A 123,188-nucleotide genomic window follows, 5' to 3' on the forward strand; every position below is an offset into this window, starting at 1 on the left:
AAGATACCATAGATCAGAGAGTATAAACTTTTTAGAATTTCAAAAATTAAATGAGAAGTAATAAAATGTGTGAATAATTCCTAAGAGTTCTTGTGAATTCTTGTACACAACTTATATATATTAGAGAATTTTAGAGTTGCGAGGAAAATGAGTTTAGAGTTATGTTGATGACAATAAATAGGTCATCTTCCTATTTACAAAGCACTTGAAAGTTTGTAAAGTATTGTACAATGTTTTTTATTAATAAAGTTTTTATTCTTTTAAAATTTTCAAATATTGCTTATTAAGTAAGGAAAAAAGACGAGAGTTGAAAATGTCACATCAATTAAATTTGATAAAGAAGAAATTCGATGGAAATATAATAAACTTATATAAAAAGAAATTAAAAATTTTATCTTTCCCATAATTTTGGAGTCATGGATAAGATTTGCAAAGTCAATAAAACTAATATGAAGAGGAATTGAAATTTATGTCTTACTTGGAATTAGGGACAAAATTTATATTCAAGTGAAACATTTTGATGTGACAAAACCTATATTTCATGAAAGAGGAATAGAAAATTCTGTGGATAAAATTTATATTCAAGTGAAACAATTTGATGTGACAAAACCTATATTTTTTGGTGAAAGAGGAATTGAAAATTCCGTGGACAAAATTTATATTCAAGTGAAATAATTTGATGTGACAAAACCTATATTTTTTGTGAAAGATGAATTGAAAACTTTGTCTTACTTGGAATTAGGGACAAAATTTATATTCAAGTAAAACAATTTGATGTGACAAAACCTATAATTTTTTTTTTCTTTTTTTGTGAAATCCACTAATATCTATCTATGAAGAAGGTTAGAATTGGAGAAATATGTGATATTCCTTTTTATATTTTGATTGTTTGTTTCGTGTCTATCATTTTCAATGTTCTTAAAATAATATTATTGATTGATTAATTAATAAGTTTGTTTCCTGTCTATCATTGTCATTGTTCTTAAAATATTATTATTGATTGATTAATTAATAAATTCTTTTAGAGGAATGTGAGGTTTTCTTTATCTCAATATTAATACTGACCAAATTTATATCTCTGGTCATGTTATATCCATGAATTTGATTTTCCATTAACCTTTCCATCTAACACTTCTTGTTCTACATCTATTGAATCCCAGACCGACCACTCCAGACCCAAAGCATTCTTTGCCAATTCTTCTGCTATAATTGAACCATATCCTATAAAGAAGGAGCTCAAAGTTCTTACTGGCAACAAGCCATGAGTAATGAGTTTTAGGCTCTTTTTGAAAAATGATACCTGGACATTGTCTCGACACCTCCTTATGTTAATATCATCGGTTGTAAGTGGGTTTGTCAACTACTTCATAATATCATCAAACCTGTTGTTATACCTCTGGTCCATTACTTTCTCTTAAAGATGGTAGCCCTCTCTCGAATCCTACTCCATATAGAAGTCTTCTTGTTACTCGTTTGAATATTTTCTTTGTTGTCAACAAGTTATGCGTATGCCTCACTGGCAAGCTATTAAAAGACTTCTTCAATATCTCAAAGGATCTTCATTTCCTGGTCTCACCTTTCATGTTGCCTCATCTTTGGATCTTTTTCTTATTCTGATGTTGGTTGGGCTAGTTGTCCTAATGATTGTAAACGCACTGGTGGTTATTGTGTCTTCTTTGATAACATCTTAGTCTCTTCGTCTGCTAGTAAACAAAAGGTAGTCTCAAGGTCTGGCATTGAGACTGAATACCGAGTCATTGCCAATGCTACTTCCAAATTAATCTGGATTCAATTCTTACTTCATGAACTCAAGGTTCCCTATTCCATACACCTACTATATTGTGTGACAATTTAAGCACAGCCTACTTAACTGTGAATCCTATTCTGCATTCACGATTGTTGAATATCAAATTCACACCTTTTGACCATCAGTTGGCAGATGCTATGACTAAGCCTCTTCCTACTCAACGGTTTTTAAGCCTTCTATCCAAGCTTGCAGTTCTTCCCAACCCTTGAGTGTTGGGGATGTTAGAATATAGCTTCAGCACTTTGTTCATTTGATTTATTTTGTTATAACAGTTTATATATAAGTAGAGAAACTTGTAAAATTTCGTTACGTAGTTACACTTACACAAGTCAGTGTACTGTTACCCAAATATAAAGAAACATTTTCTAAGAGGTTTACTCACTCTGTCCTCTTCAATCACTCTGTTCTCTTCAACCACTCCGTTCTCTAATTGGGTGCATGATGGAAATGGAAAGAGTATCTTAGTACTGCCTCGCGATTTGTGATAGCGATGAATACGTTCCCAGGATTGCACAAATGACGCCCAAAGCAGCAACTCCACTGCTCACTATAACCTGAATGCGTCAAAACAATTCTGTTATTAAAAGAGAAGGGAAAAAGGATTGAACATGTTGATAAATTAACCCTTACGGACCTGCTAACCATATAAATACACACCATTATCAGAGTGGAATTGCAGTACAGTAAAGGAAATTAATGTCTGACATAACGGCAAATCATATTTTTTATTTTATTTTCTCTTTTTCATTTTCAAGCTGGAGGAGAAAAATCTGGTAGGAAGCTGAATTTTTGTACCTGTGCTTTTGTTGCCTTCTTCCCCATAATTCGTAGGTAACATAAAGTCGGAATTATCACAGACTGAAATATCAATTTTCAAGGGAAATGTAGTTCAGAGACAGAAAGAAACAAAGCAATTGAAATAGCCTTTAGCATATCATTCTGTACAATGTGAGAATGACAAGCAATTGTATTAAGGATTCATGGCATGGCTGTCCAAATCATGGAGTGAAGAGTATGAATAAATTGAATGGGGATCCGTTCTTACCACTAGTACACTGAGAAGAGAACCGATTAAAGACATCACAAGACCTGCAATCAGAAACAATAAGAAATTGGGTTCATTCAGTTTTACAAGCATTGGAATTTGGTCATGTTACAATGGATGCTTGAAGCAGCCTTAGCCTAATCCCGTAACTTATTCTAACTTTCAATAATTTATACACATGGTAAAATAAAATATCTGCACAATGACCTTTTCATCTTTCCAGTTGATAAAACATTTGCTGAAATGCAAATTACAGTACTTACCAAAAAAGGGAAGAAGAAAAGCAACACAGACGGAAGAAATGACCAGTGCTGTTCTTAGAAGAATAAAACACCAGAAACTATTTGAAATTCTGACTGGGAGCAGCTCCTCTATACTTCTTGCCAATGGGTTCATCAATAACGCATATTTGTTTCATGTTAAGGGAACAAGAAAATTACTGCAGAAAGTGATAAAATTACTTCTACTACATGATTTTTCATATTAGAGAATTCACTGTGAAAAGGATATTTAGTGAATGGGTTGATGACCTGTAGAGAAAAGCAAAAATGAGCAAGCTTAGAAACCACATGAATATTTACCTGAGCACATAAAGAGTATCCAAAGACTCAGACTTACTGTTGTCCATAATGCAATTTTGGAAGCAAAGACGTGCCTTGGAATATTCAGGGTAATCTGGGACAATGTACCTTGGCCAAACATCAGGAATCCAACAATTGCAATACCTCCATATATTATCACACACAAAAGAACACTGCATAACAAGAAAGGTGTAAAGTACCCGAGAGAAAAGGCAAGTAAAACAAGCACCATGCACCAAAATCATGTCTATGTACCTTACTATCAATGCCTTGCTAAATTTTGTTTTATCAGCCATTGATTGGTAGATATTTGGAAACACAGTATGCCCAGAAAAGCAAAATCCATATACACCAATAGAGAATGGAATACCACCCCAGTTCACCAATTTACCAGTTTGATGGAACCCAATTCCAGCTGTTATACCAACAAAAATCACAGAAACAACTATCAACACTGTTGCAAGGACCCCACCAGCTGCAAAATAAATAACAAAACTTTAGATGAACTGCCTATTGAATCACCCAGTTTGAAAACTCCACAGAAGTAGTTTTTAACACCTGAAAGGCATGAAATCACCCGGAGATCCCTCAACCAAACAGTTGGTAGAACAATAAGGGCAGTTAAAATCCCGAAGAAGTGCAAAGAGTCGAGCTGAAAACCACCCCAATTCAAGGATGCTCCAGGAAATAGCCTGGTCAGATTATCCCCCTCCAAAATAATAAATTCCACACAGTATGACTGCACTCATTGGAAAAAGGATAAAATTCAGGACTCTGCTTGGGTATTCATATAGCATATGGTTCAAGCAATGTGTAGAATCAGAATCAGAGCTTCACTTACATATAATTCTGTGTATAAAACAAACTGCACAAGACCCAAAAAATGCACAAGTATCAGAAAAGATTTTGCTAAAAACCAATAATATATGTATAGGATTCTTTTTCTATTCAACACATGGTCATGTTTAACAGTACTTCTAAATGGAACATGATCTAATCATAGTACAAGTTGAATGTAAGCTATTAAAAAAATAATAATAATAGTGCAAGACGAACATATACAGGTTCTTTTAACTAGTATCAGGCCCTTACTATAAACTGCATAGAGTACATGGAACAATCTGAGTAAAATGTAACAATATAATCTAATTGTCACTTTAAACTTATAGCAAGAATGAGTAAAGCACATAGAGTAAAATGTCTAGGGCTTCTTCTAGAGTAGCCCAAAGATTGGATATAAAATTAGAGGGCAATAATGTGCTCGCACTGAACCCATAGAGAACATATATTTAGTAGACCAACCATAGGTTAGTGCTAACAAGCAATATAATATGCTATGTTTTGAAGCTACAATCAACTCACAGAAACAAAAAGACGTCCATATCTTCCAAATGCAGCTTCCCCAATGTCAGGATAGGTGATGATGCCTTCTTTGCTCTCAAGGCAGTATCTCAAGAGAGAGGCTGTATAACAACACACAACTGCAAAAAGAACCAGAACAGCCAAACTTGCCCATCCAGCCTCTTTTACGGCATAAGGTGTTGATAGAAGTCCAATTCCAGCCAGTACATTTACCCCTGTCCCAAAAACAACATGGTTTGTTGAAATCACCACAAATGAAGCCACAACGCAACACAGGGAAAAACTCAAACCTTTAATTCTCTTCTTTTGAATAAATAGCAAAAAGAATATCAAAGCGACAGAAAGAAAAATAATTTTGCATATGATCATTCCTTCAATGAAACCATGGAACAAACAAACATCAAGTTTTCGCAAAAATCCTATACCCTTTTAAAGTCATTTGCAACAAAACTACAATAACAAAGATTACCATTGAAGACAGTCTGAGTGAAGCTACATCCATAACTAATGGGCAGTTCTCCACTAAGTTGTTCATGAAAGGAAGCCTTCTCTGACAATGATAACTGTGTCCTTGAGATCCTATCTGTGTCTTCTTTTTGATAATTTTTTTCTTGTTCAGTCAGCAAAGGAGTTTTTCCATCCAAGTCCAAATTACTCTTGCTAAAGATGTCAAGACTTGAACGCCTAAGACCAAGTGAAGATCCAAGAATTCCAAAATTTGGTGATGCAGCGATTGTGTAGGAATCAGTTGTCTCTCTGCAAGGGGAAAAAGAAAACCATTATAAGCACTTGATTTTTCTTGTCTATCAATGGCTCTGAACATTCAATTCTTTCAGTCCCTGTACACATTAGCCATAAATTCCCATAATGCAGGTGGATAACGACCTGATCTAACAAGTATTTTTAAAATAGAGACCATGAAGCTTACCAAAATTTCTATTCTCCTTAATAAACTTCCATCAAACACTTGGGACTGATAAAACCACATAACTGTTGGTGTTTTCCCCAGAAATTGTGTATGCTCATAATCATCATCATAAGATATTGTATCAATAATTCCTAAAAAATTGCTGGTAATGATTTTGAAATAATATGAACCATGTATGGCCAGATGATGAAAGGCTTCCAACCATTTTAGTCACTCTGCTTTGGCCCCTTAGAATATGTTGTTTACCTCCACTTACAATGATGAATTTGAAATTGATGTAGTTTGTGACTACAGAAAAGGAACGGAACCATTTGCATTTTGGTTAAACATTTTTTTCCTTTTTGCTTTTCAATCGTATGTCTTCCTTTTCTTGCATAAATAAATTGCATCCAATACTTAAAAGAATAAAATTTTCATTTATTAAGAAAATTATAAATACCTTAAACAACTGAATAATCTGTTTGGTCGCCAAGAAACTGTGCAGATTTTAATTATTTGGATTTAATTTTTCATTCGGACGAAATATCAAATACATAACGGGCCTTTATTTTTTCTTTGTGAGAGGCTGAAAACACGTACTGAACTACCACTTCATTGATTTTTCCATTATATATTTATAAACCATGAGAAGATGAACAATAAAATTCAAAACTTTTGCTTATTGTCATTTTCCTTGGTTTTCACATAAACCAAGCAGAAAAACCAAAAACTGAAAAAGGATTCCAACAACTACCTGTAACTCTGCGGCCATTGCTGCGAAGAGAAAACGACAGAAGGTGAAGTATAACCTTCGTCGCCATCAGCAACCTCTTCATCACCGCTACTACTCTCAATCCTGTTCACTACATCATCACCACCGTCATCCTCAATGACAAACAAAAACTCCGAATCTCTCTCCTGCTTCTCCTTATCCCCCATTGCAGTTTGGGGAGAAAATACCTAGAAAACAAAGCACTGGAATATGTAGACACCGGGAAAAGTCTGGTAACAAATAAGTATACAGAGATCGATAAAACAGGACTGAAAACCCTAGAAATGGAAAGAAGAATGACGTTGAGATTTGTTCTATACGAGTGGCTATGAATGGCGAGCTGCGATAAAAAGGAAGCCAGGAAGGTGACGGCTAAGGGCACCAGGCAGGTTTTCTCTAGAGGTAGAGGTGTGACGTGGCCTTTCACATTCACTTTTAACTTCTACAGTATCTGTCATACTCATACCGACTGACAGAATTATTCACGCGCCCTTCAAAGCGCGTAATTCCTTCTGTATTTCGGGAAATGCATATATGATTATTATAGTAAATGGATAATTTTCAGTATGTTTCTAAGATCGTATGACGTGCTTTTAAAAGGTCCAAAACAAAAAGGCCTCGTTCCCATTTCGAAATTTATTTTTCCAAATAATTTCTAAAAATATTAGAATATTTTTCCAAAAATTGATAACATACTTAAAAAAAAGTTATAATAAAAGGATAATTTCCGGTATATATCAAAGATAGTAAGATAAGTTTTTAAAATATAATATTTTATTTATTTATTTTTCTTTATCTCTTGTTTTATTTCAAAATAAATGTCTTATTCCTGTTTTAAAATCGATTTTTTCAATTATTTTCTAAAAATATTAGAACTTTTGAAAACATACTAAAAACAAAAGTTAATTTTCATTTTCTCATTCAAAATAATGGATAAATAGCATTAGTCATTCTCTTCAAATTTGGTATTCTAACATTTAAAGAAAAATTATATGCATTTAAATTTTAAGTTTATTTAAGTCCGAACTCCAAGCATTTTAAGAGAAATAAATTTTCCTCTCCCATCTTAAAAAAACAAATAAAAAGGTTTAATACACTTTAACATTTAACTTATCGTGTGTTTTACCCATTGTTCTCATTTAAAATTGAGCACATTGTATTTCAAGTTTCTTAAATATCAGTACTTTGCCCTTTTTATTGAATGAAGTTAGTTTTAATTAACAAAAATATTATATGTTGTACACCTGACTAACTAATTAAGGATAAATTTGTAAATTTACTTACTCAAAATATGAAGATGAAAGTAACGTGCATAACACGTGACATTTCAATCCATTAAAAGTAACTTCGTCTAACAAAAAGATAAGGTGCTGGTATATAACAAGTTTAGATCGTAATGAATTGGATATTAAACCTTCGATAAGGGTAAAATGTATTAAACCCTAAACAATATCACAAAACATAAAACCATGTCTAGATGGATTGTATTTGAAATTAAGAATAATAAATTAATTTTAATTTTTGTAAAATAATAATATGAACAAAAAAAATGATGCTATACAAATAAATCTCACTCCTATTATGATTTTAATTTCTCTCTAATATATATATATATATATTATGATTTACTTTTTACTTATATTAAGCTCATGTCATTTTTAGACACCAATGAAATGTATCGTTTTTTTTTACTTGGTTCATTATTATTGTTTTGAATTTTTTTTGTTATTTGTAGTATCTTATAAAATATAAAATAATTTCATCTTTCATATATACTAGGTTGGTTTCGAAGTTCATATAATAAAGTTAATATCATATATTTTTAAAATTTTTTTAATAAAAGTTATAAGAAAATAATTTACTAAAAAAATAAAAATTTTAACTTTTAAATATTTGTGTTTAAAAACATATTGTAACATTATAACAACTTTATATATCTAATTAATTCATACCCCTGATTTTTCAACCTACCGGTATTAAGTAATTTTGGATTATCTATATTTTTTTTCCTGTTTGGTTCTGTAGGAAATATAGGGAGAAAAGGTGTTAAAATTTTAAACCCTAACCCTAATCCCTAATCATGACAATTTAGTAAATAGTTGGAAAAAAAGTAGGAAAAATTATAACAAAATGAATCCAACTTGTATGGTATAAATATATATGTGCTTTTGTAGAAAAGCTAAAAGATGGTAATTAGTCTTTTAAATAAAAATCTAATAATTAAATTTCAATTTCGATATTTTTAAAAATAAAATTATTATTTCAAATTTAAAAGTAAATTTTAAATTATAAAATAAATCTATATTTTTTATATAGATTATATTAGTTTTATCTATAAATTATTATTATTATTTATTTTGTAAAATAAAATTTGTTATTCAAATTATAACATCCTTTTATAATAGATTTCTTATATTAATTAAAAAAGTTGACAAAATCTAAATTTTGATGATAATAATTAGTTTAATTTGACTTATAGACTTATAGTTTGGAGTTATAGAAGGAAAAAGAAAAAAGAAAAGAAAAAGAGCGGCGGGCAAGAGTACGTGAGAAACACGCGCAAGTGAGAGTTGAGGCTGATACGATCTCGTGTTAGAATCGTATCCGGCACTTAACTTGTGAAAGTGACGTGTAAATTGTGATGATTATTTTTGGTGGTTGTAAATTATAACAAGCCCACGTGATGTGGCTCGTGGATTTGTGACAGCGGTGCATGTAACTCCGCACATTTCCCGATTACAAAACGACATCAGCTGCGTGGAACACTGGAACCATCTTACAGGACCACTCAAGGTAAGGGCTAACATTAGAGTTAGCCACGAACTATTCTTTGTCCTTTTCTATGTATGTATATATGTATATATATTTATCCCACTTTGTTCCATATTTCACACATGCGTTTCCACGTACCCATATAAAAATAATCATAAAATAAGGGTTAAAAAAATACCGTAACACCAGAATAGTTAAAAATAACATATTTGATAATATATATATATATATATATATATATATATATATATATATATATATATATATATATTTTATTTGACAAAAAATATATTTTCATACACCAACATAAAAATAATCATGAAAAAATGATAGAAGATAATACATATATCATTAAAAATAATCATGAAATGCAGGTGGAAGACATTATCTATATCGTTAAAAATAGTATTTGAATAGTTAAAGACAATATATTTGATCAAAAAAATATATTTTCATGCACTCATATAAAAATAATCATGAAATACGGATCAAAGATAATACATTTATCATTAAAAAATAGCATATGAATAGTTAAAAATAATATATTTGATAAATTTTTTTATGAAATATTAATTATTTTTAAATTAACGCATGAAATTTTGTATTTTATAAGCCTATATTCTTATTTATGGTTTTTAGTGTATGAAACATACTTTTTTCTGATCACCTTCTCTAAAAAAATATTATTTAAAATAAGAAATAAATTTAAGACACCTTTTGGAGAGGTGTGAGGATAATCATTTGAAATAAATAAAAAATTATTATGAATAATTTTGGTCAAGATTTGATTTTCAATTAAATTTAAGAAGTTTATTTATCAATAATTATTTTAATATATAATAAGGAGTGGAGAAAAAAGATTGGCAATAAAAATTGTTTTCCTATATTATTGGATGCCAAAAAGAAAAGTATTTAAAACAAATTCCTTTAATGTTTTTCTTTAAATTTTTCATTGCCATATAAAGAATATTTTTTTTACTTAAGTCAATGATAAGGACCAAAAAGATTAAAAACTTACAAAATTCTTAATAAAGATGTGTAATTTGAAAAGAACATAACAATCCTAATTTTGTATTTGTATGAGAAGAAATTTGTGACACTTAAATCATCTTTTTTTTAAAAAAAGAAAAGAAAAGAAATACAGATCACTCTCTCTTTTTTAATATTTTTTGTAAAATAGATGCTAATGACATTTTAAAAGAAAATATTTGACAATAATAAGTATTTAAATATAGAAATGACAATGGGTTAAGTTCAAGATGATCACCCATATCCTAAACCTTTCCTTTGTATTTATATATATTCTTATGCTTGCTAAAAAATAAAAAATAAAAATTAAAGGGCAAGGAAGATGTAGGAAATTCTCATACTTCCCATTTTCTATTTAATTAATTTTTAAATTTTATTAAAATAAATATTTATATTTTTTTATGAAAAGTATTATTTTATGTATGTTAAAAAATTTGAAAAAACAAAAACAAAAAATAACTTTTTATTTAACATTATATATAATTGAAATGGGGCGAGACAAAGTTATACTTAAACTTACCCCTGAATCCATGTTAGGATTTAAAATTTTTTCTCAAACTTGTCTTGAATTCATTTATTTTTATCTCAAACTCTTCTATTAGATGTGGGACGAGTACATTGAAAAACCCGCTATATTATCATCTTTATTCAAATATTATTTTCTCATAACTTCTTGTAGTTTTTTTTTTTTTTGACTTTTTACTTATATTAGTATAAATTTTTTAAAATTAGTTACACAAGTTTATTTTTATATCTAGTTAAAATTTATCTTATTGATTTTTTTTTTCTTTTTTACATTTCATAAATCTAAATAACCTTTTCTTAAAAATGGTAAAATTAAGAAAAATAAAAAGTATAAATTGAATTATCATCTCTTAATTTTATCGTACCCACTTAAATATATCACATTTTTAAATGATGATAAAAATAATTAAACTAATTAAAAAATTTTAGTATGCCTAAAATTTCAGTTCACTTAGGTTTATTCCAAGAGATATGATTTTTTGCAACACCATATGAAAGAAATTTATTTTGTTTTTCAGTGTAATCTAGCATTCATGCATGTTTTTCATAGCATGTCCAAAAGACAACTAAGTGTATTGTAAGAGATATACAACACAAATTTTACAAGGCAAATCAAATGTACTAAAAATATGATGTCTTGTCATAAGAATTAATGTTGTTTTTTTTAATGTAAATAACATTAAAAAATTCCTAAAAGGACATATGTGTAATTGTAAAATTATCAAGAATACTTTTCAACTATCCAAAACAAAAGGACAAAAAAAAAAAATGTCTTAAGTTCGTGATACGAAGAACCTCCAAAAAGCTTCTTCTTCTCGTGTGTGTCCAGTAAAGATAAGGAGAAATTTGTTTTTTCTTCAACTACAGACACCTCAATTCATGAAGTGAAGAACCTCCAAAAAGTTTCTTCTTTTTCTCATGTGTGTCATTGAAGAAATCCAACCAGAAATCCATCAAGAGTTGAAAGATTTTTTTATTTATTTTTAAAATAAAAAATAAAAAATTAGAACTTGTGTTAGACCTATATTGCTCATGGCTTTAATAGTATAGATCCAACCTATTAGATCCCACAAATTGAAAGGGATTTTGAGAAGAAAAAAAAAAGTTCATATTTTTTGTGGAACATGTTGTCAATTATTATTTTTAATTGTTTGATATGATTTTTGTCATTTGGGTGTAATATTGGAAGCATATAGAATCTCATTAAAAATGTTTTTGTTTTGGCTTTGTCGCGGCAACCACTTTGAAGTATAGGGGAAAAAAATTTATTTACTTTATGTTTACTTGGGGCTACTGTGTTTGTGTATTTTTGGAACCAATTTAGAGTCCCGTTAAGAGGTGAAACTCACATTGATGCCCCGATTTATTTATATATTTTAAATTTTTTTAATTATGATGTTTAGCATGTTTAACCTTATAAATAAAAAGGACATGATATTGTGATGGTGTTGTTATTGTTGTTGTTGCATTTTTTTGTTTTTGAAATTGGAAACCATGTTCTATTGAGATTTATAAAAAGACTTAGGTGGTGTTTGTTTTTTGACCGAATAAAAAGAGTCAAAATATTTAGGGCCTGTTTGTTTAGTGTTTTCAAGAACTGTTTTCTGTTCTTGAAAACAAAAAACACCAAAAACTCGTTTGGTTGAGAGAGTCGTTTTTGTTTTTGTTGTTCCCCGTGTTCTCAAAATGACACTGTTTAGAGAACAACAAAATGTTGTTTTCCCTGTTTTTCTACTGTTTACATAACAAAATTAAACAACAAAAAACTCATCTGTTCTCCGTGTTTTTTTTTTTCTTCCCGTTCTCGTCTCTTCTCCTCTCCAGCACAGTCGCGTGGCCTCTTCTTGATTTTTCCCGTTTCTCGGTTTTGATTCAAGTTCGTGAAATTTAAATCCAATGGCACAATAGCAAAGAGACCCCTAAAACGGATCCAGAAAACACAGGGAGCAAAAGAAAATCAATTTTTTTGGTTTTCTTTGGGGGTTTTGCATGGATTTTCTCGGAAATCAAACGAGGATGAATTTTCCCGGAAATTGAATGGGGCATGGATTTTCTTGGGAATCAAACGGAGGTTGAAAAAAAATAATAATAACACGATTAGATTAGTACCTGCGAGGATTGAGAGTGGCAGAGTGAGAGAAGGGCTTTTTTTAGGGATTTTTCCGGCTGGAGGGCAACTTCAGAAAAGGGCTTCTTGATGGCAGAGTGAGAGGGTTTTTTTAGGGATTTTCTCGGCTGGAGGGCAACTTCAGAAAAGGGCTTCTTGATGGCAGAGTGAGAGGGCTTTTTTAGGGAGAGGGCAACTTCAGAAAAGGGCTTCTTGATGCCCGAGTGAGAGAAGAGGGTGGCATTTTGAATTTTAGTTTTAGTAGAGATAAAAAAAAAAATTAACAAACCACGAGAACAATTTTATCTCCAATATGCTATAATTTTTAATAAAATTAAAGATTAAATAAAAACCAATTAATAAAAATGATTTTATTATGTTTGATTTATTTTAAATATATATATATTTTTATTTTAAAATTAATAAAATAAATAATTTTTTAATTTAAATGAACTATATATCTAAAAATTATTTATAAATTTATAATATAAATTACTTGAAGAAAATATTTTATTAATTAGAAAAGAAAAAAAAAACATCTTTCAAATGTGTTTTTTGTTTTATTTGTTCTAATTCTTTTTTTATTAACTCAACCAAACATGTTTTTTTTGTTTTTGAGAACAAAAACTGTTTTTCAAAATTCAGTTCCCAAACACAATTTTTTTTTTAAAAACATCAAAAACTGTTCTTAAAAACTATTCTCAAAAACTGTTTTTCAGAACAGTTTTCAAAAACAGTAACCAAACAGGCCCTTAGTGTTTTTTATTTAGCTAAAAGTAACATATTGGTATCAACTAATATGATTGAAATGAACTTATTATAATAAGTGTTGAATAAAAATACTACAAGTATTATGTATAATATGACCAAGTTTTGAATTGTTCAAGTGTTTCTTTCAAGCAGACATGGTTGTATTTTCTTAAAATAATAATATAATGCAATAATAAAATAATCAGTCACAATATCAATAGTAATATTAATTGTAGAAATAATACTATCAACAATGGGAAAAGTGCCTTTTCATACACTCAGATGGAAAAAAACTATAAAATAGGAACCCAAATTTTAAACGTCTATAAAAAAATAATTAGCATTTCATAAACCTTTTAATTAAAGGCGCTACCTTTGATAATTCAGATACTATTTTTGAATGTATAAGTACTACATTTGATCGGTGAGTGCATGAAATTTAAATTATTTTTAAAGGGATTCTGTTTTGTGATTACTTTTATATAACTACGTGCAAACACACTTTTTCCCAACAATTAATTATAATAATAGTTATAAAATTAAAAATAGCAATACACTAAAACTAAGAATGTTAGTTTCAAAAGAGTAAGTAAAACATATAGAGACAAGTATTAGGTTAAGCCACAATATGAGACCAAAAAAATGCTTGATATAGTGACCAAATTTTTTGAATTCCTTTTTAAGAATTTTGGATACTATTTATTGGAAAAAATTAATAAATTGATCTTTGCATCTACCTTATTTACATATCTACTTAAAAATAATATTTTTATTAATACATTCACCTACAGTTTTAAAAATGTCTAAAACATTGTTCTTATTTATTTATTTTTTATGTCAGATCCATCGTCTTCTTCTTCATTTTTTCACTCAACTTATCTCTTGTCAATCACAAACCCTAAGGCTTTGCTTGGTTACCGAAAAATTTGAGGGAAAATATGATAAAAAGAAAATAGAGAGGAAACGTAGAAGGAAATAAATAGTAAAGAAAAATAAAAAATAGATTTGAAGTCAATAAATTATTTTTATATATTATTTTAAATTTATTTAACTTATTTAACTCTTCTATCTAAAGATTAAATAATTTAAAAATATATAAGTTTCTTATTAATTTTAATTATATTTTACTTCCTTTGGTAATTTTTTATGGTAAAACCAAATATGAAAAAATAATTTTTCTTAACAATTTTTTTCATTCCTTAGTATTTTCTAGTAACTAAACATAGTCTAAGACTATGTTTTGTAGTCTAAGACTATGTTTTGGTTCTTAACAAATTTAAGAGAAAATACAAGGGAATTATATTAAAGAGGAAAAGTAAAAGGAAAAAAAAAGAGAGGAAAAATTTTAAAAAATATATTTAAAGTCAATAAATCATTCTTACATGTTACTTCAAACTTATTTTACTTATATTATCTATTCAATATAAAGATTAAATAATTTGAAAATATATAAATTTCTAATTAATTTTAACTATATTTGATTATTTTTTGGTATTTTTCATGATATAATAAACAAACGAGAAAATAATTTTCTTTAATATTTTTTTTTCTTTTAACACTTTCTAGGAATTAAACATAACTTAAAAAAAGTTGTTTTATTTGAAACTCATTTGATAATGGAAGAGTATTCTAGGAAAGCTCGGAGCCAATTCTAATTTTCTTTATACATTTTGTTTGAATTCATGTAACATACCACATAAATATTTTTAAGGACTTATTCTTGTTGTAAAAACAGTGGAAAAACAATTAAGAAAAATTTAGAAATGATTTAGAAGTAAGAAATCATGAATAAGTTCAATAGAAATGAAAAAAACAAAAATATTTAGGGTTTGTTTGGTAATTGCTTTCGATAATATTATTCTATTCTCCAAAACAAAAAACTAAAAAAACATGTTTGACAATCAAAAATTGTTTTTTATTTTTTATTATTAAAAACAGAAAATAATGTGTTTTTGAAGAACATCTTTTAATGAGATTTTTTATTATTATTTGTTTTCTAAAAATTATTTTAAAAAATAATTATACAAACATGTAAAATAATTAAAAATAAAACACTAGACATAAAAATGATTTTTAAAACATATTTAAAATTATTAAAAACAAGTCAAAAACATTTTATATTTCCAAATATACTTTAATTTTATAAAATATCAAATAACAGTTTTTGAAATATGTTTTTAAAAACTATTTTTCAAAATTCTTTTCAAAAACAGTTACGCAATAAATTTTTATCATCAACTATTTTCCACCTTTCATTTATATCTGTGGGAGGCATTAATTAAAATATCAGCGACTTAAAATAAGTTTTGGGATCAACGATTGGAAAAGCATTATCAATTCTTTTCCTAAAATTGCAAGTTATAATTGGAAACTACCCATTAAAAGTTTTAAAACATTTAAAAACGAGATTCTTAAATTTAAAATCATTCTTAAATTTAAAATCATTTTTAATTTTAAAATGTTTTTTCCCATATTCTGGACATACCTATGTCCAAGAAAAAAAAAAAAAAAAAAATCCCATTTCGTCAAATTTATTCAATTGCATATATGCATTTCTTGAGCATATGGAAACCCTTCCATAGTCTGAAAGGTAAAACACAAGTGAGTAAACTTTGCTTGTTGACTGCAATATGAAATATACCCTCCCCACCATGCAAGTCTCATGGGTCTATATAATATATATAGACATCATCATAAAAAAATATTCGAACACTCGTATGTTTATGGTGCCTGGCCTTTACCAATCGTAAGCGCATAGGAACAAAGCTTCGATCGAGGAAGATGGGCGCATCCCTCATGAAACTAACTCCTGGTATGATCATCTCTGACCTTCCATCAAAGCAAACAGTTTAGTATTTGATTAATGCTTTGTTGAATCATTGAATTTCTCAAAAGTTATGTCACCTCTCCATGTCTAAGCGGGAAGAAACGAGAAGAAAAGGATATTGATCCAGGAGTACTACAGCAAGCATTGTAAGGACATAGATATTAACAAGCGTAACGAGTTCTATCAAGCAGTATGCAAAACTGTCGAGTACTTTTCTCCGAATCTCCACTTCAATTTCTAACTCAATCTGTATTTGTGTGTGTGTTTTTTTTTCAAACTAGTGCAGTGATAAAATAAAAAATGCTGTCTTTCCCCTTTGTTTTTTTGGCAGAAAAATCAACCGTGAATTCGGTTACACACAAATCCGTATACCAGATACTGATGAAATGGAAAGGCTATTTAATGTAAGCATCTCTGTTGATTATCATATCAGTCAGTCACAGCACAGGGGTTTACTGGAGCACGCATTAATGCTCTGTTTGGTTGCCTAGAAAACATAGGAAAAAGGGAATTAGTAAGAGCAGCACAAGGGCCTGCAATCAAACAGGGCATATATGTGGGTCTCGATATTCTGGGATTGACCATTGGTTTGACAGGCACATGTGAAGCCTGGCGAAACACTGAGTCCTGAAGGTTTCCGTGAGATCCTCCGACATCTGGTTTTCAAGGCTGGATTTACGAACGCTGGGGCATTGGATTCTTTCTTCTACATCTTAATTGCTCCAGGAACGGCGCTACTTATAAAGAATGCAGTAAATCCAAAAGCAATTTCTAACCAAGTTTTAGTCCCTGGAGTCACTTCTGCAACTGTCTTGCTTCTTGCCTTACTCAAAAAGATATGATCACTACTCTGTTTACTCATGACTGGATTGCTTTACCATTGTATTTCTTAATAATAAGTATCCTGATGCTTGTTGTAGATCACTTTGGAATTTGGATGCCATGAAAGTCTAATTTCATGACTCACTGCTCTAAAAGAAGATCTTAATATCATAATTATTCCATTACTTGTGATTAAATATTGCAATGCATGTGCCCTATTTTCTTGTTGAATGTCAATTTAACAGGTGACAAATTATTGTCATACTCTTAGTGTAATGTATACTCTTTGGCAAAAGAAGAGTTAAAGTCTGTTTGGTAGTAATTTTATGAAGTGTTTTTAACATTTATAACATTTGAAAATTTTTATCTTTAAAAAATTAGATCCGATGACTATTTAAAAAAAATAGTTTTTTGTTTTCTAGAAAAAAACAAATATAAAGAAAACACGTTTAGCAAAGAAGATAGTTTTCTATTCTTAAACAATAAACAAAGTATTTTTAGAAAACATGTTTTAGTTTGTTTCACTTGTTTTTTAAAGATTGATTTAAATAATAAATAGAGAATTCTAAGAGACCATTTTTTTACTTGTTTCACTTGTTTTTTTAAGACTATTTTAAAAAATATTTATATAAATATGAAAAATAAATATTATGTATAAAAATTATTTTAAAAACATAAAGACAGGTTAACAAAATTTACTTTCCCAAACATACTTTGTTAAAATCCAAAAACCATTCAAAGAGAAAAATAGAGAGAAAAAAATTTAGAATTTCTTGTTATGAATTTTCTTTCAAATAGGTATAACACCATTAAAATTTAAATAAAATAATTATAATATAGTAACTAAATAAATAAATAACTAAATATAATTATAATATAATAATTAAATATATTAATAACTTCTAACATCTCTCATGATGTGGATCAAGAGTTTGTTAACCAAAAATAAAAAATACAAAAGTGAGTATGACTTGGTAAATAACTTTGCAATCATATTGTTAAAAAAATATCTTAGCAATCAAGCTTTGTAATTTTTAATTAAAGTACCAAATATAAAATATTTGTCTTATGTAAAGCAAAAAGTTTCTTAGTCATAGCAAAGACATTGAGAAGAACGTTGGGGAGAAGAATCCACAATCTTATAAATCAAAGAAATGATTAATGCAAACAAATTCAAACTTAGAAACATTATGAGATTCGGTATAAATAAATTACAAAAAAAGTATATACTTACGAAGAAAATATGACAAGAAAAAAAAGGTATACACTCAAAAAATAAGCAGTGAAAGACAAAACTAAAACTATCAAAGAAAAAGAGAAGAAGAAGAAGCACGAAACTAAAACCATTAGGGAAAAAAATATAAAAGTCACTGTAAAACTATCAAGAAAGAGATACAAAATAAAACACAAAACCATAGAAGAAAAAGAGATAGAATTTGGATTCATATCCAACAAATAGAGACAGACAAAATTTAAATTCACAACCAACAAATTAGACTTGTTGATCCAAATGATAATTTTGGAATTACTTACTTCCCAAACATTTAACTTTTTTGTATATTCTTCATCATTTTCATTCATAAGTTTGCTTAAAATGTTAATAATATAATCCCACATCTTTTTGCTCTTTAGAAATTTTTTCATCACATAACTCCAATACGAATCATTTTTTTTCATCAAATCTCACATTAATAGATTGAACGAAATCATTTCATTTATCAACCATGACAAATAAACAACAAATAACCACAAAAAAAAAAAAAATACAAATGAAAGAAAACAAATATGCAATCAAATATCAAGATCAAACAGAAAAAAAATGATACAATCACTCACTACGATATCTCATGATCAAACACAACAAAAAAGAATTCCGCAATCAAACAACTTCGTGAAAACAATGTATGAGATTAAACCTTCTTCTATGAAATCATAAATCAAAAGTCTCATTAAAGATCAATCTTGTTTTGATACCACATTGGAATCCAAAAAAAAATTCAAAGAGAAAAAGAAAGAAAAAAAATATATATAAATTTCTTATTAGGAATTCTCTTTGAAATAGGTACACCATTACTAGAATTTAAATAGGTCTAATAAAAGAAAATAAAGACTAATTTAACCAATAACTAAATATAAAATTTTAATATGATAACTAAATATATTAATAATTTCTAACAACTTTTATCTACAAAACTTTAAATAATTGTTTTGAAAATATCATTCAAACAAAGTCTTGATGAATCACATGACTTTTTCAATTTAGTAGATATACACACTCGCAAAAATGAAAAATATGATGCAACTCTCCTTATCTTTTTAACTTTTTGATTATATGGATAGGATAGTGAGTTTTTACCTAAAATAACATTATTTTAAAAATTAAAAAATTAAAAAAAGTTAGATATAAATTGTATACCTCTTTTTCTTGGATCTAGTTAGATATGTTTATACAAGATAATGATAATTATAATCAATAATTGCACTTCTATAAGGACAACAACCACGCTCAATGATTGCATTTCCATTGGAGCCCAACTATTTTTTCTTCTATTTCTTTATCAACCATTTATTTAAAACAAAGAAGATAAGAACTTAAAACAATAAAAGAAACGCAATCGCAATATGTGGTTGCGTGTTTATCATAATTAAATGGGGGAGATTTATCAAATTTTTAATTCTTTTTTTATTTTGGAACAGCTAAATGCTAATGAATACTCACGGCTATTTAGTTATTTTGGCGGGACCGTGGGCTCCACTGGATTTGAATATTTGAAATAAGGAGCAGAAACCTATTTGTAGCGCGATTCATTTTCCGTTTGGATTCAGAGAGCGAAAAGAGAAAGAACACTCGATTTTGGACTTCAAACAATTTTGATTCCAAAATCTGAAGTCGCCACAAAAGCAATGTCTTCCACAAAAGCCAGCGCCAAAAAGCGAGCGTTGAATTCTGATGTCTCAAAGTCGGGAAAAAAATTGCGGGTTGAAGAAGATGATCTTTTCGATCCAGATCTCTCTAGGTTTGTCTTTCTTTCTTTCTTTGTTTCCTTTCCTTTTCTTTTATTTCTTTATTTTTTAATTTTTTAATTTTTTATTGTTAAACTCTTCAGGATGAATCTTTTATTGATGCTTTGTTTTGGAAGAATTTTTGTTAAGAAAGGAATGTTGAAATTCGCAGTGATCTCAAAGGCATTATGTCTGCGCTGCATCAGATCAGAGAGAAATCTCAGAAGGATGGACAGAAGAAGAATGAAGAGACTATTTCTAGGTTATAATTTTACGGTGTTAACCAGATTTGAATTGATTCCATCACTTCGACTCTTGGAAATAATTCTTTATTGATTTTGATTTTTGTTTCAAATAATTAATGATTCATAGCTGTATGATTTGATTTTCTGATCTTGCCATTCTGATTATTGTGAAATAATAATCAACCTTGTTTTATTAATTGATTTGGTGAGATTTGAGTGGAATCTGTTGATACTCCGTACTCTTAGATCTCTACAGCTTCGATATCCTTCATTTCCTATTAATAAAGTCCACATCCACAGTAGTTTTACGAAATAATTGTGTATTGCTGACAGTTTGTCCACGGAGATGAAGTCTATGATAGATGATTTGAAGTCAAAACTTGAGAAGGAAAGGTGAAAAAGAGTTCAATAATTCTGCTTTAGAAACTGAGTATCTGATTTTTCTCATTCACTTGCAAGCTGCCTTTTTTACTTTTGTACGTGTTCCTTTTGAATTAAGCTAATTGGAATTCAATGTTTCACTTTTCACTGTCAGACAAAGTTTTGCTAAGGCACTTTCAAAGAGCTCAAAAGAGGTCTGTGGAGAACAAATGGACTTTAAATTGGATTTCTGAGGATGGAATTTAGCCTCATTACTTGATTTTTTTGGCCTTCATACATTTTGTATTTACCAAAAAATGTCTTAGTAGTATACATGGCTTGCCTATTTTTGCAGTGTGAAAATTCCTTGAAAATTGAGGCTGCCAGGTTCCAGGAAGTTTATGAGAAGTTCTCCAAGGAGAGATCAGCACATTTGCAGGCATTCCAAGGTCCTGTATGATTACTTCAGGTCTTCCTGTAAATTGCACCAGGCACTTAAACAGCATTTCATCACAGGGTACTTGTTAATTTTTTGTAAGGTTGAAATGCTCAATAAAACAATTACTATTACCTTAGTGAACCTCCAACAGTTTATTTAAGCTAAGAAGATCATGACCTATAAGGGAAATTTCTGCTGGAGATTTGGTTATTAGTAACGGAGTGAAGGATCAAAGCTCAATCATATAGATATGTACATATTCCTCCTCTTAAAATGTTTTAGCCCCTCGAATCATTGGAATTTACCAGTTACCTGTAATGAAATTCTCACATTCTGAGAAGAATAGTATATTGCTTGGCTCAAAATCAGTTTATCAAATATCACAACACACCATGTGTTCCACAGTCCACACTGCTATACATAAATAGGTGGCATTGCTGCTTGTCATGACTTAACATAGTGGTCATTACAATAAGGTTACCTCTTTGATGAAATGACATCGGGTTGTTCATTTTGCCGGAGAGATTATGGAAAACAGTAATTCATGTCAAGTTTGTTTGTTTCCGTTTTTTTCCCACTAAGTATAATTTTTCCCTTTTTTCCCAGTAAGTACAATTTGTTTGTTTCCCTTTTTTTCTTCAGCTAAGCATATTCTTCTAACTGCCATAACATTTCACTTTTCACCTTGAAGAATGATAGGTTCTTTTGAAACTTTCTAATATATATATATATATTGTTGTAAAGCATTGATGATGCTGTCATTTAACCCCTTTCCATATATATATTTCTTGAGGATTAAGGAAGAACTGTGGCTTTTTTTTGTTCAGTGACTGTTGTTTTGTTGAGTGAATCATTAAGGATTTTCCTGCACTACACGTATGCAATTATTGATATTCCCTGTTTAAGATGCATACCAACAACACCTCAAATTGATTAGGACTGCAAAGCTGAAATGCTGATAGGGATATGAAAAAAGAAGTGAAAAAAATCACCGTTTTCTACCAAAAATGTTGATAAAGAATTTTATTCGTAGTTAGTGCTGACTGTTAGTGGTGTTTGACAGATTCTATATCCAAATTTGAAGAAGAAAAGGAAAGATTGTTCATGCGATATGAACAACAAAGTAAGCAAGTTGAACCTTTTCCACCTCTGGATGAAACATGATTCATTAATATATGCTATCATTTATTTCAGGAAAGAAAGAGAAGACTATGATATCCGAACACGAGAAAGCTTGTGCAGATAAAATTGCTCGCTTGGAGGAGTCCTTAAAGAAGAAGAAGCAGGTAAACTACTGGTTTATTGAAGTTGGAAGCGCTTTCTCCTTCCTCTCTCTCTCTCTCTCATGGAAACAGTTACAAACCACTACTTTCTTTTGGAAACCAGGATGACAAAACTTTCAACATTTTGAGGAAAACTTTGGGTTCATTCCTGGGGAATGGTTCTGATGAGGACTTCCCACCTGACGATTGAAGGTTTCTTCAAAACACCAGTGCTGCAAACTAACCAATGTAATGAATCTCTTATTCTTTCCCCAAAGTAGCAGAGTACTGTCCATGAAGAACTCTTCATCATTTCCACAATAACGTGGAAAGAAAAGACACAAAAAATCCTCTGTTGTTTAGATTGCTGTATAGCCATGGATGCCAGCCAATGGGATAGTTTGATTTCTACAATAATGAAATGATAAACACTTAATGGCTATATTAGTACGTTACTGCATTATAGGCAGCAAAGTTTTTGCCTGAATCTCACTTGGGCAGTGAACCCACAGTGCTTATTTCGCCATTGTTGATTTTTGAGAGCGCCCAGGTATATAAGTCACGGCACTTGGATTTACTGAAAATTCATTTTACACTGGAAGAAACCTCTATTTTAAGCTTCTTTTGTTTTTGTTTTTTTTTTCCTCTTTTCTTTTCTTTTTAAATTTTGTTTTCATAGGCATTCCAAAGGTTCAGGTTTGATCCGAGTTACTAACGGAAGGAAGATAAAGATCAAATACTCAAACACCATTATCTTCCCTATCGCTACTGTTATTGTGTACATATGCATATGTAAAGAGAAACAGACCAAACTGATGAAGAGACGGTAGTCACCCACAGGTGTTGTAGAAGTTGTCTGCTTCCCATTTGCTCTCAGTTATAGGAAAACAGGAGTGGTTGGGGGCTGAGGAGATTGAAAACGAGATGGAACATCAAGAAATAAAACTCCACATATCCCCAACGAAAAATGGCATTTAGGATTAGTCGGTTTCTTTCTCTCAATTTGTTTCTTTATTTCCTTCACTGACGTTTTGAGATCTGCTGTTGTTCCATGCATTTAGGTTTCTCCTCTTATTCTCAGGTTGCTCTGCTCTACAATTCAGGGTTTTGAGACTTTGAGTTCTCCGTTTCTTCCCATCCGTATAAAAAAACTGGGTTTCCGATGCAGCATGTAGACAGTTTTGTTTCTTCCTACCCACGTCAAAATGTCGTGTCGGGTCAACGTCATTTTCATACATTGAATTCGGTGTTTTGTGTTTTCCCGTTTCTTCTTTCCTCGTAAGTGTTGAGAATTATTAGAAATCTTCGGCCATATCTCCCTTCCGAACGTGTGGTGCCATGTCTCCGTTTACTCCTCAAAGTTCAGCATTGAAGTCTTTGTTAAAACACAGCTTTTGGTTTCATTGTTAACAAAATCACGGCAACAGCTTGAAGTCTATTTTGGAGGTGGGCCTCACGTCAGTGAGACCTTGTCATTGTGACCACGGCGTTCGCTGCTTCCAAGTCATAATTTAAATGCATAACTTAAATTATTAAATGAATCAAGCTTATGTAATTGTTAAGATCTGCTTTTTCATTGATATTATCTTCCTCCTAATTATATAAGTTTATTATTATCCGATCTTAACAGTCAGAATCGATTGTCCAACCAAACCCAGTCACCCGCACCTGTTTGGGCCCACGCCGGGCACGAACTTTTTCCTACATTTCATTTCACGGTTTCCTTTTTTCTTTAATTTTCTTTGGTTTTTTTCCCCTCTCTTCACACAAGGTCAGACTAAAGCAGAGAAAATCGCGGTTCCACTTGCAAGTTGCAACATCTTTCTTTTAAATAAACGTACACGTGATTATAATATTTCCCTTTCGTTTTTCTCTTACAAGAAAGACCCATTATTGTAAGGCAACCATAGAAATGGGCAGTCCTACCTAAATTTTGGGTCTTCCCTACAACTGTCAGGGAGCTTAGCTGTTGTAGGAGATGAACGAGTTTCTCTACGAATCACAAAGAAAAAACGGAAATTTAGAGCACTTCCTTTGACCAACTTGGGCATCAAATTTTCATGGTCTTTCTCTGCAGCCATCACCCCCACAAATTGGAAAAACCTGCACATACATTTTCCCAATAGTTCACCCCATAACCGAATAAAACCACCAATTGTAACAGGTGTCCTTATTTTGAGGTTGATTGCGTGGAACTTCTGTCTATCATTGATTGGGAAAAAAAGATATTTGACACCTACATGGTCATCGGATAGTCTATGGTTGCATCGCTTCTTTCGCCTTCTTCAGAGAAAAATAGAGACATTGATCCTTCATGTTGGTTTTGCTCATTTTCTTTACCTGGGTATTGTAGTATTTTCCCTCAAACTGTTGATTTTGATGGCAGAAAGGAGAATGGAAGTTTGAAGAAAAGCATTGAAGAATGAGCAGAGAACATAGCAGTGTGGTGAAGGCGTGGGAGGCCACGGTCAGGAAGACCCAGGCCGCCGCAAAGAGGCGCGCACACAGCATTTTCGGGACAATTTCTGTGGCCCATGCAGACGATGAGGAAGAGGAGGAAAGCCAAGAAAGTGGACGTGGAACAGGGGAAATGTACCATGCAGAGAGAGTTCTATGTAATGGGGATTATTATACTGGCCATTGGGCTGACAATTTCCCACATGGCCATGGGAAATATCTGTGGACAGATGGGTGCATGTACGTTGGAGAATGGTTTAGGGGCAAAACCATGGGGAAAGGTAAGTTCAGTTGGCCTTCTGGGGCTACCTACGAAGGGGAATTCAAGAGTGGTTACATGGATGGCAAGGGCACCTATACTGGGAACAATGGGGATACCTATAGGGGTCAGTGGGTAATGAACTTAAGGCATGGCCGTGGTATTAAAAGTTATGTCAATGGAGATTTATATGATGGGGAATGGCGACGTGGGTTGCAAGAAGGCCATGGGAAATATCAATGGAAGAACGGGAATCAATATATAGGTGAATGGAAGAATGGGGTTATTTGCGGTAAGGGGACAATGATTTGGACGAGTGGGAATCGGTATGATGGGTACTGGGAAGATGGGTTACCTAAGGGAAATGGAACTTTCAGATGGGCAGATGGGAGTTTCTATATGGGCAACTGGAGCAAGGATCCTGATGAACAAAATGGGACTTATTATCCATCCGGGGTGTCGCCAGAGGCAACTCTTGAATGGGATCCTCAACAGGTGTTCAACGTTGATTTGAGTGATTGTAAGATTTGTCCTGGGGAGAAGGTCTCTATAATGCCATCACAGAAGAAACTTGCTGTTTGGAGGTCTTCAAAGGCTGTAGATTCAAGTGTTAGGCCAAGGAGAATGTCGGTGGATGGCAGGGTAAGTCCAGGTGCAATGAATATGTGGGACGATGGGGATTGTAGTTTTGATAGTACTGATGGTGATTCAATAATGGGAAATTTTGATGAGAGTCTGCTGGACGCTGGGCAGCAGAATAGACCACCAAGGATCGTAAAAAGACAAGGAGAGACAATTTCGAAGGGCCACAAAAACTATGAATTGATGCTTAATCTGCAGTTGGGAATTAGGTATTACTTAATAATAACTTTTATCCTCATTTGTTCATGTGTTCATTTACTTATTTGTTTTTTTATGTTGGTGGATTCCCAATGCAGTTGAACTGGTTTTGTTGAATTGTCATTTTGCTTTCTTTGGCTTGTTCAGAATATGTAGTAGGCTTTTGTTTGAACCAGGTTGTATGAATAGCTTGCAAAATGCACAAAGTTGAATTCTTTCAACCCCAAATCCGGTACTAATATTTGATGATACAGAATAAAATGAAGTGCTCTGCCTTTTACTTTCTTTTCTCATCCTTCCCCTTTTTCCTACAGAATAAATCCTAGTCCTACCATGTGGAGATGTTTCCCTTTTATCTATTAGGATACTTTGATCGTACTCAAGACTATTAAAGAGAACAATAACAACAAAGTTCAAGTTTATTATGACCAATTTCAACGTCAAGCTTACTAGCATACAGAACCTGGAAGAACCATCTCATGGTTTCTTTCATCCAACTTCAGTTGACAAATCTCGTTATTCTGTTCACATTCTTTCTAGTCGTGAGCTGATTTCTTATTAATCCGATTACTGCACTGTTTCATCTCTCATTATCAGTATGTGGAGTGATTGCACAGGCATTCTGTTGGAAGACCTGCTCCAGTGGCATCCCTTGATTTGAAGGCTTCAGCTTTTGACCCTAAGGAAAAAGTATGGACAAGATTTCCTCCTGAAGGATCCAAATACACTCCACCCCACCAGTCCTCTGAATTTAAATGGAAGGATTACTGCCCTTTAGTTTTCAGGTCAGTCCTTGCAACATATTTTGTTCTTGTCAATGAGTTATTCCTTTGTTACTTAACTAATATGTGATTACCATGGCCACAACTTGCATCAGGCCTGAATTACAGGCATGGGTTCTTCAGCACCATAACTTGGCTTGATGCTCAAGAATGGTATGCTTGAAATACATCCATGCTTGATAACAGGAGATTGTTAATATACCCAAAAAGAACAGTATGCTAGGATGGTGTAGCAAAAATAATTTGGCTGAATCAGATTGTTAAGACCATATATCATTTCATTTTAATTTTCAAAGACATTTTATTGAAGGTGGAATTGATTTATTACGGGGTTAATATGCAGAATCTCCAGCACAAGGAAGAAGATGTCTGTTGAAAATTAAAGTTCTTAGTTTGTGAATTTTTCCTTAATTAGCTGTTGTAATTTGTGTTCAGGACTCTAAGGAAGTTGTTCAAGGTGGATCCAGCTGATTACATGATATCCATATGTGGAAACGATGCCCTTCGAGAACTCTCTTCTCCAGGGAAAAGTGGAAGCTTCTTTTACTTGACCAATGATGATCGGTACATGATAAAAACAATGAAGAAATCAGAAGTAAAGGTGAGATTTTTATGTCATGGCTCATGCTTGTGTCTGAATTCATACTTCTTTCCTCTAATCTGAATGCGTCTCATTTTTTTAATCCATAGGTGCTTCTAAGGATGCTTTCTGCCTATTATAACCATGTTCGAGCCTTTGAGAATACTCTAGTGACCAAATTTTATGGTCTGCATTGCGTGAAGTTAACTGGGCCTACCCAGAAGAAGGTAAATTAGAGCAAAAGCACGTGATGAATTATCTCCAATGTCATGAATTTATGTTGTTGATGAATCCAGGTTCGCTTTATCATTATGGGGAATCTTTTCTGTTCTGAATATACCATTCATAGACGTTTTGACTTGAAAGGGTCTTCCCTTGGCCGCACAACTGATAAGGCTGAGGCAGAGATTGATGAAACTACTATCCTCAAAGACCTTGATCTTAACTTTATATTCCGACTGCAGAAATCATGGTTCCAAGAGTTCCGCAGGTGAAATTTAGTTTGAATCCTTTGATTTTTAATGCTCCATTTGATTAGCTTCTTGCTATGGTATAAATCAATGCCAAATTGTGATTGTAAGATTCAAAATTCTCTATTTTTTTTTTCTCCTCCTGTCTCCTTAGTCTTGAGCAGAATGCTGTTTTACAGGCAAATTGATAGGGACTGTGAGTTTCTCGAACAGGAGAGAATTATGGACTATAGTCTTCTGGTGGGGCTTCATTTCCTAGAGAAATCAATGGCTGGGGATCTGATTCCCTCTGGAGCTAGAACCCCTATCGGTTATTTCTTATCCTTGCTAAATAATATTCTTTGTATTTCAGTTTCATTCTTGCTTATCAAACAATAGACTTTTTTCCTCACTTTCTTGCAGGTGACTCAGAGCCTGAAGGAGCCCCTCAGCTTTCCAGGGTAGACATGGATCAGCTTCTTGTAGACCCCTCATGGTAAAAATGTTTCTATACTAATCAGTTTTCAGGATTATTTAGATATGCATGCCCAAGTTTTCTTCTCTAGTATCTCGTGTTTGGTCATGATAATGCATGCCTCAACCATTGTTTTCAGACACCAAACAAAAGGGGGAGGAAAAAAGAAAAGAAAAGAAAAAGATTCTACATTTACCAATAATTAAATCATAACCATTGAGAGGCTAACGATGTCCTTGAAACTCCCTTCAAGAAGCATCCCTTTTTGCCAACAAATTGTGCCCCAATATCAACCAATACATGGCCCAAGAGAAACCATAGCTACTCAAAAGAGATTTGCAGCATCAAGCCTCCTGGCTTCCCTGAGCCCTGTCTACAGAGCAAGAGTTTCCCTGAGCAGGCGGCCTATCCCAATTTGACCCAGATAACATGGGGAGAGTTCAGTTTGACCTGTTACTTGAATGATTATGAACTCAAATAGAAAAAAAAAGAAAAAGATTGCTAGGGGTGAAAAAATGAGATACAACAGCCTGTGAATTGTTGCTAGTTTCTTCATTGTTCGACTTTGCTGGAGTGTTGGTTGTGAGTATAAACTTGTTCAATGAGCATTGCAGGTGGGCTAGCGTTAAATTGGGGCAGAACATGCCTGCACGGGTGGAGAAGACGGTGAGAAGAAATGACTGGGAATTTCAACAAACAGGGGAACCAACTGGGGAGTTTTTTGGAGTTGTGATGTTCTTTGGTGTCATTGATATACTTCAAGATTATGACATTAGCAAGAAGCTTGAGCATGCATACAAGTCCATCCAATATGATCCAACCTCAATATCAGCTGTTGATCCAAAACAATATTCAAAGCGGTTTCGTGATTTTATTTTCAAAATTTTTGCTGAAGATCCTTGAAAGCTTAGTGCCTAAGCCACCTCTCACTCTCTTCTCAGTGTTGCTGGTGGTTTCGCTGGGTTGCCTGATGAGCATGCCCTGTATATTCACAGGTCTACTGACCAGCAAAGAAGTACCATTGTGGCTGTTAACTCCACCTACTGGAGTTGAGTCTTTGGGTAACTTGCATTGGTCTTTCCCTTCCCCATTCTATGCTTTCCTTCCTTCTATATAATTGCTAAAGATATACCATGTTTTGGTAAAGTTATAGAAAATGTTGTAAACATAAGCAGCAGAAATTAATTGTCATCCAACTGTAAAAGATATCCCAAGGATGTAAAAATGTATCACGATATATTCAATTTTCAACCAATTCTTTTCTCGGGGACTCATAAAGGAAACTGTCTGCATGTTACTTGGAGAAATGCTTTTGAAATAGGAAAGAAACCCTTATGCTCAGTTTGGTTGCCAAGGAGAGGAAGGACAAGAGGGACAATTGGGAATGGCATTCAAATTTCAGATGCTTATGGGATTCCATTTCTTTTCTCCATCTTGTCATCAACCAATCACAAGATTTATGTGAACTAAGTTCCCAACAAGGCCAGTAATCAATATGTTGTGGGGGTTGTGTCCCCTCGTCTGAGAAGGTTGCCTTCATGTGTGGTTTATGCAGTGTATGGTTTCTGTGCCAAGTGCCAACTAGTGTTTGGCACAGAAAACCTAGGATTCCATTAACGGTGGGATATCTACGAAAGAATATCATATTCCACCTCCCCCTTCTTTTTTTTCCATTTATTTTTTTATTTCTTTTCAAAATTTTGGATCCAAACACACTTTTTCCCATGAAAATAAAAATACACCCATATGTGACAAATGAAAATTGGACGTGGTCCCCAAAAAAAAGGGTTTATGCTAGGCTCAGAGGCATCGGCTATAGAGAGCTAAGTTTGGATAAAAGAAGAAAAGTAGAATCCCAATGGGCAGCTCCGGCTTGGTGTGTAGAAGAGACCATCAAAATGATGGTTGATAAATTGCTTCAAAATTTGAACCTTTTCCCCACTGCACTCCCACTCAAAGCATGTGACACAACCAAGAGACGAGACTGTCAAATTGTTATCACTTAAGCATCTTAAACATCAAGTAAAGAAGCTGACACTGGTGGATTTTACATTATTTTGGGTATCATCTAGAGTGGTTGAATTAGATTACCAACTGCAGAGCATGATTACCATCCTATATAATGTATCTCATGCGTCCCCTGCTTTTTCCGTTACTGAAACCGTCTGTCTGCAGATTGCAGGCCAAAATCTGAGATTTGATAGGCCGGTTCTTTATCATTGGTCAACCGTCATTCTGTCCTATTCCTATTGAATTTAAAGTTAATAACCATTTGAGGATATTACATAAGATTCCTACTTCAATACCAAATCCTGTGCTTGGAGGCCCCACGTCCAGTCCTATTACGCTCAAGGCTAAGAGTCGAGTGAGTAGGAGTCTTTTGGCAGTCGGTTTAAGAAACGCATCCAGCTTAAAAAGTGATTTATATTTGATAAAATTAATGGAACATTTTTAGAATTTAAAAAATTCTTTTATAATGTTAAAAAACACTTATAGTGTTTTCTAAAATACATTTTATAAATGATTCCTTTAAAAACACGAATAAAAATTAAAAATACTTCAGAACCCACTCTAAAGGATATTTTGCAACGTTTACTTGAAACATTTTAATAATTTTTTTTTTTTTTTTTTTTTTTTAATTCTTTAGAAAGCAATATAAATGGTTTTCCTAAAGCACAAAAGTATCCTATGGCTTCAGCACAAAATGCAATACAAGGAAATGAAACTTGACTTAATAGCATATCAATTTTATAAAATATAATCTAAAATCTAATCCAATCAATTAAAAAATTAAAATTTCAAATATTTAAGAGAAACATTTAATAAAAAAATAATAAAACTATATAAATTTGAATATATAATTAAAAATTTCAATAATAAAAATGTTTAAAAATGAAAAGTAAAGTAGCACAAGCGCATGTCTTGGTAAGCAAGGCCCCATAAGAGTGATTACTAGGCACGCTCTAAGCACGCCTTTTAAAACTATGGCTAGAATTGCTTTCCAACACTATGGGGCATAATGATTAATGATTTGATTCGTACCCTGCCACATATGAAAACTATCTTTTCTATGTCCTTCAAGACGGCTCCATATTTTGAAATGGCCTGCCATGACCATAATATGTAATAAATCTATTGATTAAGAAAAAGCACTCATTTGAAACAACTAGGTGACCCAATAAAGTGGCATCCCACCGCTAGGAAAGGGGCCTCTCAAAAATACTGGAGCAAAAAACAGACCCCTCGACTAAGCAGCTGCAAAGAAAAATATACACGCAACATATACCAATCCAAAACACAGGCAATGCAAGTTAATTAAAATAGAAGCTCTAAGTCTGACCCTGAGGTCAACTGTTCAACACAAAATAAACGTGCATATCATGTGGAGTCAACACAAGAAACATAATGACATTATTAATACGGATTAAACCAGTAACCATATAAGTCGAAATACCCCAATGCATCTCTACTCGCAGGCTTTATTATTATCTAACGTGCTTGTTCCCACTTCACAATATCCAAACATTTGCCCAGAACATTTTTCCATAACCATTTTAAGATTTGATCCCTTGAGAAAGTTTTAGGCAGCTAAAATAACCTGCCCAAACATCTACCTTACGATATTCACATGCCTGCTGCTTCTCATCGCAATGATCCTCAGTCAAGTAAGAACAGCAAGCACTTCATTCCATGTGAATTCCAATACTGGCACAACCCATGCAATATATTTGCAACAATATATGGCAAACTTATCCAACCAGGTAAGACACTTTTCATTCAGGCATTTCCCATTTCCCACCCTTTTCCTTCCATAATCTCCATTCACCAGTCTGGAAAGCTCAGCACATGCTGTATAGACAAAATGAAAAACTTATTTAGCATTGAAGAAATTCATCAATACTGAATATAAAGAAATGACAATGGCACAACTGACAGTGGACCCAAATATGTAACTTCGGATACTGATTGCCCCAATCATAAACAGCTCATATTTTTATTGCATCTTAATTAATCATTGAATGCAGTTCCAACTTCAACACTATAAAATTAGCACATAAATTAACTGACACTTTTGGCACAGAGAAATATATCCATGCTTATTTAGACTTCCAAAATTCCTGTATAACCTAATTGCAACAAGTAAAACATTTTCTAAATACTACTCTTCATCAATCCTGTGCTGAGTTCATCTGTCTTTGACGAATTATCACAGCACTATAGCAAAAAATCTGTCACACCAAAATCAAGATGATAATCCATCCTCTTACTTTTAGAAGACAAATAAAATAGTAAAAATCATCACAGGCATAAAAGTCAATATGGGGTGGGTTGGGGGGGAACATCAAACAATTAGGATCACTGATAAGGACATGCACCCTCTCAATGAAAAAATTAAATTAAAAAAAAAAAAAAAACTGCACTGGCATGAATCTGAGTTGCAAAACTACCAATGGATACAACACATGTTTATGCATTTATATTAACCAAGAGCTTGAGGTAGCTGGACAGATAAATAGATTGAAAAAAAAAAAAAAAAACAAGGGAACACAGAGTGTAAGTGACAGACCTGTTAGCAAGCAAGCGCCCGCAACACTCCAAGAACATGCATGGTCCAACAGAAACTTAACAAGACTAGCAGGACTGCAAAGCGGAGGCTGAACTTGGTTGCACCAAGCTACAGGATGCTCACACCAATAGAGCCTTTACAAAACAATAGACAGTAATTAGAAAATCTTGATTAAGGGAAAAAGTACACAATAAAAATGCAATAAGCAGAATCATTTTCACACAAGTCAATCACTACCACCAATTAGACAAGTAAGAAGCAAATAACAGCATTGATGATAAAATCAGAAGGGCAAGAGTATAACCAAGACTCTTACCATCTACACATGTAATGACCTCACACAAAGAATTGGCCTCCCCATAGAGACTGTCCTTGGTGCTGTTCTGGTGGTGCAATAGACTGTTGATTTCCCTTCTGAAGTTGCAGCTGCAGATTCTCGGGAAAGTGGTAATTCTGCCAGCTTTTCTGGTTTTCCATTTGCACTTGAAAAGTAGGAACTTGTTTTCCAGGAAATGGAAAGTTTTGAGTCCCATTCAAGCTGTTAATCTTACTTCCATTTTGGTATGCTTGTGCTGAGTGGTTGATGGAATGGCTGAACCCAATGCCTTGTGTCGAGGATGGCAGCTGATATCCATCAAGCCAGCTATAATCATCCACCACCAGATTTTCATTCTTCAAATTTAAACCAGAGAAGGGCTCCTCCACATTTTTGGGAGGAACAGGGCTAAATCCAGGTGGAGGGCCAGAATGCCTAACAGGTCGGCTCACTGGATTCTTTCTCGAAATTGCTGATGAGGCTGATGAGGGCTTCATTGATAGACCGTCAGAACTGGCTCCTGACAACATAATTGAATCAAACTTGGATGGAATTACAGTTTCAGGGACCTGACCGGGATATATATTGTGAGCACTGATATTGACAGACTGTGGAAAAGGAAGTGAGGGTTTAGCAGCCCTTAAACCTCCTAAACTTTCTTGTAGCTCAGTGTTCATAGAAAGCCCATTCTCCATGAAGCTCAAACCATTCAACCCATTAGTAATAGAAGTTTGTTGCTCCACCAGCCACTTTGATGTGGTTGGTTGCAATGTTTGCAAATGTTGGTGGAAACCATCAGCAAGAGTAGTAAGAGGCCTGGACCCATTCTGCAAATAGAGACCATCATATGGGGCCGAAACAGATGCAATAGGACTTCCCAAGTCAACCTTGCGGGCATCAACACCAGTCCCAAAAGCCTCATGAGAAGTTACCTTTGGAGCAATGACATCAACAAACTTGTCAGCAGCTGATGGTTTGAAGACAATTTCCTCATCCTCTTCTTCTCCTTCCAGGTATAATTGTGGCTTCTGCTGCAAAGTTCTTGAGTTCATATTTTTCTCTTCTGGATGTTCTTGCCCCGCACCATTTACTGCAAGTACTTCAAAAGAACCACTGAATGCAAAGTCACTGGCCATTTCAGGATCAACTCCAATAGAAAATTTCTTCAACTTTGGATCAAAATATATTCCCTGTTGCCCAATCCTAACAATGTTTATAAGAGACTTTCCCGCCGCAATAATCCTCTCAACACGAGCATTTTTATCCTTATTGCCACCGTCACTTCCAAAAGACTGCTTTCTTGAATAATCAAGAATGAGTTGTGCAGGCAGAAGTGGCAAGAATCCTCTTAATTCAAAGTCCTCCCACAATGCAAGCCGGTTGGCAGTCTCACCTTCCTCATACTTACTCATATTGAAGAAACAAATTTGATCCTGATCCTCATTACTGGACGTGAACCCACTCGACAGGAGATTGTTCAAGAACGAAATACAATGGTTCCAAAAGAATGTTCTAGCAGTAGCTTGTTTCTCCTCCACTTCATTCCCAACTGCAATATCTGGATGACAGGCTAACCACTCCAAAAACACAAGCACACCAGGCAATAGGAAGCTAGCACAAGGATCATGCAACTGTAGGCACCTCTCAAGAATGCAACCCATAAACTCAAAGATAACAGTAAATATATTCTGAAGTAGAACTGAACGTTGTAAGATTTCTGCATAGGACTGATTTTCAGTTTCCCTATTCACATTGTGAACTGCGAATATCAGAATGGCTATAAGTCTGACAGTCATAAGTCTATTTTCAGCAGCACCAGAACCAAAATTGTGCTCCTCTTCAGGTCCAGAAGATAGAATCTCTAGAAGATTGCCTTTAGCCATGGAGTAAACTTCTTCAAATGTTTCCAAGCTGGAGAAAGATGGACAGTAGAAAAGAGTTACTTCATAATGAAAGGGAGTGTTGTACACCTGCCTAATCTAATGTTATAATGAAATACCTTGTGCGTGTGAAAAGGATGCCATTTAGTCGGACAAATCGGATCCGGAATGCCTTAAAAGTTTCACGTACAATGGATGCTCTTTCCTTGACACTACTTACTTCTTTTTTATTATTTTTCAAGGGTGTCCTTGCTTCAGCTTTTCCCCTTCCTTTCCCATTCATTCGCACTGGTGCAATCACTGAAGATGCTTTGGCATCTCCAAGCAGCTGGGAATAACTCTGACGGTTCTGCCAAAAACAAATATAGGTAAATGGTAAACTTGACATGTATGTCGTCTGAAAACCACACCTTTTGCACCATCATGTTCCTTTCTTGAGACTAACATAAATTGCAACACAGAAAACTGTCTAGCTAACTTATTTTGATAATGAATCTAACAGTTTGCACAGACAAATATTATTAAAATAATAGCATGTGTGTAAGCATACCTTCTCAAATGCAATAGTCAAGTTTTCTCTTGCAGTTGAGAAAGGATTATCAACTGCCAGACTCCGAAAATAGCGGTAAACAGTCACCAATTCATCACCCGAATAGGAAGCCAATATAGCAAGCTGAGAACAAGGTGATGATAAGTCTATGGAAAAGATTCATGACCATAAGATTATCAAATATGAAGAAATGAAATATGTATAGCAAGCAACAAAATGAATAGAGTGAAAGCACGATAGCAATGTAATAAAAAGAAAAACCTGATGATGTGGGTTGCCACTTGAAGGCCAGAGTGAAGAAGCTTCCATATAATAACTAGATGCTGCTGCATAGTCTCTAGCTTTAGAATCACCATCACCATATAAACCTTTATAACGCGCAAGGTCACCCAGGTAAATCAGACAACGGTGGCAGGAAATCATGCCTTTCTTTATGTCAGCAGATTTATTCCCATCTTTAGACATGACAATCTGATTGTCCTTATCTTCGGAGAAATAACCCAGAGGTAGACCATACTTTGCTCTAATCTTCAACATTAGATCATGGTAAAATCCAGTTGCTTCAGAAAGAAAGGTTTTGAATTGAGCACGAATTTTTCCAATTCGATCAGGTCGTGCAGAACCCTTCAAACTCTGAGAAGTGTTTGAAGCTGATGAAGCCAGAGCAGCACTCAAGTGTGCTCGTAGCTCCTCAATTCGCCTGTAATGCAACTGCCACAAAGCATACTCTATTTCATGCTGTTCAGAGAAAGCATTGTCTTCAAGAATAATTGCTTCATAGTTCTCTTGCATCTGTTGCCATGCATTGGGATCAAAGGAAATTCTTGCTTGGGCAGACCTCCGGCGCTTACTCTCCAACTCTACATTCTATAATAAAAGGCAAATGTCAATAAACTGAGGACCATTTTTTCTTTCAGCAAGAACTGGGGATCAAATTATTGAATTATATTTAGCAATTACTAGCCCAACATAACAGGTTCCTGATTAGAAATCCAATAATAGAGAGCATATGAAACTGGTATAATATACATGTTTTCTAATGCTTCTGTTATTTTTTCCTTCCCCACATCAGAGGTTTTGTATAAAAAAGAGCCTCCACATCTTCCTAGACAATCCCCCACAAAAAAAGAAAAATGAAAAGTCACATTTTTTAGTCTGCTTTCAGAAACATTTTTGTTCTAATGAAAGTACAATATCACAAGCTGAAATTTAAAATGCTTCTTCACTGCATGGCATATTGACTTTTCATACTCTAAAGTAGACACAAACAAATTGTTTTTTTTTTTTTAAGAAGTGTTTAAAAATAGAGAATTCTGAGATCGCATGAAAACATATCATAACAAAGACCAGAACAAAAAATATTGGAGTTTCCAGAAATTAAATAGCTAAGCATTTCTGCCCAGCTCAGTAGTACTTAGTTAGACAAATAACTCCTAGCACAAAGACCAAAAGTTCAACAGTTAGTTAACAATACACATGCAGTGTGTAGATAACAAAAATAACATGCTAGGATAATTTCAGCAAATATTGCCACGAAAAAATATCCGAAGAACTAAATTAAAAGAACATCAAGTAAAAATCTGTTCCATGAATGAGATATAAAGATAAGACAGTTTTTTTGTGTATGTTTTCTCAATATGTCCTTATCATTCAACAGGATGATGTTACTGAAGGAGGAGGAGGATGCATATCAAAAGAATGGAACAATATAAGCTATTACTGTTATGTTAAAACTTAAAACATATGCTTAAGTTCATAATTCTCAATAAAATTCCTTAATAATGATTAATCAATGACTAATGAGGAGTTTTGTCACTTGAGAAAATTACATTCCAACTTTTTTTTTTTGGACAAGTAAATAGAGAGAATATATTAAAAGCCAACGAGACACAACAAAGTACTCAGACTTTGCCATCTGATAACATTTCAGATTCTTCTGTGTTAGTTTCTCAAACTAACTCTCGAGGAGGACGCAGTGGTAACCGAGGTAGAGGCCAACGTCCTCATTGCACCTATTGCAATAAGCTTGGCCACACTCGTGATCGGTGTTATCAGTTACATGGGCGGCCTCCCCGCAACACACAAAGTATACAATAAAGGCTAGTAGGTTAGCAATAGAGAAAAGAAATGCAAAAACCATCCACCCCCACAACAAACAGAACCCCACATCCTAAAAAACCACTAAGGAAGAGAAAACACCCATAAGCAATTCCCTAAAAACCAGAAGCACAACTGCAGAAAGAAAAAACATCCACACAACATAAGATATTAAACCCCATTGCTCCTACGCTTTCCCTTAACCAAAAAGGGAGAGCTACTATAATTAACTGAGCATTCCAATTTAGAAATTTCTCTCTCAACACGAGATGACGAAAATGCTTTCCTCTTTCCCCCTGAGATTTTCACCCCACACTCTTTTCTAGCCTCCATTTTCCCGAGGAGGGAGGTAATTTCCTTCTTGAATCCCGCCACATGCATCCCCAAAAAACTACTAAACTAGGCAAACTTACAGGGAAGGCTTTCGAAAAATACTATCTCCCCTACCAAATCACGATTGGTCTCCAAGAGCCTAAAATCCTCCACATCCTCAGCCCTAACCGCTAAATCCCTTCCCAAAATACCCTTTTCTGCACTTCCTATTAGGTCCCATAACCTTCCATCTTGGAGCAACATCCTTAGAGGCTGAGAACCGGAACACAAGGAGGACTCAACCTTAGACAAGCGAGCAATTGCACTACCACAAAAGGGCAAATCAACTGGAGTGTAAGGAAGAGAATAAGGGAATGATGAAGGCCTTCCTTCAAAATCAGTAGCTTCATCCATCAAGGCTTCGTCGACTCCCGAGACCCTCACCTATGGACCTTGAGACACCGCCTTTAGAAAGGGATCAAAGAACTCCAAAGGATTAGCAATGAACCCCCTCTTTTCCTTTTTTACTAGAATCACTCGAAAAGCCCACTTGGGACCTTTGTACCCATATTTTCCAAAGGGGTGGAGGTTAGATCTTTGGGACGCCCCAATGGTAAGCTCAAAAGACCTGGTCCACCAAGGCAACCTTTAGATGAGCCAAATCCCCTCACAATGGGTCGTCCCAAGAAGATGTTAGGGCCCCTTTCACCAACTTATCTTTTTGGAACAAGTGACCCGCCAACCCACTAGGGGGCCCAAGAAGCCCACCTAAGGGGCTTTTGACCCTGTTTGAAAAAACTGACAACCCACAAACGTGCGCAGAGAGGCCAGGCTCGACACCTGACACTTGCACCACCTCTCCAACACGTTTCCTCCCTTCCTGCTCCACGCTTCACATGCCCTCCCTTCCTTTCATTCCTGACTATAGGAAAACTGCACCTCCCCTTGGAAACCACCCTTGACAGTCATGGCAATACCTCCTACCATAAATGGACGGCAAAAACGACTTTTCTATCTACCACAAACAATTGGCTTGGGATCTTCCTCCCATTATATTGAACTCGTGATCTAGCCCATTTCAGATAACACTTACTCCTCTGTATCCATGTCTACCGCAACAAATCCTCCACGAGCCTCGCCCAACCTCTTGAAAAAAGCTTTTCCCCACGGATGCACTAGTAGTTCCAAAACCCTCACCCACGCTGGCATTTTCTCTTAAACAGCCAACCTTTGGCCTCCACCCTCCAATTGCATTTTTCTTGCCTCAACCAGAATAGGCCCCAAAAGCAAGACCCTTTTAGCTTCAAAAAAATCTTCAAACTCAAATAAAATGAGAGATTCTCCCAACAAACACAAATTTAACTCCCCTTTCAATCCCCAAGCCTACCTAGCCCAAGAATACAACGATTTTAAAACCAGCAGATGACTCAAGGAGCATCCCATCTCCCCACCAAACACTTCTTGAGAGTCTAAATTGCTCAAAACCTCCTTTGTCTTGATCTCAATCCACATTGCCTCCCCCACCTCCCCTTACTTCTTTTCAACAACTTTGCAAAAGAGGCCAGGTTTAAAATAACATCTCCTCCATTTTTTACTTTTTCCTCCCGAAACTTGACAAACTCCTTAAGAACCTTCAAAGACCACCCAAAAGCAATCCCAATGCTCCTAAGCTTGGATGCAAGGATCTTCCAATCCCCTAGGAACTCCTTTTTACCCTCCGGAAAAACTAAGGAGAATCTTTTCTCCTTTTTGTTCAAAGCTGAGGAAAGCAAAAATCTTCCAACTTTATTGTTGTGTAGCTCAAGTTTGGAGACCGTTCCTCCTTTCTTCCACACCCTTCCAAAAAAATCACAAAACTTCCCATTACAACAAATTTCCACCCACTCTAAAAGCCCAACAAGACCCCTCTCATCGAACTTAATCCAAGAGGAAAACCCTTTGCCCCTCTCCAATATCTTCCCTACCTCCTTACCTTTTACTATATCTAGCGAGATTTCAAAGGTTTTCAACTCCACTACAAACCAACAAGAACCTCTCCAAGAGAGCTCAAATCAGCATTTTCCTCCATTGCTTAGACGTAACAATCTTACCAAAACCAGCAATGCTCCTCCATTGTTTCACCGGTTGGCCAACTAAGACTGGTAGAATTTTCCATTTCCTTAGAAATGTTGTTGAAGTAGAAGAAAAGTAGAAAAGACAGCAAGAATGTTAGCAAAGGCAGGAGCCTCGACTGCAGAGGATACATTCCACCCAATTAACCAGTTATATCTCAAATATATTACTAATTATACATCAAAACCAAATAGAACTAATAAATTGCACAACATTATTGAAGCACAGAATCCTCAAAATTCAAATAAAACCAAAGGATATACCTTGTTGAAAAGACGTTGAACACGCTCCCTTGATTGAATATCCAAATTGTTATCCATCGGAATAGTCATCATCCATCAAAAGTGTGCCACAAACTTCAAATCCAAATGTTGCAGCTTCAGTAGGAACAAAAAACATTTAATCTGCAAAGAAACTACATGCATACATAACAGTTTGATAAAAAATGATATCTAGAACAAAGAAAAAAAAAGCAAGACAAAAAAAATCATATCTATAACAAAGACAAATAAAGCAAGAAAAAAATAAATATAAAATGGATGGACAAACAGCATTTCTATCTTGCTAAGCAGCTATTGCCAAATAATATATGTAAAAAAGGCAGATCAAAATTATGGAACAAAAATATCGATCTGATGTCGAAAAAGTTACTGAAAAGAATTATCATTGCCACTGGAAGAGTCAGAAATGTAGGGCAAAGGGGCCAAAATTGAAAAAAAATTGTTTAGGGTGGCGGGGGGGTACAATCTGTCTTCAAGGTGCAAATTTGGCTCCATGGTTAAGCCTTTTTTACCTTTAAATTTGTCCTCGTAGCTTAATGACTTAGTGGAAACTTAGTTTTTCAGGGGGGCACTTGGCCCCCGGGCATATGCTGGCTCCACCAGTGATCATTGCTCTATGGATTGGCATCAATTTGTGCTGTCTACCAAATTTGCAACTTCTTTTTACCTAAAAAAATCTTGTACCATGTGTTTATTCCCATAAATTCAGTGTTCATCTAAATCAAATTACGTTGCTCAGCAGTTTCCTTTTGTGTAAAACACAAACCAACTTAAACAGTAAGAGGTCTATATAAATGTTAAAGCTAGGGGCCTTGTGACAACAAACAGTAAGTTTCCAAATACAGCTTTAGAAATTGCGAGGAAATTTCACCATCATTTAGACTCACATTACATATTGACATGTTAACATCATAGTTTTAAAGGCGCAAGGTGCACCTAAGTTGCAAAAGTATCTTATAGCCTAGGCACAAGGCGCAACACAAAGTGTGCACCTGAGTGAAGTGAAACCGGACCTAGTATGCATATCAATTTTATAAAATATGATCCAAATTCCAATCCAATCAAAAAAAAATTTATGATTTCAAACATTTAAAAGAAGCATTAAAAAAAAAGTAATAAAATTATATAAATTTCAATATACAATTAGAAATTTCAAGGATAAAAGTGTTTAAAAATGAAAAGTAAAGTAGACAAGGCGCGCCTCTTCAACAAGGTGCATGTCTTAGCAAGCAAGGCGCTATAGCTAGGGAGTGTTTGTACCTTGAGCCTAGGCGCGCTTTAAGCATGCTATTTAAAACTATGATTAACATGATTTAGATGCATAGAAATTATGCAAAGATAATACATACAAACATCATGCTTTGTCAAATTACCGCCACACAACCAACTTTTTTCCCCATCTAATGCATGGGACAGATTTGAAGTTAAGCTAGTCTACTAAATCCATGTAGTTCATATGGATGCTGAACCAAAGATTAAGTTTTAACCAGCAGGTGGTAATCAATATACAGGTCACGAGAAAACAATAATTAACATATTAAAGCATATTTCTTCTTTTTGTTATTAAGTTTTGAACAGCAGGTGGAGATCAATAGAAGGGATAAGTCTCACAGGCAAAACAATAAATAACTTTATCAAAACATATTTCTTCTTTCCATTTTCAGTAAATTGCACATAAGAGCCCCTTTTTTCCACTCAAGAGGACTTAGTTAAAACTCTCATAAAAATGAAACCTGACCTAGGTAATATAAAATATCTTCCCTGCCAAAAATTGCATCAAATGGGCTACGAGAATCTAAACCCTGATGCAAACTTCCCATGATCATCCAATACCCATTATTTCTTATTTTCTTTTTCATTAATTTCTCTATTTCTAAACAGAATTAAAAAAAAAAAGTATTTGATTTATAACTGGATTTTATTTTTTTTTAGTTATGGTACACCCCACCCAAATCAGCATAGTTTTTTGTTTTACACCTCATAACTCTTCCTCAGTCAAGCTTGGGCAGAATAGTAGAGCAAGTACAATTATTAGTAGCATGGCAAAAAATGTTGGAGTTACCCTTTCTATCTAGTAAAAAAACGTGATGTTAAGAAAAGATCTTTTGCAGGAAGGTTGACTATCCCAGTGTGGATGATCATCCTCTTGGACCAGCTATGGATCATCATTTTGGTAAGCTATTGTCTCACCAATTAGCTAATCAGTCGGGCGGATTCCTCCTTTTGCACCTCAGCCAGCGGGGTATTAGCAGCCATTTCCAGCTGTTGTTCCCCTCTCAAGGACAGGTTCTTACACAGTACTTACCTTCCTGCAGATCAAGAATTCTCACTATTTCTTAGATTCATGGACCCAATTCACTTCAGTGGGATTTTTCATTGAAATGTTTTGATATATGGGATGAATTTTTTAATTTGTTACTTGCTTTGTTACTGTGAGTAGATTTCCATATGCATAAAAGACCATTTTTGCCGACAACAACAGTTTCCTTTTCCTATTGGGCTATGTTTGCAGAAAGAAAGGCAATCTGATCCACATTCAAATCAGAGGCTTTCCGAGACAAACACTGCAAAATTTCTATAAATTCAAATTCAAAGCCTTATGGGGTTGGATCAAAACAATCCCAAACAAACCGAACAACACCATATGATAGGTCATATACATGCACGCATCCATCCATGAACATATAGACGCATGCATTCATGCACATACATGTATAGGGATTGAAGCAAACGAGGCAATTATAAAAACCAACATCAGAACAAGATGGTATCGCCAAAACCCTAATCAAGGAATCCGTCAATTCAGATGATTCAACGATCTTCCCAACTTCGAATCGGAACAATAAATTAAAAACTTACCAAAAACAATAAGAAAACTGGATACAAAATTGACCGATCGACAAAAAATAAAAACCCTAATTGTAGGATTTGATCAGTTTAATGCACTGAGCATATACAGACTAGATATAATATTCCAAAAAATGAAAACGAAAAGAAAAACTATAATAGAGAGAGAGATTTACCTTTGTGGGATAGGATCTGCAGAGATCGCCAAGACCGGAGAACGAATCGGTACCGATGCCGGAGGCTGAATGGGTTTTTATGGGTTTGGTCGACGCGGCTCTGACCCCAGGACTCCTTGCCTATATTTAAACCTTCCCTTTCTTTGCTTTCTCGTCTATTAATTTCGGCCCAAGTCTATGAAAAAGAAAAACCTAGAAGTAGGTTTTATTTAAATATTAAAATAAATAAAAATATTTTTTAAAATAATAAATGTGCTCAAAGAACCCTTTGTTATTTTATTCCTCAGTCACAATTTTGTGAATTTACAAAAAAAGGATTTAAAAAAAACTTTTTAAAATTGGTGATATTGACATAATTACCCTTCTAAACTCATGGATAGAATTTAATTTATTTTCTTTATGAATTTTAATTAAATATTTTCAAATACGAATCAATTTTATTCCAATTTTTGGAAAAAAAGAAGAAGGTTTTATCTCGCTTTTGACGATGACAGGTGATATAGAGATGATATGACGTGGAATGTTTTTCACGGCCATCAATGAGGTGGGCTTCATGGGCCTGTGTCGTGCATGGTTTTGTCTCTGTGGGCCCTCACGGCCCTACATGTGTATATATATTCCCTTCGCAGACTTCCAAGCCCATTTAACTTTGGGCCCACCAAATTAGACCAACCAAGCGGACCGTATGTCAACCCAAAAGAGGCCGTCTGTACAGCAGCTAATAAATATAATATCACGATATTGTTTACTTAGCAATATGATATCGTAAATTTTTAATATTTTAATCATTAATATTATTAACAATATAAATAGAAATTATACTTTTTGATAAAATAAATGTTTGTTGCAGAACTTGAAATGTTTTTAATTTACATTTTTGATGATTTTAAATATGTTTTAAAAATAATTTTTGTATATAATATCTTATTTTAAATTATTTTTCATATTTCTATAACTATTTTTAAAAATTCACCATAAAACAAATAAAAAAAATGGAATTTTACATTTTATAGAATATAAAACTATTTTTCATTTTATAAATATATAATATAACATGATTTTCTTTTTGTTTTTCTCCTGTGATTTACTTTTGGAACAATTACAAACAAAACAAGAATTATGATCTTATTTGATAATTGTTTTTTAAAACGGTTTTTTAAAATTATTATTTGATATTTTATAAAATAAAAAATTTGTTTAAAAACATTATAAATTTTTTTAAAATTTATCTTTATATTTTAATATGTTTTAAAAATTAATTTTATATCAAATGTTTCATTTTTAATAATTCTTCATGCTTTTATAACTATTTTTTAAAAAATATTCTCAAAAAACTAAGTAAAAATAATAAAAAATAACTAAAATATGTTTTTTTAAATACTATATTTTGTGGTTTAATAATAATAAAAAATAAAAATAGGTTATAGTTATGAAACATATTTTCTTTTTTTTGGTTATAAATAACAAAAAACTGTCAAAACCGTCATAAAAAAAAGTTGCCAAATTAACTTTATATCATTATTTTTTATTAAAATATCTTACACCCAAAGGGGTTAAAAGTGCTTAAAAAAACAGTTTCTAATTATTTAACCTATATTTAAAAAAAAATAATCAAAAAATATTATCAGTTACCAAATAGACTACATATTACTATTTTTTATTAAATTATCTTACACCCAAATGGGTTAAAAGTAGATGGGAAAAGGAACGTTGCTTTTTCTATTTTATTGTAACCTCTGAGAAAGGATTTGTGGATGAAGGTTATGTGGTACTGATAATTGCTAAGGTTTAGGAGAGAAGTCTGAATAAGAAAAAAAAAAAACGTGATCCACCCAAAAGGGCAATAGATAGCAAATGGTGGGGCGTACTCTTTCCAATCCTTTAATAGATGGTAGGTCGGCTTTTAGGAGGTTCCAAAAGCCAGAATTGAAAACGACTGGAGGCCACCCCCGCATCACCTTTGAAGTGAAATTCTCCCACAGCACTAGTAGGGAGTTGCCAGGATGACTTCCATGTCATTTGGAATTGGTTACCGCATTCGTGGCACAGTTTGGATGAATTAGCGATGAACGGTTAAGATGCAACTTTAATGGTGTGCCACATTTTATTGCGTACGAAAACAATACCGAAATCCGACCACTTTCTGCCGGTATCTATGTCTGTCCCACAACCGTAAAGAGACAGACAATTCGTCATGTGACTACCAAACACACGTTTCCATCCCAAAGGAACCGGTTGTTACCAGTCATTGCCAAACGCCACCCGTTAGATGACTCAGCACGTTACTGGCAAATGGCGGTAGGTCAAGCCTAAGATACCAAATCACGACCTTTCTCTCTACCTTTTGCTTAGGTGGACAAAGAGGTCAACGAATCTCTCATAAATCGAATAAACTGGAATCCCACAGTTTATTACATGAGTTTTGCAAATCTGCAATGATTGGATTCGATTTTTCACTTTATTCAAACTAATATAAATATTAAAATAATTTATTTTTGGATAAAATCTTACTATTTATGGGCAAAATAATCGAAAATTTTTATGCACTCCTTATTACACGTGGAAATCATAAAAATAAATAATTAACATAATAAAATAATAAAAACTCTGACACCATCGGAAATCGAAAATTTTTAAGCACTCCTTATGACACGTGAAAATGATAAAAAAAGATAAATAACATAACTAAATTAATTTAAAATTCAAAAAAGTAATAAATACATATATATATATATATATATATATATATATATATATATATATATATATATACACACTAATTTAATACTCCTTATGACCGTGGAAATAATAAAAAATGATAAATAATATAATTAAATAAATTTAAAATACAAAAAAGTAATAAATATATATGTATACTAATATTAATATTAAAATAATTTAATTACAGATTATCACGACAACATTTAAAATAACAAAAACTCAATTTGACACGTCAATTTCTCTTCAAGAAAAATTCAATGATATCAATATTAGGACGGTTTTATTGACCATTTGAGCATGCTGATGAGAATCATCAAATGATAACGACGCACATTATTTTTTCCAAAAAACGGGGGTTCGGCTATGCGGAATACGTGAAGTCCACCGTCCACTTAGGATCGATGTTAAAAACTTTCAATACATAAAGATCATCACGTGGCAAGTCCATCACCGCAAGATTAAGATAACACCATTTGGTACCGCAAATCATAGAACGAGGGATGCCCCGACTCATATCCGAACGGTCACATTTCGTAGGTGTAGGAAAAAAGGGTGCACCACGATACAAGAGGATTGGGATTTTGGTCTGTACATCAATCAAAGAAGAAGAAGTAGACGCGAGAGAGGCGGGTGGTTCCGAGCCCCTCGCTCTTTTATCTTCACATCCATTTTCTTCCTTCTCCACACGATCCTCTTATTCTATTTCTCTCTCCGGGTTGTTCTCTCTCCAGAATCAGCCATGTCTCTCCACTCTTTCTCTCCCACTTCTCAGCTTCTTCACTCCAATGCCTTTCCCGCCGCTCAATCTCCGCCGCCAACTTCAGTTTTTGCCACGAACAAGGGCATCATTCTCGCTGATTTTGTTGGGCTGTACTGTAAATCGCGGCGTGCGCGCCCGAGAATAGGAGTCTCCGGCCACCGGAGATTTCACAAATTCTCGGCCGGTAAGTTTGGTACGATCAACGCGGTTCTGGATCTTGATCGTATCAAGAACGCGGCGGAGCAATCGAGTTCACGCTCCGATTCAAAACCCAAGGTGTGTGAGTCGCGGTCGGCATTTTTTGGAGTAGTTTTCTTGCTTCCTTGAGTTTACTTTTTGAAAGCAATAAAAGTTGTTTCAAAATCGTAACCGAATACTATATTTAAGCCCAGTTCCAACCGGTTCTTGATTGTATTTAAGAGTAATTTTCGTGTTTGATTATAGAATATAACACTTTAGGTTAAAGACATTAAAATGTTTAAAACTCAGAAAGCGGGTTCCACTGGGATGTTCTTGAGCTTAAAAGGATTTCATGGCGCTTCACTAAAAGTTGCCAATGTGCCAAACGGACCCTCAGCGTTAAGAAAAGCGTGAAGTTTTCTATTTATGCTATGCGTGTGCGTGTGCGTGCGTGCTTGAAATTTTAACTTTATAACTAAATTTTCTGTCATTTTTTTATGGTCCTGATCCATATTACTTTCGATTTTGTAGCTAAATTTGAATTTCGAATTAGCAACTCCAATAATTTGAAATGGATGGTCCTTAACATGTGGACAATCAGGTGTTGGGTATTTCTTGAATTTGGATAGTCTTATTTCCACTTTCAATAAGATAAAAAATCAAGATCAAGATTGTATATTGTATTGTTATGACTGATTTTGCTTTACTTATGTATTGAAATGACTATTTGAACTCTAAGGTCCTCAACGTGTAGTAAACAGCCTGTTATGTCTGTTTCTTGGATGTAACGGACTAGATTCCAACTAACATAAAAGGTGAAAATAATATGCTATCTAATTCTAAGTTTTGAAATTTTAGTGCCTTGCTAATTTTGTTTGTTATTTTATGGTTCTAATTCAAATGCCTTTTGATCTTATAGCAGATTTTGGCTTTTGTATTAGTAACATTAGTATTTTAGATAGATCCTTAAACATAGTGAACAATCAGGTGTTGGGTAATTTTAGAACATAGATGGACTAGATTCCAATTACAATCAAAGGTCAAAATGGTGTGCTATTTAGTTTTGGACTTTAAAATTTTAGCATTGTGACAATTTTTTCTTTGCTATTTTTATGGTTTTAATTTAAATGGCTTTTGAAATTTTAGCAGATTTTGAAATTTCTGTTAGCAATTTTGATAAGGTCCTTAATATGCAGTGAACAATAGGGTATTGGTTGTTTCTTGAATGTCAATGGACTAGATTCTGATGAAGATAAAGGTTCAAATAATATGCCATTCAATTCTGAGCTTGGATCTTTTAGTTTTATCATTAATTTTTAACTCCATTATTTTTATTGTTTGTATCCAAATGGCTTTTGAATTTGCAGCAGATTTTGAATTTTTGATTAGCTACTTTGATAACTTAAGCTTTTTGGCAGTATATCCTTAACATGTAGTAAACGATTGTTGGGTGTGTCTTTAATTTAGTGGGACTAACTTCTGATGAAGATAAAAGGTTAAACTACTACACTATTCAATTCTGGGTTTGTAAGTTAATGCACTTTCAGGTCCATAAAGGAATCTATGGGCGATTTAAGTGGGGTGTTTGACTGCACCCAAGTGCTGCTACTGAAATTTAACATGGTTGAAGAATCTGTCCTACTAAAGAGAGGACAGCCATTCCTGCAATATTTTCCTGAGAGAAGAGCAGGATGTTTCTTGCTTTGATGGTCTGCATCTCCTTTGTCAAACACTAGTTTTGACACCCCAAAAAGAGCCAATCTTAATCTATTTAGAGGATTTGAAAGGAATAGTTAATTGCACCTTTTTCATTGGGGGTTTGTTTTGAAGTTGTACCTTGTTCATTAGTTGTATCCAGTATTCTTCCTTATATGCTTATGAAAACAATCCAAGTAAATGTATTATTTTACATCAGATTAAATTCACAAGCATGAACTTCTGTAACTGTGTCTGTGTAGATTTTGGGGACTTCCTATTCCTTCACCTGTGTCTGTGTTGGAACATAAAATTTTTGTCTGCCTCTAAATTATAACTCATGAGATATGATGCTGATTGAGTGTGGATGGGAAAAGTCACATCTCCCTTTTTTGCCCCTTTTCTTCCTGACCATAAATATGTAAGTACTAAACTTTCTATGATCGCAGATACAAGTACTTGTAGAGCAGTTCTCATTTGGTAGTGTTTCTCTATGATGATCCCATTATTATCTTGCTAAACTTCCAGTAGATTGCAAGTTATGCCCAAAATTTGATCCCTTTGTAGCAAGAAAATTTCTGGAAGAGCTCAAGCTCATGTTTTTTGTGCTTTGGAACTAAACCTGAAAATGTTATGCTAATCATCACCAATCACGAGAAGGGAGGTTAATGGAATGGTTGTTTTATTTTTTTTACTTGACCTATCTGAAATGAAGTCTTATTGGGGCAAGGATTTTCACCCTGATTTTGTGAAAATATTAATCTTTAAAAAGGGCAACTTAGAGGCTGGGATCTTTATCCTGGTTTTCTGAAAATTTTGATCTTTAGAAGGGGCAGTGGCATTGAAGATAAATGTTGGGACTTTGGGAACCTGACCATACTACAATAGGGCTGGTGATACTGTTGGCAGTTAGATGTTGAAAGTTAGATTCTTGCAATTGATCTTCGGGTTAAAAAAAAAAATTCTCTCACTTGATATATATGGTCTATGGTTAATTCCTGCAGTCTTTTTAAGCAAGATGAGAAATCTGCTAACTGTATTCTCTTTCTGTTAATGCCACTTTGTCTTTTTGGCATGGTAATTCTATTGGTAAAGGCAGCTGGAGGGTATTGAGTTGGCTCCATTGTGCCTGTTTTTCTGTATCTGGAAAGAGTGGGAAATGTGTGATCTCTAAAGGTTTGAATTTTGGAGTTGACATGTTTTTGTCAAATTTTATTTCATTGATTGAAGGATACCTTTAGGGGTTGGAAGTTTGGCTTTTTTAGATTTTATTGACAGCCTGGGTAGCAGTTGAGGTCTGATTTTGCCTATTATATTTTCTTTTCTTTGTTTTTGTACTCCTTCTATAGTTCCTACATTCTAGAATTGAGTCTCTATTTTATTTAGGTTCTCTTTTTTAGACTCTTATTTGCCTATTAAAAAAAGGAAAAATAAAAAAACCTCCATAAAATTAATAACACAAGTTTAACTAGAATAATAGTTTTGGATGGACATAGTAGCTGAAACCCACTCTTATCTGAATTGATGTTCATATATTTTTTATAAAATGTATAAGAGGTTCATTATTCATAAATGAATTCCAAGAATTTGAGCAATAAGTTAAAAGAATCAGGTATTGCATAGGTTTTCATATAGCTGAATAGAAGTTTAAGAAAAGGCCAAGATAGAATCGTCAACTTTAACCTAACAAGGTACCAGAGATGGTATCCCCCATAATCTGACCATCATGTCCTGCTCATTCATTTCAGGTCTATTTAGAATTGTCATAGTTAAAAACCTATCTCATCGGTTCTTGGGTCTATTTATCCTTTCTCTTGGAATCTAAACTTTTGTCACAATCTTTCGGATCTTGAGATAGAAGATCTTGAAAGACTCATGTCCTCTCTTTCTCACTTGCACTTACCTCCATTTGGTCCTGATTCGAGAGCTTGGTCCCATCTTCTTCAGGTTGTTCTTTTCAATCATGTTCAATCATATTGATCTAACTCCATCATTCCTTATTGATTTTTTTTGAAAATTGCAAGCCCCATGTAAGTCAAATCCGTTGCTTGGTTAGTGACACTTAAGAAGGTAAACACCAATGAAATGCTACGATTGAGAAGATCCTACAAAGCCCTCAGTCTTGATGTTTGTTTGTTGTGTATGGAGAGGGGTTAAACGATATATTACATTGTCCATTGAGTTTGGGGCTTTGGCATAGACTTTAAGCTTAGCTCATATGGATTGGGTTTCTCTTAGAAGTGTATGTGACATGATGATTATTTCATATAAAAGATTGGGAAGTACAGTAGAGGCAAGGTGTTGTGGTAGTTTGCTTGTCTTGCTTTGATGTGGGAAAGAAATGTTAGGATTTTTTAGGAAAAGGCGAAAACTTGAAAGGGTCTTTGGGACATAATTCATTCCTTAGCCTCCTTTTGGGCCTTTTGCAACACAAGTTTTAAGGGTGTTCCCCTTAATTTGATCCAACTTGATTGGATGCCAGTGTGCAGTTCCAAGGGTGTGGGCTAGTAAGGATAGATTATTTTTGTATATTCCCACATGGGACATACTTGTGGAACCTCATAGTTGTATAGATCCTTGAACTTGGAGGCTCTTACTGTTTTTTTTTTTTTTGTGTACTTTTTGGAGATCTATCACCCTTGTTTGTACTTATTTTTACTTATCTTAATATATTATACCATTGTTTCTCATCAAAAAAATGAAAAAAAAAAAAAAGTCCTGCTCATTCAACCATGACAAGAAGGTGCTGTCTTATAAACTTAAAAAATATTTCTCCTTGGTTATGTGCTAGCAATTCCATCAATAGGGTCTAACCATTCTTGTTCAAGACAATCTTTTTGCTTCTTCACAGCCTTGCCTTTATGCTACATTTGGGGTCTATCTTTATGCATGCTGTATAGTTAATGTTAGTTTGTTTTTGTTTTTTTTTTCTTGTTTGACATAACATGATGTACATGTGGATTCCTCTTTCCCATGCCTAATGTTGTTCAACTGACTTGATGATGTTGTATAGTTACAATTTTCATTTTTAATTTTATGTTCATTTATCTTTCCTGATTCCATATTTTTGGTTAAAATTCTTATATTTTCACTTTAGCTTTTTTCCCCTTCCTTCAATTATTTTCATTTAAATATGTTTTCTATAGCCTAACTAACAACGAATGGGCATCTTGGTAGTTTGAAATTACTTGAGTTGATTGCTTTCTTTCTTCTTCTTCTTCCTGCTTAGCAGATATAATTTGAAAAACCATGCCTAACAATATTTGTTTTTAGTCATCGGACTTTTACTTTTTATTTAGTTCATTCTCTGATGTTTTTTTATACCATTAAATAATTAGATTGGAACTGAATATCTGAAGCTATCAAAATCATGGTTGATTTTTATACATATGATCTACTAGGAGATTCAGCGGATGAGGATTAAAGTCATCATAGATTTGATCCCTTCTGTGATCAGGATGTAATCCACTAAAATTTCTAAAAGAGTTGGTACAACCTGGGTGCACAGAGTGTCATCCTTTTTCCTACCATATTAATAGCATTACATCCACTTTCTTCTTCTATTTGTTCTTCATGTGAAGCTATTAATTTTTTACTTTCTTTCAGAATTTGGAGTAGCTCACTGTTTCATTTTATTTCTTTCTGTTTTTTTTTTTTTTTTTTTTAGCCCAGCATGCTTGTAAAAAGATTGTTTCTTATGATCTAATCTTATGCTTATAAGGTTGCAAACTTGGATGACATAATATCAGAGAGAGGAGCTTGTGGAGTTGGATTCATTGCTAATTTGGATAACAAAGCATCCCATGAGGTTGTCAAGGATGCCCTTGCTGCCCTTAGCTGCATGGAACATCGTGGGGGCTGTGGAGCTGATAACGACTCTGGAGATGGTTCAGGATTGATGACTTCAATTCCATGGGATCTATTTAACAATTGGGCCAAAGAGCAAAGGATTGGTTCCTTTGATAGGTTGCATACTGGTGTTGGAATGGTTTTTCTCCCCAAAGATGATGACCTTATGAAAGAAGCTAAAACAGGTGATTCTTTAGAGAACATTGAATCAAGTTGACCCTTAAAATTTTTTCCATGCATTTCGAATAATGGCAGCATGTCTATGTCATTGTGATCAATTGTTTACCTCCTGAATTTCATTTATGGTTTGCAAGATTTTGCATATTATGTATAGGTATAGTATTTATATCAGTTAATGGTGATTCATTCCTCTTGTGTGCTGTTAAGCCTTCATATTGCACTAAAATTTGAAATGAGTAGGAATACCCCAAGGCAACTCTGTAGGCCATGTTTGAGTATGCAGCACAGAAATGGGCCTTGTAACAGACTAGTTATTTGGCTGCTTTGTTATTACAGTTTCAGTCAGTTATTCACAATATTTCAAATATCTTAATTTATTTGAAATTAAAGATAATGTACTAAAAGGTTTTTTCACCCTTTTATTTGAAACTTGTTTGCTCACGTATAATTTAATTGGACACATTTAATTTCTAGAAGATTTCTAAATTTTGTTTTTGAGAGTGAGAGATTGTAGAACTGAAAGGGATATTGTGGGATTGAAGTTTTTTACTTTTTCAGATAAGTTGCCTTGGTTGAAAAACAATTAGAACTGGTTTAAACACGACAGTTTTGTCAAACTCATGTTAGGCATTGCTGTGGAATTTGGGCATTTTTTTAAATGGTCTGCACATAGGCTAAACAGTTATTCAGTGCTCTAGGTTGCAAGAAACATATTAAGCTGCACATTTGAAGGTTATGAGAAAAATTTACCATTTATTAATCACATCTCATCCACAAGAGATGAGAAAAAATTAAAGCAATAAAAAGATTAATTAATTAAAAAAACCCAAAGCTTTCCAAGCCTTTTTTTTTTTGATAGGAAACGACAAAGGGATATATTGATAGAAGAAAGAAGTACAAGAGAAGGATGAGGAATCCTCCCACCAAAGAAAACTAAAGCTTTCCAAGCCTTGATTCCTTGATAATTACTAAGCTCTCTCTGTATCAAGGATAAGTTAATGTTTTTTGGTGATATTCGTAATGTGTCATGGGTGTGTGGCCACTGCCATGGAAGTATTACCTCCAGGGAAGTTGACCTGTTCAATCAAGACAGCTTTTAGGTCTTTTAGATGAAATGTTAGAATGCTTTACCACTTTGCAGTTACACTGCAACTCCTGCTTTCAAGATATAAAGAAGGTCCAAAAACAATTAAAAAAAAAATCATTTATTGACTCTATTAACAACGAATAATAATGTATTGCATGCCATTTCATGTGGTTGATTGCCCAAGAGCCTGGGCTACCACCTGGAATACCACTAGGGCCGTTGTGAAGGCTCACTGAGGCATTCTGAGTGACATATAAGATTAATCCTGAGAAGTAAGTCCCACTTTGGACTATGTGTATGATAAATGGGAACGGACTTAATATTTAAAATGAGAAAAAGGAAAAAAAGCCTTACAACCGTATATGGTAGAATGCTGATGCAATCTAAAAGTGGAGCCTTATTTTTGGTATATTTAATTTTAAACATGGTTAGCTCATCAGTGCGGCGATAGGGTTGAAATGAATGTTGGTTGTCATAACGAATCTAATTTGGTTTAATTGAGCTGAGATTGATCCTAGGAGGCTTAGATCTCTAACCTTTTATATCATATTGGCATGTTTGAGCTTTAAATGCATTATATTCTTTGGGGTTGGTGACGAAGTGTGCTATTGCTGTTTATTAATTAACCGGACAAACACAACCAGGGTTTTCTTAAGTCATTGAAATTCTAGTGCATCCTTATCTCATTTTGCATGATATGAATCTTAAAAGTTGTAATCCCAACCTTAGCAACAAGATCAATTTTAATGTGATTGCTAGCTGATATAGTACTTATTTGTTTAAATTACTTCTTTCTGCATGATTACTTCTTCCATGCCAATGTCTTTCCATGTGTACTCATCTATATGATTCATCTCTTATTTATTGGTTTGACACTGTCAGATTGTATTGCAGTGAGGTCTACCATGGGATAGATCTTTCTGTTGCACATGTTATCTGTTCTCCTGATCATAAATTTTAATTGTTTCTGTAGTTATTGATAATAGTTTCAAACAAGAGGGCCTTGAGGTGCTTGGATGGAGGCCTGTTCCTGTAGATATTTCTATAGTTGGTTACTATGCTAAAGAAACCATGCCAAACATACAGCAGGTATTTGTTAGAGTTGTTAAGGAAGAGAACATCGATGATATTGAAAGAGAACTATACATCTGTAGGAAATTGATTGAAAGAGCAGTGAAGTCAGAAACTTGGGGAAATGAGCTTTACTTCTGTTCGTTATCCAATCAAACAATAGTTTACAAAGGAATGCTTCGCTCGGAAGTTCTTGGAAACTTTTATTTGGACCTTAAGAGTGATATTTATAAATCACCTTTTGCCATTTATCATCGGAGGTACAGCACAAATACTAGTCCAAGGTGGCCTCTTGCACAACCGATGAGGTTACTTGGTCATAATGGAGAGATCAATACCATACAGGTTGGAATTCTTTTTTGTTATCATATGTATTAGGCATATACAAGTTGTTTCTGATTCATTTTACATTGCCAAAATCCTTATACAGGGGAATTTGAACTGGATGCAATCTCGAGAGGCCTCATTGAAGTCGCCTGTTTGGCGTGGTCGAGAAAATGAAATTCGTCCTTTTGGTAACCCAAAGGCATCTGACTCGGCAAATCTTGATAGCACCGCAGAAGTATGAGCTATCACCCTTATGTCCAGATCATTTGCATGGTTTTTGCTGTATGACTTTTTTTTCCCTTTTTTGGTTAAGAATGCCATATTTTTAAAAAAGGATGCTTTTCAATCAGATCCTTGCTTCCATCATATATCCTCTAGCCCAATGAGAGAGGCTCTCTTCTCCCAAATATCTTTTGACATCTTTCAATTTGGAAGAAATGGTTGATTGTGTGGTTTTCCACTGTTGATTTGCAGCCTCTATTTTATCCCTTCTCTTCTTGTTGGCTGGGTTGTAATTGGCATTTTCAGTTTTTTCGGGGATCTTCAGATTTTGATGTAGATGCTTTGGATACTATGCATAGATGTTTGGAAATCTTGATCGTCACTGTCCCTGTGTTATCTAGGAGTAAAAAATTTAACAAGGGGGTAAAAGTTCAATCAAGGAGATTTTCTTTTTAGCTATAGTCTCTTTTTTGTTTATGTGCTGTTTTGGTTTCCCATTGTAGTCGTGGGGTTTCTTTGTGGCACCCTAGCACGTTTGCTTTCTTTTTTCTTTGAAATCAATAATTTATTTATGTATCCCTACCCATCAATGATTGTCATGTAAACACTTGTTGACATCAGCAATTCAGTTTATTAAAACTAATCTTTTTTTTTTTTCCTTCTGAAATATGTGATGATCATGCATGTAGTTGTGTTTGTATTATCAGACCTACCATATAGACCTTAGACTCTTTATGGCCTTATACTCTGATTGTTTCAATTTGCGTTTAATTTGGAAAGATTGTTTAATAATTTTCTTTCCTGTCTAATTTGTAAGCTTTTAGTTGGTGGATGTAAGAGCTTGGTTTTTAAGATGGTCCATGTTGAATTTCATGTTTTTCTTTTCCATTGTACTATACATTTTGGGGTTTTTAGGGTGCCTAGAACATTTCACAAAAGTTTTTGTTTATTTTTTCCAACTTTATTTTAGAGCAAGTTTCATCTGATGTTCTTTTTGAGTTGTTTCTCAAGGATTCTAATTTTCAATATTCTAGTTAATTTTGTTCTCTTTGTACAGAGCTTCTCTGTCTGACAAATTTCTTTGTTATCTCTTCCTATTCAGTTGTTGATAAGAAGTGGCCGTTCTGCTGAGGAGTCTCTAATGATTCTGGTCCCGGAGGCCTACAAAAATCATCCAACTTTGATGATTAAATATCCTGAGGTATTTTTTAGCTGGCAATTATAGTTTAAATGATTGTGCATCAGTAAATATGCTTTTGGAGAAGCTCTTGTGGTTTAGTACATTATTAATGTCTCTCTTTACTTAACTTTTACTTTTTTTAAATACAAGTTTACTGTGGTACATTTTGAATTTATTAAATACTTTCAACTTAACTCCATTAAATACTGATCTAAATCTGAACCTTTTTGGATCAGCTAAACAAATGAAATTTTACTCATCATCTCTGTCTGGGTTCATATCTCTGTTAATGATAGCAGCATGTGCTTTTGTTTGTTGGCTCAACCCATGTTCTGTTTATACTTCCTCTTGTCCTTGTATTTTCTTCAAGTCAAATATTGATATTTTTCCAGTTTTCCCTATATAATTAACTAATTATGCCCACTCTTTGACTGTACTGATCTTTGTCCAATTTAAGTTGATATCAGATGGTAAATAGTCAGTTTTTTGGTCTCAGGTTGTTGATTTTTATAACTATTACAAGGGTCAAATGGAAGCTTGGGATGGACCTGCCTTGCTTTTATTCAGGTAACACTTTCAAAGACAACTTTCATCATTTTAAAGGTTTAGCTGAGGTATCATTAACATCTTCTCTTGCTTATAGGATCAAACAGTCTTAAACATAAAATCCAGGTATTTAGTTAGGAAAGATATAGCCCAATGTCACTTGTGATATATAGTGAAAAGCTATAATTGTGAAAAGATCAACTGGGGCAAACTAGTGGCGACAATTATACTTGTGAAGAGCCTAAGAAGAATTCAAAACCTACCTAAGGTAAGTTTTTGCATCATGGCCATCCAGTGCGTCCAGTAGAAGTGCATTCCTTCTCTCATGGAGGATATGGGCTTTATGCAGTGTGTAAGAAGCCTCATTAAGAAGTGTGCACATGAACCTGGTGAAAGAAGTTTGGGTCTTATCACTGTTGACTTTGATGCGTGTTTAGTTCATGTTTAGTCACTATTACTGAACCTAGTGAGGAATTTGCTTACTCCTGATTTGAAGGATCATTATACCATTATACTTAAGGAAACAGAAAAACTATGGTTTCAGCTTAGCTCCTTCTCTAGAACCTTGCAGGATCTGCTCTTCACACCACATAATATGTAGCATGACTGCTGAAAAAGATTAGGAGCATACTTAATTACTCATAGTCAATAAAACTAAAATAAAATGAAACAAAGTAAAAGGATTCAAAAATGTGTGAAGGCTGGAATTCCACGCCATTTAGTTATCCAAGTCCAACCAAACTGGGCCTGTTTGGCCTTTTGATCCTCTTGGATGCTCCTGCATTGGAAGGGGGAGAACTTATATGGCATTAGGCATTATATAAGTGCATTATTGTGTTGTTGGATACATACATGGAATATGGATATGATACCATATGTACATGCTGGAATGGCTATATTTAAAAGATAGGACATTGAGATGTCGATGACACATCAACATATTAAACATATCTTTATTATAGCTTATAAGAGTGCATGTCGATAATATATACTCCTTCCTTCTCTCCCTTTCCTCCCCTCATATCATATAAATATGCATATACATTTTTATTTTGTATATATTTCTTTACAATTATATATAGCAATAAGGATATTGTTTCTCTCTGATATTGCTCTGGTATAACTTTGTATGTGTCAAACAGAACTATGAAATCAAAACATAAAATTTTTCATAGATTTATTTTCATCGTATATAGTAGTGTCATTATATTACCTGAGAATCTAATTGGGATTCTATACCTAACCTTTTTGTCCTTTTTTAAAAAATATACTTGTGGACTAGTCCATTGCAATTCTTTTTCCCCTTAGGTCATTGCTTTGTCTGACCATTGCTATTCTCATTCATATGGTGCAGTGATGGAAAAACAGTCGGAGCTTGTCTTGATCGGAATGGTCTTCGCCCGGCTAGGTATTGGCGGACAATAGACAATGTTGTCTATGTTGCATCTGAGGTGTGGTTCAAATCTTTGGTTGCTCAGATTTTCTTGGCTTCTATTTAGATGCTAAGGCTTTGGCCTAGATTTGGGCTTTTAGAGGATGGGTCTCAGGAGCTAAGCTTGAACTCATGCTTGCCTTCTGTGATCTCAGTTCTGAATCAGCATAGATTTGGCTTATTAATTAAACTGCATTTTTTTTAGTTCTATTTTTGGTTTTTATAGTTTATTTTTATTCAACATATGAACAATATTTTTAACAGATAAATACAATGAACATATCCAATTTCTGTGGCTTTCTAACATCCTATTTCTTCAAAATTAAAGAAGAAGGTTGATGCTTCTCTTAACAGCAAAATAAGATGCTGAGAAAGTTGGGTTTTGTTCTTGGGATCATATGCTCCAAATTTTTTCCTAAATAGTTTGTGATCTTATGGAATCACCAAATCATGTATCATTATCCTTTGATACTTAGCAGTCTTTTTTACCTATTTGTCTGTTTCCGTGATGATCTTTGTTTTGAGAATTTCCTTGAAGAAACTCCCTGATTAAAAGGTTGATTATCATGAATTACGTAATATTTTTTATGAAGAGTCTACTATCCACTTAAATACTCCTTTGTTCTTCTAGAAGTTTCAGCAGAACACTTCTTTCGTGGAATATTCAAAATATTTAGTAAAATGAATTTGAGAACTAAACTGTTTGTGCACTATGAAAATGCCGTTATCTCATTGGGTGAGGTAAATGTTGACTGATGTTGCACTATTATCATTTTGAGTCAACAAGAAAAGGGAACAAGGACAAAATATTGCATGCATGTTTATTGTTTTTGAAATGTCATGCTAACATGGAATCATGAAACATTGTCTCATAAAAAATGGAGTAGCCACATGGAAATTCTGCCAATTCTGTATTTCGTCATTAGATTTTTTATGAACTAGAATGCTATACTATCTGTTGAATATAATGTATTTATAGTATATAACCTTTCCTTGTTAATATAGGATACATGTATGGTAGTTAGGACTCCTAGCCTTGTATATATATATATTTCTCAATTGTAAGTAGATCATTACATTAATGAGAATTAAGGTCTTTCTTCTTTCTCTCTCTCTCTCAACATGGTATCAGAGCCAAGGAAGAAAACCTAATTCTTTCTTGTTTCCCGTGTCATCAACTCCGGGAAACCTTCCGGTGACCGTGTTTCATTCCGGTCACCTTTCCCATCTTCCAATACTTTCCGGTCATTCGGATCGTCGACAGAAACTACTCACCGCCGGCGAACTTTTCCGGCGAATTTTCCGGCGAGCTTTTCCGGCGACTTTTCCGGCGACGTATTTTTCCGACACCGACTATACCAGAAGGAGCGCCTGGAGGAGATCTACAACTTTTGTGAAGGCACCGGCACCAAAATCCCATCCACGCGCCGTCCACGCGCAAATTTCCGGCCGGCGACTGAATCTCACGCGCCGGCGCGTGAGGGCGCGTGAGGCCTTTTCCGGCGACGCGCCTCCTCCTCCAGCTTCGCCTGACGCCGACCAGCCTCCCTACCTCCCTGGTTCTCCCATCCGAGCCCTGCACATACCTCTTTTGGGGATTTTTGTCTCCGTCGGCCCTCCAAACAGCCTTTCCGGCGAAGCTCCGACTACTTTTTCTCCACTCCAATCCCTGCACGTGCCTTGGGAAGTGTTCTTCTACCTTTCTGGTGGTACCACGCCGCGATCTGAGGCCGTCTCCCTTTTTCGGTGGTGCCACGCCGCAATCTGAAGCCGTATTAGGGCTCTCTTCGATCCAAACATACTTCATTCTTCAGATAAGTAGATATGACTACTAAAAATTCCATTTTTTCCGCTGTTATATCTGGATCTCCTATGATTACTTCGGAGAAATTGGTTGGCAGTGACAATTATCTTTCCTGGTCTGCGTCTGTTGAACTTTGGTTTATGGGTCAAGGATATGAGGATCACTTGATTACACAGGAGGCAGATATCCCTGAGGTTGACCGCGTACAGTGGAGGAAGATAGATGCACAGTTATGTAGTGTATTATGGCAATCGGTTGATCCCAAGATTCTTCTTCATCTTCGGGCCTACAAAACTTGTTTTAAATTTTGGACTCAGGCCAAAGGATTATATACGAATGATATCCAGCGTCTTTATAAGGTGGCTTCTGCAATTGTCCATCTCAGCCAACAGGACTTGGATCTATCTACTTATATTGGCCAGATTGCCTCTCTTAAGGAGGAGTTCTTGACTGTGATGCCTCTTACTCCTGATGTTGGGGCTCAACAAACACAGCTTGACAAGTTCTTCATGGTTCTTACTCTTATTGGCCTCCGTCCGGATCTTGAGCCTGTCCGCGATCAGATTCTTGGTAGTTCATCAGTTCCGTCCTTGGATGATGTGTTTGCTCGCCTCCTCCGTATCTCCTCCACTCAGACTTTGCCATTTGATAGCACTTCAGATTCTTCTGTGTTAGTTTCTCAAACTAACTCTCGAGGAGGCCGTAGTGGTACCCGAGGTAGAGGTCAACGTCCTCATTGCACCTATTGCAATAAACTTGGCCACACTCGCGATCGTTGCTATCAGTTACATGGACGACCTCCTCGCACTGCCCATGTGGCCCAGTCCTCTGATTCTCCGCTGCCTCAAGCTCCGAGCTCTTCCGCATCTCAGGCTTCTGTTGCCTCTGTTGCCCAGCCTGGTAATGCCTCTGCCTGCCTTACCCACACATCTTCTCTTGGACCCTGGATTCTAGATTCTGGAGCTTCTGATCACTTATCTGGTAATAAGGATCTTTTCTCCTCTATTACTACTACCTCTGCTTTACCTAATGTTACCTTAGCTAATGGTTCTCAAACTGTGGCTAAAGGTATTGGTTTGGCCCTTCCTCTGCCTTCTCTACCTCTCACTTCTGTCCTTTATACTCCTGAATGTCCTTTTAATCTTATTTCCATCAGCAAAATCACTCGTACTCTTAATTGCTCTATTACCTTTTCTGATAAATTTGTGACCTTGCAGGACCGGAGTACGGGGAAGACGATTGGCATAGGACGTGAGTCTCAAGGCCTCTATCACCTCACCTCGGATTCATCTCCTGCAGTTTGCATTTCCACTGATGCTCCTCTCCTCATTCACAATCGTCTGGGCCACCCTAGTCTCTCCAAGTTCCAGAAGATGGTCCCTCGTTTTTCCACTTTATCGTCGCTTCCGTGTGAGTCATGTCAGCTTGGGAAACATACTCGTGTCTCGTTCCCAAAGCGTTTGAATAATCGGGCAAAGTCTCCTTTTGAGCTTGTCCACACTGATGTTTGGGGTCCTTGTCGGACTGCGTCTACTTTAGGATTTCAGTATTTTGTCACTTTCATTGATGATTATTCTCGATGTACTTGGTTATTTTTAATGAAAAATCGAGCTGAGTTATTCTCTATTTTCCAGAAATTTTATGCTGAAATCCAAACCCAGTTCAATGTTTCTATTCGTGTGTTACGCAGTGACAATGCCAGGGAATATTTTTCAGCCCCATTTACTTCGTTTATGTCTCATCATGGGATTCTTCATCAGTCTTCTTGTGCTCATACTCCTCAACAAAATGGGGTAGCTGAACGCAAGAATCGACATCTTGTTGAGACAGCTCGTACTCTCCTCCTCCATAGCAATGTTCCTTTTCGTTTTTGGGGGGACGCTGTTCTTACCGCTTGTTATTTGATTAATCGTATGCCCTCCTCTGTCTTACATGATCAGATTCCTCACTCCCTTCTCTTCCCTGACCAACCACTTTATTTCCTTCCTCCTCGTGTCTTTGGTTGTACTTGCTTTGTTCATATTCTCACTCCTGGACAGGACAAGCTTTCCGCCAAAGCCATGAAGTGTCTCTTCTTGGGATACTCTAGACTTCAGAAGGGTTATCGTTGTTATTCCCTTGAGACTCATCGATACTTTATCTCCGCTGATGTCACCTTCTTTGAGGACTCACCATTCTTTTCCACCACTTCTGAGTCTCTTCCTGTTTCTGAAGTCTTGCCTATTCCCATTGTCTCCCCACCTGATGCTATGCCTCCTCGGCCACTTCAGGTTTATCATCGTCGCCCTCGTGTCGTTGCTCCTCTCCCTTTTGCTGAGGCACCTGCTGACTCACTTCCTATCCCTTCGGCTTCACCTACCCCGGCTCTGCCTTCTCCTAATGACTTACCCATTGCTGTTCGGAAAGGTACTCGCTCTACTCGTAATCCTCATCCTATTTACAATTTTTTGAGTTATCATCGATTATCTTCACCCTATTCTGCTTTTGTTTCTGCTATATCCTCTGTTTCTCTTCCAAAGAGCACCCATGAAGCTCTTTCCCATCCAGGCTGGCGACAGGCAATGGTGGATGAAATGGCTGCTCTGCACTCTAATGGCACTTGGGATCTTGTTGTTTTACCCTCGGGTAAATCTACCGTTGGTTGTCGTTGGGTTTACGCAGTTAAGGTTGGTCCTGATGGTCAGGTTGATCGCCTTAAGGCCCGCTTAGTTGCTAAAGGCTATACTCAGGTTTATGGTTCTGATTATGGTGACACATTCTCTCCGGTTGCCAAGATTGCTTCTGTTCGTCTGCTTCTCTCCATGGCTGCCATGTGTTCTTGGCCTCTTTATCAATTGGATATTAAAAATGCCTTCCTTCATGGTGATCTTGCCGAGGAAGTTTATATGGAGCAACCTCCTGGTTTTGTTGCTCAGGGGGAGTCTGGTTTAGTATGCAGGTTACGCCGTTCTCTATATGGCTTGAAACAATCTCCTCGAGCATGGTTTAGCCGTTTTAGTTCTGTTGTTCAAGAGTTTGGCATGCTTCGCAGTACAGCAGACCATTCAGTTTTCTATCATCATAACTCTTTGGGGCAGTGTATTTATCTGGTTGTTTATGTGGACGACATCGTCATTACAGGCAGTGATCAGGATGGTATTCAGAAACTAAAGCAACACCTTTTTACCCACTTTCAGACCAAAGACTTGGGGAAACTCAAGTATTTCTTGGGAATTGAGATAGCTCAATCCAGTTCTGCTGTGGTCCTTTCCCAAAGGAAGTATGCTTTAGACATCCTGGAAGAAACTGGTATGTTAGACTGTAAACCGGTAGACACACCTATGGATCCGAATGTCAAACTTGTACCAGGACAGGGGGAGCCTTTAGGAGACCCCGGGAGATATCGACGGCTCGTAGGTAAATTGAACTATCTCACCATTACTCGTCCAGACATTTCTTTTCCTGTGAGTGTTGTTAGTCAATTCCTACAGTCACCATGTGATAGCCATTGGGATGCTGTAATCCGCATTCTTCGATATATCAAAAGTACACCAGGCCAAGGTGTGTTGTACGAGAACAGAGGTCATACTCAGGTTGTTGGTTACACAGATGCAGATTGGGCTGGCTCACCCACAGATAGACGTTCCACTTCAGGGTACTTGTTTTTATTGGAGGTAATCTAATATCTTGGAAGAGTAAGAAACAAGATGTAGTGGCCAGATCTAGCGCTGAAGCCGAGTATCGAGCTATGGCTTTGGCAACATGTGAACTCATATGGTTGAGACATCTTCTTCTAGAGTTGAGATTTGGAAAGGATGAACAGATGAAACTCATATGTGATAACCAGGCCGCATTACATATTGCATCCAATCCAGTCTTTCATGAAAGGACCAAATATTGAAGTTGACTGTCATTTCATTAGAGAGAAGATCGCATCAGGATGTGTTGCTACAAGTTTTGTTAATTCAAATGATCAACTAGCTGACATCTTCACTAAATCTCTCAGAGGTCCTAGGATTAATATATTTGTAACAAGCTTGGTGCATATGACGTATATGCTCCAGCTTGAGGGGGAGTGTTGAATATAATGTATTTATAGTATATAACCTTTCCTTGTTAATATAGGATACATGTATGGTAGTTAGGACTCCTAGCCTTGTATATATATATATTTCTCAATTGTAAGTAGATCATTACATTAATGAGAATTAAGGTCTTTCTTCTTTCTCTCTCTCTCAACACTATCTAAATTCTTATATAAGAGAAAAAATTCTATTATGCAGGGATTCTGAAATACGTGTTAAAAAATTCTTGTGAACCAATTAGTGAAGTTCTACATAGTTGGTAGTTGCCGTAAGGAGTATAAGTATTCTGGAAATACGTGGAGTTGTATAGATGCTGAACTTGAAAAATGTATTATGATCCAGATACTTCATAAATGTCCTGTGTATTGCATGGAGTAAGTTCCATAGTCATAAAATGTTCGAAATAGATTTTCCATTTTTCAAATGTGAAAAAATGGTGAAAGGATGCAACAAAATGGTGATCACTGAAATGAGATAGCTTCTTTTAGACTATGATTCATATGATGCATATTATTGCTGTGTTATGTCACCTGTTACATTTTTTTCTGCCAAGCACCTGTACATTTAATGATGGGCTTTTGCAGGTTTCTAATCTGGTTTTTGATTCAATTAGAAACTATTTCAATCATACTGATCTATACTTATCTAGGTTGGTGTTCTACCGATGGATGAGTCAAAAGTTGTAATGAAAGGCCGTTTGGGTCCAGGAATGATGATATCTGTTGATCTAACAAGTGGACAGGTTTGTACAGTAGTTCTTTTTCTTTTTCTTTCTTTTTATTTTCTTTTTGCATTTGCATGGTACCTCAACATGATCATTGTCCTTTTCAAGTTTTACATTAATCCAGTTTCCCTAATTGTTTTAATTATAAAGCTTCTGAAGGGTTTCTCCTTGGACAAAGTTAACTTGTTACAAAACTACTTGAAATGAGCATATTGGTTTGTGAATGAATTTTGGTTTTAATCAGTTTTATATATACCTTGTGACTATTGCCTATACAATCAATTCTATCTTTAACTTGTTGAACTGCTTGAGCACTGTATGCCCTGGTTTCTCTGTGATGCTCTGTTATGCCACATTTGCTATCCAGGAAGTCATTGTCTGAATGAGCTGGGAGAGGCCAACTAGAGTTACTTGCATCAAGAGTGATGAGGATATTTGCAAATTTGTTTATGTGGTGAGCATACTGCTATGGTCTTATTAAGAGAAGTCTTCTGAGAAAGGGTGGGAAAAAGGCTAAAGTAGATAATACGTGCAGTATGAATAAGCTGAGATAGGCACTTTGGAGTAACTTGCAATGAAGGGTGTTAGATGATATTTGTGTCACATGCTGAGCAAATCACTGGGGTTTTTGGAAGTTATTTTTGACTCTCCTGATGACAATAAATGTTACCCTTAATTGGTTTTTGGAATTCTTTTACCTTGCCACTTCCCCAAATGAGTTGTGGCCATGAAAAGCTATAAATAACATGGCCCAGATTAAAAAAACAGACTTGCCTTTGACAGTGAGGAGCTGTCGGTACAAAGGCTGAAAAACTTCTTTGGTTGTACTTTTTGGTCTTGGACTAAGTCGTGTATAGATGAAGGGCCTCTTCCTTTAATCAATTTTTTTGATTGGTTGGGCTCTAGATGAGGGCGGGTGGTGTTTTCTGTAACTCCTCTATTTTGTAGATTCTACTATGAGGCGATAGCTTTATACTTCTTGTATGCCTTGGCCTTTTGGGCGCCCTTTCTTATTCGATTCAATCTTGATTTTACCTATCAAATATATATATATATGTGTGTGTGTGTGTGTGTGTATGTATATACATTGTCAAGTTGACCTAGATATTTAAAAGAACAGCAAGAATCTGAAAGTTGCAGCATGGAATGTTATTTTGGATACTCAAGGTGTAGTTGATGCTTGATATGCACTCATTGCCATATAGCAAATAGATGGTCCTCAGTCATTCCAATTATCAGGAAGCTTAGATTTCATCACATTGTGGAGGATGAGCTGACAATGGGAACATGAGCACCCTCTTTTTAAGAATATTGGAGCAGGTCATTTTTGTTACATTTGAAGAGTCATCATAAGAAATTCATCAAAACAAAAAAAAAAAGTCATCATAAGAAACCTTAGCGATTATTTTTGAATGTGGTGCCTCATAACTATTCCTTTTATTCTATTTTCGAATTTTGGGAACAAAATTTGTGTTGATTAATTGCTGTACTAGATATAGAAAGACATGAGGCTTTTGATTCTTGTTTTATGTCTTGGGCATTTCAAATTGTGGTTTATGAAACCAAACAGACTTATGAAATAATGGTTCTTGTTCTTAATTTCAGGTGTACGAGAATACGGAAGTCAAAAAACAAGTGGCCCTGTCAAATCCATATGGAAAGTGGGTGAATGAGAACATGCGGTCTCTGAGACCTGTGAACTTCCTTTCAGCTACAGTTATGGACAATGAAGGAATTTTAAGACACCAACAGTATGAATTTTGACTTCATTAGCTGTTTCAAGATGCTCCATACTTGGGTAGCATTGGTACTTAGGGATGCCATGTAAAGATTTCTTAAATTCTATTATATGCATATGATTATAACTGTAGTCTAGTCAAAAGACTCAAAACTTACTGATGTGATAGCATTGTATATTTTATAATTGTTTTCCTGATTATGCTAATATGCAGTTCATTTTAAAGCAGAAATCCCTAGTTTTCTGCTTGAAGAGTATTCTGTTTTTCATAAAAATGGGCAATAAGTGAAAGGTCTGTGAAAAGACAATACTGAATGTGCTCATACAGGGTTTGCTACCACATTGAGCCGATTTGATTAAATTTTTTTTCAGGACCATTCAAATTTTCTTTTAGTAATTTGGTGATGATTAAGGACTTGTCTTTGGATTATATTTTTGCACCTTTTATGCTCTTATGGTGCTCACTTTTTTTAGCTTCAATTGGAATAGGGCATATGGCTACTCAAGTGAGGATGTCCAAATGGTTATTGAAACTATGGCTGCCCAAGCGAAGGAGCCTACATTTTGTATGGGAGATGATATTCCATTGGCAGTAATATCTCAGAGGTCTCACATGCTTTATGATTATTTTAAGCAACGCTTTGCACAGGTTTGTTAGAATTTCTTGACAGTTCCCAATGCAGTTGTGAAGTTATAAAATGGCTGGCTCTGTCTTAGTTTATTTTTCTCTGGATTATGATTTTTATTTTACATTATGTTGATTCTATGTTAGAGATGACAGGGTGCTTTATATATATATATATATATATATATATATAAGAAACAAAGACGTATTGACTTGCTGCTTTATTTCCATTTACTTGCTTTGAGGTTGATGACATCCCTTCTTTTGTTCTCTTTCTTCTCCTCCCATCCCATACACACTTGCACAAATTTTTTGTAAAAATTCTGTTGAATGTCAAAATTCAATAAATTCTTTAATACATAATCTTTAGGCGAATTATAAATTATGTTTATTGTAAGATAGTTACCTAAGCATTAATAGTTTAATTTAAAAATAATCTTAAAAGTTATAGGGATCACAAATCATGTTATAGTGAATGTCTTTTTTAGATATGATACTTGTTAATATTTAATTTTTCAGAAGGAATTTTCTATTAATTTTGTTTTCTAAGTAAAAGGTTCAGAAGTTGATCATGCTTGGTGGAATTTTTGAGAGAATGAAAGTTCTTGGAGAATTATAGGATTTCCCTACCTAGGGAGGATAGAAGTATTGCAATCAAATCACAAAAATAATTGAACTCCACTTTGTCTGTTATTTATTTATTTTTTTAAATGTTGAACTACAAATTTTCCTAAAAACTTAAAACTTGTAAGATTTGGGCACATAGTGTTTATCATGCACTCTAACACCCTCCCTCACGTGTACCCTCTATTTTTTTGCTTATATGTGGGCCTTTTTGGCAGCATTGCTGGGATATGGTCAAGGAAGAGGTTATGGTTTTTTCTAAGGAATTTTATGAACAAAGTTGTTTTGAGAAAAGCCTCAATGCAACATTTCTAGTGTTGGTGCCAAAGAAAAGAGGAGCTGAAGGGTTGAAGGATTTCAGTCCGATAAGTTTGGTGGGCTGGATCAATTAGATTAGTTGGTGCATATCAATTCCAAGGTTCTTGGTGCTAGTGAATGGTACTCCTTTAGGGTTTTTTTTCAAAGCTCTAAGGGTTTAAGGCAAGGGAACCCACTTCTTTGTACTTGTTTGTTCTAGCCATGGAGGCGTTCAGTTGCCTTCTTGGAAGGGTAAGGAAGGGCGGGTATTTGTCTAGTTTCAAAGTGTTTGGTACAAATGGGGAGGGTTTGGAGATTTCCCATTTGTTGTTTGTAGACGATACTTTGGTATTTTATGAGGCCACTCCTATCTAAGTGACTTACTTGAGTTGGTTACTCATGTGGTTTGAGGCCATTTCGAGGTTGAAAATCAATTTAGATAAGAGTGAGCTCATTTCGGTTGGAAGGTGATGGATGTAGAGGAGATGACTTCTAAAATTGGATGCAAAGTGGGTATGCTCCCAACCACTTTTTTGGGGCTTCCACTAGGAGCTGCCCATAACTCGGTGGTGGCTTGGGATGGGGTTGAAGAAAGGTTCCAAAAGAGATTGGCAATGCGGAAAAGACAATATATTTCTAAATGGAGAAGGTTAACATTGGTTAAGAGCATGTTAACTAGCTTGCCAATCTACCTTATGTCACTGTTCCGGATGTCAAGGAGAGTTTGTTTAAGGTTGGAGAAAATCAAAAGGGATTTTTTGTGGGGAGGTGGGTCTCTAGAGAGTAAGCCTTGTTTAGCGAAGTGGGCTATTGTTTGTTTAGATAAAAGAAAATGAGGTCTTGGAGTTAGACGCCTTCACTCTCTAAATAAGGCCCTTATTTGCAAATGGATTTGGCGCTTTGCTATATGGAAATAGATGTCCTTTGGAGAGAAGTTATTTGTGGTAAATATAGAGAATTGGAAGGGGAATGGTGCTCTAAGGAAGTGAAGGGCAAATATGGCGTGGGGCTATGGAAGACTATAAGGCATTTATGGGAGTTAGTTTTTTCTAGAGTTTTCTTCATAGTGGGCAATGAGAAAATGGTCAAGTTTTTGAGAGACAAATGGTGAGGTGATGAGCCTTTATGTGTGTCTTTTTCCTCCTTATTTGCTCTAGTTGGCTTTAAAGAGGCATGGGTGGCCAACTTATGCCTGCACTGGCTGGATTCCGAACTTCTCTAGACCTCTCAATGATTGGGAGATTGAGACTGTGGAGTGTTTCTTGTTAAAGCTTCAAGATAAGGTGGTGGATGTAGAGAGAAAGGACAAAGTGTTTTCGGCGGAAACAAAGAGTGGATCCTTCTCTGTTAAGTCCCTCTATTCTATCCTTGAGGTAGGAAGGGTAGAGTCTTTCCAAACAAGTGTTGTGTGGAATGCATGGGTTCCCTCAAAGGTTAGCTTTTTTGCTTGGGAGGCAACATAAGGGACAGTTTTGACTTTAGACCAATTACAAAGGAGGGGGTGGTCTTTAGCCACTAGATGCTCTCTTTGTTCTTCTTATGAGAAGCCGATTAATCACATACTCTTGCATTGTGGAAAGGCAAGGTTGTTGTGTCTTTTTCTCCTTGTTTAGGGTGTGTTGGGTGATTCACTCTATAGTGAGAGAGACTTTGTTAGGGTGGCATGACTCTTTTATTGGAAGAAAAAGGAACAAAGTGTGGAGAGCAGTGCGACAATTTGGAAAGAGAGAAATAGAAGATCTTTTGAGAATGTAGAACTTTTTGTTCAAAGGTTGAAATTTTTGTTTTTGTGCAGCTTGTTATCTTGGACTAATTTGTTTATAGAAAATTCATTTTTAGTCGATTTTATTGATTGGTTGGGGTCGAATTGAAGGAGGGAATATTTTTGTTTTCCTTATCCTTTTTGGCATTATTTGGTGGCCGTTATATATGCCGTGTGTGTTTTGGTGGCCCTTTAATACTATTTGCATTTATCTATCAAAAATAAAAATAAAAAATAAATTGGGGAAATAAACATGTGGTGGTAAGGTTCAAACACTTGACCTCCCACCAAATGAGGCTATGATATCATGTTCAACAATCAATTTTCCTAAAAATTTAAGCTTGTAGGATATAAGTCCACAATGTATATCATACGCTCCAACAAGGAAAATTAGTAGTTTAACATCGTATCAGAGCTTCATTTGGTGGAGGTCATGTGTTGGAGTCTTATCGCAAATTGACTTCCCCAATTTATTGTGTAAGCCCAAAAGAGGCTAATTGTGGTTGTTTGCATATGGGCTTGTTTATCTACCTATGTGTGGTTGGGCAAAATTGTATAATGGTGCGGTGCCTTGTTCCCTTATAGGTTTCCTGGAGTGGATAGCCTCCAGTTGAGGGCTGGTGGGTTTTTTTGTTTATTTTGGTTGTTGTTGTGAGGTCTTCGTCGCCTCGTATACTTCCTGTATGCTTTGCGGCGTTTTGCCTTTTGCTAATATATGTGTTTACTTATCGAAAAAAAAAATCTACCTATGTGTGGGTATGAGATTGCACATAAGGGAGGGTGTTGGAGTGCATGATATACATTGTGGGCCCTAATCCTACAAGCTTAATCTTTTACAAATATTGATTGTTCAACATTTACAAATAGAAGCTGAGTTATCAGTACCACAAGGGTCCTTTTTGTTAGTTATCTTGCTCTTAAGGCCAACTGTTAATATGGGCTACTGAATACACTTCACTAGGTTTTGATTCCTGATCCATTTTTAGGCAAATCAGAGATTCATTAAAATGATGCCTAACAAAAAGCGGTGCACCTCTGGTCGAGTCTACAAGAAGTAAACAAGGTGCACAAATGCAAAAGGAAAAACAGAAAAAGAAAAGATGCAACACACTCCTAACTGATACATCCCAAGTTATCTAGAAAGTTGAGGAAACAAAAAATTTCAGTCCCCTTAAACTACTAGATCACAAAACACCTTAAGAAACATATCCTTCACTGCCCACTCTAACATCTCCACTTCTTGAAAGACTCTTCTAGTTCACTTTCTTTGTATTGACCAAAACAAACATGAGGATGTTATCTTCCTTACAACCTTGTGATTCTTGCCCATGCCAAATAAGTATTGCTTTGAGGGAAGGACCTAAGAATTCCCAAACAAGGTGAAGATGAGATACCACAAATACCAAACTCATTTGCAATGACTGGGAATGCTCCATTGACACCTCATTTTGCACAAGCACATGGAAATTCTTAGAACTCAAAGCCAATCGAGTTTTCAGCTTTGATAAATATTGATTATGATAATCAAGCCATGTTGTAGTTTTAGCTAGCCTCATGGTATTGTTGTTTGACTGAAAGAATGACTTGGTCTGGATAGCCTCTAATCTATGGGTGTGATAGGAATGGTAAAATGGAATTAGGACTTCGATTGGCTATAAGGCAAAGCTCGATCACCTTGCTTGGTGCATGTCTGTGTAATTTGTATATTGGCATGTGAAGGTGTAGTGCCTTGACGCGGGCATGTCTGTGATCGTTTGGAAGGGATGCATCACTGTAGCTTGAATACATCCATTGATCTCATGTCTTACCTAAAAGACTCAGTTTTCCACACTGTGCCTTGATCACCTTTGTCCATAACCTCATAACCTTATGCATGGAGATAATTTGCATGATGACCATCTCCACATACCCATTTCAGAAGATTTCTGACTTAAATGGAAATCTGGTTGACAATTTGGTATTTCCAAAATTATTATTATTTTTTCTTCCTTTTTACTAGTGGGACTGGGCTTAGGCCTCATGTTATATTCAAGGCAATCTGTATGAGGGGTTTCTTATATGGAATGTCCTAAGGTAGAAATTATACATAGAAAATTAAATGCTGAACTACATGATAGAAATTAACTCATTGGGTGCAAAAGTTGGATCAACAAATTGGTTTATTAGAGAGCATGATAAACATTGTAGGTCCAAATCCTAACAACTTAAATTTTTAGAATAATTGGTAGCTCAACATGGTATTAGTCTTGTTTAGTGGGAAGCCATGAGTTCAAACCTCACCTTATGTTTGTTTCCCTCAATTTATTGAGTCCACATGCAAGCCCTAAGGAGATTGTCACCATTTGTTTGCCCTTGGGCCTGTCTATCTCTCACTACACATGGGGGAGGGCATTAGAAAGCATGATATACATTTTGGGTCTAAATTCTAACAGATTAAGCTTGAAGGAAAAGTGTGAACTCAACATGATTTCTCCAGAATTCAGTTTCTTTTCACTAGTGGACATGTGACTGGCTTCATGCTGTTTTTTTTGCACAAGGGATTTACTAAAGCTTTGTCCTATTATAGAAACTATATATAGAGTATTATTTGCTAAACCACCTGATAGAAATCATATTTAGAGTGTTATTTGCTACATACCATTTTTACTATTGTTTTGTTCTACTTTGTCTAATAAAAATCTTAAAAAATAATCTAAAATTAAGTGCTGCAGAATGATATGGAGAGTACATATAGTTTGTTTCCTATTTTTCTCTATTGATTTTAGCATGGAATTAACTATTATGTAATTGTCTTTACATAAATATTTAAATTGGTTCTTTCATTATTGTTTGTATGTATCTTTCCAGGTTACAAATCCAGCTATTGACCCTCTCAGAGAGGGATTAGTTATGTCTCTTGAAGTAAATATTGGGAAGCGTGGGAACATATTGGAGATTGGACCAGAGAATGCTTCTCAGGTTTGTTAGCAGTTCTCTTTTCCTCTTATTTTTTTTTTTATTGGAAACGACACAAAGATTTATTGATAGATAAAAATAAGTACAAAAGAAGGATGAGGAATCCTCCTGCCAAAGAAAGCTAAACTATAGAAAAATACACTGAAAAACAAGCAAACACTCTAAAAAGACCACTCTTTATGGAGTACACATTGCTATCCAATCTAGTTGTATCACATTAAGGGGAGTCCCCTTAAAAACCTTGGAACAATAAGCCCAAAGAGAAGCAAGGAAAACAATAGAGTCCCAAAGATACTCTGAATTCCTTGTTTTATCCTAAAAAATCCTCGCATTTCTTTCCCACCACACAATCCGAATAAGAGCGATGTTTGCAGCTTGCCACAAGGCTATCCCCCTCTTAGACGAACCAAATCCATTAAATTTGATGTACATCATGTCAAGGATGCTCCTCGGGGGGACCCAATCCATCTTAGCTAACTGAAATAACCTGTGCCACAACCCAATCGTCAAGGAGCAATGAAGAATTTTCCTCTTATTCATATGTGCTACAATCCAACATTATTTTTTCTTTGTAATGAATTTTTTGGCATTTATGTAAGTATATTATTATTCTGGACCAGGTTAATTTGTCTAGTCCTGTACTGAATGAAGGGGAGCTTGAGTCATTGTTGAAGGATCCTCACTTAAAACCCCAAGTATTACCAACATTTTTTGACATAAGAAAGGGGGTTGAGGGTTCCCTGCAAAAGAGACTAAATAAGCTTTGTGAAGCTGCTGATGAAGCTGTTCGTAATGGTTCCCAACTCCTTGTTCTCTCTGACCGCTCTGATGAACTGGTAACAACCCTTTAGTTTTCTAATGTTATGATCTATATACACATCTGAGTCAGTTATAATTTTTCCTCTCTTTTTGGTTATACTACTTTTATTCTATGATGTTGTTTTTTTGTCTAGTCATTTGCATCTTCTTACTTGAATTACAAGAATAAGTGAAATTTCAATTTGATTTTATATTTTGTTACCCTCATTGAAGGGTTACTATTTTGATATTAAAGTTTAAGGTTTACTGTTTCTTATATGTTTTTTCTTTGCCTTTTTCCTTTGAAGAGTTTCAAACATTGCTCTTGACATACTCTGGGCATCTTTTCCAAATTGTCAAACCAGATTGATTGCTTGCATGAATTATTCTGCAGTCTGGAGCATGGTTGCATGCCATTTTTTCTGATGGGAGACTTTTAGTGTTACATCATTGCATTAATTAATGTTGTTTTGTAGATTAATATGGTTTTTCGATCTGCATCATAGGTTTTTCACTCACTGTTCTGTCTCCTAAGTACTGGGTTGTCTTGTTTCCTTCTTTCTCTATGTGCATATGAGCATGCTTTCTTTTAGCAGCTTGTGATTTATATCATTTGATTGTTCTTCCTTGAGAAGTGCATAGAAAGGTGTGTTTGTGCATAGCATTCTTTCATCTTCTGTTCTTCTTTCATCCCTGGAAGGAATTTTTTTGAGGTTTACACCCAGCTCTAATTCTTAAGTTTTTTCTTTGAATCAGGAACCAACCCGGCCTGGAATTCCTATTCTTCTTGCTGTTGGTGCTGTTCATCAACATCTTATTCAAAATGGGTTGCGAATGTCAGCTTCAATTGTGGCCGACACTGCCCAGTGCTTCAGTACTCATCACTTTGCTTGTTTGATTGGATATGGTGCAAGGTCATTTTCATTCTCTATGTCAAAGTTTTTTAACAGTAGCTTTTTTTTTTTTACCTTTTCTATCTGGAAATATGGGATTTCATTTTTTTCATTTTAAGTTATCATGGGCCAATATAATGTATGATCTGGTGAGAATACCCTTCAATGGTCTCTCTTGTCTGTGAGGGAAAAATTTTGTGTTAGGATAAAAGAAATTTTGAGTATGGATATCGAGATTATCTATTACCTTGATATTGTCTTGGACCATTGTTTCGATATTTAACTCACAGCGATAGAATGTTTAATACTATTATAGTTTATTGATAATATGATTTTACAATAAACATAAAGAATAGTAAGATGTGCAACTATAGAAAGAGAGTTCCTTACAGGAGCAGGATTTCATTTTTCCTACATTTTAGTGAATTACTTCAACCCTATTGATAAAGAATATAGTACAGTTGCTTCTCTTAAAGCACTTCTTGTTAGTGACCTATCTTCATATTTCATTCTTTTCAAACACCTTCAAAGCTATGCTTTGGAAGGAAATTAAGGAACTTAGGAGGATGCTGTTAGGCCCTTGATGCCCAACGTGCTGCACAAGGTCCACTAGTGGCACCTTGCACTTGCACACATGGCCTAAAGCATGGGCATGTCAAAGATAAGTCAAAGTGGCTTTCAGGGTGGGTAATGGATGCATGGGCAGAGGTGTGCAACATGGGCAGCACTTGGCACATGACTCAGCATGTTGACACATGCATAAGGCCATGGGTATGCAGCAATGGGGCCTCATGTCAACAATGTGGCTCAGCCATTAGGCCACAGGTGTGCAGTAACATGGCATCACATCTGAACATGAGTAGCAGCATGGTATGGCCAAGGTAGCCAAGTTAGAATTGGCTGGATTTGTAAAAGAAGAATGAAATGGTGGGACCCCGAAAAAAATTTATGAAATTTCCATTGTGCCTCCTCAAGCATCCCTGATATCTCCTCCTAGATGAGTCAAAATGGCTTAAAATGGTCTTTAAAAGCTGGGGAAAGGGGAGGGGATGGTTCTCAAGGGTCATGTGGGGTGTTGGCTAGGTTGATTCCATATGGTCTGACAAACCTAGGGTGTGACCTCATAGTGCTGCATCAGTTGGTTTCCTTGGCACAAGGATACAATGCCTTGTACAATGGAAATGAAGGTCATGGGTGCAATGCCTGGCATGTGTGGCTTGACATTGGGCTATAGCAGAAGTGGGTAATAGAAGCATGAACGTGGGTGACATAGGTGTCATGGTGCATAACTGAACCTATCACATGACATGAGCGTGTTGTGCATGGCACACTGTCCCTTGACTTGTGCAAGGTGTGGCAAGCCTTTTGCAAGAGCTACATCAAGGGTGCCAATTCATGGGCAATAATGTCAACGTGGATGAGCCATGGCAATAGTTGAAGTCATGAGGGTGGCATGACTTCATCAGCACCAAGAGATAGGACAGATACTGGTGCATTAAGTTGGATTGAGGCAATGCAGTAATGTGGACTAGAGGCATGGGCTAGGGCAAGGATGGGCTAAAGCAATGCATGGGGTGAACAAAGCCATGGGCTGAGGCAATGCATGACCATGGGCAGAGGTATTGCAAGGCCTTTGAGCCAAGACAAGATGCCAGACATGGGCTGATAAGCAACAATGGTGGGCTAGAAATGCCACTTAGGCTGTCAGCAAACAAGGGATTGTTGGGCTTTCACATGCATGGTAATTGCATGACATTTGTGGGGAAGAGACCACTGTTTGTGGCCAACCGACTCAGATAAAGGATTGTCAAGTCAACATCAAAGTAAGGTGCTTGTTTGGATGTATGATGCTGGATTAATGGCTGGTGATTTAGCAGCTGGGTGGTTATGGAAGTTACATAACTATCCCAACTTCCTCAAATGGACTGATGCATGTGGGAAAGCAGTAGTTTATATCAGTCCTCTGTAAAAATGAGAGGGGATGTTCTCTGTAGTAGGCTAAGTGTTGGAGCACTTGAACAATTTTGTAGCCTTGTATAATGAGTTAATATGCAAGTTGAGAGTAGCCTTCCTGTAATTTCCTATGTGTGTTCTTCTTCCTCTATTGTTGCCTGCTCAGTAGATTGTTGGCTAGCTAAGTACAGACTTAGTGTCATACATTAACAGAAAATAATAATAATAAAATAAATTAGAGGGGTTTTGTGGGTGTGACAGATGCTACACTTATTGCTGACATCTTTTAGATTATTTATGTTATTGCCATTGCTTTCATTCTTGGAGCATGCATTAATATCATTGCATTGCTTTGTCATTTAGAACATCCATGATGTTTTGTTCTCTATGCTCACCTTTCCAGTGCTGTATGTCCGTACTTGGCATTGGAAACATGCCGGCAATGGCGTCTGAGTAATAAAACTGTGAATTTGATGCGGAATGGAAAAATGCCTACTGTTACAATTGAGCAGGCTCAGAAGAACTTTTGCAAGGTCAGTACATCTTTGCTATAAGGAATGTTTAGAGATGTGCATTGTTACGTGTATTTCATCCCCTTTAATTATACTTCGTCAAGTCATATTTTCTGTTTAAATTTTTAATACCTTTTTCCCCTTTAAGCACGCATAATAAACTGTTACTCATCAAAAAAAAAAAACTATTGTAATTTCAGCATTGTTTATTCCTGGTTGCTAGTTGCTTCTTACTGGTTCTTTTCTTATCCTTTTCTATGTCTTGCATTTTCAACATGAAGAGGCTTGCTGGTTGAATAGGGTTAGCTATATCCTATAGCAGTTAGTTATCCTTTTTCTGTATGTGAACATAACCATGTTCCTTAAAATGAGCTGTAGTTGACAGCTAATCCGATGTGCAAAACAGCCTTAAACGTATTTTAATGCGGGAATGCTTATAAATTTTTTTTGGTATTTCAAGATTTTCTTGAAAAATCTTGGTATTCATTATCATCCAGTACTAAGAATACGAAGTGAAGGAAGTACTGGATTTCTATGTTGTCATTGAAGAAAAATGTCTTATACTTGAAGAATTTCTGAATTCCTTTTATTGATTTTTTAGGTACACACCATACACATATATATATATACAAATGACTGAATAAGAAAATATCAATCTAGCTTGATTATCTCCTAAAATTAGGAAACTGAATCATCCTAAATGATCTCTCATTTTTTATTCCTAAAATACTTTCCTAAATTAAAACCCTAACTTTGAATGCCAAATTTCAACACTCCCCCTCAAGCTGGAGAATATATATCATATAATCTCAGCTTGTAAGTTAAGTCTTCGAAGTTAGGCCTAGGTAAAGCTTTGGTGAGGATGTCTGCGGTTTGGTGCTTGGTAGAAACGTAGTTCAATTTAACCGTCTCACTAGTCACCTTCTCTGTGATGAAGTGTCTGTCAATCTCAACGTGCTTGGTCCTGTCATGATGCACGAGGTTCTTTGCTATGCTTATAGCTGCCTGATTATCACACATCATCAGAATCGGAGATGAACTCGTTTGTCCCAGTTCACTAAGAACCCTTTTTATCCAAATCCTTTCACAGATTCCCTGTGCAAGAGCTCTATACTCAGCTTCTGCACTACTTCTGGCTACAACTGATTGCTTCTTACTCCTCCAGGTAACAAGATTTCCCCAGACAAAAGAACAATATCCAGAAGTGGACCGCCTGTCAATGATGTTTCCTGCCCAATCCGCATCTGAGTATACTTCAGTGTCACGGTTCTCTGTCTTTCTGAAGAATAGACCTTTCCTGGTGTCATTTTTAAATATCTAAGAATCCTGTAGACTGCTTCCACGTGTTCCTCAGTGGGGCTGTGCATGAATTGACTTACAGTACTCACTGCAAAGCCAATATCTGGCCGAGTGTGTGAGAGATAAATAAGCGTCCGACGAGTCGCTGATATCTCCCCTGTCTACTGTGTACTTTCTTTCTCGATACCAAGTTTCTTCTGACTATCCATAGGAGTATCAATTGGTTTGCATCCAAGCATACCGGTCTCCTTAAGAAGATCGAGTATGTATTTTCTTTGAGAGACTACAATTCCCTTCCTTGATCTAGCCACTTCATACTAAGGAAATATTTCAAATTTCCAAGGTCTTTAACTTCAAACTCTTCTGACAAATACTTCTTCAAATTCTGTAATTCCTCCATATCATTCCCAGATAGAATAATATCATCACATAGACTATCAATATGGCCATTTTCCCGGCATGAGACTTCTTGACAAATAGAGTATGATCAGCCTGACCTTGTTTGTACCCAGCTTCAGACTGCTTTTGTGAATCTATCAAACCAGACTCGGGGAGATTGTTTAAGGCCGTACAAGGATTTTTGGAGTTTGCAAACCTGATTCTTTGTCATACTTCCTTCGAAACCAGGTGGTATTTCCATGTAGACTTCCTCTTCTAGGTCACCATTTAGAAACGCATTTTTTATGTCCAGTTGTTGCAAGCACCAATCTTGATTGACAGCCAATGAGAGAAGAATCCTGATAGTTTCAGTTTTGCAACAGGAGCAAAAGTCTCCTGATAGTCTATCCATAGGATTGTGTAAACCCTCTAGCTACCAAACGAGCCTTGAATCTCTCGACGATCCATCTGCTTTGTATTTTATGGTGAAAATCCACTTGCACCCCACAGGCCTCTTCCCAACCGGCAAATCTGTGATAGTCCATGTCCCATTCTTCTCAAGTGCATCAATCTCATCTTGTACTGCCTTCTTCCATTCTGAAATTTTTAATGCCTCTTGTATTGTGTTGGGAACCTGAGTATCATTAAGAGAAGTAGCAAATGCTCTGTAAGATGGTGATAGCCCTTCATACGTAACATAATTCCCAATTGGATGATCTGTACATCTCCTAACACCCTTCCTCAATGCAATCGGCAAAGTAGAGTCATCAATGCTGGGAATTAACACCTCTCCAGCCCTATCCTTACCTGTGTTCTCTTCAGGTAGACTTGAATTGGAGTCAATATATTGGTCACATGTTGACTGTGATCCGTGCTCTAATTCCTGTCTTTTCCTCCTTTTGATGTAAACTTGTAAGTTCTCATTAGCAAGTTGTGGGGCTATAGGTTGAATAGGCATGGGAGACTGGATGGTCACGGGAAAAGAAACATTTGTGTGCTGGGCTGGCTAGACTGATGACGGCATGGGTGTGGACAACTCAGTGGGCGCGGATTGGGAAAGATTTGGTGACTCTGAGTGAGCAAAAGGTACAGCCTCAAGAAGAGACTCCCAAACTTGATGTTCATTCATGCTCTCCCCCTGAACATGAGATTTGGGATAGAAGAAGACATGTTCAAAGAAAGAGATGTCCATGGCGGTGTAAAATCTTTTGTTGGTTGGAGAATAGCATTTGTACCATTTTTGGGTTGGAGAATACCCTACGAAAATGCACTTATTGGCTCGAGGAGCAAATTTGCTACGATTTTGAGGATACACATGAACGAATGTCGTGCAACCAAATACTTTGAGTGGTAAATCAGAAGAGGCTGCACGGGTGTGAGGAATTTTTTAAGAAAAGTTGACGTGGGGATTGAAAGGTAAGCACTCTGGATGGCATACGGTTAATCAAATAGGTAGCTGTGAGAATAGCTTCCCCCCAGAAATAGTTTGGAACATTAAGGAAAACATAAGGCACCGAGCAACCTCCAAGAGATGTCTATTCTTGCGTTCAACCACCCCATTTTGTTGTGGGGTGTCAACGCAAGAACTTATGTGGATAATGCCGTGATTTTGAAGATAAGTACTGAGACTACTAGTAAAGTATTCCTTTGCATTATCTGACTTGAGGACTTGAATTTTGGAATTGAATTGATTTTGAACCATAAGATTGAAGGTTTGAAAAATGTGCCCGACCTCTGACTTTTCTTTCATAAGGAAAACCCATGTTACCCATGTATGATCATCAACGAATGTCACAAACCATCGAGTGCCAGAAATATTTTTTATCCGTGAGGGACCCCACACATCACTATGTACTAAGAGAAAACAGTCGAAGGTTTGTATGGGATTTGAGGATATACTGTTCGAGTATGCTTTGTAAACTGACAAATTTCACAGTGATAAGATGCTGGATTTTTATTGATAAATAATTTGGGAAACAATTTTGCAAGGTAAACAAAGTTAGGATGACCAAGGCGATAGTGTAACATTATAATCTCACTATCTTTATTGACCTTAGAATTTGACACAGAATTGAAAGACTCAAACATACTCTGAGACTGTACGCAACTTGCTTGAGAGACTTGGTTTGAGAATTGGCCACAAGAGAGGAGGTAGAGCCCGGAACACAGTTCAGCATTGCCAATCATCTTCCCCGATTTCAAGTCTTGAAAAACACACGAGTTTGGATAAAATTTAGTAACACATTGGAGATCATGGGCCAATTTGCTAATGGACAAAAGATTACAATCCAAGTTTGGAACATGGAGAACGGAGTCAAGATATAAGTCTTTAGTAAGTTTTATAGAACTTGTCCTGACAATTTTTGACTTTGAACCATCAGCAATATGGACGGATGAATGACCATTACTTGGCTTGTAATTTTGAAGAATGGCAGCATCTCCTGTCATGTGATCAGAAGCACCTATGTCCACTATCCACGACTTCATTCCTCCTCGATTAGCAGTGAAGGCTACACCGGTAGTACTGCCACTGCCAACTTGGCTTAATAGTTTCTGTAGCATCTCCATTTGCTCTTTGTTGAATGGACTCGGCTCGGGAACAGACGTGCTCTCAGAGTTGGCAGCCACGTGTGCTCTGCCATCTCTGTCAAACCGTGGCTTTGGTTTCCAATAAGCCGGTTTGCCATGAAGCTTCCAGCAAGTCTCCTTATAATGACCTAATTTCTTACAATAATCACACCAAGGCCTATCCCGTTTTTGACGATCTCCACCACTACTATTAAATGACCGAGCAGCAAGGGTAGAGGCATCCAATGTGGGGGCAGGTTGCTCTTTGGATCCCATCATCACTTTCTTTCTACTTTCTTCATGCCTAACCTCTGAAAAAGCCTCCCTGAGACTTGGCAGGGGTTTAATGCCCATAATTCGGCCTCTAACATCATCCAATTCCCTGTTTAGTCCTAGGAAAAACTTGAATAGTCTCTTTTGTTCCACAATTTGCCTATATGTTGCTGCATCATCTGAACATTTCCATGAGTGAGTCTCGAATAAGTCAAGGTGCTGCCAATACCTTGTGAGTGTGTTGTAATACTGAGTAACTGTCTGCTCTCCTTGGCGGAAGTCATGTAGGGCTGATTCAACCTGAAAAAGTTCTGAAGTATTTTTAGAACTTGAGTAAGTTTCTTTGGCTGCATCCCATATATCCTTTGCAGTCCCAAACAGTAAGAAATTTTCACCTATGTCATTGTTCATGGAATTGATAAGCCATGACATGATCATGCTGTTTTCAATCTTCCACTTCATGAAACCCGGTTCTGTAGTTTCTGGCATGGCTGCTTCTCCAGTGAGATACTCATCCTTTTCTTTACCGCAAATGAACAGCAACACAGATTGTGACTACTGTAAATAGTTATGGCCATTTAATTTGTGTCCTGTGATGAGAATAGGAGAGGAATCACTGCCACCAAGGTTTGGAATTTCAGATCTGCCCCCTGATTCTGGTGCTGTGAAGCTGGTACTTGTGATGATGCCATTCCGTATTTTGTCATGGAGATGAGGAAGACAGCCGAAAAGGTAGAAGATCACTTCCTAAGGCACGTGCAGGGATTGGAGTTGAGAAAAAAATAGCCGGAGGACGCCAGAAAAACTGATTGGAAGGCCTGCGGAGGCAAAAGAACCCCAAAAGAGGCACGTGCAAGGCTCGGATGGCTGAAACAGGTATGAAGGGTGGCTGGTCGGCGTCAGGCGAGGCTGGAGGAGGAAGCGCGTCGCCGGAAAGTGGCTCACGCGCCCTCACGCGTCGGCACGTGAGATGCAGTCGCCGGCCGAAAAAACGCGCGTGGCCGGCGTGTGGGTGGTTTTCTGGCTCCAGTACTTTGGTAAAAATTGGAGATCTCCTCCAGGCGCTCCTTGCGGTGTGGGAAAAAGATGTCGCCGGAAAAGTTCCCCGGAAAAGTCGCCGGCGGTGAATGTTTTCTGACAACGATTTGACCGACCGGAAAGTGTTTTCTCCCTTGGCTATGAGAACAGGGACTGATGACCGGAATGAAAGATGGCCAGAGAGAGAGATGGTCGGATTGAGAGATGGCCAGAGAGATTTGGCCGGAATGAATGATGACTTGAATAAGAGGTAGCCAGAAGGGATTAGGGTTTCAGAAAACTGGCTCTGATACCATGAAGAATTTCTAAATTCCTTTTATTGATTTTTTAGGTACACACCATACACATATATACACACAAATGACTGAATAAGAAAATATCAATCTAGCTTGATTCTCTCCTAAAATTAGGAAACTGAATCATCCTAAATGATCTCTCCTTTTTTATTCCTAAAATACTTTCCTAAATTAAAACCCTAACTTTGAATGCCAAATTTCAACAATACTGAATGCCGATAGCTTGATTTGTTTTTCATTTGTAGAAAATCAGGCATTTATGTATGTTTTAAACATGGATGGAATATCTCTGTTCTCAGGACCTTTGATTTTGTTGTGGTATTTTGGATTCTGAATCTTACAAGAGTTTAAGTGAATATTGGAAGCTGTTTGACAATCTGAAATTTTCATTTGGCTGATTCAGAATAATATTTTAACAGTTTGTCCTAGTGGCTCTAATAGATTCCACATGGTTTCAGTGTTTTCCATAGAAGTGGCAATGTGGTGTTTTAAGGGAATAGTTTGAATCTTCATTCCTTAAATTTTTTTCTTTTGTTTTTTATTTTCAAATACTGCAGAAACTTGTTGGCTCTATTTCATTTCCTTACATGTTTAGTGATTTTAATTTTGGCAATTCAAGGTTTTAGTCAGTTGGATAACAGGATAAGTTCTATGCTCTTCAAGGGATCAAATTACTCCATTATCCTAAAGTTGAAAAATATTTCCCTGAAACCTGTCTTCTCTTTATAACTTCCATGGATTTTTCTTGATATGGCTAGGGATGCAACATGGCCTGTTGGGTTGGGTTGGTAATCAACCCAATTCCAACCCAACCTTTAAGAGGTTTTGCCTGAAGCCAACTGAACTCAATCTCCAACCTGAAGTGGTCAACCTGAACCCAACTTAGAGTAATTTTTTTGAACTTGGGTGAAGTTTGAGTTTGGCTATGGTTACAACTTAGATTTTTCTTCTTTTCATGTTCTCAACAATCTAGCATCCTTCTAAGAAAAGCATAGGCAAATAGAGAGTGAAGATGAGAAATTAGTCACTTGCAACCAAATTTATGATGATAGCTAGAATGCATTCAAATCATGGAGACAATAAGAGTATAGGCCATAGTAGTTGCTAGGTTGATGGTGATTCTCTCGGCAGCTGCAGCATGGCTCTGGATTCTCTCTGTTTTCTAAGATTGAGAAAGCTGCTTTGAGACAAATTGTTCTGTGTGAGGATCAATGATGATATGATTGTTTGGTCTGGAAACACAAAAATTAGATCCTGAAATGAGGAGGCAAATTGAAGAAACTTGGAGCTTTGTCTTCAACCAAGCTTAAGTTTGATTCTTCTGATTTGTGTGGGTCTTGACTCTTGAGTGCTATATATATTGGCTTGCATGTTCAACTTTGATTGCAAACACGTGAAACAAAGCTAAGCCTTCCCATGTTACTATTTTTCTAACTCAGCTCTGATTTGAAAAGGGGGAAAAAGGTTGTCCAAGCCAATCCAAATGTCAGGATGAGCTTGGATTGGTCAGGTTGAACCCAACCAAGTCACTGCCTAGATATGGTGGGGTCTAAGGCCCCTTTGGTCAGGCCCTTTGTTTTTTAGCCTTGACAGGGTGCTCCATGTATACCTCCTGTGTATGCTAGGGTTGCATCCCCTTTTTTGGTGTTCTTTATTTATTTTCTCTTGCTTGCCTATGGCAATAACATACCAATTTTATAATTTTAATCCCTTAATGTCCAGGTCATAGAAGCAATTCTTGTTTAGTTTTAGTTGCTTTGCAAAGGGTTTGAATTTTTGTTGACAGTCATCTGACTGTCAACTTATATAATTGAGAGGATCTAGTTCTTTTTTTATCATTTTAGATTATTACTATTTTCTGGACTGAATTTTTATGATTAGCAAACCATGCAAATGTATTCCACCTTTATGTTCCATATAATTTCATTTCCTCAATTTTTGCATATTTTCCCCTAGATAATTTCTTTCTCTTAAGCATGCCCTTTGGGTCCTTCATTATTGAATTGCATTATTGTTCCACATCAGCATGGCCATAAAGCATTGTCTAAAATAAATTTCATATGTTACTATGTGAATTTAAATAGGAAACTGTATTTTCTCAAGTTCCTAAAGATATATATGTATTTTTCCCTGCAGTCTTATTTAATTCCATTTATCATATGTACCCTCAAGGTTCATATGTTGTGTCTTCTGGGATTCACAGGACCTGCTGATTTGCAATATATAGCTGGTACTTTTTAGGCTTATAATTATATCTGGGGCTTGATGGTTCATGCATTAGGAAAGAAATATAGGTAGCAGACATGTAGACAGATGATTAGAAAACATGCTAACAGTCAAACTTTATTTCACTGGGACATGAGAGTGTAGTCTTCAAGTAGCATTGAGATATGACACCGTATTATGCTCTACAAATTTACATCAGATGTTTGCAAAGGATAATAAAATTCTTGCCATTGACTGAAAACTGTTCTTCACAAATGGTCTAAGTTGAAACCCAAATTTTTTATATTTTTTTGGAAGATTGAGAAAAAGTGGAAACTAATGAAAATTTAGGAAATATATTAGGGGTATACATAAGAGTGTTGAGTCAACAAGGGAAGTTTGTGTGGAGAACCTTTTTTTATTATTTTTTATTAGAAGCAAAAGATGTATTAGTTATAGTTAAACGGAACATGAGAAGGATGATGAGTCTTCCCCACAAATACAAAAGCCTAATAAAAAAATAATTGAACACCTCTACTATTTGAGGAGGCTTATGCAAAAAGGTTACATCCACATAATAATGTACAAGGATGTTGACTAAGCTCCTCCCAATGTTTCCCTGTCCCTTTTTATCTACACTACAAGAACCAATTGAGTTGAATAGCATTGAGAGGAATGCCTTAAAAAGCATAGTACAAAAGACCCAAAAAGAGGAATAAAAGTGAAGTGGATTCCACAAAGTCTTTGATGATCTCCACTTACGCTCAAAGATTTTAGCATTTCTTTCTCTCCACACAATTCGAAGCAAAGTGAGAAAAGCAATTTGTCAAAGAGTCATGCCTTTAACAGATTTCCCCAAACCTCTATAAGAAAATAATCATGATGTCAACTTTTGCTCCTTTTTTATCAAGCACATTTGGCATATTCATCTACAAGGTTGCCTTCATATATTGTTTTATACACATATATACACATTTGAAACTCATTGAAAAATCTTGAAACTATTGGAATTATATAAATTTTTTTTTCCTGACATCGCTTTTTTAAATTCTGGCATTAAGGCTTGTCAAACTTTTGCTCATCATTTGGTGTAATGGAGAAATATCTATCATCATTTAATTCCATATGTTGATTACAAGATGCTGATTGTTTGATATCATTCCAGGCAGTTCAGTCTGGTCTTCTCAAAATTCTTTCAAAAATGGGTATCTCATTACTTTCTAGGTATGTTATCCAAATCCTAATTGTTTTACTTGCCATGTTCTTCACACCTTCCGTGTTGTATATTATTTTGTCAGTTTACAACTATGATTTTCCTTCTATGATTTCTCTTCTTCTTTTCAAGCTAACTGAGACATCCTCTTTCCATTTTCTTGTGCTTAGTTATTGTGGGGCCCAGATATTTGAGATTTATGGATTAGGAAGGGAGGTTGTCGATCTTGCATTTTGTGGAAGTGTATCTAGTATTGGTGGATTGACCCTTGACGAGGTAAGAAACATAACAAAATGAAGCAATTGGCCTTAACTTTAAGGTTTTATTTGGTGGTATTTCCATTCTCAGAAAAAAAAACTGAGGAATATGACATTCTGTGAGATTTAAGATTGAAATCATTCAGATAAAACTCTTGTAAGATCAGACTATTGGATTTCCTTTATGATATTATGCTTTTTCTTTATTTAAGAATACAAATGCTCTTTATGCAATTGATGTTAATATTTTGTATCCGATTTACAATTGGAAAATATTTACAGTGTGGAAATTTATTCCATAAGTGATAAGTGAAGTGGTATTGCTTTGAGAAATAAGAAGTTTTGAAATATAATTACTGCAACCATGCAGCTATGCACAAGAGCTACAGTATTGAAAACTCTTTTACTAGGATAAAAAAACCTGTAAATTTCTCCATAGTACTGCAATGATGCAGCCAAGCACAGCAGCTAAAGTATTGAAGTCTATTTTGCTAGGATAAGAAGCCTGTAAATTTCCCCATGGTTTGTTATCAAGTATACAGCTGTAAGTAAATATGACATACACAATTTAGTACCTTATATGTTTTTTTCTTCACCCCAAAATTTGTTGTGGGTTCTCAAAATTCCTTGAGATAATTTTTTTTTTTGATAAATATCATGAATATATTAAAGGGCAAAGGCCACCAAGCATACAGGACGTATACAATTTGCCTCAAAAAGAGCACAAAAAAACAAGCACCCTTACCCTCCCTAAGTGGCCGCTAGCCACTCCAAAAAACCTAAGAGTGAAGAGGACTCCTCTCCAATGTACACCCTAGCCCAACTCCACAAGGTACAAACAAAAGAATTTTTGAGTTTCTGTATATTTAAAACCCCTCCCTTAAAGGCTAACCTATTTCTTTCCTTCCATACCGTCCAAAAAATACACAATGGTATAGAATTCCAAATTTTTTTCCTCTTCTTCCCCACAAAGGGGCCCTTCCAACTTAATAACGCCTCCTTCACCAACTCTGGGAACACCCACTGAACCCCCACTAGGGCAAAAATAATTTCCCATAAGGCCCTTACCACTATACAATGCAAGAGAATATGATTTACACTCTCCTCTTCACACCCACACAAAAAACATCGGTTAGGAAATTGCCATCCCCATTTTTGAAGCCTATCCAAGGTCAGAATCTTCCCCACGCGGCTTCCCAAGCAAAAAACGCCACTTTGGTTGGGACCTTATCCACCCAAACGCCTCTATACGGAAAATCACCAGCATTGACAACAACCAGCTTGTTGTAGGCATCCTTCACCCCGTACCTCCCATGGCCCCCCCCCTTTCCAAAGCACCACATCCTCTTCTGAAGATAGCTTGAAGTCCCTGAGCATAATAAGCAATCCTCTAATCACGTCCAGCTCCCAATCATTAAAATCTCTATGGAATCTAAGATTCCAACCTCCTGAACCATTGCTATGATCCCACATCTCATTAACCGTTGCATTCCTGTCGACCGCCATCTCATGCAATAGGGGAAAAGAGTGGGACAACCTCTCATCCCCACACCACTGATCTGACCAGAATTTCACTCTAGTCCCTTTCCCTACCTTAAACTTTGTATTTTCCCAACACCACTTTGCTTCCTTCATAATCTCCTTCCAAACCCCCACTCCATAAGTACCTCGGGCTTCTTTGGTTCTCCACCCAAGCTCTTCCTGACCATATTTCACCCCAATCATTAGCCTCCAAAGATTATCCTTTTCAATTGCAAATCTCCAAACCCATTTACCCAACAAAGCTTTGTTCAGGGAGTCAATCTTCCGAATACCAAGGCCACCCTTCTCCCTTCTAGTGCACACCACCTCCCACTTAATTAAATGGGCCTTCCTCTCCAAGCTGCCCCCTCCCCAAAGAAAGTCCCTTTGTAGTTTTTCAAGCCTCTTTACAACACTTTTCGGCATACGAAAAAGGGACATATTGTAGATAGGAAGGCTGGCCATAGTGCACTTGATTAAGGTGATATGCCCTCCCTTTGAAATATACTGTTTTTTCCACTGAGCTAATCTCCTTCTCATTCTCTCTTCCACTCCATCCCAAATGGAGGCAGCTTTATGATGAACTCCAAGGGGCAGCCCTAGATAAACAGTGGGCAGCACTCCCACTTTACAGCCAAGTTCCACAGCCAGCTCCTCAATGTCTTCCACCTCACCCACTGGAATTAGGACACTTTTATCAAGATTAATTCTAAGACCGGAAGCCGCCTCAAACCACGCCAAAATCCAGCTTAGGGCGGACACTTGCTCTTTGCTAGCTTCACAAAAAATGATCGTGTCATCAGCAAAGAGAAGGTGGGAAACTGTCATCTCCTCTTCCCCTCTCCCCCGCAATCTGCAGCCTAAAACGAAGCCCCCTTCAACCGCCCTTCTAATTAGGATACTAAGAACTTCCATTCCCAACACAAAAAGATACGGGGAAAGGGGATCTCCTTGTCTTAGCCCCTTAGAATTTGAAAAGAAACCAGCCGGCACCCCGTTGATCATGACTGAAAATTTGGCGGTTGAGATGCACCACCAAATCCACTCCACCCACCGCGACCCAAAACCCATTTTGACCAGAATTTTCATGAGAAAGTTCCAATTAATGCTGTCGTAGGCTTTCTCAATGTCCAATTTACAGATCAGCCCTTTCTCGTTTCTCTTTTGCCAAAAATCGATCACCTCATTGGCAAAATTCCTTGAGATAATGATACACATGTCTTCTTGCATGATACTTTGAGCTAAGAAGGTATTACTGATTTTAGAGATTGGTTGGTCATATGCTCTGCATAGAAAATTTAGGAACTCTTAGAATAATTTTGTCCAAGTCTTGGAAGGATCTCCCATCCTTCTTTTCTATATAACCTTTCACGTATTGGTTTTTTTTTCCTTATCTAAATAAAAATCAATCTTGTCCAAATATGCAGCCCAGCTCAATTTTTCTTGTAAACTACTAATATAAACAATTTGTACCTCCAGTCTGACCTTAGAAATCAAGGAGTCCATTGTTGGCCTGTTCGGGCTTATAGTGACTCATGAACTTCTTGGTGGATGATGTTGGTGGCCTTTCATAGTTTAATTACCTTTGATTGTTAGTAGACTTATTTTAAACCTTTGAACTTTTTCAGGGGGACTATTTATTTGATTTAAGACAACTTAATCTGATTTTGCTTTAATTTGTTGACTTAAAGCACATTACTTAATTTTTAGACTTATTTTAAACCTTTAAACTTTTTGTCAGGGGGATTATCTATTCGATTTAAGACAACTTAATCTGATTTTGCTTTAATTTGTTGACTTAAAGCACATTACTTAATTTTTACTTTTAACCATTAAGGCTGTTTGGTAAAGTTAAAATTTTTTTGAAACCGTCTAAATTGGAAAGAGTTGACAATTGTGGGAGATTTTAGATTTAGAAAAAAAGAGGAAAGAACTGATGGTTGTGGTAGAGAGATGATGAGAATTTGAGAGTTTTAAGCAATGAGGACACAAAACTATAGTGGATTCAGAAAAATTATTTTCTTCTAACTTTTTACTTTTAAGTTAATCTTGTCTTTTAGTAGTATTATTAAATTATTTACTGAACATACTTAATACCTTTACTGGCTTAAATTAAGTCATTTGTTTATATCAAATCATCAAGTCCATTTACCAAACAAAATCTTTGTGTTTCACATAGATTTGCTTGGAGAACAATCACTATAGGTAATATGCTTGTTTCTAATCTTAACCTAGGAAGGGAGATGTGAATTGTTCAATTGTATTAGTTTATTATTACTTGGTGGGCTTCTTGTGGAAATAATATACAACTTGGTTCTTGAGTTGTTTGTGAATTTATTTTAATATTTTAAACAATTTTTCAGGTTGTTACAATTCTGTTGAGTTTTGAATTGTTTGATGACTTTGGTCTTTCCAAATCTTTTCTTTACTACAGCTTGCAAGGGAGACTCTATCCTTTTGGGTGAAGGCTTTCTCTGAGGATACAGCTAAAAGACTAGAAAATTTTGGGTTTATACAGTTCAGACCAGGAGGTATGTGTTGTCAAATGTATATATTTCCTAAAAGCTGGAGTTTAAAAATTGCATAACTAAATTGTATGTTCTTGTACAGATTAATTCTGTTTTCTGGATACCAAAATCCATTTGAAATTGTATGAAAATCAATATAGGAATACATGGATTGCTATGCTGGCTTGAGTTGTAATTCATACAATTTCTTCAAGTTTTAATTGAAATGCTGTAATTTTGTGACAAAATTACTGAAATGTTGCTAAAAGATTCTCATGATTTTGAGGAGAAACTTATTTATTGCTGTAATAATATTTTGTTAAACAAAGAAGCCCTTACATCTGTTGAGGCTGTGGAAAAGTCCATGTATGGAGGAAAGTTGTCCATTGGTTCCATAACTAAATTTTGGCATGACGTTGGTGTGGGGAGTTGGCTTTGAAAGATCACTTTTCAGTTTTGTTCAGTTTGGCTGCTAGCAAAAGTGCTTGGATGTTTTGAGTTGTTGTGAGAAGGGAAGGAGGGGGTCGAGGTCATTGGAATCCAAGATTCCTGTGGATTTTTCGCTGATTGCTAATTGGAGTTGGTGGAGTTGTTTCTGTAGCCCTTTCATTCTGTTATGGTCTTTGGTGGAAGAGGAGATTGGCTGGTGTGTTTTATTTCTAAATCAGAGTGTTTCTTGTTGAAGCGCTTCATCAAGTTTTTGCATCAGGAGGCTTTTCTCTGTTTCCAGCTAGAGAGCTGAAAACAGAAATGGACTGAATCTATTTTTTCTATTATGATTTGAAGAATACAATCTGATATTTATAGGCTACACGAGACATATTCAAATAGGAGACTATACGGTTGTCAATCTACTCTAGAATAGAAAATTAAATTTGAATTACAGATCACAGTCCTAAATTTAGCTCTCTAAAATAACAAAATTAACTACATCAAATCTCCTAAAATAACGCAATTTTCAACGAGCCATTGGGGTACTGGGTTCTGGTGTTCTTTCTAGCATGGGGTTCTTTGCTTGGGAAGCAGTATGGGGGGAAATCCTGATAACCACTCAACTTATGAGAAGTGGTTGGGGATTCTGGTGAACTGTTGTTGCATGTCAAGCAAATGGAGGAATCCACCCATCATATTTTCCTTCCCTGCAGGTGTACTTGTAGTTTGCATTTGTTAATTTTTGCCTTGTTTTTAATGTCTTGGATCTTGTGTCGTAGCATAAAAAACACATTGGTTGCTTGGCAGGGTAATTTTATTGGCTAGGATAGGAAGAAGGTAAGCAGGATGGCCCTTTATGCCTTTCTTGGTGCATTTGGAATGAATAGAGGGTAGAAGAATTTTGTTGGATTGGAGAGGTTTGAGTTTGCCCTTGATTAGAGGGGCTCTCAGAGGGTTGAACATTGTCTTTATTAAATTTCATAGATATGTTGGAGAAGGTAGAGGATTGATCTGGATTGTTGCTTTTGATCACATGTACCTAGGTTATGCACCTGTTTTATTATGTGCCTTTTTAGTATATAGCCAATTCATCTACAGCAGGAAAAATGGAAAAGAAAAGAAAAATCATGCTTGACCATATGGACTTGCAATTGTATCAAAATCCCTTATTTCTCCTTTAGTTGTTATGTGCCTTTTTGGTATATAGCCCATTCACCTACAGCAGGAAAAATGGAAAAGAAAATAAAAGTCACGCTTGACCCTATGGATTTGCAATTGTATCAAAAGCCTTTATTTCTCCTTTAGGACACTGGGAGTTCGAGAGGCCTTATTTCGTCCGGATGGTAGTAAAGTTTGACCATGGTCAGCTATTTGTTTTTCAACTGTGAGGTGGAAGCAACATTGTATAGATAAATAAGTCTTGTAGAAAATTCCTTCCCTCCTGGTAAGGATCTTAAAGCCATGCTAAGAAGGAATAGATAGGGCTACCTACATAAAAGGTTTTTCTTCTCCTTTGTCTTCTTTGTTTTAATGATAGACCTCTCTCTCTCTCTTCCTCTCCCTCTCTCATATATTTCCTGTCATTTCTCAGTAGTATATCTTATAAATTATCCATACATAAATAAATAAAAGAAAGAGAACAGTTATCTCATTTTAAGTTCAAATGCAACCTGTTTTCATAAATTTGTATCCAATTTTTTATCATTTTGTTTTAGCCTATCTGAAAAAGAAAAAAAAAGATATTATCATTTTGTTTTAGTTTAATGATTGTTTCTTTTTCCTGTCCCGATCTAAAGTTTACTGGCTTTTAGGATTTAACTTTATAGTGTTTGCAAATATTTATTATGCTTGACCATTTTCTGAAAAAAAGTTTTAAGCATGATATATATATGTATATCTATACATGAACTTTGGTGTTTGCACTACATCAAAGAATGCTAAAGAATTATTTGTCCTACTTTTGAAAGGGGAATATCATGGAAACAACCCTGAAATGTCGAAGCTGCTTCACAAAGCTGTTCGCCAGAAAAGTGAAAGTGCATTTTCGGTTTATCAGCAGCATTTGGCTAATCGACCTGTGAATGTGGGTTTGAAATCATTAGTATTCTTAATAGTAAGAAATAAATAATCTGATGCTAACATATATTTTGCTATTTTATCCATAGGTTCTTCGTGATCTTCTTGAGTTTAAAAGTGACCGTTCCCCAATTCCGTTGGGAAAAGTTGAACCTGCTGCTTCCATTGTTCAACGGTTCTGCACTGGTGGGATGTCACTTGGAGCTATTTCAAGAGAAACCCATGAAGCGATTGCCATTGCAATGAATAGATTAGGTGGAAAATCTAACTCAGGAGAAGGTGGTGAGGTATTCTGTTTTACTTGCACAATTACTGAGGAGCCAACTTTTAGTGCATAACTATGGTCTGATCTAGTTACATTAAGTTCATGAAAAAACATAACTCTAAAATAAAGGTATTTACTTCCTTTTTTCTGTCCAGGATCCTATTCGCTGGAGCCCACTTACAGATGTTGTTGATGGGTACTCTCCAACACTGCCACATCTCAAAGGTCTTCAAAATGGGGATACTGCTACAAGTGCTATCAAGCAGGTCATGACACTAATCTTTGCTTTAGAACAAGTTCATACGATTCTCCAAATCCATCTCATGATGTTGCTTTTATCCAACAAAGAGTCTAATGAAAGAAGAAATGAGAAGGATTTGTGAGCCAACTTCAACTTCGGCTATATCCTCTTAATATCACATATAGACTTGTGAATGACTAAAATACCATTTAAACAACAAAGAACTTGTCATGATATGAATAATACTCCCCCTCAAGCTAGAGCATAGAATGCATCATCCCCTGCCTTTTTACATAGAACAGAAGAATTTCTTTGGCCTCCATCCTTTTTTTTGCAAAAGCATCTTCAATTATCTGACTTGAAAGAACATAAAAACAAGAAAGAAAAAAAAAAATTAAAAGATGAAGCCAAACTCCTCCTTACCACTACCAAGTTCATCGATAAGATCAAAGAAAATTTTCATTCTTCAAAGGAATCCTAGATCCACCTGAAAAGGAACTTGAGCAAGTAATTCTTTCAGTTCCTGATCTGACTGCTCCACCTTCTCAAAATTCTGATATTACCGTCTCTCTAAATGCACCAAAACAAGCAGAAGGAGCCAACTTCCACATCTTCCTTGACCTCTTACCCAGAAAACTATAGCATGCCATGCCAACAGTGACTCTCTAGTTAACCATAGGAAAAACCATGAAGTCCATGAGGGAAGAGCACAAAAAGATCCTAGATGAAGTGACTCAGACCATAATGAATTTGAATATGATTAGCTGACCCCTTTCTGTTGCAAGGAGGGACATCTTATAATGTGCTCTCAAACCTCACTTCCCCTTGGTGGGAAATGGATAAGAAGATTCCAAACCTAAGGATTCTTAGGACTTAGCAGAAGAAAAGGACCATTCTGCTCACACTTCCACACCAAACTATCCTCCTGCTACTGGGACAACCAGTAAACGAATGAACTGAAACAAAATTTGCATCAACACCTGTTCTCATCATGGAACAATCTCAAAGAAAGGGAATTACAATGGCCAACAATAGCTTCCATTTTTTGAGAGAGGCATGTTCAAACAGAGAGGGGAAACCATCTTTAATAGAATACCCCCCACCATGCCTTCTATCAGTTGAAAACTTGATCATGAGATTATGCCCAACTAAAAAGCATCTACTAGGTCAAAAGAATTCCCTATCCTTTGTAATAGCTTTCAACAGACCCAACTCAAAACCATCCCCATAATCCCTCACAGCATGAAAAGCAGCCTTGATGTGCTTTTTCCCCCTTAGATCACAGGATTATTGGCAATATGCACCACAGCCTGATAGGGGCTTAATGAAACATTCCTCTTATTACAGACTCTTTTATAGCATCTCATATGAGGTAAAAAGAAGCCAAGCTCAGGTGAAGTATTTAGGTCTTTGGGCTGGGCTTGATTGACAAACTAATAATGCCCAGACTCATCTCAGACTTGGTTGAAATATGTTTAGCAAAGTTCAAGCTTAGCTCATCAAGAACAGTAATTGTTTGGCTCAGTTTGTTAGAGTCGCGTGGTTTTGAAAAACTAGGAAAAGTTTCTAAATTTGTTATGATTCTGTGATTGATCAAACATATACATTTTCAGAAGAAAATTATATATAAGTTCTTTGAAAAGTACCTAATTGATGTATCAATACATTATCATGTCTGTTCTTTTTTTCTTCTCTTTTTTTTTTTTTTTTTTAAACTAAGTATAAAAGGCTTTATGTGAAAAACAATTTGAAGATAATCAAGTACTGATTGAATGCTGTTGAAAGTTTTCAAGACTACAATTAACTTACGAATGAACTCAAACATGCGGTTAACTTAGCCAAACTGAAGCCAAGCTCAAGTACATCTGTTCATTTTACAGCCTCTTCACAACACTTAAGCCCTGTTTGTTCAAATAAAACAGAAATCAGGGTTGAAAATAGTTTGAATGATATTTTACCATTTTCTTTTTCTAGAAAATTGACCTCAAAAATGGAAAAATTGAGAAGGCCAATTTGGTGTTTCCAAAATTTTCTTATGAAAAAATGAAAACTGTTTTCTAAAAATTTGAAAACAAAAAAGAGAATAAAATGAAATAAAAGACTTTCGTAATATAAAAGTAAAACAAATATTAATATGAATAAAGCATCATCTCATATATATTTGAAATCAAGTATTATCTTAAAAGTACAATATTAATGTTTTGTTATTTATTAGACTATGTATTACTATAAGTGGATGTATTTTATATTATAATAATTTATTTGATTTACTATAAGCATATTGAAATATCTTATTAAACTATTTTAAAATAAAAAAGATAGTAAACAAATAAAAAAATAATGAACAGATCAAACATGGTCACATATGGAGTATATAAAATTATATTTATTATTACAATACATATTATAAAAATATTATCCTTTTTAATGACATATCCCATACCATGATATTTATATTATATGAACTTTTAATTATATTTCTTTTCACCATTTTTTTGTCAGTGAAAACTAAAAGACAAACAAGATTTTGCCGATTTCATTTTCTAAAAACAATTTTCAGTTTTCTTTATCAAATGCATTTTCAAGAAGAGGAAAATGGGGAAGAACGTTGTTTTAGAAAATGTTTTCCCAACCAAACGCAACCTTAGTTTCTTGCCCTTCCATGTTACTTGGTCACCTCACATAGATGTACAATCTCTAAGTCTTTCTATTTAGACTCACCTCACACAAATGTACGATTTCTAAGTTTTTCTATTAAGACTATCATTGGACCTATCAACTTTTGCATAAGTTTTGGTATCTATATTATTACTAAGGTACCATAGCCTTATTGAACTTTTGCAAAAGTTCAAATCCTACAAGCTTAAGCTTTTAGAAAATTGGTAGTTTCAACATGGTATCAGAACCTTGTTTGGTGAGAGGTCATTTGTTCAAACCTCACTAGTATATATTTATATCCCCAATTTAGTAAGCAAGTCCAAAAGAGGCTGATTGTGGTTGGTAGAGTACAAGATTCTAATGCCTCCTATTATAGTTGGGGGGGATTTTGCACAGGTTAATTACACCAATTTCAATGTTATATATATTAATTTCCCACAAGATCTCTATCTCTGTCAAGGTCATTTATAAGTTTACTCTCTCACCTTTAGTAGATCAACTACACGCTTTCTCTGTCACAATGATACTCATTTCTAGGCCTACTGACTTCTATGTGCAGTGAATAATATCTGAGCCAATCCAGACCTTTCATGTGCAAGTATCTACCCTTATAAGACTTAAAATCATCACTTTTCACATCATTACCATAAAAATTGTCATCTGTCAACATTGTCAGCATGATCATACCACTTAGCTGTTACTGCACAAACTGGGAGTGGTTAGAGGTGATTTTCTCCCTTCTACATTTTTCCATGATTATACTGAATTTATTAAATAAAGCCCGTGCAGACTGTTTCTAGCACATAATTAGCCTTCTGACAGAGGGTATGTGGCTTTTTAAACAATATACCCAGAGGGTTGATTCCCATTCAACCTTTCCATTGTTTCCATGTAAAAATTCATTCTTGATGTCAAATTGATTCAAAGGTCAACTACAAACAACCAGAATAGATAAACTCATATGAAATGTTAAAGGTTTTCAGAATAGTCAATTCTAAACATTTTAAGTATACCTTTTTGCCAATAGACTAGGTTTAGCCTCTCAATGATGCACTCGGATGATATTTATTAAGATGTTACTAAATAACAAATAAAAGATTGATGGGAATTTTGGAATGAACAAAAGAGTGTTTGGAGAGACGATGTTCAAGAGTAACTTCATACAATGTGGAAAATAAATGTGGTTGAGCAGAGCCATGAAAACAACTCAAGGTGGCAAAACAAATAATGATGCAAGTGAAAGTAGCGACATCAGCAGCAGATATTGTCCTGTCCATTTGCATTAAAGCAGAAAAATCCTTACGAGGAGTAAAAGAGTCATTAGTGCAAGTGCTTGGCTAAGTCTAGTGTCACTTACAGTATGCTGATGGGTAGTGCTTTCCTTTGTTTAGATACACTACCTTATTTGTTTAAATACACTACCTAATTAGCCCAAAGAGATTATTAGACAGTAGCTTCTCTACTTATTCATTTACTATAAGCAATACTTCACAGAATATTATTCCATCTTCTCCAGGTTGCTTCTGGTCGTTTTGGTGTCACCCCCACATTCTTGGCCAATGCTGATCAGTTAGAAATCAAAATTGCACAAGGCGCAAAGCCTGGCGAAGGTGGTCAATTGCCTGGGAAGAAAGTCAGTGCATACATTGCAAGATTGAGAAATTCGAAACCTGGTGTTCCACTTATATCTCCGCCTCCACACCATGATATTTATTCTATTGAGGATCTTGCTCAATTGATTTTTGATCTTCATCAGGTTGATATTTTCTAGATCATTAGTCAGCTTATTTTTTTAAATTACAGTTTGGTAATTTTTCTCTCAACAGCTGAAAAAAGCTTTAATTCCATCCATATGGGCTGCCTAAAATAGATATATACCCAGAACTGTGATGAAATGATCACAAATGTTTACTGAACAAACAGGTCAATCCAAAGGCTAAGGTATCTGTAAAGCTTGTTGCAGAAGCTGGAATTGGCACAGTTGCTTCTGGGGTCGCTAAGGGTAATGCTGATATCATACAGGTAATTGCCCATGACAGAAAAATGCTTATGTGTGTATACCATTTAGAAAAATAAAAAATTTTCTTTTTGTTTTTTGTTGAATATCTTCTGATCCTTTCTAATGCATTTGCTGAAACTGTAAGAGTATCAATTGGACACAAATGGGAAAGTCAGCCTGTTAATCCTTCTTCAATTTTAGAAACTTCTTATATGTTGAGAAGAGTCAAATTTGTGTTTAATATCTCTAATTTTGATTTCAGATATCGGGGCATGATGGTGGAACTGGAGCCAGTCCCATAAGTTCCATCAAGCATGCTGGTGGTCCTTGGGAACTTGGACTTTCAGAATCACATCAGGTTTATTTAATACCTGCGAATTAACATTAGAAATAGCTTTCTTCCTTCCCTTTAAGGATACTTTAGGTTTATTTATTTATTGGTAAACTTCCTCAGACGCTCATTGAAAATGGACTCAGAGAGAGGGTCATTCTCAGAGTTGATGGCGGTTTTAAAAGTGGAGTTGATGTCATGATGGCTGCAACAATGGGTGCTGATGAGTACGGGTTTGGGTCTGTGGCAATGATTGCTACTGGATGTGTTATGGCCCGCATTTGCCACACTAACAATTGCCCAGTTGGTGTTGCCAGTCAGGTATTAGAGAGCCTGATTTGTTAGATTGTGCTTTTATTTCTTGTGGCCCTCTCTTAACATATTTGGATGAGTTTGTCTTATTTTCTTTCTTTAATCAAATTTACATCAGAGAGAAGAACTCCGTGCCCGTTTTCCTGGTGTGCCTGGTGATCTTGTGAACTTCTTTTTATATGTAGCTGAGGAGGTAATCCACCTGCTTGCCACCTTTCTTTCTTTCTTTCTCTCTCTTTTTTTTTTCTTATTCTTATTTTGACAGAATTAGTGTTCTCATGCTTGCTTCCCCATTTTGACACTTTGTTTATTCAGACCAACTGATTTTACTGAATTCTAAAATTTTCCTGATTTAAATTCTATAGCCATTATGGAAGGCTATTAGAAATGGGTAGGTGAGCTTTAGAAGTAGATCTCACTTCATAGTGTGTAATGGAAGGAGGGTAAAATTTTGTGGGAAAAGTTCTTTGTAAGAATCTTTTCTGGTGCTTTTCTTTATAGCCGTTGATAAAGATGCTTGGGTCGCAGAGATTTGGGAGTAGGTCTGGGGAAAGGGGTCAATGATTGGGAATTGCAATCGAGCTCAATTAAAAGGGATGAGAAGGATAGATTGGAGTAGAAGGAAACCAAGTATGGCAAATTCTCTATTAAATCTTATTACACTTCATCAACCTAGGGCAAAAATGAATCTTTTCCTGCTGGCATTGTGTGGAACCGTTGGGTTCCTACAAAGCTAGGTTTCTTTCTTTGCTTGGGAAGCTGTATGGGAAAGGATTTAAACACTTGACCAACTCAAAAAGAGGGATGGTTTTCCAAACAAATGCTACTTAAAAGGGAAGAAGAGCCAATTGATCATATGCTCTTTCACTTCAAAGCAAGAATTCTAGGGTAGCTGGTTTTTTCTATTTTTTGAGTGACTTGGGTGGCATGGCTCTTTTGTGGGGAAGAAGCAGAAGAAAGCTTCTAAGGCTGCTCTTTGTGTCTTTGGACGTGCTGGATGGAAAGAAATAGAAGGTTACTTGAATATATTGGACAGTTCGATCAAGCAATCAAATTTTCCATTGTATGTATCTTTTTGTATTGGGTTAGAGTATACATAAATTACTAGTCCTTGACCATGATAGGCTTTATAGATTGGTTGAGGTCAAAGTAGGTAGAGGGCGGTTGTTTTTGGTTTTCTTTCTTCCTTTTTGCTTGCCTGATGATGCTACTTGTATACATCATATGCGTGCATCCTTTTTCAGGCGCTTTTAATATATTTTATCCTTTTGTCTATCAAAAAAACAAAGAACTCCTGATTTATAGCCATGCTAATTTGGCCTATAATTCAAGGCTCATAGGTTTATTTTCTGTACTCATGTTGATACACCTTTTTTGTCCAGGTTAGAGGCATATTGGCACAACTGGGCTTTGAGAAACTTGATGATGTAATTGGACGAACGGATCTATTAAGACCACGAGATATCTCATTAGTGAAAACTCAACATCTTGATCTAAGTTACATTCTCTCAGTATGTATTAAAAAATCGCTTACTTTTCCACCATGTGTGCTTACATGTTTATTTTTCTAGCTCATTTAGATCAAATTTTTGCTGTTATTTCCAGAATGTTGGCTTGCCAAAGTGGAGCAGTACTGAGATCAGGAATCAAGATGTACATTCTAATGGTCCTGTTTTGGATGATATTATACTTGCAGATCCTGAGGTAAAAATATTTGATATCTAATGGATGCTTAGTGGTGTTTTGCTTATTGGTGTGTAAATCTTATAATTTATTCTCTGCTTCCAATAGTCAGCAGGCATTGGCTTTTTCAATGTCTAGTTGGAGTGGGATTAGTGTGGTTCCAGGTTTCAAATCTTGTGGGGGGTGGTAATGTGCACCATTGTATTAGTAATAGGAAGAAAGAGATCCTCCAGTCTGTTGTATGTAGTTTACCATTGCTGGAACTATAATTTCACTTCGGTGAGGTTATTCATAGTTTTAGAAATGATTGTCATTTAACTGGAAGGTTCAAAATGGAACTCTCATCTTTTTGCCTTGAACTTGCATGGAACTTTCTAGTATATTGAAGTAAAGGTCCCATGGTGCCTGTTTACTCACAGTATAGTTTTAGTTGATAAAACCAGAGCAGGGGTCATTACCAAGTTAACATTCTAAAGGCTTTCAGACTGTTTCATGTATATAAGATGGTTGAATCTCCCCGTAAGAGACCACTCTAATTTGTCCCTCCCAATAGACCATTGTTAGAAGCAGGCAGATTCTGGTTGTGGTACTTGTAGCTAACAGCATGGTGGAAGAAAGGCTTAGGCAAATAGATACTAAAGATTATGTGGATTTTAGTAATTATCTGTTTCAACTGTAAATACTAATTGAAGATCATTATTAATAACATTCTTAAAAATATGTAACAAAGAGGTTTATATTTTTATGCTACTTAATCTGTACAGACATGGTTGCTTATCTGTGCAGACATCTGATGCAATTGAGAATGAAAAAGTAGTCAATAAAAGCATAAAGATATACAATGTGGACCGTGCTGTTTGTGGGCGTATAGCAGGTGTGGTTGCAAAGAAATATGGTGATACTGGTTTTGCCGGGCAGCTGAACATAACGTAAGAGATGACATTGTCATAAGAGGCAATGATATTTTGAAGGATATATTTAAGTTTTTACAGCTTCATTGAAAAGTTAGTAAGAAAATCTCTTTATTCATCCAGATTCACAGGGAGTGCTGGGCAGTCATTTGCATGTTTTCTGACACCTGGAATGAACATTCGACTTATAGGGGAGGCTAATGACTATGTGGGAAAGGTACATGGATTGAATTAAATGAGTTGCATTTGTGCAATTTTCTAAAACTTGAAGTTAATATCAGACATAATTGAATTGAGTTTCAGGTTACCAATGCTCATGTGACCCAAAATTTGACAGTTTACCTTCTGTTTTCATTATAATGGTCCATGAATAGGACTAAACTTTGCTTAGTTTATATTCATATCTTTTCTGGTTATACTGGTACTAACAGATCTCTAGGGTTTTCTTTCTTATTAAGCTATTTTTAGCTTTTGGTTCAAAGTGAAAGAAACTAGAAAGCTTATTATTTTCCATCGTTGTATGTCTTGCCTCTTTTCTTCAACTTTTTTTATATACAAAATAATAATTTAAGTGATGTAATATCAATATGAAATATTCCAGGCTGAGTTGAATTGACATGTTAACCCTTCCGAGTTCCTATCTACTTTTAAGTCAAGTCTTCTTGTATTTATTATCACGTTTCCTTGTTTATTTTCATTCTCTAATCTCAATGATAATTTTGCAAGGGTATGGCTGGAGGTGAATTGGTTGTGACTCCTGTTGAGGATACTGGGTTTCTCCCCGAGGATGCAACTATAGTAGGAAATACTTGCCTATATGGAGCAACAGGTGGTCAAATCTTTGTCAGAGGGAAAGGTGGGGAACGATTTGCAGTTAGAAACTCACTTGCTGAAGCAGTAGTAGAAGGCACTGGAGACCACTGTTGTGAGTACATGACCGGGGGTTGTGTGGTTGTACTTGGAAAGTGAGTACTCTCTCTTTTACCTGCCATAGCTATCATGGTCAAACAAAGCAAAGGAAATTCTGTATAGAAGTTTTAAGCCACTTTTGTATTCCTTTTTGACAGGGTGGGTAGAAATGTAGCTGCTGGAATGACTGGAGGTCTGGCATACATTCTTGATGAGGACGATACTCTCATCCCCAAGGTTTGAGCCACTGAATTCTTCTTTCGCTCCATTGGATGACATGTTTTGCATAGAAATAAATTTCCCTGTTTTAGTGTTGATTTTGTACCTCCTTCATTTTCCTCCTTTATGGTTTGCCTCCTGCGAGGAAACATGGCAATGTCTCTTACCTCTTACCATAGAAGCAAGCCAAGTCTAAGCTTCTTCCCTTGGTCTCCTCAAGTAAAAGTCTCATGCATACTTTGGTTTGGACTTCAAGCATAGCCATTAACACTGCTGTTCTTAAGATTATAGAGTGTGCATATATCCTCGTTTTTCATTTACTAGTATGGTTTTTTTCCTTTCATTTGCTCTATTTTCTTCATATTTGCTTTACTGTTTGTAACTTAAATGCAAATTCGAAACTTAATAAATTATGTTCAACAAATGCAGTCATATATACTTCACTTTTGATTTCAAACAGAGCCATTATTATCATTGCTGTTCTTGAGATTACCAACTGTACACATATCCTCATTTTCATTGACACTGTGTTCTTATCTTCTTCCTATTTGCATTATGGTTTTTAACTTCAAAACTCTCTAGTTACATTTTATAAAAATGTAACAGGTAAATAAGGAGATTGTGAAGATCCAGAGAGTGACTGCCCCTGTGGGGCAGATGCAGCTAAAGAGCCTGATTGAAGCCCATGTTGTAAGTACACTTAGTTCTTCATATTTGACAATAGTCCCTTAAGGAGGCCAAGAAAGTGTTTTTGAAAACAGCTTTGAAAAATTGTTTTTGTTAACTGTTCTTTAATATTTAGTAAAACAGGAATTTGAAATGTGTTTTACCTGTTTTCTATGTTTTTGAATATTTTTTTAAAATAACTTTTATCAGTATTGTTTTATTTTCAATCATTTTCCATATTTGTATAATTATGTTTTAAAACAACATTAAAAAATAGATGAAAACAATTGAAACCAATTAAAATATGTTCTCAAAAATCACAATGTTTTATGTTTTTAAGAACAAAAAACTATTTTCCATTTTCTGATTACCAAACATTTTTCATTTTTTTGTTCTTAAAAACCAAAAACTGTTTTTAAAAATAGCTTCCAAGCATGCCCTAAGCCTTTTCTAAGCATATATCCCTATCTGCGGTACTCTTGAGCATATATACCATATTGATGTACATTTCTGAGTCATTATATTTAATGTGTGAAGGAAAAAACTGGAAGCAGCAAAGGCTCAGCTATTTTGAAGGAGTGGGATACATACCTGCCACTCTTCTGGCAACTGGTTCCTCCCAGTGAGGAAGACACCCCAGAAGCTAGCGCAGAGTTTGAGAGAACCGATGCTAGCCAGGTGACGTTGCAGTCAGCATAATACCATAATAAGACAATACCCTGCAGCCAGCGACATGATTTCAAAAGTTGCACTGCATGGAAACATGTGAGAACTGGGAAGATGGATACTCTTCAGCTGGAAAATACAGGTTAAATAATGGGGATATGGCGAAATGGCTCAAATCACAGGGTGACAAAAATTATTAAAGATAATTTTCATTGCCTCCAGTTGGAGACCCTGATTTGTTCATATGGAAAAGCATTTGCATTCCCACTCCAGTTGTGTATAGAACAGCTGCTAGAAACTGTAAATCTTTTAGGAACTTTCATGGAAATTCCTCACTGTTCCATTCGTTAAAGTAAAAAAAAAAAATTGCTGGATGGGCATTTGAACTATTGATCTTCCATTGATTGCTGAATTCAGGGAGAAGTTTGATCAATGAATCCCTTCAAATATGGGATTTGGAATCAAATAATGGCATATTTTGCATGGTAATTCTTTTCATGCCCAGGTGTACGTACCCAATACAGTGGCATTCTTGTTATTTTATGAGGAGACAATACCTAAACGTAAATTACCAATGAATGCTTAAATGTCCCAAATTTTTATTCAGACGTTATTGAATTTGGAGAGAACAAAGAGCTGCATAGTTACTAAAGAAATAATTTACTGATGCATCTTGGAATTTGGAAGTCGGACTATTTAACTAGCTTGGGTTCAATCTCGAGCAGCCACAAGATCTCAGCTGGCCGAAGCCTACCTGGAAACAATCCAATACACCATTCGACTCGCTCATTGCAGCTCTGCTCCTATTTTAATGAAATAATCGCGGTGTTTGTATTTGATATTTCATGTAAATTTTCTTTCTTTTCTTATTATTTCCATTTTTTTTTTCAAATATAGATATGTTTCATCAACCTAGAAATTGATTAGTTTACCTAACCTTTGCAGAAAGAATTGTAGCATTTTGTAGATGGTATTAACTATTTTCGACTACTTCTTTAAGAGTCGTTGTTCAAGCAATGTGTTACGGTATTAAACTAATTAGTTTAAGTTGATAATTTTATTCTAAATATTATTGAATTCGACCTTACATACTCAAAACTTTTAAGTTGAGAGTTGAAGATGCGTGATCCATGTTGATTTATTCTAATGATTATTTAGGTAAATGGGGTTAAGTTGTTCTAATGTGGTTAAGTTGTTCTAATGATAATGATACTGTGGACTTGGAAATCTTTTGAAGTGTTCATCTTAATGAACAAAGGTGTAGGTACACATAATAATATATAAATAAAACTTAACTTAATAATGCAAAGCACTTATCTTATTCAAGGAAAGTCATCCATAAAATCATCCAAATATTGATGAAGATGATAAAATGGAAAGAAAATCATCACACTAAAAAATCATAACATATTGGTGATTATGACTAGTCCAAATTTCATTTATGTTTCAAGGTTGGCATGGCTCAAAATTTGACATTTTATTAAAATATTGTATGATATTTTTGAAATTTCAAACCTTGGACCATGTTAATATTTTATAACTTTTGTTGATCAACTACTAGAATTTTGGATATATCCATATTTTTTTATTTTCAAATTTGAAAAAATAATTTTTTTTTATACAAATAATTGAGACTTGTTTATCTATATCATAGACAAAACTATAACCTCTTTAAAACATTTTTTACCTAAAAAGCTCCTCCTAAAAAATTTACATTCCCTAACAAACCAAAAAGTCCCTCCAAAAACCGATGATGTCATTTCAATTTATAACAACTCAATTTCCCTTGTATCCAAGGAGGAAAATGTCGCGATATATCGTGTATCGTGAGGGGTCGACACAATATTTCGTGAAGAAAAATTGGAGGGGAGATATTTCCGTAAATATCGTCAAAATATCGGCGATATATCGGCTCAAGGAGATATATCGAAGATTTTTTGAAAAAATCGCCTCTGATGACAAAATATCGATGATATATCGCTGATTTTTTGGCAATATTTCCCCTTCTTTATGTAACGTGATCTGACGGCCTAGATCATGTCCGTGTTGATCCGATGGCCTAGATGTGATTCCAATGATAATATGGCGATCTAACGGCTAGATTGCTCACAATTTTTTATCCAACGGCCAAAATTGATTTTCAACGGTAAATTAATGTTCCAACGGCTATTTTGGCCCAAATTTCTTCTATAAATAGCCCAAATTTCATCTTTTTCATCCATTTTTGCTTTCATTCTTCATTTGCTCTCTCATTACTCCAATTTTTATTAAGGTTGCTCAATTATTTAATCATTTTAAGGTATATTTGTTTTAAATTGTAATTAATTTTGTTTGTAATTGTAATTAATTCATGTATTTTCAATTATAGTATGTTTGCAATATAGATGATTTAATGCTATTTTTATATTTTTATTAAATTAACTTAGGTTAATTTGATTATTTAATTATAAATTGATATGTTTATTTTAGATGATTATTTGTGATTTATTTTCATATTTATAATTAAATTAAACTAGTTAACTTAGCTAAATTATTTAATTAATTTAATTAACATGAACTAGTATATTTTGAATATGAAATATGTTTATTTAATGAATTTAATGTGTACAAATTATTGATATTTAATGAAATGAAGTATTTTATGTGACTTTATAATGAGAACAATTACAAAATTAACATTTCTTATAGATCGACATGATATAATTACATCTAATATCACAAATTATATCATATATATATATATACCAATTTTTTCAATAAAACAACTTTAAAATGTCAATTATACTTTTAATTATATTGTTATGAGGTTTTCCTTGCATTTTCATGAGTTTTTAACAATTTTAAGTTTACCGATATTTTTTTCCAGAATATCCGTCGATATATCTCCGATATATCCGTAAAATTGAAGTACCGATATATCCGTGATTACCGATATTTTCATCTTTGCTTGTATCTCAATCATGTCTTCTTAATTAATATGATTCATTCCCTCTTAATAATGATTACTATTTTGTGTTGTCTTTTTGAACCCTTAAATTTTTGCATCTCTAGTTTCTTCATGCAAGAGAAAAATGGTTTCCATCTCCCATTTGTAAGGTACAAACCTATAAATCCTCAACTCCCAAATCGTATTAATTTTTTTCAATATCATTATTTTTCTTGTTTAAAAAAGCAATATGATTTAAAATAAAAAAATAAAAATCCCCTACCTTAAATTTCAAATTTTCAAAACAACTATGCAATCATATTGTTGAGAAAATCCATTAGCAATTAATTGAGTTTTGCACCGTTTAATCGAAATACCAAATACCAAGTATCAGTTTTATACAAAGTTGAAAATTTCTCAATCATTGCTTGGAAGACGTCAAGAAGAACGTAGGAGATGAGAATTCACAATTTCATAAGATGTTAAAGTAGCCATAAAAGGAGAAAAATGAGCAAGAGAATCAAAAACCAAAGTTTCAATTTTTGCATAAAAACTACTTGCATCATCCAAAAAAGCATCAATGCAAACAAGTTCAAACTAGAGATATTATGAAACTAGTAGAAATAGGAAAGGTATATGTTCAAAGAAGTAGTAGAAGATATAAAACTAAAACTATCAAGAAAATAGAGAAGATGACACAAAACTAAACCATCAAGAATAAAAGTTGATATAAAATTATCAAGAAAGAAAGATAAAAAAGGACACGAAATCATAAAAGTAAGACAGACAGACAAAACTTAGATTCAGATCCAACAAATAAAGACTGATAGAATTTAGATGCATATTATTTCCATTTTTTTTTCAAATATAAATATGTTTCATCAACCTTATGATATGATGAAATTGATTAGTTTACCCAACCATCGTAAAAAGAACTATAGCATTTTGTAGATGGTCTTAATTATTTTCGACTGCTTCTTTAAGAGTCGTTGTTTAATGTGTTACAGTATTAAGCTAATTAGTTTAAGTTGATAATTTAAATCTAATGTGTTACAGTATTAAACTAATTAATTTAAGTTGATAATTTTATTCTAAATATTATTAAATTCGACCTTACATACTTAAAACTTTTAAGTTGAGAGTTGAAGATATGTGATCCATATTGATTTATTCTAAGGATTATTTAGGTAAATGTGGTTAAGTTGTTTTAATGATAATGATACTGTGGACTTGGAAATCTTTTGAAATCTTTTGAAGCGTTCATCTTAATGAACAAAGATGTAGGTACACATAATAATATATAAATAAAACTTAATAATGCAAAGCACTCATCTTACTCAAGAGAAGTCATCCATAAAATCATCCAAATATTGACGACGATGATCAAATGGAAAGAAAATCATCACACTAAAAAATCATAACATATTGGTGATTATGACTAGTCCAAATTTCACTTATGTTTCAATGTTGGCATGGGTCAAAATTTGAAATTTTATTAAAATATTGTATGATATTCTTGAAATTTCAAACCTTGGACCATGTTAATATTTTAAAACTTTTGTGGATCAACTACTAGGATTTTTATATATCCCTATTTTTTATTTTCAAAATTGGAAATATAATTTTTTTTATTCAAATAATTGAGATTTGTTTATCTATATTATAGACAAAACCATAACCTCTTTAAAACATTTTCTACCTAAAAAGCTCCTCCTAAAAAAATTACATTCCCTAATAATCCAAAAGGTCCCTCCAAAAACCGATGATGTCATTTCAATTTATAACAACTCAATTTCCCGTGTATCTCAATCTAGTCTTCTTAATCAATATGATTCATTCCCCCTTAATAATGACTACTATTTTGTGTTGTCTTTTTGGACCCTTAATTCTCTGCGCCTCTAGTTTCTTCATGCAAAAGAAAAATGGTTACCATCTCCCAATTGTAAGGTACGAACCTATAAATCTCAACTCCCAAATAATATTATTTTTTTTCAATATCATTATTTTTCTTGTTTCAAAAAGCAATATGATTTTAAAAAATAAATAAAAAAATTCCCTACCTTAAATTTCAAAATTTTTAACCATTTTATATGTTAAATATTCCAATAGGAAATTTTCTCGTAAGAGTTGTTCCCTTTGTTTCGATCATTGATCACGCCTAGAGTCTTTGCTACCTTGTGATTTTCTATAGCTTTACAAAATACTAGTGCCTAAATCACCACACATCTTAAACTTATCCCCTATATTTGGGTCCCGAGAATACTTTTAAAATAATATTTACTTTTATTTAATTTATTCTAAAAAAAATCAAATACAATTAATTTTTGTTGAAATCCAAAAAAGATTCAAAGAGAACAAAAGATAAAAATAAAATAAAATAAAATAATCTATGATTTCTTATTATGAATTATTTTTAAAAAAATACAACATCATTGGAATTTAAATAAATCTAATAAAGGGAAATAAATATTCATTTACCCTTACTTCTTAAAAAAAATTAATATAGTAACTAAATAAATAAGAGATATAGTAACTAAATAAATAACACAAGAAGCATCAAGAGTTTGTCAACCAAAAATCGAAAACGTGGAAGTAGGTATGACTTGGTAAACAACTCTACAATCATATTGTTAAGAAAATCTCTTAGCAAGTAATCAAGTTTTGTACTATTTAATCGAAATACCAAATACTAAGTCTCAGTTATATGCAAAGTTGAAAATTTCTCAATTATTGCTTGGAATATGTTGAGAAGAACGTAGGAGACGAGAATTGAAAGATATTAAGAGGAGTAATTGTTGAATTATTGATATGTGTTGATTAAACACATTGAATGGGGGTTTATATATCATAAACATCCCAAACGATTACAAAAAATATCCCACAAAACGTGGTCAAGTTAGTTACAATGAAAACAAACATTTGAATACATTAGAAATAATATGTTACAACAGAAAACTAACAGCTAAAGAATAGCTCCTATGATTGGGCTTGAATACGCCCCCGCAAGATGGCAATTCCATCTGAAATGCCAATCTTGGAGCGAAGAAAAAGGAACCGACGTTTGGAGAAAGGTTTAGTAAGGACATCAGCCAACTGGGAGTGAGTGTTAATATGAGAAACTTTAAGAGAACCATCAACAACTTTTTCCCGAACAAAATGGTAATCCAACGCGATATGCTTCATTCGACTGTGGAATAGCGGATTTACACACAAATATGTGGCACTTAAATTATCACAATAAATAGTTGGATTGTTGAAGAGTGATACCAAGCTTAGAATGAAGATGATAAACCCAAGTGACTTTAGCAGCGGTAGAAGCGACAGCCCGATACTCGGTCTCTGTTGAAGAACGAGTTACCGTCTTCTGTTTCTTTGAACACCAAGAGATTGGATTGCCACCAAGAAAAAGAACAAAAACAGTGGTAGACTTGTAAGAATCTTGGTTGCCAATCCAATCAGCATCGGAATAAGCTCGAAGATCAAGAGGTGGAGTGACATCTGAATAAGCTTGAAGATGGAGATGTTGTTTTCGTTGGAAAGTGAGACCAAGATGTATTGTATGTTTGAGGTAATGGAGCAACCTCTTAGCTGTAGTCCAATGAGTTTGAGTTGGGGGCATGCATGAATTGGGCAAGTTTCTTGACGGCGAAAGCAATATCAGGACGAGTGAACTGGAGATATTGAAGTCCACCAACCAAGCTCCGAAATTGAGTAGCATTAGCTAGAGGAGAACCATCATTGAGAGTTAGATGGCCAGTTGAAGACATTGGGGTGGAAGAATCCTTTATGCCTTCCAAATGAAACTTTGCCAACAAGTCATGAACATATTTATGTTGAGATAAAAACATGCCATCAGAAGTGGAAATGGCCTCAACTCCCAAAAAGTAGCTCAAATGACCAAGATCCTTTAGGGAAAAATGATGAGCAAGAGCATCAACGAACTTCCGAATGGACTAAGAACAATTTCCTGTTACAAGTAAATCATCCACATATACCAGAAAATAAATTGTGACTAACCGAAATTGATAGATGAATAATAAAGTATTAGATTTAGAATTGACAAACCCAAAGTTGAGGAGAAATGTCTTTAACTCCGTGTACCAAGCTCGAGAGGTTTGTTTCAAACCATAAAAAGCCTTTTGCAAGCGGTAAACATGAGTAGGATTATCCTGATCAACATACCCAAGTGGTTGAGCCATGTAAACATCTTCAGTTAAATTTCCATGAAAAAAAACATTATTAACATCAAGCTGTGAAATAGGCCAACCGTTACTCAAGGCAATGGATTGAACAACTCGAATGGTGGTTGGCTTAACAACTGGGCTAAAAGTGTCATGATAATCGACCCAGGGCATTGATGGAATCCTTTGGCAACCAAACAAACTTTGTATCAAGAAATAGAACCATTCGGATTTCGTTTGACACGAAACATCCATTTACACCCCACAATGTTATGGTTGGAAGGATGAGGTACAAGAACTCGTGTATGATTGCGAGCAAGAACATCAAGCTCATCATCCATGGCAGCACACCAGTTGGGATCTCGAAGAGCTTGAGAGGCAGTGGTAGGCTCAAGGGACGCAGGAAGAGGATGTTTGGTGACATGAAAACTTGTCTTAAAGCCAGGAAACTGTTTGGGACAACGAATATTATTTTGAGAACGGGTTACAATTCGATGAGATGGCTCGGGTGGAGGATTGGACCCTTAGGTTTAGACAGGTGGTGACAAGGACAAAGATGGAGAGGAAAGGGAGAGATCATACCTTGGAGTAGCATCACACACCGAGAGAGAAGATGAAGTCGTAGTAGGTGGACTGGAACTAGCAGGAGAACGTGATGAAAACAGCTCCTGATTAGGCCGTGTGGTAGTGGAAGAAGGTGTTTGGTGCGGAAAAGATTTGGAGGGAGTGGGAACCACAAAAAAAGAAGGTTGGATAGCAACAAGAGCTGGAGAACACGAAGACCAAGTGGAGACAACTTGGTCAAGATCTGTAGGCGAAGTATTTGAGACATGAGGAAATTGATGTTCTTTTTACTTGTTATGGTTACCATTGTTGTTGAACTTCCTTCCTTAGTGATTGCGGTTATTAAAGAACCTCTTCCCATTATAACTTTGTTCATTGCCATATCGAGGTTGGGTGTTGCCAAGACTTGTGCGAGTCTTATTCACAATGACATTTGAACCACCACACGACTCTTCTCTTTTCAAGAAAGCTTCATGTTCTACCAACTTGTCATGAAGTTCTTCAAATGAAACAGGAGTGTCTCGAGCTCTTACTGTAGTAGAAATATCCTTAAAGCCACTACCAAGGCCATTGAGAGCAAAAATAGTCAGATCATCATCACTTAAATGAGTGTCAATGAGAACTAGCTCATCAGTAATTCCTTTGATGGTTTGAAGATACTCTGCAACAGAATGAGTATTGCAAGCGATGTTGGTAAGCTTCTCCTTGAGATTCATTACTCGTGATCTGGATTTGTTAGCATAAAGCTTGTGAAGCTTTACCCAAGCATCACGAGAAGAAGTAGCAGTAGCAATCAAATGCACAACTCTTTCTAAAAGAGATGCAAGGATTGTGTGAAAGAGCAATTTTTCTTGCCTAGTCCAAATAGCAAAATTTGGATTTGGAACAGTTGTTCCATTTTCGGCAATAATTTCCTTGGATGGGCATGTCTTAGTCCCATCAAGAAATCCCATGAGGTCATAACCATATAATAGGGTGTCAAATTGTGCTTTCCAAGAGGGAAAGTTGTTGCTGTTCAATTTGATGGGTAGTTAGGCATTTGCATTCATGGAGATAATTCCATCAAAGCAAGAAGTAGAAGAGATGAATGATACATTGGTTCTGTTGGTTGTGTTTTCGGCCATGGTGCAGGATATTTGCAAAGAGAGGTTTTGGATCAAGAAAAAAAAAACTCGTTAGAGTCTTTACTGCTCTGATACCATGAAAGATATTAAGAGGAGTAATTGCTGAATTATTGATATGTGTTGATTAAACACGTTGAATGGGGTTTATATATCATAAACATCCCAAACGGTTACAAAAAATATCCCACAAAACGTGGTCAAGCCAGTTACAATGAAAACAAACATTTGAATACATTTGAATACATAAAAAATAATATGTTACAATAGAAAACTAACAGCTAAAGAATAGCTCCTATGATTGGGCTTCAATAAGAATCCACAATCTCATAAGATGTTAAAGTAGTCATAGAATGAGAAAAATGAGCAAGAGAATCAAAAACCAAATTTTCAATTTTTGCATAAAAACCGCTTGCATCATCCAAAAAAGGTTCAATGCGGACAAGTTCAAACTTAGAGACATTATAAAACTAGTAGGAATAGGAAAGGTATATGTTCAAAGAAGTACTAGAAGACATAAGACTAAAACTATCAAGAAAAAAAGAGAAGTCGACACAAAACTAAACTATCAAAGATAAAAGTTGATATGAAACTATCAAGAAAAAAAGGCAAAAGAAGACATGAAATCATAGAAGTAAGAGAGACAAACAAAACTTGGATTCATATTCAACAAATAAAAACTGAAAAATTTGAATTCATATCCAACAAACAAAAACAGATAAAATTTGGATTCATATCCAACAAACAAAATTTAGATTCATATCTAACAAACAAATAGGGGAAATACTAAATTAGATTGCATGTACAATTTTTCCAAATGTTGTCAGATCTTTTTGGTAGTTTATACTTCATCAACTATATATCTATCGAATTATTAATAGAGTTGTTGATCCAAATAATAATTTTCAAATTTCTTGTTTTCCAAACATCTAACTCTTCTACATATTTTTTATCTTTTCATTTATAAGTTTGCATAGAGTACCAATAATATAACTTTATATCTTTTTGCCATTTATTAAATTATTTATCACATAACTTTAATAGGAATAATTTTTTCCATCCAATATCACACCAATAGATTGAAAGGTAGTTACCAAACAAAAGAAAGTAGATATGAAGAAAAAAAAACGAATATAAAATCAAATACTGAGATTAAACAAAAAAAGAACGATATAATCACCCACTATGATATCCCATAATCAAACATGATAAAAAAGAATTTCATAATCAAATAGAAACGAAAGCGTTGTATGAGATTAATCTCTTTTTAATCATAAATAAAAAATCTCATTAAAGATGCAAAAATGTGACTCAAATCCACAACCTCTGGTTAAACCAAGCTCTGATACCATGCTAAAATCCAAAAAAAAAATCAAAGAGAAAAATAAAAAATACATCATTGCAATTTAAATAGATTTAATGAAGGAAATAAAGACTAATTTACCCTTACTTTTAAAAAGAAAAAAATAATTATAATATAGTAACTAACTAAATAAATATATATATATATATATAGTAAGTAAATATATTAATATCTTCTAATTTTTTTTATTGTTTTTCCTTTCTTATTAATTTTCATTGCATTTTCTTTCTAAACTTCTTAAACCAAAGACAACAAAATCCCCAACCTTGCATAAAATAAATACTCCCCTTGATGGGACGAGTTTAAAATTTAAATAAACAAATTAGAAGTTTGAATTTTTTTTTAAACTTGGGACGTGTTAGGTTAAGTTTTGGTATTATCTTATCCCGTTGTATCCCGCCTTGATTACATATAAAGTTAATTTTAAAAAATAAATTAAATTTATTTATTTATTTTTATTATTAATATAATAATAATAATAATAATAATAACAACAACAACAACAACATGCTTTTCAATAAAATAAGTCATAAAATTATAATATTTTAATTATTTATAAAATGTATTTAATAATAAAATAAAATAATTCAAAAAAAAAAAATGAACAAGGCAAGATGAGTATGGAAAATTTGCATACCCATCCCACCCCTCCTCCACCCGTTAAATTTTTTTAATGGGACAAGTATGATGGATTATTTTGAATAAATGAGACAAAGTTAAGATGAGAATGCTCCGTCCCAAACCTACCCCATTGTTATCCGTATGCACGTGGATACATCATCACATGAACGAAAATAACACATATTTAACCCTTATTTTTATAATTGAAAATTATTAACATTAGAAAGTCTATCATTTAAACAAAATATAGGAGATTATATGTTTGGTTTTAGAAAATTATTAAAGAAAAAAATTAAATAAATAGTTTTTTTATATTTAGTTTCACTATAAAAAAAATAAGAAAGAAAAATCAAATATAATTATAATTAGTTAGGAATTTATACATTTTAATATTATTTAATATTTATATGATCTATAATAATAAGTGATTTAAATTTAAAGAAATATATAAAAATATTTTATTGATTTTAAATCTATTTTTTTTTTACTTTCCTCTTTATTTTCTTTCTCTTTTTTTTTTCTTATATTTTTATCACATTTTTCCAAAGCAAACATAACGTGAAATAATTTCTTGAAGTCACTCAATTGTCGGTATAAATTTTAAAATATTGTATTAAAAGGCCGATTTCGGCCATGAGAATTTGTGTAGGAGTTGATTATTTGATTTCCCTCTATGCTTTTAGGGCTTACACAAAAAAAATTAAAAAAAAAATAGAAATAAAAATCTTTCGCACAACCAAATGGTTATGGGACGGAGAATTCTAGGTGGCCATCATTTTTTTATTTATTTTTATTTTCTGTCCTATTAGACAACAAGAAATTGACAAAACTATCACCAGTTTAGGCGGCAGAAATGTATAGACAAGTCCAAGTCCTGGCTGCATTTCGGGGAAAGAACATTATTCACAGCATCTCCAACATGACCAATACCAAAGACCAAGACAAAGACCATTTCAGTGGAGGAGGTGAAGCGAGTGGAGTATTGAAACCTAACTACTTTGAGGTGGCTTTTGCAAGTCGGAAACCGCCCAATTGCCACAAACCTACCAAATACAGATGTATGTGACGCCCACAGCAAATAATATTGAAAGTTGAAAGTTGAAACCGTCTTCCCTTAGCTTCTTTTGTTTTCAAAAGAACACCAACACCCAGGTTCCACCACCTGTCCCATTGCTGCCTATTTTATCTACAAAACACACCCTCTCTTCCCTCAACCTTTTGACTCTTCTCCGTCCTCTCCTATTTTCATTTTTTTTTTTTAATTTTAAGTTTGATCAAACACTTAAGGCCGCGTTTGGGAGGGTTAGCGGTTTGGGAGAAATTGCATCTTTTTGGGTGTTTGGCATCATTGCATGGGATATGAAAGGATATGAGAGGATATGAGGGTAGAGTAGTAGGTGGAGGTAGCTTTTGCTGCTTTTGGATGGGAAAATAGAAATTCTGGAACACGCATCAGTAAATGTACAAGTCTAGCAATAAATACCACATTAACTTCAGATTCACGCTCCGCTTACGCTGCATTACTCTTCTCTCACCTTCTCCTCCTGGTCCCACAATTATCCTCATCATCATCATCCTTCCTTCCTCATCTCGCACCGCTCTTCTTCTTTACTCGCAAGAAGAATTGTTCTGTATGTCCGTAGCAACCATTTCTCTTGATAAAATAATAGAAAAAGGTAAAAAAAAAAAAAAAAAAAAAAAAAACTCTCAACCTTCTAAGAAAAAGGAAAAAGACAAAAATTCTACAGACCACTTCACATAGAGTTTCTTATCACAAGAAATATATCAGACTGAGAGAAAGGTTTTACAGAGAAGAGAACTGATCACGTACGGTGCATGTAGCAATGAAGCATGTACCTATGGACAGAGCGCAGATTCCGAGGATCAGACAGCAGAGGTGGCGACGTTGGGGACCTGAGTGGGCGAGAAGGCCAGGAGCATGAGGACAGCCATGATCACCACCGGAACGAAGAGAAGGAGCAACGGTGGAGGAGGCAGCGGCGGCAAAACTAAGGGCAGAAGCAACATAGAAAGAGTGAGAAACACCATAACCATAATCGATCTCGCACTGAAGAACCTGACCATCAAACTCTGCAACAACTGTGTATACGAATGGTCCTCTCTCGATCTAATAGCTGCCAAGGATTGAGGCCATGCATCATCGTCGCCGAACACGCCTCAGATCTCGGCGAAATGGACGATCACTGATGAGGAGCCGGAGAAAGAAAGAAATAGAGGAAAATGTGAGATGGTGAAAGAAGCAGAGAGGGTTTGTATTTATATTTATAAAGAGAGAGAAAGAGAGAGAGGGCGAGGAGAGAGAATGTTGAAAGGGACTTGAGATAGGAAGAAGAATTGGGAACAGACTCGAGAGAGAGGGGAGAGGAAAGGATATTAAAAAAAGTGAGAAAAGGAGGATGTGGGGTGCCGTTACCGATTCAAGTCGCTACCGGTCATCTTCAATGCCCGGGACCCAACCAACCATAACGTACATTGTACATCCATTCTTACTTGTTACTTTACTCGATTCATTTCATTTGGGCACTGCCCCACCTCCCCCTTTTATCTCTCATCATCTTGTCATTTCTCATTCTCATTTTCAAATAAAAAACAAGATTAACTAAATTTAGATTATCGAGCTTACGATGCCCACCAAGTATTTAGTGGGTACGTGGATTCAAAAACCAAACGTGGTCCATCCAGCTACCCAAGGCAATCTTGGATGGTGGGGTCATCTGCAGTTTAGCATGAATTTTTCTCAATAATATGGTAATTTAAAAAAGTTATGTTTAAATTACTATAGTAGAAGAAGTTATTACAAATATACGGTAGTTTTTGCCACCTAGGAAAGAGGATTTGCCACTTAAGAGAGAGGAGAGAGGTTCAACGGATAATTTTTTTTTAAAACCAAAATCATCTTTTCAAATTTCCTCAAAGGGAAATCGTCTCTTGAAGAGACGAGTTCCATGAAAAAAAAAATAGTATTTAAAAAAATTCCTCATTTATAAGGGAACTCGTCTCTTTAAGAGACGAGTTCCATGAAAATATATATATATATATATATATATATATATATATATATATATATATAAAAAAGAAAATTCCTCAAGGTATATATTTTAAAAAAAATTCCTTAAAAAAAAAAAAAATTCCACAAGGGAAATTCAAGAGACGAGTTTCCCATGGGAAATTTTTTTTTTTAAAATTTTTTTTTAAAAAAAATTCCCAAATTAAAAAAAAAAAAAAAAAAAAAAAAACAATTCCACAAGGGGAACTCGTCTCTTCAACAGACGAGTTTCCCATGGGAAAAAATATTTAAAAAAAAAAATTAAAAAAAAATTCCTAAATTAAAAAAAATAATAATAATAATTCCACAAGGGAATTTCGTCTCTTCTCCCATGGGAATTTTTTTTTTTTTAAATATTTTTTTTTTAAATTCCCAAATTAAAAAAAAAAAACAAAAAAAAAAATCCACAAGAGGAACGAGTTCCCCATGGGAATTTTTTTTTTTTTTTTTTTTTTTTAAAGTTCCCAAATTAAAAAAAAATAAAATAAAATTCCACAAGGGGAACTCGTCTCTTTCCCCCATGGGAAAATTTTTTTTTTAATATTTTTTTTTTAAAAAATTCCTAAATTTAAAAAAAAAAAAAAAAAAATCCACAAGGGGAACTCATCTCTGGAGTTTCCCATGGGAAATTTATTTTTATTTTTAATTCTTAAATTAAAAAAAAAAAAAAAAAACAAGTCCACAAGGGAACTCATCTCTTCAAGAGACGAGTTTCCCATGGGAATTTTTTTTTTTAAATTTTTTTTTTTTAAATCCCCAAATTAAAAAAAAAAAATATTCCTCAAGGGAACTCGTCTCTTCAATAGACGAGTTCCCACGAAAAAAAATATATATATTTTTAAAAAAGTTCCCAAATTAAAAAAAAAAAAAAAAAAAATTCCTCAAGGGCTTGAAGAATTGTTTTTTTTTTTTTTTTTTTTTTTTTTTTTTTTTTAATTTGGGAATTTTTTTATAAAAAAAATATTTTTTTATAATTTTTTTTCCCTTGTGGAATTGTTTTTTTTTTTTGGAATTTTTTTATAAAAAAATATTTTTTTTAAAAAAAAATTCCCATGGGAACTCGTCTCTTGAAGATTTTTTTTTTAATTTATTTAATTTGGGAATTTTTTTATATAAAAAAAAAAAATTCCCATGGGAACTCGTCTCTTCAAGAGACGAGTTCCCTTGTGGAATTGTGTTTTTTTTTTTTTTTTTTTTTTTTTTAATTTGGGAATTTTTTATTAAAAAAAAAAATTTCCCATGGGAACTCGTCTCTTGAATTTTTTATTTATTTTTTTAAATTTGGGTATTTTTTAAAAAAAAAAAAAATTTCCCAATGAAGAGACGAGTTCGGAATTTTATTTTTTATTATTATTTTTTTTAATTTGGGAACTTTTTTATAAAAAAAAAATATTTTTAATTTTTTTTTTCCCATAGGAACTCGTCTCTTCAAGAGATGAGTTCCCTTTTAGAATTGTTTTTTTTTTTTTTTTTTTTTTTGGATTTTTTTTTAAATATATATATATATATATATTTTTTCCCATGGGAACTCGTCTCTTGAAGAGACAAGTTCCCTCGAGGAATTGTTGTTTTTTTTTTTTTAAATAATAATTTGGAATTTTTTTTAAAAAAATATTTTTTTTTTTCAAGGAACTCGTCTCTTCAAGAGACGAATTCCCTTGCAAATGGGGAATTTTTTTAAATACTAATTTTTTTTTTTCATGAAACTCGTCTTTTGAAAAGACGATTTCCCTTTGAAAATTTGAAAATATGATTTTGGTTTAAAAAAAAAATTATCCGCTGAACCTCTCTCCTCTCTCATCTCTCCTAAGTGCCAAATTCTCTTTCCTAGGTGACAAAAACTACCGTATATTTGTAAGGAACTCGTCTCTTCAAGAGACGAATTCCCTTGTAAATGGGGAATTTTTTTAAATACTAATTTTTTTTTTCATGGAATTCGTCTTTTGAAAAAATGATTTCCCTTTGAAAATTTGAAAAGATGATTTTGGTTTAAAAAAAAAAATTATCCGCTGAACCTCTCTACTCTCTCATCTCTCCTAAGTGTCAAATCCTCTTTCCTAGGTGGCAAAAACTGCCATATATTTGTAATAACTTCTTCTACTACAGTAATTTAAGCATAACTTTTTTAAATTACCGTACTATTGAGAAAAATCCTGTTTAGCATCACCACCCCCAGCTGGTCAGTAAAAACGAGAGATTAGGGTTGCATTAAGTCATTTAAGATAGGCCGGAATTTTTGGACTTATATGCATGCAAGAGTGTTTGGCTTGGTGCTGCTCTTTTTCTCGGGCACTGCCATGATATTCGGAAGCTGTCCGACGTCAAGCGTAAACCCTAACGCTTATATGGCGGGATGCGTTGTCAAGAAGTAGAGAAGTCGAGGTTAGGTTCTTGTTATTGTTACATTTCTGTTTCGGTTTAAGTGGTATAAAAGAGAGAAAAAAAAAAAAAAGAACTTCAATATATGATTTCTTTATTAGAAGGTGTGGTAAATGTGACATGGCAAGTTTTTTTTATTCGAAAATTATGATTGGGAATATTCGAGAAAACTACTTTTAATGAAGCGCGAAGTTTCTCTTATTAGAAACAAGAAAGGACGGTCAACGCCATACACACCTTTAATTACCGCCACGCAACACAAAAAGCAAAGCATCACCAACTTGAATTTTCACTTCTTAGAAAACAACGGCAGACAGGAGCAAGCAGCTTTTCGATACGTGCAAGCAATTAAATTCACATGTCACTCAGCTGTCATGATATATTATTATTATTTTTTGTTTTCAAATTGATTTTCTGAAAAAAAAGAAAATAAAAATCAACATCCATGTACATGGGTATCGTGGCAGTATACTTTGGCAGTTTCTTTCAGGAAATTTCCATTGTCCAACCATCCGAATACGAAGATACCGAGAACCTGAACCATTACCTTTGGGATTCTCCCATTTCACCATACGGAACATGTTTTTTTATTATGGTAAATGAGTCCATTTATTAATCATCTCAAATCTGTTTGCGCCAACTTCAAGCGCCCGACATTAGCCTATCTTTAGATTGCGTAAAGGAAGCAGAAAGACAATGGTCATGAACTAATTCTTCAAGGAATTAATAATATAAAAAAAAAGACTTATAATAAAGGCTTTACCTAATCTGGTTAGGACTGGATTTTAGGGATTGCAGTCCAAAGAATATAATTTAATTTATTCAAATAGTTGGGTACATGAACATCCACAATGGGAAAATAAATTAAAAACAGCAAGCATTGCTGCGAGGTGGATCATTAAAATCCTAAAATATTAAATAAAATAATAGAGAATATTATAAAGTCCAACCACACAAATTGATTGCCAATCGATTTAGATTCAGATGATTTTGAACTCCTTGAAGTCAACATGAATTCAGTGAGAATGAATGCACTGAACAATGAACTCGCAGAATTTGAAATTAATTAAACATTATAGTAAATATCAGGTTTAATTAATTAATTATGGCAATTATAGAAGTGATGATTCATGGCGGTGAAGCAGACGAATCCGTACGTAGGAAACTACAGGCGGGGGGAAACGTAGATGACATGCATGTTACTCAAATGAATAAGCTCAATGTTCATGCATGTGATCAAGGATTAGGTACTTCTACACTGCTAAAAGCTGAAAGCAACACCTACTCTGATAGAATCCTTTTCCACCCACCTTGATTTTACTGTTAAAGATAAGGCAATATTAATAATTGAAATTCTCCCTTCTCTTTCTTTTGATTTTGGCGGTTAATTTTTGGCCATCTGTTCCTTTATTTTTCTATAGCCTACCAAAGGATCCAACGTGACAGCTACATATAAATATATATATATATATATATATATATATATATATATATAGCTGAACGTGATTTTTTTTACAATATGTTGCATTATTGATGTGTCGGTTTATTCCATAGTTTACAACGATATCCACTCATTATGTAAAAGCAAAAAAAAAAAAAAAAAAAGAATAGTCGATACTTTTGTCATAGCGTGAAAAGACTAAGATAATTTATATTATAAGATGGTTAATAACTACATAAATTATACCACTCAGCAATGAGCACGCCTGAAAAGGACCTCGGGACGTACAAAATACGCTCAAATGCACTGTATGATAAAAATTTATTTTCAAATTTGAATTTTTTATTTATTAAGTAAATGAAAATGAAAGGCTGGAAAAACAGAAAAAGGTAAGAGAGAGTATCAGGTGTGTAGTGTGTGATGATCCTGCGGCTGCTAGGGGAGGGCCAATGATGAGAAAGCAAGTGGATTGCACGACTTACTACTTTATATTATCAATATTCAATGGATCTCTATCCGCAATGTGTCAATAACGGTGACAGGAAATTGAGAGAAAAGAAAATTAAAGAAGAAGGGAATGATTCTACCCGGAATCAGTCGCTGTCGTCCCCACCTTCTCCTTGAAAATAACCCCTACTCCCAATCTATTCTTCATTTTTTGTTGGAACACGCTATTCCCGCAATTCCTTTTTGTAATTTATTGCCCCCCTTTTTCCGATAGCCAGCTACCACTTGCAGTTCGATGCATGCATTTTTGTGTTTTACTTTCCAAATGTAAGTCCAAATTCACTGCAATTACCTTATCCTAGTTTTTCAACTTCCTCCACTCATTTTATTTGCTTGCACCGCACAATGAAATAATCATCATCTTGTTAAATGTTAAATATTAAAGTTCATTTCGGATTTCATCATTGTCACCATCGAGCTTCGATTCTGTACAAAAGTGATTCAAAATATTTGATGGTGTGATCGAAAATACTAAAATCAATCTATTCTAATGTAATGTAA

The 123,188-nt window shown here is 34.9% G+C and overlaps 6 protein-coding genes and 1 long non-coding RNA gene across 12 annotated transcripts; 4 read left to right on the forward strand and 3 right to left on the reverse strand.

Moving 5' to 3' along the window:
• Positions 1-2,026: 2,026 nt before the first annotated feature.
• Positions 2,027-6,845, reverse strand: LOC117921345 (amino acid transporter AVT1A). 2 transcript variants are annotated; one of them, XM_034839217.1, is made up of 12 exons: positions 6,457-6,844; positions 5,265-5,551; positions 4,796-5,010; positions 4,275-4,298; positions 3,992-4,172; positions 3,689-3,908; positions 3,471-3,606; positions 3,363-3,382; positions 3,116-3,261; positions 2,853-2,896; positions 2,603-2,665; positions 2,027-2,361 (listed from the first exon to the last, which is right to left on the reverse strand). In XM_034839217.1, the coding sequence occupies exons 1-12, from the start codon at positions 6,639-6,641 to the stop codon at positions 2,269-2,271; spliced, it is 1,614 nt and encodes a 537-aa protein (XP_034695108.1). In that variant the 5' UTR covers positions 6,642-6,844; the 3' UTR covers positions 2,027-2,268. The 2 variants fall into 2 exon arrangements, with proteins under 2 accessions (XP_034695108.1, XP_034695109.1); XM_034839218.1 differs by lacking the exon at positions 4,275-4,298 and having other exon boundaries at positions 6,457-6,845.
• A 9,530-nt stretch (positions 6,846-16,375) lies between these two features.
• On the forward strand, positions 16,376-17,498 carry LOC117920992. Its single transcript, XM_034838729.1, has 4 exons — positions 16,376-16,469; positions 16,577-16,691; positions 16,816-16,888; positions 17,081-17,498. The coding sequence occupies exons 1-4, from the start codon at positions 16,439-16,441 to the stop codon at positions 17,324-17,326; spliced, it is 465 nt and encodes a 154-aa protein (XP_034694620.1). The 5' UTR covers positions 16,376-16,438; the 3' UTR covers positions 17,327-17,498.
• A 2,453-nt stretch (positions 17,499-19,951) lies between these two features.
• Positions 19,952-25,085, forward strand: LOC117921237 (nucleoporin GLE1). 2 transcript variants are annotated; one of them, XM_034839073.1, is made up of 9 exons: positions 19,952-20,323; positions 20,482-20,571; positions 20,888-20,947; positions 21,090-21,129; positions 21,270-21,363; positions 22,417-22,476; positions 22,548-22,639; positions 22,740-22,864; positions 25,002-25,085. In XM_034839073.1, the coding sequence occupies exons 1-8, from the start codon at positions 20,211-20,213 to the stop codon at positions 22,824-22,826; spliced, it is 636 nt and encodes a 211-aa protein (XP_034694964.1). In that variant the 5' UTR covers positions 19,952-20,210; the 3' UTR covers positions 22,827-22,864; positions 25,002-25,085. The 2 variants fall into 2 exon arrangements, with proteins under 2 accessions (XP_034694964.1, XP_034694963.1); XM_034839072.1 differs by lacking the exon at positions 25,002-25,085 and having other exon boundaries at positions 19,954-20,323; positions 22,740-23,075.
• Positions 23,159-29,740, forward strand: LOC117921236 (phosphatidylinositol 4-phosphate 5-kinase 4-like). 2 transcript variants are annotated; one of them, XM_034839070.1, is made up of 8 exons: positions 23,159-26,182; positions 26,789-26,956; positions 27,389-27,554; positions 27,644-27,760; positions 27,830-28,023; positions 28,168-28,313; positions 28,406-28,478; positions 29,072-29,740. In XM_034839070.1, exons 1-8 carry the CDS (start codon positions 25,038-25,040, stop codon positions 29,358-29,360), a joined length of 2,298 nt encoding a protein of 765 aa, XP_034694961.1. In that variant the 5' UTR covers positions 23,159-25,037; the 3' UTR covers positions 29,361-29,740. The 2 variants fall into 2 exon arrangements, with proteins under 2 accessions (XP_034694961.1, XP_034694962.1); XM_034839071.1 differs by having other exon boundaries at positions 28,183-28,313.
• Positions 29,741-31,740: 2,000 nt separating this feature from the next.
• Positions 31,741-43,736, reverse strand: LOC117920166 (protein SMG7-like). Of its 3 annotated transcripts, none has more exons than XM_034837542.1 (8): positions 43,596-43,736; positions 40,555-40,668; positions 36,032-36,637; positions 35,771-35,893; positions 35,340-35,569; positions 33,341-35,251; positions 33,025-33,158; positions 31,741-32,306 (listed from the first exon to the last, which is right to left on the reverse strand). In XM_034837542.1, the coding sequence occupies exons 2-6, from the start codon at positions 40,624-40,626 to the stop codon at positions 33,361-33,363; spliced, it is 2,922 nt and encodes a 973-aa protein (XP_034693433.1). In that variant the 5' UTR covers positions 40,627-40,668; positions 43,596-43,736; the 3' UTR covers positions 31,741-32,306; positions 33,025-33,158; positions 33,341-33,360. The 3 variants fall into 3 exon arrangements, with proteins under 3 accessions (XP_034693433.1, XP_034693432.1, XP_034693431.1); XM_034837541.1 differs by having other exon boundaries at positions 40,555-40,695; XM_034837540.1 differs by having other exon boundaries at positions 40,555-40,706.
• Positions 43,737-46,943: 3,207 nt separating this feature from the next.
• On the forward strand, positions 46,944-105,123 carry LOC117920766 (ferredoxin-dependent glutamate synthase, chloroplastic). Its single transcript, XM_034838378.1, has 33 exons — positions 46,944-47,352; positions 52,673-52,985; positions 55,041-55,483; positions 55,569-55,700; positions 56,790-56,888; positions 57,364-57,434; positions 58,768-58,864; positions 65,363-65,455; positions 67,043-67,188; positions 67,665-67,824; positions 73,331-73,441; positions 74,059-74,274; positions 74,993-75,150; positions 77,486-77,615; positions 86,817-86,875; positions 87,035-87,140; positions 91,077-91,173; positions 93,549-93,664; positions 93,747-93,944; positions 94,078-94,188; positions 98,338-98,577; positions 98,745-98,843; positions 99,083-99,178; positions 99,275-99,472; positions 99,582-99,656; positions 100,846-100,974; positions 101,069-101,167; positions 101,933-102,075; positions 102,181-102,274; positions 102,784-103,022; positions 103,125-103,203; positions 103,792-103,875; positions 104,389-105,123. Exons 1-33 carry the CDS (start codon positions 47,056-47,058, stop codon positions 104,548-104,550), a joined length of 4,890 nt encoding a protein of 1,629 aa, XP_034694269.1. The 5' UTR covers positions 46,944-47,055; the 3' UTR covers positions 104,551-105,123.
• A 10,919-nt stretch (positions 105,124-116,042) lies between these two features.
• On the reverse strand, positions 116,043-117,617 carry LOC117919673. Its single transcript, XR_004652124.1, has 2 exons — positions 117,151-117,617; positions 116,043-116,947 (listed from the first exon to the last, which is right to left on the reverse strand). It is a non-coding gene; the product is annotated as an uncharacterized LOC117919673 (long non-coding RNA).
• Between the last annotated feature and the right edge of the window lie 5,571 nt (positions 117,618-123,188).

The sequence above is a fragment of the Vitis riparia genome, chromosome 8, assembly GCF_004353265.1.
Source record: "Vitis riparia cultivar Riparia Gloire de Montpellier isolate 1030 chromosome 8, EGFV_Vit.rip_1.0, whole genome shotgun sequence".
Taxonomy (NCBI): domain Eukaryota; kingdom Viridiplantae; phylum Streptophyta; class Magnoliopsida; order Vitales; family Vitaceae; genus Vitis; species Vitis riparia.

Coding starts and splice junctions, on each gene's coding strand:
- LOC117921345 (XM_034839217.1), bottom strand. CDS start 6,641: ATGGGGGATAAGGAGAAGCAGGAGAGAGATTCGGAGTTTTTGTTTGTC. Junction 5,552..6,456: donor CAATGGCCGCAGAGTTACAG/GTAGTTGTTGGA, acceptor TTCCCCTTGCAG/AGAGACAACTGATTCCTACA. Junction 3,262..3,362: donor GTCATCAACCCATTCACTAA/ATATCCTTTTCA, acceptor AACATGAAACAA/ATATGCGTTATTGATGAACC.
- LOC117920766 (XM_034838378.1), top strand. CDS start 47,056: ATGTCTCTCCACTCTTTCTCTCCCACTTCTCAGCTTCTTCACTCCAAT. Junction 99,473..99,581: donor CAGTTGGTGTTGCCAGTCAG/GTATTAGAGAGC, acceptor AATTTACATCAG/AGAGAAGAACTCCGTGCCCG. Junction 100,975..101,068: donor ATCTAAGTTACATTCTCTCA/GTATGTATTAAA, acceptor TGTTATTTCCAG/AATGTTGGCTTGCCAAAGTG.
- LOC117921236 (XM_034839070.1), top strand. CDS start 25,038: ATGAGCAGAGAACATAGCAGTGTGGTGAAGGCGTGGGAGGCCACGGTC. Junction 28,314..28,405: donor TGGAGCTAGAACCCCTATCG/GTTATTTCTTAT, acceptor ACTTTCTTGCAG/GTGACTCAGAGCCTGAAGGA. Junction 28,479..29,071: donor CTTCTTGTAGACCCCTCATG/GTAAAAATGTTT, acceptor TGAGCATTGCAG/GTGGGCTAGCGTTAAATTGG.
- LOC117921237 (XM_034839073.1), top strand. CDS start 20,211: ATGTCTTCCACAAAAGCCAGCGCCAAAAAGCGAGCGTTGAATTCTGAT. Junction 20,572..20,887: donor AATGAAGAGACTATTTCTAG/GTTATAATTTTA, acceptor TATTGCTGACAG/TTTGTCCACGGAGATGAAGT. Junction 22,640..22,739: donor CCTTAAAGAAGAAGAAGCAG/GTAAACTACTGG, acceptor TTTGGAAACCAG/GATGACAAAACTTTCAACAT.
- LOC117920992 (XM_034838729.1), top strand. CDS start 16,439: ATGGGCGCATCCCTCATGAAACTAACTCCTG. Junction 16,692..16,815: donor GCAGTATGCAAAACTGTCGA/GTACTTTTCTCC, acceptor TTTTTTTGGCAG/AAAAATCAACCGTGAATTCG. Junction 16,889..17,080: donor AAATGGAAAGGCTATTTAAT/GTAAGCATCTCT, acceptor TTGGTTTGACAG/GCACATGTGAAGCCTGGCGA.
- LOC117920166 (XM_034837542.1), bottom strand. CDS start 40,626: ATGATGACTATTCCGATGGATAACAATTTGGATATTCAATCAAGGGAG. Junction 36,638..40,554: donor TTCAACGTCTTTTCAACAAG/GTATATCCTTTG, acceptor CTTTTATTATAG/AATGTAGAGTTGGAGAGTAA. Junction 35,252..35,339: donor ATCCTTTTCACACGCACAAG/GTATTTCATTAT, acceptor ATCTTTCTCCAG/CTTGGAAACATTTGAAGAAG.